This window comes from Elaeis guineensis, chromosome 4, assembly GCF_000442705.2.
Source record: "Elaeis guineensis isolate ETL-2024a chromosome 4, EG11, whole genome shotgun sequence".
NCBI classification, from domain to species: domain Eukaryota; kingdom Viridiplantae; phylum Streptophyta; class Magnoliopsida; order Arecales; family Arecaceae; genus Elaeis; species Elaeis guineensis.
In genome coordinates, this window is record NC_025996.2 from 27724193 (window position 1) to 27868371 (window position 144179).

The window sequence follows — 144179 nt, forward strand, 5'->3', positions numbered from 1 at the left end:
CATTGAACTCTTGCTTCCACATCTTCTTATATTGTTTAGATCAAAATTTAAATAAGTTTGTGTAAAAAACTCTTTTCTCAAGCCAACTCTACTTATTGTCCATGCAAGATCAAATCCAAGTGCACTCTTCCAAATTGCAACTGTGTCAAATAAATATCAACTCCCACAAGCCTCTCTGTTCAAGAACTTTTGCTGCACAAGCCCCAGGCTCCTAATATCCCAATCCCCTCTTTGTGATTCTGAATCCAGTGCTTATGTTGTTTGGACCAATTATGTCATACAGTGTTTGTACCCTGTAGCACCCATTAATGGTCAACCACCAAAGGCTGTGGTGTCAGGTGGGCTAGGCTTGGTTGAATAAAAACTTTATTTCTGTATGTAAGTCTGATGTAATCCGTCAAGCTTTCAAATTTACACTTGACAACTATATGTTAAGTGCTCAGGGGAACCAGATGTATGATGCTTGTTATCATAATGCTTCAATCTAATTTGATTTGGTATTTACTCATTTTAAAAGTCTCTCAAAGACATGATTCTTAAGTAATACCTTTAGGAGTTGAACACAATGCAATCATAAAACTATTTAAAGAAAAGTGCTTGCAGAATCAAATTTCTTCTTCACTAATGAATAGAAACATGATGAATGCGACGACTGCAGCTAGCTAAAAGAAGCCCTATCATAAACTCCATTTTGAAAAAATAATAATAAAAAAAGAGAGCCTGTGTATAGGTTAACCTGCTAGTTAGGTGTGCAGTTATTCATTCCTAATGTAGCTCCCTGAGGCCGATGTAGTTTCATTGTAGAAAATTTCCAAATAATGAGTTACTATATTTTCTGATTTATTTATATGATAACACTTGCTATTCTTCATTAAAAAAAACTTCCTATGAGAGAAAGCAGTCATTCTCTATGATTATTATGCTATTAGCCAGGACAAATCCAAAATATGTTTGCATCATCTTTTAATGTAATTTGCATGTCAAATTAAAATTTTGCAATCCATCCCTTTTTCTGGCATCAAGCAATGATATAAATGAAAATTTATTCTTCAATGAAATCTGAAGTTGTAAATTTTATTTTAATGATTCTCATGCATCTATTGTTTACTACTTTGCATACCAATGTGCATATGCAGGTGCATATCTTGCTAGTGTTAGCAAACAACTAAATAAGAGCTTAAGCAGCTGCTAAATTTGCTAGGGGATTATAAACCTTATTTAAGAATGAATATATATATGACTTATATTCCCTGTGATGTATACGTTATGATTTTGAGGCTAATTGTTAGGTATCAGGTCCATCAGTTCAAGCAGCATGGCCGGCTCAACATCAGTATCCTTTGTTTCCACCCTTGCTACTCGCCCACCCTCAGTGAAAACAGTTTCTTTAGCAGAGCTTGAAAAGGCCACAGATAATTTCAGTGCCAAAAAGTTATTGGTGAAGGTGGATTTGGATGTGTTTATCATGGTATCATGGAAGATGGAAGTGAGGTTGCTATTAAGTTGCTTACAAGGGAGGACCAAAGTGGAGATCGTGAGTTCATTGCTGAAATTGAGATGCTCAGTCGGCTGCATCACCGTAATCTTGTCAAACTGATTGGCATATGCATTGAAGGGCACAAGCGGTGCCTGGTTTATGAGCTGGTTCGAAATGGAAGCGTGGAGTCTCATCTGCATGGTATGGTTCTAACTTCTAATTCTAAAGTTGCTGGTTTTGTACACAGGGTGCACAATCTTGGTATTCTCCCTGTATCCAACAACTTCTGTGGTAGTCTTTGTTTGCATAATGCAGTGCACCTTCTTGATAAAAATCATGGCTGACAATTATGCAACTGTTCTGAGCAGGGTTCGCCATATCGGGCTGAACCACCCGGTATGGGGCCGCCGATCCGGTTCGGAGGTTTTTTTGGAAAATCCCTCCAAACCGTACCAACCGCTCAGTTCGGTACGGTTCGGGTCCATACCATCCAAAACCGAATGGTATGGACCGGTACGGTCCGGTTCGGCATGAATCGAACCGTACTGACAGCCTCACATCGGAAAAGTTGTGGGGGGAGTGGGGCTTGGGCTGTCTTTTAGTGGCAGCCCAGGTGATTAGGTTCTCTAAGAAGCTCGAGAGCTCTCAGAGAACTCTCGAGGCTCTCAACGAAACCGTCGAGACGCCAAAAAAATAAGAAAAAAAGAGAAAAATTTCGTCAAATTACAGCAGTGGTTCGAAGAGACGTTGATTTTTGGTCAGAAGTAATGTAATGTGTTATTCTTTTAGTAAATATTTTATTTTTTTTTTTTTTGTTAAAAATAGGATAAGAATGAGGAAGCATGAAAGTAAGAAGAAATCACGTCAAAATTTTGTGATTTTGGTATGATTTAATTATGTGATAGATCTTTGAAAGATCTACATGATGACACTAAAATTGTTAATTTTCATTAATTATATATTTTTAAATATTTATATATATTTATTCATAAAAAAATAAATTTAAAGAAATAAAAAATCAGAATTTTAGAATCATGTTTAGAATGATTCAAGCTACTTAAATCTAACCTCAAATTTTTTTTGAAATATTTGAAATTAAAAAAATATTTTTATAATTATTTAAATAATAAAAAAATATTATAAAACAAAAATATGTAAAAATAGTATTATATTTTAGTTAATTCAAAAATATTATTTGAAGCATATAACATATTTATTTTGAATTTATAAGTTTTAAAATTATTATTGAAATTATTTTAAATTTATATATAATTTTTTTAATTATCATTAAACTATTGTGTTTTGTTATACTTGCAGATATTTATAAAAAAAATTCAGAGCATGACGTTCATTGACTTTAATTAATTATATATTTTTTAATATATATTTATTTATACAAAAATTATTTAAAAAATAAATAAAAAATAAAAAATCAAAGTTTTTTTGAAATTGAGAATAATGTTTAGAATGATTCAAGCAATTTAAATATTTAAATCTAACTTGAGATTTTTTTGAAATTTTTAGAATTAAAAATATTTTTGTAAATATTTGAATAGTAAAAAATATTATCAAATAAAAAATATATAAAATTAGTGTTATATTACAGTTAATTCAAAAATATTATTTGAAGCACAACATATTTTTTTGAATTTATGAATTTTTACTTTATATATAATATTTTTTTAATAATTATTAAACTGTCGTGTTTTGTTATACATGCAGAAATGAGTAAGAAGAAAGATTCAAAGCGTGACATTGGTTGGGATCATGGTGAGATGCTCTCGGCTCGACATCGTTGGAGATGCAATGGTGCAACACAGAGTTCAAGGGAGGAGGGGTGACTAGGTTGAAGCAGCATCTGGCTGGTGGTTATCCTGATATGTCAATGTGTCGGAAATATCCGCAAGAGGTCCGATAATTGATGAAAAAATATTTTGCTGATTCGAAAGCAGCGAAGAAAGGGATAAAGCAGAAAAGGGTCGATGTAGACCGTTGAGTTGCAGAGCCACTTCTTATCACTCTAGAGAGTCAGAAAGAGGTTTCCGCTCCAGATGATAAGGAGGCATAGATTGAGGCTGCCATTCAGACGAGCTTGGCTGATCAGTACCGACAGGAGGAGATGGTCCGGTATAAGAGCGATTTGGACCATCATGCTACGAATCGGGGTCTGGATCAGCGATTGGTGGGAGAGAATTCGAGTTCAGGAGGACTACCTCAGTCAGAGAGCCCGGTGGTAGAGGAAGTAGACACAGCATGTCTTCTTTGTTGGGAGCTTTTGGCAGTAGGAGGAAGTTTTTCAGAGATATTCCAATAGGAGCCAGCATCCATGATTTGGATCCACATGCTTAACCCAGCAAGGATTCAAAGCAGCAAAGGATTGACATTATGGTGAAAAAAGATAAGAAGAAGGATATGTGATGGGCTATTAGATCATGGTTTCATTTCAATCATATTCCAGCAAATACAGCAGCCAATTCTTACTATCGATCTGCTATTTCAACTATAGAGACTGCCGGCTAGGGTGTAGATCCGTCAGGACCTAGGGACATCTATGGTTAACTTCTTGACAGCAACAAGAAGGATCTGCAGAGATGGATTACTTCTTACAAAAATAAATGGCCTACATACGGACTGATAGTGATGTGTGATGGTTGGATCGGTCTTACTAGACGGAGCATCGTTAATTTTTTGACATATTGTCATGAAATTTTTTTTTTCATAAATCAATTGATATTTTAGATAAGATGCACGATGCCACATATATCTTTGGTCTGATGGAGGAGGTGATTCAGTGGGTGAGCAGCATGTCGTGCAGATCATCACAGATAATGGATCACAATATAAGGTTGCCGGAGAGTTGCTGATGGAGCAGCGATCGCAGATATACTGGACCCCATGTGCTGCACATTGCATTGATCTTATATTGATGGATATTGGAAAGATTCGTAGGGTGCAGCAGGTAGTGAAAATTGTCCAGACTATTATTAGATTCATCTACAACCACACATGGGTTCTTTCATTGACGCGGACGTATATTGGGAGGGAGATCTTAAGATCGGATATCACACGATTTGCTACCAACTACATAGCACTTGATAGTCTTCTTCAGAAGAAAGCAGCCTTACGTCAGATGTTTGTTAGTGCCGAGTGACAGGAGAGTAGATATGTAAGGGCTGGCACTGATGGAAGTCATGCAGAGAACATGATGACGAGTCAGTCATTCTGACAGCGGACTGAGAAGGTAGTGAAGGCTATTAAACCATTATATGGAGTGCTTCGCGCTGTGGACAGTGAAAGATACCCCCAGATGGGTTTCTTATATTATATGATAGAGAGGGTAAAGAAACAGATCAGTAAGAATGATCCGAAGCATGCTCAAGAATTTATTAACATCATTGAGCGCCGTTGGGACATCAGATGGGTAGAGATTTGCATCTAGCCAGTAAGCACGGATTCAAAAATATTTTAAAATATTTTTTTTATGCTGTAAAAGTATACTTAATCAGCCATAAAATTTTTTTGCAACTTATTATTTGAATCCGAGATTTCAGTATACTATTTCTGGAATAGATATGGACAACGAGCTTTTTGCTGCTCTTCGTAATGTGATATATAAGATGGTGTCCGATCCAGAAATCGCGTCGTTGTGTCTGCAAGAGGTATGCTAGTTTAAAACAGATATGATTATTCAACTGAATTCGATCTGTATTCAACGATATATTTATAAATTTAATAAATATTTTTTTTTACAGACGAAATAGTTTAGAGAGGGATCAGACAGCTTTGGAGTCTCATCAGCTGTCGTAAGCAAAAAGCAGATGAATCCAGATAAATTACATATCAATAATGAGCAGCATAGATTGATATGTAATTTTACTTAATAATATCATAAAATTTGATATGTAATTTTGCTTTTGCAGCTGAATGGTGGATTTATTTTGGAACGTCCGCAAAACATTTGAGAGGTGTGGCTGTCCGTATTCTTTCTTAAACGGTCTCTGCTAGTGGCTGTGAGCGCAATTGATCGACTTTCGTCTTTATCCACAGCAAACAGAGCAACCGTCTGACACAAAAATGTCTCAACGATCTTGTATATGTTTATTACAATCTGAGGTTGAGGCTAAAATACATTCAGAAGGAAGTACTGCTGAAGTACACTGATCCGACGCTAGATGATTATGCTGACGAGGAGACGATTCGATCATCGAATGACTTGCAGGTCAGCAGCAGGAGCCAGAATTTGATGAGCCGGGGTCCCCTCCACGACCAGCCAGTGTGGTAGCTAAGGAGATCAGGGTGGATACAAGGCAATGGACAGAAAAAAATATTTCACATAAGGTTCCAACTGATCAGCCACAGTCTGAGGGGACACAGGGAACTCATTCATCACATGACTCGATGTTCGATACATCTTTGTAGAGGTTCGAGCGACAGATGTATAGACGAGGTCGGCAGTCAGCAAGAAAACATCCATCCTCCCAATCATCGGAAACTCAGTCACAGAGGGGCACAAGGGAGGCAAGAAAAGATAGTTGCATGTGCACCACTTTCGAGAGTATAGGAGCTATCTGGCTCAGATTCAGTCATCAGAGAGAGTGATGATGATATTGGTAGTAGTAGTCATGGATCTGATGATCAGAGAGAAATTAGAGGACAGGAGATCACTGTTTATGAGATACAGTCACAGGGTGATATTCGATTCACCGGTGAGTCTCAGTTTACACATGCCACATAAGATAGGGATCATGGTGGACGAGTCGGTAGAGATTGTGGGGAGTCGATTTCATATAGACGACGGACGCTTAGAGGTCATCCAGTACACGATGCAGCTGCAGACGATCTAGCACATGGAGTAGGATCCATGGATGTATCTGGATCATCGTTGCATTATGGATCCTATTATCCGCAGCCACCTTATGATCCATATGGATATGGTGCGTCCGAAGCATCGTCTTCTAGTGGTTACTATCTTATGCAGTCTGGAGCATCTTACGGATCAGATTTTGCTACCGACATATTCGGATGGGCTCCTCCACAGCCATACCATCATTCCGAGGATACTTCTCAGAGTTTGAGTGAGAGATCTGAGATGTCTTACAATTCAGAGAGGATGTCTTATGAGATAAATATTCAAGAGTACGGTGCATCTTGGTTAGAGGGTTGGACTGATATTCCTCCAGATTATATTAATCATCCAGATATCTACGAGCGTTGCAGACACTTGACAAGAAATTAAATACAGAGTAGATCTTGAGGTTAGCATATCAGTTGTTGTGCTTTGTATTTTAAACGTTTAGATACATTTTAATGCATATTTTATATATATATATTTTAATTTTAGGATGATAAGTTGTAATATAATGTAAATAAATATATATTTAAAATTTTGGATCAAAAGTCTTTGTACCGCTATCTAACTTAAAAATTGAACCCAAATATATCAATAATATGTAATATAATGTAATTTTGGGGTTGTATTTATGAATTAATAACTTAAACACCCACAAAAAAAACGAAACAAAAAAAAAGTACTGTTACCGAACCGATACGCCGAAGTGTACCGTGTGTCGGTACGGTATCAGTACCATATCGTACCGATCCACCATCGGTACGGTGTCCGATACGGTACAGCGGTCCTTGGTTCTGAGGATTTACTATTCTCTTTTATGGCTTCATTCAGTTGTTAATGACCTAATGTTTTAATGTTTCAGGTGCTGATAAAATGAAGGGACCTCTTGACTGGGATACTCGGATGAAAATTGCCCTTGGTGCAGCAAGAGGACTGGCGTACCTACATGAAGACTCTAACCCTTGTGTCATACACCGTGATTTTAAAGCCAGCAATATTCTATTAGAAGGTGATTTCACCCCCAAGGTTTCGGATTTTGGTCTGGCAAGGGTAGCATCAGAAGGAATCCATCATATTTCTACTCAGGTCATGGGAACATTCGGGTAATACTATTATTCCTCTTCTATTACCAGAATTTGCTTTATCAACATAATTGTCTGTGAGATGCTCTGATCTGCGGGCATTTGCTATCATGGCTGCACTCCTGCCTATGCAATGATGAATCCTGAAGCATGCATTTAACTTGGTTTTGCATCTTATTGCTTACCTTGTTGCTAGCTGCACCAGTTGCTAGGCCCCTTCTGCATTGAGAAAACTAAATGAAATGCCGAGTGTAGTATCTATCAGTATCATGTAGGTATAGAGGCTGGTATATGACGGTGTCCATTTTCTCATTTTTCTTCTCATGGTTTTAAATTCAATAAAATTCTGAACTGAGAATTTTACGTTTACTGATTAAGTAGGCTTTTTTTGCCTAATCGGGATTAAATTATTAAAAGAACATAATATTTTCGATCAAGAACTTAATGCCACCTGCTTTCTGTTGTCAACATTATACAATGCTTGCTAGAAACATTTTCCTCAAAAAAGCCTTGGGTCTATGTCACACTTACAGGCAGGATACCTGGTTGGCTTATACGATCTTAATTTCTGAACTTGCATTTTTGTCTTATTTCACCCCATGCCTGTTTAATCTATTTCTGCTTTTCTGTTTATAGGTAAGAGTGACTTTTACTTTGATTCTTTGAGCATCTTCAAAATTTTTACATCTTCCTGCCTCCACGCATCCATGATATCATTGGGCATTGGATTACTAGTGATTCCTCCATAACCATCTTCCACATCTGTTCTAGTTTTTGCTGATTCTAATTATCTGAATATATTTTCTTCCTCATAACCTGAAACTGCGTGACTTTCATTTTCAGAAACTATGAACCTTATTCATCTGTCACTCTGTCAGACTCCACTCTTTAGGTCCTGCTTCACCATGATTCCAATAATTTTATCTTAATCCTTCTTCTTCTTCTTCTTCTTCTTTTCATTTGCTATGCTTTTGTTCTTATATCTTCCTTTGACGGTAAAGGGGGCCTGTTGAATGGCAGGCAAGCTAAGGGTAGAATTTGTTGGCGCATCCCATCCTGTTATAAAAGTCCACTGATAGAGAGATTAGTCATTTAGTCCGAGAACTATCCATCATCTCTACATACACTCATAATCATTTTGAAAAGTAGATATGCAGCATCTTTTATCCTTTCGTAGGTTACATGATATCGAACTGCACCTCATTCTTTATCTCCTCTTCTTAGATAAACAGCCTTGGTCAATTACTTAACAGTTAAAATGAAATGGTGTCGTTGCATGCTTTCCTTGTATGTCATGATAAAATGGGAGCTTTCTTTCTATCTTTGTTTTTTTTGGAATGTTCGTGAGATATATAATTGGTGATTTTCAGGTATGTGGCTCCAGAATATGCGATGACGGGGCATCTACTTGTCAAGAGCGATGTGTACAGCTATGGGGTTGTGTTGCTTGAGCTCTTATCAGGTAGGAAGCCTGTCTACATGTCTGAACCTCAGGGGCCAGAGAATCTTGTAAATTGGGCACGCCCTCTGCTTACCAGCAAAGAAGGGCTAGAGCAATTGATCGATCCATCCTTGAATGGAAAATATGACTTTGACAATATTGCAAAAGTAGCAGCGATAGCCTCTATGTGCGTTCACACAGAGGCATCGCAAAGGCCATTCATGGGAGAAGTTGTACAGGCACTGAAGCTAATATACAATGACCTGGATGAAACTTGTGATGATTCTTTCAGCCAGAGAGAGGATTCATTGGGTACCGACTGTGACTTTGGCCATGACATCAGTTGGTGGAATGGGGCGACACCACCACGCTTAACTTATGGGTGTGCCTCATCGTTTATAACAATGGAGTATGGTTCGGATCTGATGGAAGAAATGCAGAGACCACATTCGACATCTACTTTGGTTGGCAAGTTGGAATCCTTAGTTGGGCACAATAGATCAGGCCCCTTGAGAACCAAGAGGCAGAGGCAAGCTTTTTACAGATTGAGAGGGAGCATGAGTGAGCACGGAAACTTTATGAGACACTATGGCATGGATGACTATTTTATTTGAATTTGTAAAAGGAAGTGCTCTTTCCTTTGCCTCTTTCTTAGTCTTCTCTCTTTTGGGGATTCTTCAAAAAAAAATGTACAGTTCATAGAGGCAGTTCAGCATAGCTGCAAGGAACTGTGGGCTATGACTTGTAATTTTAAATATATTGATTCATTTTTCATGAGTTGAAGATGTAATTCGTGCTTTGCACCATCAGACGAGCCTGGGTTTTGTGTTGTAATTTAATGCTAAAATGGTTATTACTTGACCGTTTTAGTTGATTCTATTTGAATAATTTGTTTGCTTAGTCCTCGTGAATCTGACAGCACATTCACATTACAATTCTTAACAATTATGTTGCAATATCTCATTTGAATTACCTCTTGTTAGCCTGTATAGCTTCCTGTTTGACCTGTTCTGTGTACGGTAAAACACGTTCGGTCAATTTCTATCCCATTTCTCGAGTTCCATGTGGATAGCATATGATCATATCTCAGATGACCCAAGATAAGACCTCCATGAGGATGCCAAACTATGTCCCGACTAACATCTGCCATTCAGTAAAATCTGTATCCGGTAACAGATATTTTGTGAGTGTGTTTTGTTTGCAATTGGAATCAAAATCAGAATGAATAAAAATGAGGATCAAAATATTCATATTAATGCTTTTGGTTCGTGGTGACTACGATTGAAATTAGATTTATATATATTAGAAAAGAATAGAAATTGAATTTTAGAGAATTAAAATATTCTCATTCTATTTAGAATTGAAATAAGAATAAAATTTTTCCAATCAAATAACTTAAATGTGAATCATTCATTCTCATTTATTTTCATTTTCATTCCAGCATCTAACTCTCTCCAATGAAAATACCTTTTACGTTAATGCAATCGAGGAAGATTAGGTTTGCACCTCTTTAGGAGAGGAAAAGCTCCATTTTAGGCTTGAAAAAGTTCTCTGGCCTAAACATAGGCTCCATCAGACACTAATTTCTTACAAGCCACACTGTCCAAGCTGTGCGAGCTATTAGCGCACCGGACAGTTTTTCCTGGAAACCTTATGCCAGATTGCACATTGAAAGGGTTGTTGCAAAGTCTGAAAATCCAATAATTCCAACCTCCATATTTGGATGACGGTCTCCTGTATCTTCTTCGTATATTTAAATACCATGATCATCGTCGAGATGAAACCTTGAGCAAGTGCTAGATATCTGACTCCATCATTACTTGACAGTCACAAGATGCAGCACACTCTGTCCCTCCGCATATGAAACACTATAATCATTACACAACTTCTATAGCCAGTTAGCCACATCTGGGGTAGGTATCAGAGAAAAAATGATAGTGGATATTATGACAGATTATTTAGCTCAATGACCATCTTTTTGTTTACTTCAATTTTTTAATATTTGGCCATGTGGTAAATGATGGTGGAGTGTAGTAATTAAATAGAATTGGATGAGTTTAGGCCAACATAAATTTGCTCCATCATGTCTCTAATTGTTCTATTTCATAACCTATGGGTGCTGGACATGATGATCAAAGCAATTCCAACAGTAAACACATACGTCAAGAAGCAGTGTCAAGAACCGGCCTCAAGCACGTGATTGTCAAAGTATCTAACTACAATTTAAAATTGAACATGAATAATATTATTGTTTTTGGATGATTACCTTGTGGTTAGTAAATAGAAAAGAATGTAGCCCCACCGATGTTACCGGCATCTCAACACAACCACCTCTTATTTGCATTGAGTTTTGTTAAGAAAACCATCCATGAACTTTTTGTATAGCATGGTGTAATGTTCTTTTTTTTTTTTTCATGAATCATTTTTTTTTCTTTTACTTATGAGTTATTAATTTTTTTTTTGCTTTAGTATTTGATGCCATTTTTATCTTATTAGAAGTTGTGAAAGTTCTCTTCCTGACACATGATCGGATCATCTCTTAATCAATCGGATGATCAATTAAAGCTTAGTTTCTCGCAATCAGTGTCACAATAAAGATAACATTTTTATTTGCTTCTATACTGTTTTTTAAATAAGTAATATTTTTATCAGCCTTATTTATTATCCATTGAAAATTTTTTATTAATCTTTATTTTAACGTGTCGTAATAATAATTTTAATAATAATTTTTTAATATTAAAATTTGAAATAACATATTATATCTGCATGATGATTTTTACGGTCACTGACGATTTGAGTTGGATCTGTTAGAATATAAGGACGCTTAGACTGCAGCCGTCGGTAATTATAACCGTTGCTTTCGGAGGTCAAGCAAGAAGACGCTGCGAGTGCCCGCTCTTGGAATGGTAGGGCCCACTCCTCTTTTTTTTTCCTCCTTCCAGAGTAATCTCCGCGCATCCTCTTCCGTGCCCGTTTCAAAATCCCCCTCCTTATCTTCTTGTTCTTCTGCTTCCCTCGCTATCATCAAGAAGGAGAAAAAGAACAGTCTAAAAAAGAATGATGGTCTCCGCGCTTCAATAGAAGTCCCTCGCTAATGGCTACTCCGAAGGGCTCCTACATTCTTCCTCTCCGCCCCTTTCCCTACCATCCCTTCTACTCGCCTACTTCTTCGAGGCCCTCCTTTCGTCTCAAGAAACCCGTCTCTACGTGGGATGCGAGGGCTTTCTCCTTGGATATACCCAAGAAAGTCAGGGCTTTGAGGTCCCGCGGAAGAGCAAGCGTTGGCGGGGGCGGCCCAGCGGTCCTTCGTTCCGGCTCCGAGGAGGAGCAGCGGCCTCCTTTTGATATCAATCTCGCTGTCGTGCTCGCTGGGTTCGCCTTCGAGGCCTATACCAGCCCTCCCGTAATCCTCCAAAGCTCTCTCCTTTTTGGCCTTCTTTTTCCGGATTTCTTTCTTTCTTTTTCCCTCTGGAAAATCATTTGATGTTTTGTTTTTTTTTTTCTTGATAGAAAGATGTTGGGTGGCGAGAAATTGATGCCGCTGATTGTCAGACTGTGTTTTTGTCCAAGTAGGTTGATTGTTCGTCACTTTTTTGTTGTGTGGATTGATATATTTGTGGCGTTGCTCTTTTCTTGCAAATCGAATTTTTTTAGATCACTAAGTAGGCTTCATATTTCATTCCTTCTCTCTGAGTAGCTTTTACAGGTTCTTGATATTTGTCTGCATTGCTGCTGGGGTTTCGTCTAGCATGACATTGTTAGTGGATTAACAAAAGGGCTGCTTTGTTCTTGTACATGTTACATGATCTTGTTGGTTCAGCGAAACTGTAGTCTAATTTGCTTGTTGTCCTGCAAAGATTGAAAGAGAGATATTCTTTGTCTTTTTCTCCCCTTAAAATCTACTGAGCTTTTAAATTACAATCACTACATCTCATATTTTAAGAGATATTTCTTATTGGGACACCCCAAAATCATATATATGATTTAGCTAAAATGGATATTCAGATCTTAACTTATGACCTTGAGATTCTTTGATACCAAAAGAGTGGGAAGATTGAATCTGCACCTTCGTATGATGTGAAATTCATATAAGATCTGAATTTTTTCTGGAATCTGTAAACGTATCAAAGATTTAAGTTCAGAGTACGTTAACTTTGAAAACTGAGCTGCAAACTGTTTTCACAGGATGCATACTGCAACCTGTTTTCTTGAGTCCTAAGGTGTCTCTTTAAATGTCTGGTTGAGAGACAGACAAGAGGGAGAAAAGCCAAGGGAGAAGTAGGGGGTTACAGACTACAGATGTCCAAGAGAGGGGTGAAAGGCCACTTGCTACTTCCTCTCTCTTCCCCCCTCCTCCCTTGCTTCCTTGCTTCTGCCATCCCTCTTTTCTCTTGTGTGGTTTCTCAGGCCCCCATAAACTTAAGCTGGATGATGTGGTATATATCTTAAATTACACCATGTCACCATCTAATGTAAGCCCTCTGTTAGCTTACAAGGTTATTTTATCTCAACTACAAGTCAAAAACTCTCTCTAAAACATAAAAATAAAATCGAAATCAACTAAATGAATATGATATCTGACATTGTTGATGAAGTGGATGATCAAAATCCGTAGGATGTGCCCAACATTGATCCCAATGCTCAAGAGCTCTCGTATGCACTTTTATGGTGCCCACACATTATATAAATTTAGGGCATCATTGAGTAGGTGAGAACAGACAACTTGCCCAAGTTAAAGGGATGCTCTTTCAAATACCAGACACATCTCATGGGCCTATCATTGAGTTTACAACACTTGTATTATACCAGCTCAACACTAACTAAAATTATGTCTTTCCACTTGTCTTCTTTGGTCTAGTTGGTGACTTCAAGGCGCTCTTGTTTCAGTTTTATTTTTAGTGTTTTCCTATTTCCTTTTTGTACATTGAAGTGGATTGGCAAGTTCTCTCTTTTTTAAAGGATATGATACCTCATTTTGAACTTTAGTTGTTATTGCCCAGAATTAGAGTGTAGAAGCTAGATCATATGCTGAATTAGAATAATGGGATCCCCCACATACTATTTGAGTGGCTTTGAACCGATAACCTTTTGAAGATGCACTTGCTATAAGCAATCTACTTTTTTAATTATATATTATCCACCTGATGAAGCAAGGTTTGTTGTATTGGTTTGTGCTCGTGCATATCGATCGTATTGTACTGAGCCGGTATGCAATATGGAGGGCGTATCGACACTCGATATGCTGAATTGGTCCCTGTACCGTGCATACCGACAATATAATGGAATGGTACGTGTATGGGGTTCGGTACCAAGATGGTGAATAGATGAAGTCAAGAGCCATCCTGCATTAACAATCTCCAAAGGGACTAAAAGAATGGTGGTTGGTTGTCTATTTGTTCATGAGAAGTTTGTTGTTACAAACTCTCGCTTCTTATGTTGAGGCCAAAAGTCTTAACTCTTAAGTCAGTTTAATACTTTCATCTATTAATGCCTTGGGTGGATATCTTTTGAAATGTCATTTTTCAAGCTCAGAATTGTTAGTTTGTGTACTTCCATTTGAGATTTTGGGTTGAGGGTGGTGCATCTTTTTCACATTACGGACTCTCAGCCGTGTTACTGGAATCGTACTTTTTACAAGAAAGAAGCATATTAAGGGGAAATTCTATATTTTTTCTTTAATGTAAAATATGGGCACTTCTGTATCACTTATGGATTTGATTTTGTTGGAAAAGAAACCACATAGACTAGTTAGAGTAACTATACTACCATTTGCAGTTTCTGCCTTGCCTTATTTTTAGTCTCAGCACAGTTTATTGTTCCAACTGAACTCTTGTTCATATTAAGTTAAATGATCGCACTTGCACACATCTATATTTTTTAAGATTCATTTATTGTATGAAAATATTCTTTATCATTTGCTTTACACATGGTGACCATTAAAAACAATTTCCTTTACTTCCTTATTAATGACATTAAAAACCAAATAAATCCACTTGGTTAATGTAACAGTAGGCTTTGGAATATTATTTCCAGGCACTAGAATGAGACCCATTTTTACCACAGGATTTTAGTAATGCAGCCGTGATCTATCATTACATGTGACTATATGCCTATAAAGAGCAGGAATTTACATTTTTAATTTAACTTTTGCAGGCAGTTCCTTCGCGAAGTATATGATGGCCAGCTTTATATAAAGTTGAAGAAAGGTGAAGACTTTCCTGCAATGGATCCGTGGGTATGATTCTCTTTTGATTCACATCCTAACAAAGAGACCTTTTAATTGTTTAGTCTATTTCACTACATATATGGAGTATGTTTTCCAGTCCCTGCATTAGATATTTTTATATTTTAAGGTGAGTGAACACTTCAGGAAAAATGGGTGCCTTTGGCATGAAAGATGATGAATACTGAAATGAAATATTATGAGACAGTTAAGAGAAGATAAAATGATTGATTGATGGCTAAACTTGTTTTGCTAATATATGATTAACTGTTTCACAGTCTTGTTTATACATCAAGTGTTGCATACAGACGTCAATAGTGGACATATATTGTACCTTACATACTGCGCTGTTGAGAACTTGCCTTACATAGGGAGTCTGCATCATGTGCCATTCACTTCTCTCAGCCTATTCTTAGCTTTGTAACTTGAAGCAGATTAATGATTCTAAGGTGCTCGTCCTGAAACTTGAATGAAGATTTCACATTAATGTGCATTATGTGAAATATAGGAGAGTTGAAGAGTGTTGAAATCCAGCTTTACATATATTATAATTTAGGCCAGTTAATGAGAGAACGAGGTGATAGAAGAAGAACAAGAACTGGGAAGAAGCATGAAATACATTGATTTATTGATGAAAATAATAGCCTGATTTATGTAAATCCAAAAGAACAAGAGGCCAAGCCACCATAGAGTTAAGTTTACGCACTGCAAGAAAACAAAATCATAATGTTTAATGTGATCAACAAAGTACAATGTCTAGATAAGTGAACACAGTGTGGGACCAAGATTACACCATGGTGAGATAATATATGTTTTTTCAGTGAAGTGACAGTGAATTCATCTATGCTTGTCACTATTAAAGAAGACTGTTTGTAATAGTAGGACAGCTGCCAATTGCTAGAGTACTGGTTGATACAGTATTAGGACTGCCATGTTTTTTGAGAAGACAATGAAGCCTAACTTCCTTTAGAAGTCAATCATGACATGTTCCTCCACTTAAATAGTTATGATTGAGAAGATATTTTACTTCTTAGTCATAAATGGGGCAAAATAAAATGTTTAAGAAAGACAAAACAAATGATGAAAAGATGACCAGTCACATCACGAAATTGACTGATGTTAAAATTGACTTTGATAATGTCAGCTTCAGATGTGTTATTATAGGCCCAACTCTTGATAGTTGAAAATACCAAGTGGAAGGCAGGTGATGTCAATCAAGTAAATTGCTTAAAAAGGCAAATACCCTTGCTGGCGATAGGCAACCAAAGTAGGGCCCGAGTTCCTTCAAATTGTACTTCAAGTGCTCCATGTTTATTTGGTATGGCAAGAATGACCAGATATTAATAGACAGTTCAACCCCAGATAGATGCATTGATGAACATTTAATGTTCTACATAAAATTAGCTGAGAAAAAGGTCACCTAATTAAAATTCTCATGTTAGGATTGAGATGCCTTTTGAAGATCTTATATTGCTCTGCAAAACTGTTAGATGTGTTGAGAAGGGCAAGATGGCTAAAAGAAGGCTGCATATGAACCTGCCTATGAAGATCAACATTGAATATGTGTTTTTCTCTTCTAGTGCACAAAGTGGTTATTGATTAACAAGGACAACAGTAGTCAACCACATGTTTGTCGATACCTGAACATGCAAATTATTTTTATCATCTTGCTCTATGCATATATGATGCATGATTGGAGATAGATGAAACAACATGAATATAGTGACATATTTATGATATGTTTGTTATTGGTGTGGATTTGTAAATTATACAAATTCCTGCCTGTCTTGAAGGTTCATTTAATTTTCTCTACCAGTAAAACGGTTTTCTTTCCTCCATTGCTCTTATGTCTAATTGCAGTAGGAGCAGAAGTGTAAAAAAGAGTCTTTTTGTATTATCTCGGGGAGTGGAGGGAGGGGGAAGAGGAGATAAGGAAGGATTTGCAAAAACACTTGGCATGTGTCAGAATGTACAGAAGCAGTGGGTGCGGCATGGAGAGGCTATGCTGCATCTGCGTCCGCTTAGGTTATATCTTATGGGTGGTCCAAGAGAGGCTGCCAGTTAAGTGGGTGGATAATGTGGGCATTTGATATGATATTTGGACTGCAACTCGGTCCTGGTAACTGGTTTTGAACATGCCTTTTTTTTTTTTTTGATGCTAAGATAAGCCAGTCAAGAGGCACTTTGGAGTTATGGGGCATATTGTGTCGTTTTGGTACAATATGAGGGGGCCTGGAACTTCTTTGTACCAACACATGGTATGGATGCTGTTGACTCCAGCAGTGCATCTTTTGTTGCTGCTGGGGCGTGTCTTTCTGTGTTGGTAAGGTTTTGGTACTGGACCTGATTCCTGATACTTAGACCCTTGACTTGCACAATTGCCTTACCAAGTTGAAGGAGGTTTCGTGCAACAAAGATGACATTTTACATGTGGCAATTTACTTCATAGCTTTCCTCTTTCATGATTAGGATTCAGATTATCTCAAGGTGATGAAAACCATGTCAAACAATCTTTAATATCAAAGTGGTTTAAATGAAGTTCCATGTATGATTTTGCATGATGCAGTTTACTTTGTTTCCTGGTAGGATCACATGGTTAGAACTCAGCTTAAATCAAGCTGATGAATGCCATGTCCATATAACCTTTTACATTAAAGAGACAATATGCCTGCATTGTACATAGAGTTTGCTCTTTTTCAACATTTAATTACCAAGGGGATCATAATAATCTGTATCCATGTTCAGGGAACAAGTGATCCATATGTAATCTTGCAGATAGATGGTCAGGTCACAAAAAGCAAGGTCAAATGGGGGTAAGCGACTTTTTTGCTTTCTTCATAAAGATCTTAAATTGCAATTTTGTGAGAAGGGGTCTGAAGCTATTCTACTACTCTGATGAAGTGTTGCTGATGTTGTCATAGTTTTTTTTCTCCTGAATTGTTCATTTGTTGCCTTGATCTGTATATTCAGAAGCTACCTTGAGACCTTGCATTTGTTATTGTTGCAATGTGGTATTTTGGTGGATGGCAGTTCATTTTTTTCTAGAATATTTTAAATAATTTTTCTTATGGAGCAAATTTTTTAGTATCGGCAGTGGTTTGCATGCACTCTGACCTATTTAAGAAAGTTAGCTCATTAGTGTGACTTTGTAGTATTCAGTAAAATCTAGGGCATAAGTGGGTCTCTAACTCTCTTACAGAATTATATGCAAAGAGCACGTGTAAGAAATTTGGGTCCATTGAATGCTATCCAGTTGAAGTAGGAAAATCCAAATTGGAGGTGTGTGCATGTGTCCAAGGAGGGCTATGTTATGATCATGTCCTTTTTTTTTTTTTGGCATTCTGCAAATGTGGAATGGAGGATTAGGTTTAGGGTGGGAAACTTCTATGCTCCTTTGCCGATTCAAACATCTTCAAAATCCTTCCATCTGTAAGTCCATGCAGCATATTCACTTTCTCAATTTGCTTTTGCTTTATTTTTGTGTCTCACATTTGGTAATTACGACATTCAGCTTTCATTCTCATTGATGGTCATCGTTGAACTGGAGGAACCCGGGGCGATTCTTAGTGGGTTTTTGAACTGATGAAGTAATATATTGATAGATTGATCCTGCTTGATGCTGGTAGATTGATAATCCATGAAGATGTCGATAAAAAGAACACCAAATTGAGACAATTGAAAGTGTGTTTGATTATTGACTGACATAGGCATGTTACTCAATCCTTATAGACAGCTACATATATTAAGAACCTTACATACATTTACAGATGAATAATAATTCATAGAATAATTCTTTATTTCTTTGCAGTGGCTGAAACATGAGATCATCATGACTAAAGTTTCAAGTGGTATGGGATAGGTTATCTTGTTGAAAGAGTATCTAATTATTTTTCTTTAGTGACATGTTAGAAGTAATTTGGAAAAGCACTTGGAACATTTCTGAAAGGCAGTTTATGCTTGTTACAATTCTTCACTACAACTGATGTGAATTACTGATCATAGGACAAAGGAGCCAATATGGAATGAGGATTTCACTTTGAATATCCGGACAACTCCAACAAAAACTCTACAGGTATAAAGTTAAGGGCATAATCTTTTCAATATTCATCTATTATAGAAATTATTTTGATCAGAAGTGTAGATCACATCTATATTTTCGCTTCATGATCCTAAATTGTGGTAACTTCGAAATCTTTACTGTTGAAAATAGAACATTCATGTAGTGGACCTACTAGTTAATGTCTAATCTGTTTATTGTTGTGGGACAATACGTTAGGAGGGTTAATATGTTTTTTTTCATGTGAGTGCATATTGACATTAGCATGATACTATATGGTGCACAAAGTGTGCGTGTGTTTTGTAGGAGCACAATATGTGTAAGTTTGTCCCTTGTACCTTGCCTGCTTGTTTTCAGGATAGTTTCTGTTACTACACCTAGCCACTATTTTCTGACAATTTTAATGACCTGTTTAGACCAACAGCGTCCTTATCAGACCAAACTTTAACAGACCATTTCCAATGCCATTCACCATTATTACATTCTTGACTTCTTCATAGGTCCCATAGTACTGGGCTTGTCTTCCTGGCATACTCATTGAGGCATTGTGAATGTTTGAGGGGAAGTTAAATGTGTATAAAAAATAAATGACTGTGCTTTGTCTATGCTGTGCGCGCTATTGTGATGTAGCATGCGAACTGCTATTGTAACCACATTACTACTATCCAAATTTTGTACATATATTGCATCCTCCCAACGAGCTATTTTGTTAACCTCAGGTTGCGGCTTGGGATGCAAACCTTGTCACTCCACACAAACGCATGGGAAATGCAGCGGTTAACCTGGAATCACTATGTGATGGTGAGTGTTTTAAAGTAGCAATACTTCATGATGACAAGTGCCCATCTCAAATTTTATGTCTTTGTACTTCTTGTGGTTCAAAGAATGACAAATAATTGTAGTCTTTTGGGTAACCTTGTCCTGTTATGGACATGTTAACATATTGTTCACTTCACTGAATCTGTATAACTATTTTCTTTAATTCTGTTTATTACTATAAAAAGAATAAAAAACTCATGAAGTTCTCGAGCAGCTTCTCCATATATCAGTTGGAAGGTTGTAGAAACCTTTATTAACAAGCTTCATCCCATCTTTATCAGTTGGAAAGATTTGCCATTACCCTTTTGTGTGTGGAAGTGATCCATTTTTGTGATGACATGTAATAACTTGTAAAAGATCTTAATATATAAATATAGGAAACACTTGCTCTTGAATCAATGAAATGATGAGATTTGTTCTTCTAGGAAACTCGCATGAGATGGTGGTCGAATTGGGCGGGATTGGAGGTGGTGGAAAGATATACTTAGAGGTAATTTGTTTTAATCCTGTTTTCCAGAATTAGAAAGAAAAAAACACCTTCTATGATTTTTTTTGGCTGCATTATTGGCATCTAAGCCACTATCAACAGAAGAAAACTGGAGTAATATTTTATTATGCCTACCAGATTTATGCAATGAATGGGTTTTTATTATCTGCCCATTTGACCAACTATTCCATTTGATTTCTCATAGAAAGTCCTAAGAAATTTATCACCCAGAGAACTAGCACTCTGTATTTTTTTTTCAAGTCTACTTTCTGTCTGCTCTTCATTTATTGTAAACTCAAGTATTTTGTAACCTAGATATCTGATTTGATTCATCAGATTAAATATAGGAGCTATGATGAAATTGAAGAAGACAAACAACGGTGGAGAGTACCTTTTATCTCGGATTTTCTTACGAAAAACAATTTAGAGTCTGCTATAAAAATGGTCTTTGGATCTGAGAGTGTAAATGTTAGTCAATTTGTACAATTGGCATTCGGACAGCTAAAACCATTCAATTATGCTTATCTTCAGAAACCTTCAACTTCTGATAGTGATAGTGATGGATCTAAATTTGCTGAAAGATCTTTAGATGCAGTTGCTGATTCAAAGCAAGTTGTATTGCAGTCAAGCAGTTCGGAAAGCTCAGGACATAACATGAGTCCTGAGAGAGAGAATAATTTACCTGTTTCTCATAATGATGCTAATTTGAGTAGTTCTCATAATGATGATTCCAAGCAAGTTGTATTGCAGTCAAGCAGTTCAGAAAGATCAGGACATAACACGAGTCCTGAGGAAGAGAATAATTTACCTGTTTCTCATAATGATGCTAATTGGAGTAGTTCTTCATTGGAAAGAAAAGCTGATGAATCAGCAGCACCAGCTGAGTATTTCTGGAAGGCTTTTGCTGACGTCATCAACCAAACTGTTCTGCAGAAGCTTGGTTTTTCCATTCCAGAGATCAGAATGTGGGATGGATTTGACTTGTTACATATGGTAAGCTTACAATTGCGCAAAACTGCAGAGGAAGAATATGTTGAATCTGGACTTGCAAGTCCTGAAGCAAAGGATGAAAATGACAGAAAGAGTGATCCCCTATCTACTACAAATGGAACTCCACTTTTGGACATTAAGAAAGTATCCTGGGATGTTCTAAGTCAAACAGAGGCAATATTCAGGGCAATGATGGTTCTTACTGCAACCCTTCCACAGCAGAAAAGGAATTCACCTTCAGGGGTTGAAGAAGAGGATAGGAAAGCTGCTTCTACGATGGTACCAGACATTAAAGAATATTCCATGAATAAAGTAGGAGATATTGCCGAAGATGGATTGCCAGTGGATACACAGAAAGCAGAGGAAATGAGGGAACTGTTTTCCAGTGCAGAAAGTGCTATGGAGGCTTGGGCTATGCTTGCTACTTCATTTGGCCGTACAAGCTTTATCAAATCTGACTTTGAAAAGATATGTTTTCTGGATAACATTTCTACAGATACACAGGCAAGTTGATATTTATGATTGGATCATTTCTTTTCCATCTCATAACCATGAGTCTAGATAAAAAAAAAACATTATTCTTTCAAATGGAAAGATATATTAAATTGTGACATAAGAAGAGCTTCAGGTAGCCATTTGGCGTGACTCCTTGCGAAGAAGATTAGTTATTGCCTTCAGAGGTACTGAACAAGTAAGCATGCTGTTTACTCTAATGTCCATGGAATATTTTCAATTTTTTTTTTCTTAGAATGTTTTTTGTATTTACCAATATACAGCTGAATTGTAGATGTGCTGGTTTTCTATTGATTCCTTGATCAGGCAAAGTGGAAGGACTTGCGGACTGATTTAATGCTTGTTCCTGCTGGGTAACAATTCTCATGCTCATAGAAATAAATTGCCAAGTGGCAGCTCCTCTTTTTTTGTTTCTCCATTATGGAAATCCATTTTCACTAGAGGAATTCAAGCTTGAGAATTCGTATATCAGTGTTACTTGTGGATCTACATTCAAATACAAATTGGATTAATGTCTTGCGAGTAGAAAACTATGAGTTGTGCTCAAGGATTTCATCTTGGCAGAGATAACGATTTGTCTCTGTATTGGCCACTTGCTGATGTGTGTTCAATATCCTGGCCTTTATTATCTAGGCCAATGTAAACCTGTATATTCCAATGTATCAGCCAACCATATAAAATATTGGCTGATATCAAAAAATTGGCTGAAAGTTCCTAATCAGTGCTTTTACGTATAAAAATAATTCTTAAGGACTAAATATTTAAATTAATGTCTAGGATTCTAGTTAGCCTTGGATTTACAATATTTATTGAGATGTCAATATCTTGGATCCTAAAATCTGGGCTGAGATCCCAGTATATCTTGGTGCATTTCGTCTTTCCATAGGTTTCCATCTCAGGTAAGATTAAAGGAGGCCTTATTCCATCTTGGTATCAGCCACCATCGAGATGGCCGAGATTTGCAGGACCTTTAGCATGTATAAAATCAATGGTTATGGCTACATCATGTCATTTGCCATGTAGGGGTAAAGAACATGGTTTTAAATATGGGCTATAACCCTTGCAAATCCATGCAAATGTAATTGACATAATACCATTCGTCAAACTTATGAGGGATCATTCACTGAGAATGATAAGAACAAGAGTTTTATGCAAGGAGACTTAGAAAAATATGTTAGCATGTCAATAGACTGCTTGCCTGAGACTGTATTTCCTTGTTCAAAGATTTTGAATATTTCACAAAGACCTGATCTGTCTACGTTTAAGAGTTCAGGAATTTTCCACATGCCATGCTTCAAAAAGTTCTATTGTTGAAACTATCAATCATCAATTACCGCCACGCAAAGAATGAAGACAACTAAACTTCTAGAAAATGCTAAAAGTTAATTAATGAAATGTTTAACTTTAAGAAGGAACCATGATTTCTTTTCTCAAGCTTCCAATTCTGATATATCCTTTTGCTATATATGCCTTTTTAACCTTTTCTTTTGAAATTACATTTTTGGAGTCATCCGCAAGAAAAAAGTACCAGCAGTGCCCTTTTAGAGAGTTGACAAATGCAAGATTTAGTTGATCTAAACATGCTCGTGAACCACGAAAGGACACATGATCCAGATAGCTATTTGATTGTTCAATTAGGAGTGAGATGGACTATGATAACAAATGCTGACTTCAAATACTTCGGTGTAGGAGCAAATCTTTTTTTAGGTCTGACTTTAGCTTTTTTCTCTATTGACCTAAGTTGTATCTGAACTACTATAATAATTAGAATTTGTCTGGAAAAATTCTAAAGAACAGACATGGACTGGAATAGAAACTAAGGTTGAAGGCCTTGATTTGGGGAATTTACTGTTGCATAATCTCACTTGAGCTATAACTGTCAAACTACATGCCCAAATTAAGGTCACTAACCATCTTTGGAGAAGCTCAATGAGACAAGTCCATAATGTTGTTAGTCTAATTATGTAGGCAGCCCTTCTTCTGGCAGCATTGTTTTCTATATTTCATCGCTCTGAAAAGATTGCAAATCAAGATTTACCAATAGAGAAGGCATGGGAGGAGAAGGTACAGAGATACTCAAAGACAGAGTAAAGAAACACTGGTAGCAATAGGTGGATAAAAGGATGCCGCACATACTTTATTCTGGCTTTGCATGATCTTATTATCCATAATATGTGCTGACCACCTGAGTGAAATGAATTGTATACTTGTAATTAGCATTCAGCCTCAATTATGATAGTCATACTCATGCTACCACCGGGCCTCAGCTCTTTAGCCTATTTATGATAGATATGCCTAATCATGGTTACAGCTCAGCCACTTCAATTGTGGTTACAGAATGCGAAAATTGGGTGACCTATAAATGATGCACCAATAGAGGCTATCTTGCAAATTGGTAACATCAGAACATCAAATGATAAACATATGACTCATATATATAGTATGAGACTTTAACCATGCAAAGTCTGTTCACTAACATGTGAGGAATAACACTACATGGATGATGTTGGCTTCTGAAACCACTTCAGATTGGTCATTGCACTTGGTTTGATCTAACAATCTCTTTCACTGATCCATCATGTATTTAAGAGATGTCACATATTATTTAGCCCTCTGTCCTGTGCATATTATATGAGAAGGCCATGTTTATTGGAATTATATACTTCTTCCTTTGGTGTTGAATTATCGTACAATTGCAATCTTTCAGACATTTATCCCAAGCAATCTTAAACTCAAACAATGCTTTTTATAGCTGTCCAATAATATGATGCGAATTATTTAGTTAAGATTTCAGACTTTGCATATGCATCTGACCAGAACTTTCTTTGAGACAATTAGACTATGTGAGGTCAGGTTGCTTCTTATCTTTTTTGTGATTCTCTAGATTCATGTTCTCTTCATATTCGGTAGAAATAATCAAAACATTTTTAGACTTGAAATTTGTTGCCTGAATTTCCATATCCAATCCAATTTTGTGTAGGCTAAACCCAGAGAGACTAGGGGGCGACTTTAACCAAGAAGTTCAGGTAAGTCATATGCTTTCGTCCCTACATCTTGATTTCCATAACTCTTACTGAGCAGTCCATAATGGTTTTTTAATTTTTTGGAATTAATGTTCATCGTGCTGAAATTTTCAGGTTCATAGTGGATTCCTAAATGCATATGACTCTGTGAGGAACAGAATCATCACGCTTATTAAAGATTTAATAGGTTCCTCGTAAGTCATGCATCACAAAGCTCAGTTAGTTTGCATAGAGCAAGATGAACATGGCATTAGCACTAAACTAAATGATGTATAAGTAAAATGATCCAACATTTTATTTTATTGACAAATTTTGTCACAAGATGCTTTTTGCTACCATATTTAATTATACTCTCACCTACTATACTTAAAATTCACCAATTTAATTTGTATTAACAGAAATAATTTGCTTCTAATTGGAAAAAGTTTTTGGAACATTGATACCTGGACAATAATTTATCATATAACCAGATGTTGGTTTTTCTTTTCCTTCTTCTTCTTCTTCTTCTTCTTTTTTTTTTTTTTTTTTTTGAGCCTGAGGAATAGCTGTCTTACTAATTTAAAGCAAAGAGGAGAAGATAATCCTCCCTGTGAAAGTAAAGGTAATTTTGAAAAAGACTTCGTAGCTTCCTCCGTCTCTCTCCACATCCTCCATGCCCTTTTTTTATTATAGGAATGAGACCATGCCTCCTTAATTTTCTTTTTCAATATATTCTTTATTTTTATACCTGCTTCACCTTCTTTATGCATGTGTCTCCCCAGCAACTCTGTCTCTTTTTAGAAAAGATGACAGAAAGAATTCTCCGAAAGTTCCTTTTCTCTCTATCATCTCCATCTTTCCTTTCTGAACACCCTTCGGTTCTCTCTCTGTAAAAAATACAAAAACAGTTTTTTTTTTCCTTCATCTAATTCTGCTCTGGTCCATTTCTGGTACACCCTTAGAGACTTCATTGTTTTAAATCGAAAGCATCCAAGGTTGAAAAAATACTTATTTTATCAGTTTTAGTGTGCCAATTAGTTAAATAGGAACCTTTTATCTCGTGTTCATGCCTGAAAATTAACTTGGGCAGCTAAATCTGGCACCTTTACAAATATAACTTGTAATACTGTAAAATCTGAAAAGAATGAAGATTTTGGCATAACAAGGACAAACAAAAATGCAACCCATAAATTACGTAACATGAAAATATAGGGTTTATGCAATGTGAAAAAGTGCAACGATGGGAGGTTTTCCAGCATTAGCATTGTGTTTTCCTTGTATATATGTATTTTATGTCATTGCCACTTACTGCCATCGTAGTTATTTAGATAAATAATGAAATGCTTTTCCATGACAGCGAAAGCATGCCTAAGTGGCATGTGTATGTTACAGGACACAGTTTAGGTGGTGCACTGGCTACCCTGCTTGCTCTTGAACTTTCATCCAGTCAAATGGCCAAGTGAGTTAAAATCTGCTTCCCCATACGTTAAGTGCACTCTAATTCTTTCTTATGAAATTGGAAGTAAAGTGTATGTGTCCATGATCAATATAGATTCTAATTAATTATTGTTTAGGTATTATTGCATTGCTGGAAACTTTATATTGTTGGGAGCTTTTTTCTGAATAAGTATATGTGCATAAAATAGGGATATTAAATAAACTGGTCAGGTACCATCAATTTGAGATTCTCTATTTAAGATTCTACTTCAATGTTGGTTCCATTCCAAGGCCAAATCCTCCAAAATAGTTACTAAGTTGTAACATATCTATTATACAGTTTGTCATGTATCTAATTATCATTTTAAAAGGGAAAAAGGGAAAAAATACTAAACTCGGTTTTCAATCTAATTGTCAATAGATTGAAGGTCATCTAGTTAAAGGATCAACTGAGATGTACACCCATAAAAGCATAGAACTCTTCACATTTGATTTGAAAGAGTTCTCTTATACCACAATATCTATATTAGGGTTGTGAAAAGGATTTGGAAGGAAATAAGTTTTTGGAACCGAGAATACTAATCAAGTTGATTCACGCTGACAAATAATAGCCCAAAATTACCATAAAATCACCAGATTGAACTCCAAGATGGTCAAGAAAGAAAAAATGGTACCAAAGTAGAGTGTCAAATAAGATGTAAGATCAAATTAAGGTGGTGGGTGGATAATTAAACAAACTGATAAATGTTTTTATGTTTGATGAGCATAACATCCATTTTACTCAAACAGGGATGCTGGAATTTCAGCAATGTTCTAAAAGATGACTTTCTTGGCATCCTAGGCAGTTCACCTTAGGTCCTTAATATCTTGAATCGTGCTTATGTATACAGGATGATATTAAATTATGATAAGCATTAAATGTTGCCAAGTTGGCACTTTCCATCAAAGTTTGCAGTCTTGGTACCAAACAACATGGTAATACCCAACTGATAGAACCTATACCTAGTCTCGATTTATTACATACCTCAAATACCAAGACTCAGCACATGCATGCTCCAAGTCTTACCATAATGGTACAGTATGGTATGCCCCATCCTAGGCAGCATGATCAGGTATAGTGAGCCTTGCCTTCCATGCACTTCATCTTATTGATATGTCATGTTTCTTTTTTTTAATTATAACTCTCTATCCAGATTTTTCTTCATATTTTAATTTTTAATTATTCTTTTTGATTTGCTTTGAGATTTAGCCATGATGACTCACTCGTGCTTCCTTGGTGCCATTTATCAATTAATCATTGGATTGTGGTGCATTATGAAACAGTCTATATTTTATTTTATTTTATGTTTCTGAGAGAAAGTGGGGAAGGCTCACCTGCATTGTAATTACCCAGGCCCAAAATAGATGCACCCGGACTTGAACCAAAAACCTCTAGTTTCTAAGCAAAGGGGTGTGACCATTGAGGCGAGCCCAAATTCACTGCTCCATATCAAAATCAGTCCAAAGGTGGTTCATTTTATAGGTCAACATGAACTTCCTTTTCCATGCAATATTCATTGGCCCAAACAAAGTTTATTGTACCATTCCATGCATTTGAAAGGGTAATATGATTCAAATGGTCAAATTTGACATCTGGAAAGTGAGATAAATGATCTTAGTTCTGGATTGAAGCACCATTGTTGTGCACCAGCCCATACTGTTGGTGCCATTTCATATTCTTTTGGTCAGTAGCATGCCCCTTGGTAACCGTACCATACAGACACATGGTACAACATCTCAGTTCTATTGTGTCAGCACCATCAGGCATGGTATGATACCGTACCATACTGGTCTATGTGGTACTTGGTACTTTTAGCTACCAGTAATTTAACTTTGGTTGTTAGCATTATCCCTTAGGTGATTAATAAGTGGTTTTAACGAACATTGAACTTATTTTTGTTATACCACTCATGGCCAAAATTTTTACTGATTGGGGTCCCTATATGATACATATTCTGACGTATCAAATAGTTTTATGCAGCATCGGACTGAATCAAGGAGTATTTACAGTTCAAGTAGCATAATAAGTTAGTGGTTCTTGAATGTTGGTTTGGACCATGAGATTGGTATGCTGCATAACAAGTATTATATAGTCTCGTCTCTATTAGGAGTAGTGAACAAAGACCGGGAGCACTTGCTTGTGGCAGGTGACAGCCATGCATCCAATTAAAATAGGCTATCATCTCGTATATAGTTTTTTCATGCAATATGATTGTGTTGTGTTCACATCTACTCCACTTATTGCAGCATGATTTAACTATACTATATTTTTCTCCAGCAAAAGCCATGACTCCAGCATTGCACTGAGTGTTACATGTCAAAACTTTTTCTAATCATATCTCTTAAGAAGCCATGAACTAGAGAGAGTTCTTATACACTACTGGAATATTCCCCAGATTGGAACTCTTTAATATATTTTAATTTAATTGATGTGTAGGCGTGGTGTGATTTCTGTTACGATGTATAACTTTGGTTCTCCTAGGGTCGGGAATAGAAGATTCGCTGAACTCTATAATGAGGTAATATTAAATCTTTTTGCACTTTTGAGTATATATAATTTGCAGTTTTCTTCCTTTTGGTTCTGGTGGCTTCCATTGTCAGAATAACAAACATTGATTGTTGTGCACATAAGTTAGAATCCAGTAGCTCTGATTTAATTATATGTCTTATTTTGAACACCCTGTTACATTTTCTGTTCTGTTATTTTAAGCCACCAAAACCAGAAATATAAAATACAAGGGTTCCATATCTTTTCTTTAATTTCTTCACGCTAGTTGGGCTCATGTCCCTGTAGTAATTGCAATTTTGAGGTCATGGATTTTATTACAGCTTATCTTAAAAACAAAAGTTGTGTTGGTTGAATATAAAATAGTTAGTACAAGTTTTTTGAGTACTGAATTATGCTTAGAGGTCATGAATAATAGTGAGGAAAAAAATCAGCCAACATAGTTTTTCTACTCCTTACTTTTACTAATCAACCGGGTCGAATTGTAACTGTATTAGATTTCTTAAAACAGAACATGAAAATGATGATATTAATGCTCTGACAAAAATTATTGTACATCTAGTGCATGACTTGTCATGCAAAACTCCTCCCTAATTAGTTTCAGTAGAGCAGCTTCACATGTAATTCTAAATCTAAATGGTCTATGCGATTTCAAGGCCTAAAATTTCCTTCCTTGAAGTCAGAATTTATTCATTATTTAATAGATTATTTAGGAACAATCTATTTAAACAGTTCATTATGTTAATATCATGCACATGGTCATGTGAATTGGTTTATTGTCATTCTCTACAAACCTTTTCTCCGCCACTGATTTGCTTGTATTCTTGTTTGTCCTTTTATGAGAATTTAGCACTAAAGCAAAATTTTACTCAAATATGCAGAAAGTCAAAGATAGCTGGAGAGTTGTAAATCACAGAGATATTATTCCGACCGTCCCTCGTCTGATGGGGTACTGCCATGTTGCTCAACCTGTTTATCTTGCAGCTGGAGACTTAGAAGAGACTCTGGTGAGTGCTATATTTTGGACTTCATGTTATTGCTAATTCTCATTCTAGTGTCCGGAAGTCTAATTGTTGATTTTACCCTTCCTTTGAAGGGAATTAAGTTCATTTCTTATGGTTAAAAGTTCTATAGGTTGTCTAAAGTCTGGAAACAGAAAGCGTTGCTCTGTTAATAGATCCTTCAATGGCTTTTATAGGTTTATCTTACAATATTTGCTAACATTATATGAGCATTATACTTTGTGTTTACTAGGTAAAGATTAAAATTACACTTGCAAGCCCTGCATCATGAGCATATCTTATTCATTCTATTCATGTTAGATTTGAGAATGTCCTGCAATTCATACATTGCACATGACAATGATGACATGATGATTGTTTGAACCAAGGGTCACTGTATTAGTAAGTACCGCCCTGTACTGGGCATACCATATTATACTGGTATAGAACAGAGACGCAGTACGGGGGGCATACCATATGCCAAACTGACCCCCATATTGGGTGCACCTATTGTATCAACACAAAGCGGCAAGGGGTTCGGTACCAAGGTTGTGAGCCTTGGTTTTAACTATCGAAGAATAGATGATCTCTGCCAAGGTTGGCACTAATATATTGTTTTTTTATAAAATAATATATGTCTATTCTTTCGAGTTCAATCATGGTTGCTCTACACTAATCTTTGTTACAAAAAGCCCTTTTGCACTCTTTTTGTTGCAGGCATACTCACTATCTTCAATGCTTCCATTAATTCACACTACCATTTAGCAATCATAAAACTCCTCAAAAATATGGATTCATTTGCTCTATTCCAATTCTGAACTATCTTATCTAAAGCTAATGTTGGTATAGATATAAAACAAAATTATGTTATCAGATTGGGTATTACATTTCTTCAAATTTAGCAACAAATTTGACTTTATTTTATGTATATTTTCCTTGTAAGGCATGCATAGTATATAGCAAGGTTTCAAAAACTGTTGGAATGGGATGATGCAATTGGTACCATATTGTTTTGGTAGGATGACAACACTAGGATGCCTCATGGATCCAGTTGGTAAACATCGGTACACCTTGGTTTGGACCATATATTGCATATGTCGAGCATCTTGGTCGAAATGGATTGGTAGTGGTACCAATCAGTGTCGACCCTGGTATGGGAAGTTAGAAGGCATCTTGATTGCAATCAATTTTTTAAAATTTTTTAGGTGGTGGGATGATAGGGGTTTAGCTGATGATTTTTGTTGCCTTTAGGCATCTCATGAGAACCTGGTATGCTCCTTCTGACCATTTGGTTAGAAAGAGAGGAAGAGAGAAGGAGAGAGAAGAGAAAGAGGGGAACAAGGGGAGAAGAGTCAAGGTTCTTGGTGGGGAGGCAAAGCAATGAATCACCATGAGAGGGCACACCATCAGGTGAGTCTCTTATTTTTAGTCTAAAAGTTGGCAAAAATAGAGAAAAATAGGGGAATCCATGTTGAATTTTATTAACTTGAAATAATTGGACATGTTGTGGGTGGTCAACACCTAAGAACATTGTTTGCTGAACTGTGCTGTTCTGGCTGGTTCGTGCCTTATCAAATCCATTGTTTCACCCCTCTCACTCCTCTTCCTCTTTCTCATTGTCTGCCTCCCCCTCTCTCACTGACCCCCCTTCACCTCCATGAGCGATGGTGCTATGGTCGTTCCATGTCCGCCCTCTCTCCCTCCCTCCTCCCTCCTCCCCTCCTTTCTTCCTCTCTCTCCTTTCCCTCTCCCTCTCCCTTTCACTGTATCGGCAATCGATCAATATAGGTCATAGTACCAGTTCAGCGAACCTTGCCCTATAACTTTGGTGAATTTTGTTTTCTGACCATTATCTTTATAATATTTCTAGATTAATAATAAAAGAAAATAAAATTTAAGTCTAAAAGTTATTCTGTGCTTACATTTGTAGTGTGCACATGCTACAATTTTTATAGCAAGAATCAATGTTCACCATCTGATAATGGACCCCATACAGGTACCATCTTATTACATGTCGGTATGTGGTTCGGTACAGTATGGCTCGGCATATCGAGTGTCGGTATGGTACCGACCGATATGGCAAAACTTGGCCATTTTATATTTATTAAAATACTTATAATCATTTAACTAATGCTTAAAATACCAAAGTTCCTTAAAAAACTAAAAGTCTAAAACTATCAATAGATGCCCTAAAGTAAAAATGTAATTTATAAAATTAATTCTTATGTGTTTTAGTAATTGAAGAATTCTTTGTGTTTTTATAATATTTTTAAGGGAAAATATTTACGTTTTAAAAAAAATAGTAAATGTAATGTGACATGCATTGTGATTAACAACATGAGTTTTGAAATAGTTATCTTTATATTGTTGATTAACATTTTTTTTTTGATTTTCAACCTATTTTCTAAGAAAAATTACTTAAAATAATAAAGAATATGATTAATTGCTGAAAACATAGAACATGCATTAAAAACTAATAAGACCAATTCTAAATTACATATTATGCATCCTGTTCATCAACAAAAATAATATTATTTTTAAGTCACTTTTAAATGATACAAATCATAAATAATATGATAAAATTCTAAGAGCGTGGAAAAATGTAACAAAGATTAGTTTTATGAATCTTGATTGGATATTATCAAATATAAAGGGAGCATAATTTTTTAGGTTGGTAGATGTCTTCCAGTAAGAAGGTTAAGGAAAAGCCACATCTTGGATGGTACCATGGAAAGATGGACTCAGAGAAATATCATTGGATATGCAATTGCTGTGGCATGGCTAACAAAGGAGGTGGTGTTACCCTATTGAAGCAAGATTCTTGGGTAGGTCAAATGGGCAATGAGACCAGTTGCAGAGCTTGTAAGAAGTAAGCAGGTCATTAGAAATGAGTAGGCCTGGAATGATTGCAAGGCAGCCAAGGCCAATATTCAGCCTTGAGGGATGATGGTTATGACATGTATGAGTAGTCTGATCCAGTGATATGGAGGTTGCCAAGATGCACGAGGCCATCTGGCACTCTAAGTAGGTATAGTGGGAGTTTGAGGAGGCTATGAGGCAACGTTGGTAGTATGAACCTTCACAATAAGAGAGGGGTACTGGGTCCAGGGCTTTTTGGGGAGGGCACATAGACAAGGACACCCTTGAGCTACATAGAAATCAGTCAATTAGACCTAGTATTGGAGGCATCAAATCCCTATTCAATTCAGTTCATAAAGATATGGGAAAGAATTCCAGGTCAAGTTCCACCATTCATGACATGGATCCATGTGCTTTCCCAGACCCAACAATTGGGCGGTATTGGATGGATGACTATATCAAGAAGTGCAAGAAGCATGGCAATAGGGGCTGCCATCATCAAGTGGTTCCACTATTGCCAAATTCTGGTAGGTTGTGGTGAATAGTTTCTCCTGAAACGTGATCACTGAATTGCAGAAGCAGGGTCCTGGCATTGAGTCTTCCACTCTTTATGAGAAACACCGGCCATATTTGAATGTAGAGGCTGAGGGTCTAAAGAGGTGGATCGATGGATATAAGCCTCGGTACATGACACTGATGTTTGTTGGCTGGTCTGGGCCGATTAGGAGCCTCATCAACTTCTTAATGTATTCTGATATACTAGCTTTCTTTCAGATGTAGATTGATGCATCTAATCAGATCCACAGTTCTGACAACATCCTTGGTCTATTGAAGAAGGTGATTGGGGAGGTCGAGCAGCAGTACATCATCCAGGTGCTGGCAAAAAATGGTCTTATTTCAAGTGAGCAGGCAAGAATTTGAAAGAGTGCCATGTACATATTGGACATAATGTGCAGTCCATTATATTGGTTTGATGATGAAAGACATTAGGGATTTCCCATGGGTGAAATTTGTTGTTGAGCAGGGGGTAGACTATCTTGAAATATATACTATCATAAATGGATGCTTCCACTGATGAGGCAGCACCTAGGTCGGGAGCTACTGAGACTAGGTGTGACATGATTTGCCATGAACTACATAGTCCTGAAGAACCTCCTTAACAGTAAATTGGGTCTTAGAACTATGTATACATGCATTGAATAGATGAAAAGCAAGTACAGCAAGTCAACTGAGGGCCAAAAATCGAGGGGATTAATTTAAACTATGCCTTCTCAAATAAATGTGCAGGTTTGACAAATGTGTTAGAGCCGTTATATGCAATGCTGTGAATGGTTGACCATGAGAAGTTTCCACAGATGTTCTTTCTTTACCCAGCAAAAGCTAAGTAGCAGAATATTAATGCAGTGGGTGAGAGAAATACAGCCCCATACCTCTGGATCTAGGTGAGACCTACAGATGGGCAGGGGGGTTGCACATGGCGGGTAGAATAGCATGATCTCTTATGTTTACTTGATTGATATTTTTTACATCTTGATGTTGTGCTAAGCTATAATGCAGCCTACTACTTGAACATGGAGTGCCAGAGTGATGAGAACATAATTCTTAATGAGAGGCTGCTATGGGCAATCAGGATCGTGGTGCATGAATGTTTCCTGATCAGGGCTTAGCTGCAAAAGGGCTTAGCTGCAGAAGCAATCAGTGAGGTAATAAATGAGTGTATTATATTTCACATGTAAATGACGTTACCACCAAGTCCTATGTATCTAAACAGGGAAAACATATTCTGCAAGAGATGCGAAAGTTTCAGGAAATGGGAGCTTGGTAATAAATATCTAGGATGTCTCCAAGTACCTTTAGGAAATTATTCTAGTAACGTTTTGCTTTCCCTGAATGCTATGTCACTGTGAAATATTTGGCTGCAAGGGAGTAGTGAGTCCAGTAGGACACTAATACACCCACCCAGAGGAAGGTTGCCATCTAAGTCCTTTTGCAGGCTGTTTCATCCAATGGGTGCAAACAGAACTGGTCTACAGTTTCCTTGATCCACAACAAGGTTCAAAACTAGCTGACTAGCAGGTAGCTGTACAATTTGGCATCCGAGAAACACTACCATATGTGGTTGAGACAGAAGTTTCTAAATCAGGGCAAGGAGAAGGGACAAGATGACCTGTTGATCGATGACTTTGTTCGTGATGATGATGATTGTATGCTTGGATGGTTGGTGGATTAGCAGTTGAGACATGCAGGTGCTAGATGAGCCGGGGATCCTCCACAACTGATACGCTCTTGTTGCTAGAGTGATAAAAGATAAAAATTAACTCCGATTCAACTATGGGATAGAATAGTTTGAGTCGGATGTCGAATTCATAGGGATTGAAGGCTAAGTTGCGTTCAACACAAAACAAAGTTTAAGAATAAAGTGTCTAGGATTTGTTTTTGATAAGAATGATTTAAGGAAAGTTCTTATGAGATAATTATGGAAGTAATTAACTAGGAAATAATATTAAGGAAAGTTGTATGAGAATAAAGGTTCAGGATTTTGATTCCATCTTTAACTATAATCTTGGTATTTTCTTTTGAAGCAATCGCAATAATTAATTAAGATGTTTTATGATTAGATTCGAGCATAACTTATCTTACTTGAGTACGAATCGTATCTTCCGATCACGATCTGTCCCCTAAAGTATAAGTTATTTAAACTTGAATCATAAAAGATTTTAAAAAGAAGATAAAGAAATCTATGAGTAAATCCTTAAGATAGTTTATTTCGCTTGAACACGGACTGTATCTCCTGATCATGATCCATCCCTACGAATGCATAAGCTATTCAGAGATTAACTACATAAGCGTGAAGCATAATAATTGGAAAGCAACTCATGAATAGAATCAAAACTTCATTGCAAAAGAGTGTCTTACAAGATTTAATTGCATCAAAATAAATACATAAGAATATTCAAAATAAACTACAAGATTGAAAAATTAAAGACTTTATCTACTCCCCCGAAGACGATGCCTTTAGCCATGCATGATGTCGATTCCACTCACTTTCGCTCCCTTCATCCTTCTCCTTGCTGAAACGTTAGAGATTGGATGCTTGGATTTTTTGGATGAATGGATGGATTCTTGGTTGAAGTGTTGGGACTTATTTATAGGTGTAGGCAGCATGAGGATTTATTTGATTAGGCAATATGGGATTAATGGACTAGAGATGGGTGGCTAGGGTTTCTTTTAAGTGGTTTTGTGAGGCACCTAAATAATGGAGGGTGGAGATTTATTGTGGAGATCAAGGGGCATTAGAATTGGGCGTTGGATAGAAGAGGCGCATTGAATTTTGTTACGTGAAAGAAATAAGGTGTTAGTTGGCATTGGATTTGTGCGGAAGAAAGAGAGGAGGCATAAGAGTTTTGGCGTGAATGAGTTGGCATGCTAAAAAGGAGTTTGGGCGTGCAAGAAATAAGTTGGCGTCAACTAGGAAGTTAGTTGGGCTTTTAGCGTGAAAAAGTTGGGTGTGAGTGGGAAAGATGGGAGAAGTTTGTTAGGTTTTTAACGTGAAGAAGGAGGGAGCGCAAGTTGGGGTGCGTATGGACTAAAGTGAGGCGTGAGGAGTTCGGAGCATGAAGAAAATTGTGGGGCGTTAAAAATGAGAGAGGGCGGCGTTGGAATTTATTTGTTGGTGTGAATGAAAGATGGGATGGAGTGGCGCGTTAGCTTATTTAGGTGTGGGGGAAAAAGAGGGGAGAGAGCTAAATGAGTTGGCACCTCCTAAAAATAAGGAGGGAGTTAGGGCTTCTTAAGTATCAATCTTTTGGTGTCCTTTGGATCAAGAGGAGCTTGCTTCCTATCCCTTGGATCTTGGTATCTCTAGGGTTTTCATGAGGTGTCATCATAAATCTTGACCGTTGAGTGGAGTGTTGCTTCTCAGCCATTGGATTATTGTCTTATTTGATTAGCCTCTTTAATTGATTGCTCTTGACACCTTGGTTATTTAATTTTGCTTTGGATTTGATTCAATTTGGGTCTTGGTTAGCTCAATCTCTCAATTTCCTGCAAAAGAAGACAAGAAGTATCAAATTTTACATAATATGGATCAACTAATAAAAGGTTTAATGCTTCTATGTCCTAATTAGTGTACTTATCAACAACCAAATAGAATTATCATGAAGGAGTTGAGGGTGCGTGTTGTAGATGAACAGGTAAAGAAGTATATATCACCCAACATGAGTGAGATATGATAAGAGACTTAGGACAGTAAGCAGGGCAAGTTTAAAGAGAACGCACCAATCATAGATCCGGTTGAGGTAGCCAAAAAACATACTTGTTGGGGAAGATAATAGTGAGACTGGAGAGCTATCAGATTCTGGCTTGCTCAGATCATATCACAATAACAATGATGATGATAATGATAGTTTGACTGATGGGTTTAGAGGCTAGGGTGGACAAGGTGGCTAGTTTGGAGATGGTGGTGGTTATTCTCAAGGGCTTAGTCCATTAACTAGTGAGGCAGATTTCAATATGCCATGCAATGTGGGGATTCCAAGTCTGAGATGAAATTCAGATTTTATTAGGGAGACACTATCCTACAGGAGGAGAGGATCTTGAGGTAATGCAGCTAGGGGCACATAGGATTGGATCGGGGTTGTATCTTTCGTGACAAAGGGATTCACCTTCCTTCACATGAAGCCACCATTGGATCACACACCGAATATATCTCAAAGTGCTCTAATTTTAGATTTATCTACCTGCATAGATCTCAAAGTGACCCATGGATGATCCAATGGTGGATTCGCATGAAGGTGAAATCCTTTCGTGTGAAAGATACACCCTTGTCTCCATAGGATCAGGGTTACGGAATAGGCATGCAAAGTGGTTGAGGTTCAAGGGTAGCAGGATTATATGTGCACCTGGTACATTAAAAGATGAGCTGACGGAAAAAAAATAGATGAGAGACAAAAGGAGATGAGGAGTGGTACCAGGAGAAGCGGGAGTTGTTATGTAGAAAAGAGGTTAGTGAAACATCGGCTAGTGAATTAGATAGCTATATTGGACAAAAGATCTCGTCATATGCCGGAGGTGGGTCTCCTAGTGCATCAGACAGTTAGAGTGGACATTATGCTCCATCTATGTATGATGCATATGGTTTCTTCCACTCATCATATCCTGCAGGATCCAATTTTGTATACTATTCTCCTGTGGATACATCTATAGCTAGGGATTGAAGTATGACGTTGCTTACTGTTACCCAAGTAGGGATGTTGGGCTCCAACGAGTACTAGATATGCACATATTTTTGTAGCGTCATGGGCTACAGCCGGGTCATTATTCAACATATTATGACCTACAAGTATGGTGACAAAATCCAAGCTGGATCAATATCCAATTTCCAAACGATTAGCAAGACCTGGATGTGTATGAGGGTCTTCAACTCCCAACATGAGACTAAAGTTATAAAGTGAGTTCATGCATTTTTTTTTTACAGCGCAATACTATATCTGTCATTCTACACTTATATAAATGTAGTCAGTTCCTAGTACCAGTACTTCGAAATCTTGGTATATAGGCTTTCTTAACCATTAAGCACTTTTCCTCCTAGGTTTCCTCCTTATCAGGTTTTTTCACTTAGTTGGGCTAGACCTGGTTGAGGTGCTCAAGCTTAAGGAGGAGTAAGACAACCAACACCTAGCCAGCCCAAAAATGGGACAAGTATATCAACATCAAGCTCCACCAGAGTTTGGGTGGGCTAGGCTAGTATTGGTGTGGAGCCTAATTAGATTTCTCAAATCCTATTTGTGAACCCCACTCAACATCAACTTGGGCTTGGGCCAAGCTGGCTTAGCTTATATCTTGAGAGCCTTGAGATCTTTATTTTTTCGGGAGGGGGAAGGTCTTTAGGCCAAATGGGCCTATTTTGATAGCCCTCCACAGAACCAATCCAACTTTGTCTATCACCTCACCTCAACAATCATATTACATCTTAAGGTAGCACACAAGATGTGGTGTATTTACAAATATTACAGATCAGTTCATGTATGGATTTTAGGAGGATAGAAACCTAAATTTGGTCCTTAGTGAAAAGTGGAAAAGTAGTGCTGCTAGAATTTGATCCTATGATTTGAGTTCTCATTTGCTTTTGCTCCTGTACTTGTGTTTACTGTTGTCAAAATATTTGTATATTTAGTTTTATATCATTCATTGATTTGCTTTGTTGGTTGTGTATTAGATCTGATCCATGTGGTTAGTTGTAAATGGTTGCTATATGAGCTCGTACTCTTGGCCCATGTATAAACTGGACTAGCAATTGGAAGAGGGGAGGAGGTGGTGTTAACCAGCCTAAGTGATTCCTCTGCTCAAAATGAGGTGGAAAGTAATGCACAAAGCCACAAACAGAGACAATTTCATGCGTCTAGTGTACCTGTTCCTCTTTTTCCCTGTGATAGTTTGTTAGCTCTTCATTGCATCGATCCATTGAATGGGTTACCATCTGCTGCGTGTAATTAGTAAACCAGTTCTTTTTTTTTTTTTTTTTTTTTGTGATTTTTTGTAAAACCTCCTATAGATATGGAAGTTCTTTCTTTGAGGCACTCCAAAATCAACATTACCAACTGTGATCAGATGCACCAAAATACATGTCAAGTTTTGATTGCATGGTCAGAACCTATCAAAGCATTTGAGCACTTCATCAAATTTGCTCTTTCTTTACGTCTGCCAGCATGTATAGGGCTAATATGTGGTCCTCAACAGATTAGAAGACGAAGATATCTCTCTGGTTCCGGGACTGCATTGTGTCAGCAATTGGTCATGACCATAACATAGCCAGAACATTTCTTAAAATTATAAATTTTAATTGATTTCATGCCATATCGTGATGGATGGTTTTATGCTCTGTAGCAGTATTCAATGATCAGCCTGTTGCATTTTTTGTTAATGTCGGAAGACAAAGCTTTATTTTATTCAAAGGTTGTAACTTCAATTATCAACCATGAAAGCTTGTTATGCATGCTGCTCTAACAAATATTTTGCTACAGATAAATAAAATAGATGGGTACCAAGGCGATGTCATTGGAGAATCCACACCTGATATTCTTGTCAGTGAGTTTGTAAGCTTCGCCACCTGCTTAACACCCATGCTTATCCATCGCATGCATGTTCAGATTCAAATTCTTAATTCTGTTGCTGTGGATTGGCACTTGACGAATTTGGTTTTGTTTAGAAAAAGTTCCTAATTTCATGTATGTGGTTGCTGTGCATCTGATGCATCTTTGTGACTGCAATTAATGCTACTTAATGAATCACGTGATCTAGGCTTCCTGACTGTGTAAATATGAGCAAGATATAATTTGCATTATATACATAATTTTAAGACCAAAGAGGGATGTTATATGCTATCCCAAGAGCTCATAAAGAAATATCATACTAGGCTCATGCACTTATCTGAAGTTCATTCATAAACTTGTCAATAGATATGTATAACAACAAAATTAGGTTGACCAACTTGCATATAAATGTCAAACCATGTTATTCAGATCATTAGCTTTATGTGATGATGTAGATGGAAAGACATACTTAAGAGTGATGAAAAGATAGAGGATAGGAGCTGTTAGCCTTGAAGATGATGAATCAAGAAGGGGTGTTTTGGTACGCTGCTTTAAATTCTTGCATAAACAACCATTAGAAACCAGCCAGTATGAAACACACTTCATCTAGATTTCCTGATGTATTTGGTAGATCTTCTTGGGTTTATGTTTTTTTTTTTCCTTTATTTATCCTTTTTTAGTTTTAAGATCTCAGAAGAAAATAACACAATCAGAAAAACATCTCAGCATGAAATCACATGTTTTTGTCTTTTGTTTCACTTCAAAAAATGCTTACAGATTATGTCAACCACTACTTTATAGTTAAAGTCCACAATGGTCAAGACTTGGATGTTCGATCATTATGATAATCCTCTGAACCAGAGGTCTGCTATAGAACAATTTCCTTGGTGATAAATTTTCTCCTTCCAGATGGTTGAATTTTTGGAAATGATTAAGAACAATACCTTTTAGAAGCTAGAAGGTCACAACCTCTGTACATATATAAAGTTCACGGAAGCAACCTACGTGCATTAATTTTTTATAGGAAAACAAGATAAAAGAAGTGCTTATTCTTCAAAAAGATCTAGAACCTAATTTTCTGGCCAAAATTGTAATGAAACCAAGGAATGACTGCAAGGCCCATTTTAGCCTACTGACCGTTCACACGTCTGTTTACATGTAATAAATCAAGGCTGCCTCTTTTGATAATAAATAAATCTTTCAATCAGATTTTTGTTTCCGTTTAGCAAGGCATTTAATCTGTATCTCATTGGAGTCTTCCTGCTCCACTTAATTGAAAATCATTACATGGTCCATGTCATAATCTAAACCAGTGGTCCCTGCTTGGGCTGAGAAAAGCTGTCCTCTTTTCTGCAAAAATCGACCACACATCCAGTGAGATAGCATATTCTAATGCTTGCGTAAATTATGGGGAAAAAAATTACTGACATGATATACAGGACTTTTTGGATTGAAACTTAACAATGTGTGCATGAAAACATTTATGCAGATGAAAGGGGAGAAGCAGCTTGTGGAAAAAATTCTGCAAACTGAGATAAATCTACTGAGTACAATTAGAGATGGAACTGCCCTCATGCAGCATATGGAAGACTTCTATTATATCACACTCTTAGAGGTTTTCCTTGAATTCCTCAGAACGTTACCTTTTGTATCATTTTATTTACAGTTCCTTTTGATCAACAACTATATTTTTGATACATGAATGTTTACTAATTGAGAATTATGTTCAGTAATTTGCAAGTAACTTTCAAGAACTGCCACTGTAAATCTACAGTATATTTGGTTTATCTATTAAAATTGCCATTATTTTTTTTTGTTATAGTGGTGGGTGCGGGTGAGTAATAGTTGTGAGCTGTTTCACAAAATCATTTTGTTAGCACTTAGCAGTGGTATAAACAGATTATCATGGGGAAGGAATTAAGAATCAAAAGAAAAAAAGGGACCATGGAAACTCTAATCTAACGCAGGAGTAATAGTATATTTGTAAGAGACTTGAATGAGATATTAGAAAAGAATAATATCGAATAGAAAGGAGCACATGAATGGCTTGATTTGGAACAAAAAATAAAAATGGAGTGGGAGATCAGACACAACAATTTGTGGCAGCAAGTAACTTAGTAATGTTTTGTTTTAAAGAAAATATGAGAAAGAAAACTACTACTCAAAAATATGAGTATAAGGAAATGATTAAAGATCTGATATTCATCCTTATTTAGGTAAAAGACTCCATATAGAGAGGGATGGTGTTATTAAAAAAAAATGACAGAGAATCCTAGTGAACTCCAGTATTTCAGTAATGCCATGCTCCCAACAAAAAAAAAACCATCTTGGAACACTAGTGTCTGGCATTACCAATTATGCCATTTGCATTCTCAGAAAAACTTTGCACTTTCTTTTAGATAATTAGCCCTCACAACTCAACATGTCATCATGTTAAGCATCACTTTAAGGATTACAAATTAATAACCAAGACATAACATGTGTGGTAGATGGCATGAGATTGTTAGCAAGGATGGACATGTGGTGCCAGATTTTTTGAATGTAGTTCTCATCATCCCATAATATTGCTCAAATTATCCTTGATAAGAACTTTTCCAAGATGGAAGAACATACAAAGCTTAAAACTTTTGAGGGATAAATGAGTTTCTAAGCTGCTTTGAGCCTCTTTGATCTTTGTGACGTGAACAATAAGGAACAAACACCTTGTATACTTTTTAGTTTCTTAGTTTGCATGCGTGCATATGTCATATTGTCTCAAGCTCTTATATTCTAATGTCCATTTGCTTTACCTTAAAATATGAAATTCAAGTATATCTTAAACACAAACCCCCTTTGCCATATCATGTCAATGTCATTATTACTTCTGCTTCACGATGTCAATAGTTATGCAAACCTTTAGCAAACTATTGGCCATTTCCATCCTTGATACTAAATTTTGAACTTCTGTATTAGAGCTCCAAAATTTACAAGCAGTCTTACATCTAAGTCCACAATGTCTTGTTTTGGATCTTATTTACATTATTTTTATCACAACTCTTTGACTTACTGTGCATCATATGTTATATTTTGGCGAGTTCTTTTCTTAGTTTTATTACTTCCCTCAAGTTATGACTTCTTTACTAGAACTTATGCCTTTGGCTCTTACAATCTCTCTACTAGAACTTATATCATTGGTCATATCTTGCTTCCACGTTTCGTTATGTCTTCCCCTTGTTTTCCTACTTCCTTCAAAAAATATTGTAGAAGCCCTCCATATTGGTCCTCTACAGTGCTTTTCTTTATATGCCTATGCTATCTTAATTGATTCTCTATCACTTTGTCCTTAAGTTGTACAACTCCTACAACTCCTCTAGTACGCTTGATTGTATACTTTGTACGTTAGCCATTCACATTTTTGTTGAATCCTGTTTGTTTTTTAGACCACCTTTGTGGCAAACACTTTGAGACATACAACATTGGAGGCCTCATTGTCATTCTATTATATTTTCTCCGGGCCATCAAGGTGCATCAAGCACATGATTCCCCAAAAGCACTCATCCATTTCATCCAACCAACTGGAATTCTATTACATATTTTATCTATCTCTTTGTTATTTTGTCCGGTAGATCTCAAATAATGAAATAATTTACTTTTTGTATATCATGTTCACTGATTTTGATTGGGCCTCATCTTCTTTGCCTTTTTTTTTAAAGCTAAAATTGCATTCAAGATAATCTATTCTTGTTCCATTGACTTTGATGCCTCTATCCTTTAAACATGTCTTTCATAAATATGACTTAGCATTTAGTCCTAACTCCTAATATTTTGTTATCAATTAACACTTCATCATCGGCAAATAACCTACATCTTCTAGTAGTAAATCCATTCATAATTAGCATAAAAAAGATGGAGTTAGTGTGAATCCTTGGTGCAAGCTGGTTGGGATTGGAAATGTTTTTATTTTGCCACAACAATTCTTAATGCTTTTCACTGCTCTCACATAGACTTGGGCACCAGTCATCTAAGCGAAGTTTAAGCCAAAGCCTGGGATCGCCCATTGTAGCCTAAATGCAAGTTTAAGTTTTGGAGCCTATGCCCAGTTCAAGATAAAAAGTTTAGTGATAAAATGTAGACTAGAATATATAATTGTCTGTGGATAATTTCATGTATGCATGTGTTTAACAGTCTTTTGGACTCCAAATTCTAGTTACTCTGACTCAAAAATAATTGTCATTGTGCAGAGTGTAAGATCAAATTACCGGAGGACTGACAGTTCAAGTGAGGAAGGTTGCCCATCCACTGTGTGAGCTAACCTATCATTGCTGCAAACATCAAAATCCCTGCATGCGCATGTTGCTGTTCGAATGACTGTTAAAGAGCAACACCTGCTTACAGCTTTAGCATAATAGAATGTAAGTATATTCTCTTCAGAGATTCATTTATGATGTTCTCTTCATTTTAATTTTACCTGCTATGAAAGTATAGAATCCTGATGGCATCTATACATGCAGACTAAACAGCTAGCATGTAGCCATATACTGATTTTCATAATCTGATATAAAGTCATGGACCTTAGCATCTTTAAATCAAGATGGTCATATTGAGGGGGGAAATGAATAGAAGATTCATACGAAATATACCCATTACAGATGCTATTTTCATTATACTGCCAAAGGCCTGTATGAATGTGGAACTGTCACTAGGTTTTAATGTCTTCTTCAATTTTTATATTGTACAAACATGCAGTATCTTTATGGATCATATTTGCTTAATGTATCTGATATCATATTTCTAGAGGATGATCTTTGCATTATGGTCCCCTGAAAACAAGAGGTCCATTGCCTGTTGCTTTAACATTGGTAAGCTGCAGCCTTGAATCTGTGAAGTGGATGAGCTTCAGTTACTACCAACAGCTAGGTCTACTATTTATCAGCTAAATGGTACCTGATGTAGTCAGAAGTGGTCCAGAAGCATAATTAGAATGCCACAGATTTAATTGGTTATTGTCTCAAAGCATCATTTTGCAGTTGTCCTGTCATAGGGTCCTAACATTCTTCTGCAGCATACCTGCATCAGGCACAAGCACAGAATGATATTTCATCCTGGTAATATCTAGCTATCACATTTGGAGTTTTGCTCTTGTGATCATAAACAACCAGCCAATATGGTTGCTGGTTATATATCTACCAATATGATCTGGTTTAACCAATCAAACCTGCCATTGCAGACTGCAGAAAATAATTCTTAGGTGGGTAAGTGGAGCTGAAGAACAAACAGAGTAGGAGACTAAGAACTGTAATAATGATTATTAACATTAGCAACTCTGATGAACAAATGCTTCACAATCTTTCATTCTTTTTTATTTTATTTTTCTTCTTTTGTACTTCATCACTTGAGGAGCATTTTTTGTTATCATTGATTGGATTGTGGAAGAGGTACATTCATTTACAGAATCATTCAGAATGAATGGCTCTTCAGGTGAAAGTTGTTGAACCATTCCATGGTGCTATAGAGGCTATCGAGGTGTGCATGCCTGCTTGCCAACTGGTTAGCATCTTGTCACTATGGAAGGAGCGCAAGAAGGTAATGGAACAAGGGAGGCACTAGAGAGCAGGTCGGTTTAGAAGACTAACTCTAGTCTAAACTTGACCAGGACTAAAGGGCTAATCTGACTTGTTTTTGACTATAGTCAGAGGAGTAACTCTAGCTAGAACTTGTCCAGGGCCAATGGACTAACCTTGACTAGGGTTAGAGGACTAGGCAAAATAACCATGATTAGGGGACTAAGCTCGACTTGAATTTGATAAGGGTTAGAAGAGTAATTCCAGCATGAGCTTAACAAGGGTCATAAGCTCTCCTTGAATTGAATTTTGCTAACGTTAGAGAACTAACCCCAGTATAAGCTTGATGAGGATCAGAACACCAATGCTCACTGGAATTTGATTAGGATTAGAGGACTCATCCTGGCATAAGCTTGACTAGAATCAAAGGACTAATCTTAGCTTCAATTTGACCAAGATCAAAAGACTAACTTTAGCTTGGATTTGATCAGATTCAGATGAGTAACTTTAGCCTGAAGGTAGATTTAGAGGACCAACTCTAATTAAGACAACTAAGGTTAGAGAACAATCTCTAGCATGAGCTTTACCGGGTCAGGGGCTAATCCCAGCCTGGATTTAATTAGGGTCAGAGATCCAACCCTTGCTTGGGTTTAACGAGAATTGGACGGCTAACTCAGGCCACATGTGAAAAAGGGCCACAAACTAGGGCTCGAGGGGTTGACCTAGCAACTATGCAAGATATGTTGGATTCAAAGGAATAGATTCTGTTGTGGTAGAATTTCGTCTTGAGATCGGATTGACTGAAGTTACATGGCAGTGGCAGGTCGATGATGGCGATCAGAGGTGGCTCCGGTGAGGATCTTCCGACGTTCAAATCAGAATTCTGGACAACAGAGGAAAGAGGTGAGCATATTGGAAGGGAGGAGTTTTCATATCTTGGGGTCTCCTATGGGCCTTTATTTGTAGGTAGAATCTGAAGAGCCTTGAGGAGGAAGGAGAATCAGACGGTTAGTCTTGACTTATCGAATGAGATTTGATCGTTATCCTTTTTTTATTTGGAGAGATTTATTTGTTATTCCTTCTTTATCTGCTCTGCGGTCAGTTGTCATGTTATGGTCATTTGAATTTTGAAAGAGACATTGGATTTTTAGATAGATTGGGTCCGACAAAGGAGACCAAGGATCGGGTTCCCCAAGCAAGGATCGGAGTTACTGAGGTAAGCAAATCAGGAGGAGTTGATTAAGTCTAGGATACTCATATGCCTCACATCTTCGGCAAGTACAAAATCACCTCCAATGTAAGCCCCCTACTCTCGAGTCCAAGTCAGAATTGGGTCAGATAAAGGGAGTACTTCAGCTTTGCGGAAGATATATCATATCTGTAGCTCTTGATGAGACGAAGGATCATATCATCCTGATGTTTGCAACTTCTTAATGGTTGAGGTCTTCATCGATTTTGCTCGTTGAAGAGCGAGGGACCTTCGAGAGTCATATAGATTATCCCTCATTTATTACCGAAGTCGGTGAGTTAAGGGTCCTTATAGGTTAGCCCTCCGGAGATTCTTATAGGTTAGCTTTCGCTTCTAGTATGATTAAGATCTTTATGGGTGTTGGTTCACTGAAAAGCGAGCACGGCCTTGGGAGATCCTTATATGTTAGCCTATGCTGTTTAGTTATCGAGGTCTTCTATCCATATCGCTTGCTATCAAAATTAATGGGCTAAGGGTCTTTATAGGTTAGCCCTTCGAAGGTTCTTATAGGTCAGTTTTTGCTTCTCTGTGATTAAGGTTTTCATGGGTGTTGGTTAGCCGAAGATGTGGGGCATATGAGTATCTCAGGCTCGGTCAGTCCCTCTTGATTTGCTTACTTTGGTAATTTTGACTCTTATTTGGCTACGGATCCGATCCTTGGTCTCCTTTGCCGGACCCAACTTGATCTAAAAATCCAGTATCTTTTTCAAAATTCAAATGATCATAACATAACAGCTAACCGCAAAATAGATAAGAAAAAAATAATAAACAAATATCTCTACATAAGGGAAGGATAACGGTCAAATCTCGTCTAAGTGAAGGCTGACCGCTTGATTCTCCTTTCTCTTCAAAGCTTTTCAACTTCTGCTTGTAAATAAAGGCTCACAAAGAACCCTCAGGGTATGAAAACTCCTCTCTTTCAACATGCTCGCTCATTTTCTCTGTTATCCAAAATTCTGACTTAAATGTTAGAGGATCTTCGTCGGAGCCACTTTCAGTCGGAGATTTTTCTTATAAGTCTTGCCGCCGCCGCCGTCCAACTCCAGTCAATCTAATCTCCAGATGAAATTCTATCATCCAAATTTGGTTTTGAAGTAATAGAAGACATACCTAAATTTGATTTAGTTAGAGTTTGAGAACTCACTCTAGTATAGCTTAATTAGGGTCATCCAATTTTGAACATGATCGATAATGGCTAGAGAACCAATTCTAGTTTCGGTTCACATCTAGTTAGAGTCAAAGAACTACCTCTAGTCACATCAAGGAGAGGGCCACTAGGACCAAGGGGTTGAGTTGGTTACCATGTACATCTTGGTTTCACGGTCTAGATTGGTATAAAGTATGATTCTATGATTTGATACTTCAAGCGTCCAAATTGAGTATGGATCATTGAGACAGCTTGACTTAATTTGATTGATCAAGTTTCATTTTATATCTCGACCCCCAATTGAATTTGGCAGCCATGAGTTTTCGTGCTCAATTAATTCGTCGTAGTCTTGGATTTTGATTCCCTTCACATATGTTAATTCCGATTTGAACCTCTTTCTTGAACTTGTAACCATTTTCATGGACATAGGTTTAGACGCTCAGGTCTATTTGAAACTTATTTGATTTCTTCTCTCTCTTTTAGTATCTATGTGGATTTAATCTTCTGTGGCTTAGCTCTAATGTCTTTAGGTTTGAGTTGAGTCCGTGCCCTTCCTGATGGACCTAACCCGTTATTAACTAACCATCAAGCTTACCCAAGTTTGTTGCCATTTCCTTGAAACCAACTCATATGTCCAGCCTCTCGGTTACATTTAACCATTTTGATTTGATTCGGATCCTTTAATGGAATAGTCTCTTCTTATGGTTTATTTAGATACAATCTTGGCTGGTATAGATACATCCATATCTTGATTCTCATTTTACAGATAGTGTACTTAATTAAAAGGATCTACGCTACCTGAATTCGGAAACAACCTTGTTTCAGGGGGAAAAAAAAAATTTGTAGTCGTATTTCTTTTTGGAGTCTCCCTTGAACCGCAAGTACCAGATTTTTTATAAATATCGAATGATCCCACATTCTGGTCCCTCGAACATGCGCATCCTTTACAAAATGGGTCAAATTCTTGGCTATTCACAGAAGAGCTAAATGTCAGACTAACATATCAAAAGTGTTTCTGGTTCAAGTGATTTGGTCCAACGTTTCCATATTAAATTGGTCAGTCCCACACTTAACCTGTTAAGCCGATGGGTCAAGAGCGAAGATTTGGTAGGCGAGCTCATAGCAACACTTATTTTCTATTTAAGCGACGACGCTCACTGGATGACCGGCTATGTTGGTGGCAGCAGCGGCAGCGAGGACAAGGCCACGCTCCCACTCCGGCTCGTCCGCCTTCCTCCGAGAGCGCAGCGATTGACTGCACGGGATTGCTCGACTCGCCGGTGGAGAGGGACCGGACCCGTTACAGGCTCGGCTGGTTTCCGATGTTGTCGCGGCGGCAGAGGCTTTCGCCGGGGTGAGTGAGGAAGAATGGATCGGCATTTCGGCGGGCGGAGATATGCCGGGATCTGCGAGGCGATGCGGCAGACGGTGATGGTGGCGGACTGCCGTCGATCCCTCTGGAGCCAGGGGCTCTACGTGCTCGAGGACCGTTCGTTCGGGAGACCGGACAGCTAGGGTTCCCTTAGCTCGGTTGAGGGAGCGGAGCGCTCGCTTCCTCCCCTTTTCTCTGACACGCCACATCACTCCTTGTATTTCACTAATTCCCGATTGCATATGCTCCGAGATTTGCCCTGGTCTACTTGGTCCATGCGATTCTCTTCGGCATTAAGGCGCGACGTGCTCTCCCCACTCTCTCTCTCTCTCTCCGTGCTTCTTTCTCCGCGAGAGGGGAGGCGAGCAATGTTTCTTCTTGAAACAAAAATCATATGGGGCGGGCACTATAAAATATCATGTGGAGGCGGACTTCATAGTTTGCCACGTTTCTTCTTCTTCTTCTTCTTCTCCTTCGGCTTCTTCCCCTCCTCCTCTATCGATAAGGCGAGGCAGCTTTGGAAGGTCTGTTGTTCCGTAGACAACCGGCATGCAGCCATCGTTAGATGGAAAGGAGAAGAGACATGCGGGGAGGGATCTTTTCCCCAGGTTGGCTTCTAAATTTCTTTCTCAAGATTGGCTGGATTCTCTTTCTTGTTCTTCTTCTTATCCTTGGTGTTGCGGTCAATCCCCTCGTCGTCGTCGGGGAACGAGCGTCTGCAAAAGAAAATTACTGACCGAAGGTCGCTCCGCGGGACCTCTGACGGTCAATCAGAGAGGAGATTAGGCAACAGTGAAAAGAAAATAAGGAGTTCAACGAAAGAGGGAGAGAGGAGAGGTTCAGTGGTTTCGAATCGATCTCTAGCACTGTTGCTTTCCCGATATATAAGTGGAGCATGGTATGGCGCCGTCATATGCACGGAAATTGAAGAATTGTCAACTCATGAGGATGTCAGAATCGCCGTGAGTCATCGTGAGGGTGTCAAATCGTAGGTTGACCCATGCCTTAGGTGGGATAATGCCCCTAGGCGACAGTGCCGCATGCTGTTGTCGGGCTGACAGTTTCTGACAGCCGTACGCATCTGAGGGAGCCGATCGATCATAGGTCGGCGGCTAGTTGAGAGGGTCGGGTGATAACTCGGGGCCCCTCCGACAGTCAGTCGGGTGCGTCGCAAGAGTCGGACAGCGGATTTCATAGTGCGGCCGATCGGGAGAGAGGAAAGGGTCTGTTTGACCGACGTATCTTCGGTCGGTCGGTAACGGCAGCTGTCGGTCGGTCGTCAGAGTCGGGCGCTGGTCATGTGGACCGACAATGAGTCGGCGTGAGTGAGGTCGGTCGGTATTCCCCAACACTTGGTCTTCCAGGTGGGTAATGGAGGTGATGTTGTACTTCCTGCGATCTTTTATATATCTTCTTTGTTGCTTCTTGCTCGTCTTCTTTGTATCGCTTCTGGGTTCTAAATGACGAGGCTGTGATGATTCCTGGACGGGGATTTCGCTATATTGTTGAGCGGAAAATGATTACTTTTCTTAATGGCAAGGCAATCTTGGATGGTCTGCTTCTCTTCTTCTGCAGGCAACCGTTTGCAGCCGTTTTGATTTTTTAGTTGCAGGGAGAATGGTGAATCTGAGCCTTTTTTTCCCGTTGCCCTTCTCTGTTTTTCTAATTTTTGGGTTTTCTTTTCAAGATCTTGTATTTTTAAGGTTTCTTTAATTACTTTGCTATGATCGGTGGTTGTGCTGTTGAAAAATTCGTGGCAAACTAAGGTTTCAAATTTGCTATTTTGACTGTTGAATGCTAGGAATTCATATGCTCGCATCAGGGTTTTTATAACGTTCAGGGGAACTACTTCACTTACTTTATCCACCGATAACTGGGGTTCTGCTCTTCTTCTCTGCATCCCTCTCTCCTTAGTCATTCTTTATTTTCTTTCCTTTTAACTTTCGACAAATTGGGACTTGGAAACTCTCTAATGCTATCTTCTAGACCTTGAAGGAAAATTCTTTGAATCATCTGACTTTTTTTTTTTCTTTTTTTCTTTTTTAATTCTCAAGCTCTCATTCAAAAAAGTGAACTTTTGCATGCTAAGTTGAGGAAATTTTATCCTTAAACATCTTAATATTTTATTTTTTGATTTGTTTTCTATGTAAAACATGCCCTATTATTCTTTTTAAAGACTGTGTTTGGTGCTGAATATAATAGTCTTGCTATCTTTTGCAATGAAAAATGACTATGGAGGTGACTTCCGTCCTAATTTCTTTCTTGTATTTACCATTGTTCTCTGTGCTCTTCTGCGTCTTCTTTCTGCATTTTATTACTTTTTAACATATATGGGCTTTCACACAATACTGAAGCATGATAAAATAATAACTTACATTAAGATCTTTCCTCAAGTTACTATGTTTGGTTCCTACTCTCATTACTGAAAGCCCATGGGATCTTGTCCTGCTATAATTGGATTGATATAATGTAGTAAACAACATATACATGCATATGCATGTGTATTCATGCATATCTTCTTTGTGTTTGATTATGTATGAACTTAAATTGCTTGTGACTGATTAACCATGAAAAGAAAAGGTTTGTGATCACTGATCAGAATTAATTGTAAAGATACAATGACAAGAAATGTTCTTCTTGATAAAACAAAATGCCACATGATTGTAATGAAGCCTGGTCCAGGTTAAAGCATGTTGGTATGGCTAAATTCGATGATATAATCCATGATTACTTTAGATGTATGTGTTGCTGCATGGGTAAACTATTTTGTACTATGTAAGTTGACATGATATTGTTGCTAATTACTACATAAGAAGAAAGACTTTGTGCTATTTATTGCAAATTTGAAGGCACTGGCTCCTTTCATTTTACGTGTGCAAGAAAAAGGACCATTCTGTCTAACGTGTTTCCTTGTCATTTTTTTGAGTGCTATAAATAAGAATGTACACATTATTACACACGTATTTGTTCTTTTCCTTGTGATGTTCATTTGGTTGTGTCTTATGGGGTTACTTTAGAGAGGATCAACATGGGAAAAGAATTGTGGTTGAAGGAGATCGTAAAGATGGTATTGAACTATTGATAATAAGTATAACCCACTAACACAAGTGGTATAAGTTGCTGATGAAGGATTGTGAAGCTGGCCTCAAGTATTTGAGTATAAGGCTTTTTGGTTATGATTATGGTGGTCTAAGAGAATCTAAAATAGGTTTTCTTGTGTATGGGCACCATGTGGGTATAAACTGTACTGTACTACACCTTTTAACCTAGTAAGTTTTAGGATGATTACTATTCAAGAGAAAAGGATTGTGCTCTTGTACCTGAACAGAAGATACTTATTTTTTCGTGTTCTTTGAATGCTGCTCAAGGATTAGGAATTTCCTCTACTATTCTATGTTTTTATTGTGCAAACAGATGATATGAGTGGTCTGCTGTTCTTGGAGTTCTCAGGTAATGGATTTTCCCAATCTTTTTACCCTAAATTTGGAATGTGGCATTGCTTTTAGGTCCACATGAAGAGGCTGTGATGATTCCTGGAATAAAGTTTTGCTACCTTGTTATATGGAAAATAGTTACTTCCAATGGCAAGGCAATCTTGGATGGGCTCCTGCTTTTTGACAGGCAACTGATTTGCAGTCGTTTTGATTTAGTTGCAGAAATTTTCAAACTAAGGAATGCTGGATGAAGTGGTGAGTCTGAGCCTTCTCTTCCTCCACTTCTTTGATTTTCTAATTTCCGGCTTTTTGAAGATTTGTTTTTGAAGGGTTTTTTTAAAAAATTTCTTAACTTATAATTAAGTTTCTTCCAATGGTTTCTGAAAAATTCATAGGGTATTAGGATTTGGAGGCTAATGAAAGATTGGGGTTAGGGATTATATTGCTGGCAACCAGATTTTGATTCTGAGAACACAGATTCTCAACTTTTCTATTTGCGTTATCAAAGATCGGGGATTGATTGCTTGATGTTAAGGTCTATAACATTTTTAGAGGTTTTGAACAAGGATTGTTATGTTATACCGGGCTCCATACCAGTTGCCTGGTAGCACAATTCATTATGCTTTCATGCCATGCTCGGTTGGGCCCGTACCAACACGGGTAGAGTGTAGACGGAGAAAGGGGGGGGTGTTGGACCGCTAGTGGAGGGTTGAGCGGAAGGGTGTGGAGGTGGCTCCACTCTCCAATTCTCCGTTTCATTTGAAACAAGGCTCTCGGACGGGGGCTCTTTTTCTATTTCGAAGAATTTCAATGAAGTCGGCAATCCTTTTGCCGACTTCAGTCAATTTTTTCAAAATTAAAAGAATCCATTCGTGCCCGTCACAGGTCTTCCACAGCCCTCCGCAGGCTGCCCACCACCCTCCCTTTATCTTCCTCCCTCTCCCTCCCATCCCCTCTCTCTTTCCTCTCTTCCTTTTCCCTCAACCCCTCTTCACTGGTTTCTTCATTTGAAGGCCAGAATCATCCCTGTCCCTAGTCATTTGACATGGTATGCCTCGAACTAGGCAGTTCGGATGATTCTGCCGATGCTGGTTTTGAATCTGGTCCCCTTCCAACCACATGTTCTCAGTTTTCCTGACTCTATGTTTTTTACTTATCTTTTTCCTAGGTAACGGGGGTTTTGGTCGTGCATGAGTTCCTTTTTCCCTTCATTATTCTCTAGTCTTTTCCTTCTTGATTTCAGCAATAGTATGACAAAAGACAACTTCGCTTGCTTAGGGGCTGACTAGGGTTGGTGACAACTTCAATTTCCTAAAAACTAGGGTTTTGGTCTTGCAAGTTCATTTCCTCCAGAAACTTTCATTAGCATATCTTCTGTGATGGTCATGACTCATGATGTTAATCATGTGGAAGTCTGCCCCCTCTCCCAAACTATGATTTGCTTATATTAACATATGACTTTTTTTGTCAGTGGAGGCAGAAGTTGGGATATATATATATATATATATATATATATATCATTCCGTCCTTCAGTTTTCTGAGGTCATAATGAGATTTTTGTGAGGGCCCATAGATGCACTGTTTTCATGTAGCGCTAAAACCAAAACTTTAGCCATAACATTCAGTTTGCTGTTTCTCTAAAGATGCTTTAAATTTCAGGATTTTCAATCTGAAAATCTTTAATTTAACATGTGCTCATATATACCGTAGACATACGTGAACAAACAATGAATCTACTTGCATGCATACATATGTAAATAAATGTATACATTACTAGTGCTGGAGTTGAATGATTCATGTGGTTTTCTTAAGAAGGAACATTTGATGTATTATGGTGTAATCCCATCAATTACAATTGTTTGGCATAAATTTTGTATATGTACTTTTGTTTCAATTCACATACTTTTGTTTCTTTCTCTTTCTTAATCATTTGTTATAGAGTTGATCATGGAGGGGTTTGTTTGGTAGAAGAAGAAGAATGTAATTGAAATAGGAAAGTGAGATGCACGGTTTTGTACAAATTCTAGCCACCTTGGGTGATCATATATATATATAAGAGATCCCCTAAAATGTATATGCAGTTTTCTTTAATACATATCCAACGTAAAAGCATACAATTAGACACATGTGCCAAGTTGTTTATACTTTTTTTTTGAAAATTCAAAATCACATTACGGATGAATCATCTTCATTCAAATTGTTGATGTTCTCATTTTTTACGATCTTATTTATTTTTCCAGTTTATTCTATAATTTCATTTATATATAAATCTAATTTGCAAATGATTATCTATGCTGTCTGGATCTGCCGAGTTGCTTGCTGTCATTTTTTTTTTTTTTTAATTGTGGTTCAAAATAGTGAGACAAAGCGCGGAAAGTCTGCTGTTCTGTGGTCGAGCGCTTCTGCCATTTGTTCAGTTATGCTGCATAGAAAGATTTCCTCTTTCTTATAACAAAGAATCCGAAAGCGTAACGCTAGAAGCCAAACTGAAGCTATAACATTCAGCATGTTGTTTCTCTGAATTGCTATAAATATTGAGTTTTCATTCTGAAAATTAACATGTGTTCATGTGTACTATAGACATGCATGAGGAAACATTGGCTATGCATGCTAGCATGCATGGGGACATAAATATGTGCAAACATGCACCATTGCTGGGCTGCATGATTTGTATGGTTTATTCAAGAAGGGACTTTGATGTATTGCTGTAGTCCCATCAATTGCAATCGCTTGGCGCAAATTTTTGATATGTTCTTTCTGTCCTAGTTCATGTACTTTTGTTTCTGCTTTCTTTCCAAGTCATTTATATAGGAGTGACTAAGGACGTGTATGTTGACCGGAGTTCTTTATCAAAATAATTTTTTTTAAAAAATTATTTATAAAAATAATATAAATTTTAACTTATTTATTAAATTAATATAAATTTTATAAAATATTATTTAAAATAATATTTTATAGTTTTCACGTTATCACCATTTTTTCATTTTTTTTTCACGATGAAAAAAAAAAAACTCATCATTTCAAATGATTAATTTAATTATTTATTTTTTAAAAAATAAAAAAATAAAATTATAAATTAAAATTTTTTAAAATATAAAAATTTTAATTTTGATTCAAATAAAAATTATTATTTTAAATTAGTATCTCTATTTCAAATTATTTTTTTAAAAAATATTTAAAAACAATTAATATAAAAAAATAAAAAATATCATAAAAAATTGAAAAAAAATAATTATAATTTTAAATTTTTAAAAATAAAAATTTTAATTTTAATTCAAATAAAAATATCATTTCAAATTACAATTTCTTTTAAAATTAATTTTTTTAAAAAAATATCTCAAAAAAATATCTTAAAAATAAAAAATATAAAAATCATAAAAAAATAGAAATAAATAAAAAAATTATAATTTTGAATTTAAAAAATAAAAATTTTAATTTTAATTCAAATAAAAATATCATTTTAAATTATTTTTTTCATTTAAAATTATTTTTTTTAAAAAAATATCTTAAAAAATTAAAAAATTAAAATTATTATAAAAAATAAAAAAAATAAAAATTATAATTTTGAATTAAAAAAATAAAATTAAATTTTAATTCAAATAAAAAACATCATTTCAAATTATTTTTTTAAAAATATTTCAAAAAAATATCTTAAAAAATTAAAAATAAAAAATATCAAAAAAGAGAAAAAATGAGAAAAAAATAAAATTATAATTTTAAATTTAAAAAAAAAAAATTTTTATTGTAATTCAAATAAAAAACATCATTTCAAATTACTTTTTTCATTTCAAATTAATTTTTTTAAAAAAATATCTCAAAAAAATATCTTAAAAATTTTAAAAAATAAAAAATATCATAAAAAAATAAAAAAATAAAAATTATAATTTTAAATTTAAAAAAATAAAAATTTTAATCGTAATTCAAATAAAAAATATCATTTCAAATTATTTTTTCATTTTAAATTAATTTTTTAAAAAATATTTCAAACAAAAAATATCTAAAAAATCCATAAAATAGAAAAAAAGGATAAAATGAAAAAAGTAATTTTTATGATTTTTTATTTTTTATTTTTTATTTTTTAAGATATTTTTTTTTTTAAAAAATTAATTTGAAATAGAGAAATAATTTGAAATGATGTTTTTTATTTGAATTAAAATAAAATTTTTATTTTTTTAATTCAAATTATAATTTTTTATCATTTTTTAATTTTTTAATTTTTTAAGGTATTAATTTTTGTGATATTTTTTTTAAAAATAATTTTAAAAGGAGATTTAATTTGAAGTGACGATTTTTATTTAAATTAAAATTAATTTTTATTTTTTTAAAATTTAAAATTATAATTTTTTTTTTTCAATTCTTTTTTTTTCTTTTTTTATGGTGTTTTTTATTTGTTTTACACTAATTTTTTTCAGATATTTTTTTAAAAAAAATAATTTGAAATGAGAATATAATTTGAAATGGTGATTTTTATTTGAATCAAAATCAAAATTTTTATTTTTTAAAAAATTTTAAATTATAATTATTTTTTTTATTTTTTTAAAAAAAATAAATTAAATTAAATTTTGTCATTTGAAATGGCGAGTTTATTTTTTTCATCTTCCATGTGAAAAAGAGGTGGTGATGTGGACACTATAAAAGTCATTTCAAATAATATTTTATCGTATTTGAATTAGTTTGATAAATAAATTAAAATTTATATTATTTTTATAAATAATTTTTTTTTAATTATTTCGGTAAAGGACTCATGTTTATCGGAAGAAGAGTATAATTAACATGGGAATTGAGCTGTACAGTCTTGTTCAAGTTACACATAAATGCATGCAAGAAGATGTGCATACCAAGTTGTTTATACTGATTTTAAAGAAAAAAATTAAAACAAATTACGTTTGAGGCCGGGTTGGCTGCTGCTACTTAAGAAAGTTCAGAATTTGCAAGTTGCTCGACCACGTTTCAAATATTAGACCAAGTCAACTACTCAAGTCCATGGTACGTTCGAACCTCCGAACCAAACTGAGACCATTCACTTTGAATCACTAAAGAGTGATTACAATGGGGTACCACTTGACGTTTCTTTTCTAAGAGGACTTCTCTGATGCTACTTCAGAATTAGATAGTACGCAAATTTTATGACTTTATATGGGTATTATATTCTCAAATAAGAGGACCTACTGTACTTGAATTTGGAAACAACCTTGTTTCAGAAAAAAAAAAAAATTTGTGGTCATATTTCTTTGTGGAGTCTCGCTGGAACCATAACTACCGATTTTTTATAAATATCGAATAGTCCACATTCTGGTGCCTGGAACATGATTATCCTTAACAAAATGGGTTAAATTCCTGGCTATTCACAAAAGAGCTAAACGTCAGAATAAAATATTAGAGTTTTTGGTTCAAGTGATTTGGTCCAATGTTTCCGTATTAAATTGGTTAGTCCCATGCTTGACCTGTTAAGTCGGTGGGTTAAGAGTAACGATTTGGTTGGGAGAGAATAATAGGAGAGAAGAAAAAAAAAAAAAAAAAAGGAGAGAGAGTTAATATTTTTTTTGGATGAAAATTTTTTTATAAAAAAAAGAAGAAAAAATATAATTTTTATAAATTTATATTTTTTTTTTCGAATGGAGCACAAAAATTCGAAATGTGACCGTGATAAGAGAGCTCATGGCAACTCTTCTTTTCTATTTAAGCGACAACGCTCGCTGGATGACCGGCTACGCTGGTAGTGGCAGCGGCAGCGAGGACGAGGCCAGCCGGCCCCACTCCGGCCTCGTCCACGCTTTCCTCCTCGAGAACGCTGCGGGCTCCGGACTGCCGACTCGCCGGTGGAGAGGGATCGGACCCGTTGCGGGCTCGGCTGGTTTCCGATGTTGTCGCGGCGGGGAGGCTTTCGCCGGGGTGAGGAAGAACGGATCGGCATTTCGGTGGGCGCAGATATGCCGGGATCTGCGAGGCGAGGTGGACTCCGTGGAGTGGTACATGACATGGAGTGTGCAGAGAAGCTCGTGGTGGCGCGGACGGAGGCGATGCGGCAGGCTTTGCTGGTGGTGGCGGACGTGGCCCATCGATCCCTCTGGAACCATGGGCCCTACGTGCTCGAGGACCGTTCGCTCGGTAGAAGGGCAGCTAGGGTTCCGTTCTCTCGGTTGAGGGAGCGGAGCGCTCGCTTCCGCCCTCTTTCCCTAACCATTACTTGCACCAGGTCCGATGGACCGCGCCAAATCCCACGGTGGATAACACGCCACATTACCCCTTGTATTTCACCAATTCCCGATTGCGCCTGGTCCACCGTGCATATGCTCCGAGAGTTGCCGAGAGTTGCCCTGGTTCACTTGGACCTGGTATCACCGTTGCAACGAATATTTTCTCCTGGTACATGCAATAATTTCTCCTCACCAACGTGCTCTGCTCTCTCCGTGTTTCTTTTCTCTTCGAGAGAGGAGGCGAGCAATGTTTCTTCTTCTTCTCCTTGGCTCCTCCTCCTCTCCTTGAGGCGATGATGATGAGTCGCAAAAAGGGTTGTTCTTCTCCTCCTCTTCTTTATATTCCTCTTCCTTCTCTATCGATAAGGCGAGGCAGCTTTGGAAGGTCTGTTGTTCCGCAGATAACCGGCATGCAGCCATCGTTAGATGGAAAGGAGAAGAAGACAATGGGGGAGGGATCTTTTCCCCAGGTTGGCTTCTAAACTTTTTGGTCAAGATTGGCTGGTGTTGGGGTAGATCCTCGTCGCTTAGCCGACCATCGACTATCTCGCCGGAGATTGGCTGCAGCAGTTGGGTTTCTCTCTCTTGTTCTTCTTCTTGTCCTTGGTCTTCCAGGTGGTTAATGGAGGTGATGTTGTGCTTCCTGTGATCTTTTATATATCTTTTTTATTGCTTCTTGTTCGTCTTCTTTGTATTGCTTCTGGGTTCTAAATGAGGAGGCTGTGATGATTCCTGGATGAGGATTTCGCTACATTGTTGAGCAGAAAATGGTTGCTTTTCTTAACGGCAAGGCGATCTTGGATGGTCTGCTGCTCTTCTTCTGCAGGCAACCGTTTGCAGCCGTTCTGATTAAATAGTTGCAGGGAGAATGGTGAATCTGAGCCTTCTTTTCCCCTTCTCTGTTTTTTTAATTGCTGGGTTTTCTTTTCAAGATCTTGTATTTTAAGGTTTCTTTAATTTCTTTGCTATGATCGGTAGTGTTGCAGTTGAAAAATTCATGGCAAACTAAGGTTTCAAGTTTGCTATTTTGACTGTTGAATATTAGGGAATCATATGCTTGTATTAGGGTTTTTATAACGTTCAGGGGAACTACTTCACTTACTTTATTCACCAGTAACAGGGGTGCTGGTCTTCTTCTCTGCTTCCCTCTCTCCTTCATCATTCTTTATTTTCTTTCCTTTTAACTTTTGACAAATTGGGACTTGGAAACTCTCTAATGCCATCTTCTAGACCTTGAAGGAAAATTCTTTGTTGCCATACCAAGCTGCTTTACCAACTGGAATTTCTCTAGTGCTGGTAAGTTCACCTGTTTCCCTTGAATCATCAGACGTTTTTGCATTTTTTTTTTTTTGGTTTTCTTATTCTGAAATTCTCATTCAAACAAGTGAACTTTTGCATGCTAAGTTGAGGAACTTTTATCCTTAATACATCTTAATATTTTATTTAAAGATTTTTTTCATGTAAAACATGCCCTATTATTCTTTTCAAAGACTGTGTTTGCTGCTGAATATAATAGTTTTGCAATCTTTTGCAATGAAAAATGACCATGGAGGTGAATTCCTTCCTAATTTCTTTCTTCTATTTACCATTGTTCTTTATGCTCTTCTTTGTCTTCTTTCTGCATTTTATTACTTTTTAACATATATGGGATTCACACAATACTGAAGTATGATAAAATAATAACTTACATTTAGATCTTTCCTCAATTACCATGTTTGGTTCCTACTCTTGTTACTGAAAGCCCATGGGATCTTGTCCTGCTATAATTGGATTGATATAATGTAGTAAACAACATATACATGCATATCTTCTTTGTGTTTGAATATGTATGAACTTAAATTGCTTGTGACTGATTAACCATGAAAAGAAAAGGTTTGTGATAAGAATTAATCGTAAAGATACAATGATAAAGATACAATGATGACAAGAAATGTTCTCCTTGATAAAACAAAATGCCAAATGATTTTAATGATGCATGGTGCAGGTTAAAGCGTGTTGGCTATGGCTAAATTAGATGATATAATCCACGATTAGTTTAGATGTATGTATTGCTGCACGGGTAAACTACATTGTACTATGTTAAATTGACATGATATTGTTGCTGATTACTACATAAGAAGAAAGACTTTGTGCTATTTATTGCAAATTTGAAGGTACTGGCTCCTTTCCTTCTGTGTGTGCAAGAAAAAGGACCATTCTGTCTAACATGTTTCCTTGTCATTTTTTTTAGTGCTATAAATAAGAATGTACATATTATTACACACGTATTTATTCTTTTCCTTGTGATGTTCATTTGGTTGTGTCTTATGAGGTTACTTTAGAGAGGATCAACATGGGAAAAGAATTGTGGTTGAAGGAGATCATAAAGATGGTATGATGATAAGTGTAACCCACTAACCCATAAGTGGTATAAGTTGCTGATGAAGGATTGTGAAGCTGGCCTCAATTATTTTAGTATAAGGCTTTTTGGTTATGATTATGGTGGTCTAAGAGAATCTAAAATAGGTTTTCTTGTGTGTGGGCATCATGTGGGTATAAACTGTACTGTACTACACCTTTTAACCTAGTAAAGTTTTAGGATGATTACTATTCAAGAGAAAATGATTGTGCTCTCTGAACCTGAACAGAAGATTCTCATTTTTTCGTGTTCTTTGAATGCTGCCCAAGGATTAGGATATTTCCTCTGACTATTCTACGTTTTTGTCGTGCAAACAGATGATATGAGTGGAGTGCTGTTCTTAGAGTTCTCAGATAATGGGATTTTCCCAATCTTTTTTTCCACAAATTGGGAATGTGGCATTGCTCTTAGGTCCACATGAAGAGGCTGTGATGATTCCTGGAATAAAGTTGTGCTACCTTGTTATATGGAAAATAGTTACTTCCAACGGCAAGGCAATGTTGCATGGTCTCCTGCTTTTTGACAGGCAACTGATTTGCAGTCGTTTTGATTTAGTTGCAGAAATTTTCAAACTAAGGAATGCTGGATGAAGTGGTGAGTCTGAGCCTTCTCTTTTGCCACTTCTTTGATTTTCTAATTTCCAGCTTTTGAAGATTTGTTTTTTAAGGGTTTTTTATTTTTAAATCTCTTAACTTATAATTAAGTTGCTTCTGACCGTTTCTTTTTGTGGTTTCTGAAGAATTCATAGGGTATTAGGATTTGGAGGCTAATGAAAGACTGGGGTTAGGGATTATATTGCTAGCAACTAGACTTTGATTTTGAGAACACAGATTCTTAACTTTTCTATTTGCGTTATCAAAGATTGGGGATTGATTGCTTGATGCTAGGATCTATAACATTTTTAGAGGTTTTGAACAAGGGTTATTATGTTGGTATCGGGCTCCATACCGGTTGCCTGGTAGCACATTTCATTATGCTTTCGTGCCGTTCCAGGTTGGACCCATACCGTCGCGGATTGAGGGTAGATGGAGAGGTTGGGGGGGAGGGGGGTGGGGGTATGTGGGGGAGGAAGGGAGGGAAAGAGAGGGTTGGGGGGAAGGGCACGGAGGTGGCTCCACCCTCCAATTCCCCGTTTCATTCGAAACAAGGCTCTTCTTTTTTATTTCAAAGAATTTAAATGAAGTCGGCGGCCCCCATGCCGACTTCAATCAGCCCTTCTCAAGCCTTCCGCAGCCCTCCGTCGGCTGCCCACCACCCTCCCTTTATCTTCATCCCTCTCCCACCCATTCCCTCTCTCTCCTCTCTTCCATCTCCCTCAACCCCTCTTTCATTGGTTTCTTGATTTGAAAGTCAGAATCATCCCTGTCTACTACTCATTTGACATGGTATGCCTTGAACTAAGCAGTTCAGGATGATTCTGCCGATGCTGGTTTTGAATCTGATTCCCTTCCAACCACATGTTCTCAGTTTTTCTGACTCATGTTTTTCACTTCACTTTTCTTTTTCCTAGGTAACGAGGTTTTGGTCTTGCATGAGTTCCTTTTTTCCTTCATTATTCTCTAGTCTTTTCCTTGTTGATTTCAGCATGGTATGACAGAAGACAACTTGGCTTGCTTGGGGGCTGACTAGGATTGGTGACAACTTCAATTTCCGAAGGGCCAACTAGGGTTTTGGTCTTGCAGGGCCATTCCTCCAGAAACTTTCATTAGCATATCTTCTGTGATGGTCATGACTCATGATGTTTGTCATGTGGAAGTCTGCCCCCTCTCCAAACTATGATTTGTTTATATTAACGTATGATTTCTTTTTGAATCAGATTTTGACTGAGTCAATCGAGTCAAGACTAATCCAAAATCTGAGTTTTATATAAGTTGAGACTTATAAAATTGCTGAGTCAAGTTGGTTTTGCCAAGTGTTGAATCAACTCAAATTTTTAAGTTATGTTTTCTACACAAAATAAAGCTACGGTTGCATGCACATGGTCATGTTTTCCTGTATCTATGCGCCAGGCAAATAACGGATGTTTTGCAAATACACTTGCGGACTCTAGATAGCAAAGACGGGATTATAAAATGTTTAATTGCATGTTTGCAGTTGTAATCATTGCAGTGAGAAAGATAGAGCAAGAGTTCATGAATATTACATATCCAACACTCTAAAATTCTGGAAAAATGGGTCTATAATAAAATATGCACCAAAGTAATTCGTTGGAAACCAAGAACACCAAACTAACAGTATCTACAATGCTTATTTTGTGGATGGACTGAAGCATGGAGCGCTGGATGTTGTCAAGCTGTTTTAAAGCAGGTAGTATTGAAATGCTAAGAAGAGAAATTTTTTGTGCACCATGGGTAGTGTAAAAAATTTGATGTGGAGTGTATTGTTTTATCTAATTGGTTCATATAGTCATTATTTGGCAAAGCGCATTTAATATCTGCAGTTTTATTTTTTTATTTAAAATTTTAAATGATAAAATATTTTTTTTTTGAAAAAAAAAAGATATCTTATATCATATCATGATATTTTGCAGGTAGAAAGTATAATTTAACGTAGGATGTCATAATATATCATAAAATTATAATTTTTTTTAAAGAGCAGAGATATTTTGATCATTTAATTTTTTTTAAAAAAAATTGGCAAGCATTAAATATGCGTTGAAAATAGTTGGACAAAAATATTCTTTATATTATGATATGTTGGGTCATATTATGATATCCTATCCTATGTGCAGGAAGTCATTAGGATTTATAATTTTTTTCAAAATAAAAAATATTTTATCATTCAAAATTTTAAAAGAAAAAATAAAATTATAAATATTAAATACACGAAAGTAGTTAGATAAAAATGCTTCTCGCTGTTATGATATATTGGGATCAATGTATGATTTTTGTACGCAGAAAGTCATACGTTTACCATGGGATATTATAGAATGTTATAATTTTTTCTAAAGATGAGGTTATTTTTGAAAAAAATTCAAATGAAAAAAAAATTGCAAGCATTAAATGCACGTTGAAAATGGTGGCTATATGGACCAATCGAGTAAGGGTATATTTTATATCGAATTATCTATATCGCTCGTGGTGTATAAATAATTTTTCTATTAAGAAAATGAGAGGAAAATGAGCATGGGTGATCAATCCATATTTACAAAATGCCTCCAAATTTTGAATTTCTCTTAGGCTCCATGTTCAAACAAAGACTACCTCAAACAACTGTTCAGGGTCAACATCGATAGCAGTAGGGGATGTTAATGCCGTTCTTCTCTCTCTTTTTGTTATATTTTTTTGGGGTAAAACCTATCATTTTTCGTGAGCCTCATCTTATCTCTTCTTTTGTCAAAACGTTAAACTTAAGCCATCAAATTTCACTTATTTCTATCATTTGACTTTCAAAAGAAAAAAAAAAAAAAAAAAGAAAAGAAAAATCCAATCTCAAATATACAATGAGGTTCTTTGCTTTTGCCCAACATAGTTTCGCGATTCTAGACTAGTATGATGTAAAGGGAGGGCATTATTAGTTTCATGTTGATTGTAAATCAAGGAAGGTTCTGATTTTTGTAGAGAGAGATCATCTTTTTTATGTAAGTATCTTTTGAAGAATAAAATCATGTGGTCCATGGTCAAAGTGAACAATACTTTATATGGATAAGCCGTTGACTGTAACAGTGATGCATTAGATAGGGGACCATCCCTACAATCATAAGGCCTTCGTGAAATAATGAAAATAAGAAAGATATCTTCCATTCGTAATAGACTCCTTTGCAAGGGACTATAGTAAAAATAAAGAGGGCACATTTGTCCGTATATAAATTCTTCTTTGATTGAAAGATTATATTGTGGTGTAAAAGGAGGACATCATTAGTTTATATTGATTTTGAATCAAGGAGATTGATTTATATAGAAGAAATTATCCTTTTCATATGAGTTAATTTTTGAAGTGCAAAACCATGAGGCTATTGATTGGAGTGGACAATACTTCATATATCAAGCCATGAGTCTTTGATCGTAACAGAACAATTGAGATTTTTTTTTTTTTGGTTCTCCGTCAGGCTAACCTCCACCTTCAATTCATTGTTTTAGTTTGGACTCTTCAGTTCTAGTTAAGTGGCCTTAGTGAAGGTTAGGACTCCTTGTCTATGCCTAAGCTCATTGGCATCATCGAACAATAAAGATGGGAGTCTGTCTATAAGGCTCAAGTGACACCTTATATTACTCATCAAATATAATCCACAAGTTGCAGTAGATAACAGAAACAGAGAATAATTAAAAATAGATTTCTGTTTTTCCCTGTAAGTCAAAAGATAGGTCTTATTTCTTTTTTCAAAAACAACAACAAATTCCAGCAAATAAGACCTGGCATCAGTCGAGTAAAAGAAAGATACTTTTCTATTTGTTTGAGCAAGTAAATATTTTTGAAAATGCAACGGATCAAAATTTCTCCAACGGTTATGCTGGTTTTTGATCTGGCTGGAGAGTATGCTCTCATCTGAATTTAATTTAGCAGCATGAAAACAAGCTTAGATCTTATTTAAGGCGGGCTTAGCTTTAACACCTTGGGCTTGTAAAACTAAAGAGGTTTGGTTGGAGGAGTAGGGGTCTGGAATCGGAATGGATGACTCTCCTTTCAACCGTTTAGTTGATAGGAGTCTCATTTCGATTTCGATTTCAGGATGGAATGGGAATGGATCAATTTATATAGAACTAATCTCTACTCTCTTCTATAGATTAATTTTTTATTTCAATTTCGATTTCAATTTCGATCACGAATCAAATGCTTCAGAGATCTGATCATTTTGATTTTGATTTTCAGCCATTTCGATTTCTATTTTCATTTTGATCAAACGCCCCCCAAGTGGAAGCTTTATGGTTCGACTCTATGCTCTTTGAGGCGCATTGCATTAGCAAATGAATCAGCTTAAACATTCCTAGTTAGGAAAAGCTCAAGGCCACTGGACTGACTTGATGCTGACTTGGCAATTTAGTATTCGATCATCCCGACTTTGTCAATAATTCATGCATGTTATGCCATGTGGCACGGAGAACTTTCTCGTGAACAAGAAACAGGCTCCCCGGTCCCCATGGTATGACACTATTTCTCATGTAGGTAAGAGGAAAAAAGATGAGGATCGATTTGCAACTAAACAGATCTGATCTTGACCCAACTCATCCAAAATCTACTCATATGGGCCGGCTCGGCTCAACCCAGCCTCTAGCAATATCTATCTATTTATTTTATTTATTTTATTTTTTTCTGTCACTAAAAAACTTCAAGATTTTATCTTGTTTCGTAAATTTCTTATATTAATATAAGAGACATGTTAGAATGGATGTTGGATTTATATTTAAATTTAATTAAATTAAAATTTTATAATAAAAATTTTATTTCAATGATTTAAAATTATTGAATTTATCTATATCTTAAAATTATTTATTATAAAATTTATATAATTAAAATTTTTAATTTATATATCAAATAAAATTAATATATAATAAAATTAAATAAATATATTTTTAATTATTTAATATATAAATTAAAAAATTTAAATTATATAATTTTAATATATAATTAATTTTAAAATAATAGATCACATATCTATTATCTAATTTTGTTGCAGTCGGATCTGAATCAAACCTGATGGATGTTATCCAAGCCTGTCCGTTATTATAATGCACCTGAGCGCTCCCAGGCCGGCAAAGTAGCCCGGCGCCACCATCAAACACAGTTTCTCTTGCAGACCTCCAACTTTGGATGATCCCTGCTGCCATTAAACTATCGATCAATAAAAATGTCTCCTTGTGCCATTCCATTTCCATCCCCTTCTAACCACTCTTCTCTCTCCATCTCTCCCACTCCCAGCCGTTCCAAAGCCCTCCTCCCTCTCAACCTCAGCCCAATAAGAAGCTCCAATACTCACTCCACGGGCGACGGCAATCACGAGAGGCGAAGGAAAGCGACGCCCATCGATCCCCTCGTCCCCCCCCTCCCACCCCTTTGATGCCTCCCGCGCGCAGCTCCATACCGGAGCCACCAAGTCCAGCCTCGCCGGAGAGGCCGGTGTCTCTTTTCGCCGCCAAGAGTGTGGCGGCGCCGCCTCTTTGCATCCACCGCTCTCCAGTTCGACGGAATGCCGCACCGAAAGGCCCCGCTCTACGCATCGATGATTGCCTCCCATGGCCGGTCGCGGAGGTGGGAAGACGTGCTTTTTGTGTTCGTTCAAATGCTAAGGGATGGCGCCATGCCTGATAAGTTCCTCCTCCCGAAGATCCTCAAGGCCTGTTCTGAGCTCAGGAACCTAAGGATGGGCGCCGCGGTTCATGGGTACATGGTGAGAACTCGTCTGGAGCTCGACGTTTTCATAGGCAATTCGTTCATTGATATGTATGCAAAAAGCGGCGATCTTGCCTCATCGCGAGCCGTCTTTGATCGGATGCCTGAGAAGGATGTCGTCTCGTGGACTGCCCTCGTGAATGCCTATGCTGATGCTGGGCTTCTGGATGAGGCGTCCCAGGTGTTCGAATCGATGCGGGCGAATGGGATTGCCCCGGATTTGATCTCGTGGAATGCTTTGATTTCTGGGTTTGCTCGGAATGGGGAGATTGATGTGGCCCTCCATCTTTTTGAGGAGATGACAGCAAATGGACCCAAGCCTGGTGCCAATTCTTGGAACGGAGTGATCTCAGGAAGTGTTCAAAACGGGAGACTTGAGGATGCTTTGGAGGTTTTCCGTGGAATGTGCTTACATGAGAATCCCAATGCTGTAACTGTAGCAAGTATTCTCCCTGCCTGCTCTGGTTTGGAGGCCTAAATCTTGGAAGGAGCTGCATTCATATGTCATCAAGAAGGGGATTCAAATAAATGTTTTTGTGGGAGGTTCGCTGATTGATATGTATCGGAAGTGTGGAAAATTTGAGTACGCAGAGAGGTTATTTTTGGTGCTGGAGAACAAGAATGCGACAGTGTGGAACGAAATGATTGCAGCATATGCCAACGAGGACAGAATGAGTGAGGCACTTGAGCTTTTTCGGTCGATGCAGGAAGACGGACTGAAGCCTGATGTAATCACCTACAACACTCTTCTTGCTGCTTATGCAAGAAAGGGGCAAAAGGATGAGATCTTTAGGATGCTTTCCGAGATGAGTGACATGGGTCTGAAGCCTAATGTCATCTCGATGAACGCACTTGTATCCGGCTTCCATCATTCTGGGCTTACTGCGAGGCTCTGGAACTTTTTCGAGCTATGCAGTTGCCAGCAATGCCCAACCTGAAAAATTATGAGCATCCTATTAATATGCTGCGGTTATCAATTCAACCAAATTCTGTCACCATAACTTCTGTCCTCTCGGTTTGCGCTGGCCTCGAACTACATAATTTAGGAAAGGAAATCCATGGCTATGTACTGAGAAATTGTTTTGAATCTAACATTTTTGTTTCAAGTGCATTGGTTGACATGTATGCTAAGTGTGAGGATATGACTTCTGCAACCAAAGTATTTCATGAAATCAGAGATAAAAATACGGTGTCTTGGAACATTCTGATGGCAGGTCATAACCACAGTGGTGAGCCAGAAGCTGCTCTGAAACTATTTCCAGAAATGCTTGAGCAAAACTTTCTTCCTAGTTCAATTACTCTCATGATCCTTCTGCTGGCTTGCAGCAACCAGCAGCTCTAAGGTTGGGGAGAGAATTACATGGCTACATTGAGAAAAACAGACCTGATGGGTACCCAGTTATTCTTGCCAGTGCATTGATAGATATGTATGCAAAATGTGGTAGTATTGCAGATGCCAGATTAATATTTGATTGTATAAGTCAAAAGGATTTAGCAGTATGGAATACGATGATGGCTGGTTATTGCTTCACAGGATGGCCAGAGATACTGTTGCCTTGTTTAACGAGATGGAACAATCTGGTATCAAGCCAGACCATGTTACCTTCACTGCAGTTCTTTCAGCCTGCAATCAAGAAGGTTTTCAGGATGAAGGTTGGAAATATTTCAGAATAATGGAGGATGTCCATGGTGTTGCTCCTACCTTGGAGCATTTCACTGTATGGTTGATATTATGGGCACCGCCGGTTTACTAGAAAAGTCAGTGAACCTTATTACAAGAATGCCCTTTGAACCTGATGCTTGTGTGTGGTCCACCCTTCTCAAAGCCTGTAGGCTGCATTCAAATTATGAGATAGGACAGAGAGCTGCAAGTGCTCTATTTGAGTTAGAGCCAACCAATGCTTCAAACTACATTGTACTTTCCAATATCTTTGCCATGGCTGGCATGTGGGATTCTGCTATGTATATAAGGAATTCTATGAGGGATCGTGGTCTAAGGATGGTTAATGCATGCAGCTGGATACATATAGGTAGGAGAGTTCACTCATTTAAAGCAGGAGATCGTTCACATCCGGAAATCGATAAGATTTTGGATGTATGGAACAAGTTTGCTGGTAAAATGAGACAAGCTGGTTATGTTCCTCAGGATGTCATGTTCTGTGATGATGGCAAAATTGATCCTTTTGCTTGTTACCATACTGAAAAGCTTGCAGTTTGTTTGGGAATCATCTCTTTGCATACTCGCTGTCAAATACGTGTCTTGAAAAATGTCCGGATGTGCGTGGACTGTCATGCATCAATAAAGTTCATTTCTGAAATTGATGGGCGAGATATTCTTGTGAAAGATGGACGCTTGTACCATCATTTCAAGGATGGCATGTGCAGCTGTAGGGAAAAGTGGTGAATTAGCAACTACTAGAAGCTGATCTGGACCATCGACCTTGTGAGTCATAAGAGATCATTATATGAATGTGCTATTTTCAAGGGCTAATATGGGTAATGTTTCTTGTCCAGAGCTTTTAATACATCTTTTTTGGTTGGTGATCAACATCCTGGTCCATGAAACCAAGATTGGAAAGCAGAATGTCTATGTTACAATTTTGTTGCAAATTTTGTACCATTGGAAGACATGTAAGTCTTGCTCATCTTGACTTTTGGAGCGACGGCATAGAATATAATCTAAGACATCCAGGAGCAAGACCTAGAGAATATTTGATTTAAGAGGATGCAGGTGGTGAATATTATCATGAATTTGTTGCGCACACCAATGTTTATGCTGTTTCAGTGAGGATGATAGGGGGTCAGTAAAAATACTTTGGAAGAGTGAAAACAAGTATGCAATAGATGATTCAAGAGGAGACTATGCATTTCTAGTTATTAGATAATCAAGCTTAGAGACAGACATATCATATCTCCTAGATTCTCTTGATCTGACAACTTTCAGCTGACTTTGTGTTGTACATTTTTGCTCCTTTTTTTATCTGCCTGTTATTTCCATGACATGTTTTAAAAATGATTTGCATTAAGTGATGTAAATCTAGGATTTTGATTCGGCTACAAGCAAGTATTTTATTGTCATAGTATTATTTAGGATGATTATTTTTGTGTGCCATTCCCTGTCACTAGCTTTTTTCCGTAAAAACTTTTAGATTTTATATTTATCTGATTTGCTTTTCTGTAAATTACCAGAGCATTGCACCCTTGGTGTATCATGTTGACTCTGAGAGCTTGTCTGATGCATCTAGCCACAGATCAACAACAAGAGGTTTGGTGTGTAAGTAAATCTGGTGCATGCTTGTCAACCCGATATAGTTTGCCTGGTTGATATAGTCTGCTCTCTATGGTTCGTACTTTGGTAAGTAAAACAAGTGAATTTATTGTGTGTTTTGGTCTGAATCCACACCATTTTGACTTGCATATGCATCGACTCAGAACCGACAATGTTTCTATGTCACTAAAGAAATGATACAGCAAGATATTTTATGTGAATTATATTTTAGACTATTTTTCTTCCTCTGTTTCTTTTTAGACTTTGTGCAAGTTGAAATTTGGAAGAATGCTTGGAGAAACTTGGTTTAAAACTATTTAAAATTTTGAGTTCTCCTTCTCCTCCTGTTCTTCAAGGCAATCTCTGTTCAAGTAGAAAGTTCGACCAAATAAAAAAGAAGCATCTCCATCCATTTCAATTATTTTATGTAAGCATCCAAATACTTTGATAAACTACTTTTACTATGAAAATCCAAATGTTTAAAGATGCAAGACTACAAAAGATTTTGGCATCAATCTATTAATATGTTATTTATGTGTCACTATGCATAATTCATATGCACATGCAGCATTTTTATGGAAAGTGGCCTGTTGTCATCTAGCTTTTGAGTCATAAAGATGCTTCATATTTTAGAATTTGTAACTTAGCCCTTGTAGACTTGTAGTGTTATGTAATGTTGGTTTTGAATCATAATATGGTGTATGACATTTCTTAGATAAAAGAAAAGGTGAGAAAGGCATTTACAAACTGGTGAAAATCTGTGAAATGGAAACTAGGGATAGCTATATTAAAAGAGTTTGATATGGTTTTGATTGAAGGTGGTGATAAATTAATTGATTACGGAATTGGTATTTGCCAGAGCTTTTGAACTTGATCAGTAGGCCAGAACTTTTAAATATGCATTTTTGGGTCAATTTGGCCTTTGAGTATGTCTCACTCAAAATTAAAAAATCGACTTTGATATTCACTTGCTTTGGATGTGATAGCTGATCTTGTGGTTTGGCATTATAATGAATAGATCAGGTCAACTGTGTTTTTATCTCTGCATGCACAGTTCTTTACTCTTTTATTATGTTTTCTGTTCTGAGCATATGCACCTGAACTTGTTCTTTTACAGGTATACAATTGTTATAATCTATATATGAATTTTCCTTGTGTTTTGGCAGATCTGGATCTGGCATAAGCTTCCAGATATCTTATTGGGCCAATGGATTGGCCGTGAACTCTGTGACCTGGAACCCAGCAAAGTGTTGCATGATGGCATCAGCAAGTTCTGACCACATGGTTCTGAAATGGTGGCTAGCAGAAATTGCATTCACCTTGATTTTAGTTGCACTACCTGAATTCTTTTACTTGGAACAGTATACAGTGCGAAGTATAGATTGCTCATCACTTACTGACATTCGTTTCTGCACTTAGTCATATAATATAAATGTTTGCTCACCAGAAACCTATGTTTGTATTGGGCCTAGTCATGCTATTGAACATTGTTAATCCACCTCTATGTTGCGTCACCTGAATTCTTTTCCTGTGAAAAATGTGCAGGTTACAAATGTGCAATGTTGTATATCTTGAGCATCTCTCTGACACACTCAAATGATATCAAGTCTGAATTGAACATACTTGATGTTTTATACATGGCCTGATCATTTTTATTCACACGATACTCATTTTGACTGGTTGATTTTGGAACTCATTATCTTTAAAAGATTGCATGGTTATGATATGAACAAGTTGTTTTGTTATGAGAAATTGTTAAATGACTATTCAGTGGTAAAATGATATGAACAATTTGCAATAGATTTTCAAGGCATGGTTCTTTTATTTTGATTAAATTGTTGTGCGCAAGAAATTATCATCCCAAATTGGTATTCAATTTGGATCAAGTGGCTTGCAAATAGGTATAAATTGCTACAGTGTCACTCAATTTAGGTGGGTGCTTTCATCCCCCTCTCATTTAAAAAAAAAAGAAAGAAAGAAAAAAGAAATCATAGCTTCTAGTAAGACGAGGGGGTTGGGGGAAGGAATTAAGCAAAGTATCTTTGATAACGGATGACTGAAGCTTGTTCGATTAGAAATGAATCAAAATTGAACATCTGCATCTAAGCTTAGCTCGAATTAGAAATCCCTTTCATTTAAGAAGCATCACAATACTGCAAATCTGTCACATGTATAATATTTTCTTTATATAAATGGACATATAGAAATACTACAGTTCTGAGAAGTCTAATAACCTGAAAACATTAGTCTGTATCTGCTGCAAACCTGTCACTGTCTTGTTTACACCAGCACGCATGGCAAGTGGCCAGAATCAAAAGCTGGAGTTGGTGGAAAGGGACACGGAGAATCTGGGTAATGCGAGAAGGACCGCCACGTAATTTGACAACCAGGGACCATGTCGCATGGAATCCTTGGTTCTTTGGCTTACAACCGTCACACTTAATACGGCGTGCGCGAACAAAAAAATAAGATCTGTGTGCTCCCCAACCTTCTCCTGGTGCGTGTCAATTTCCTACTGAAAGCATCCATCCAATGCAAGATCCGCTAACTTAAACGGACGGCTCGGATTTACCCAGTATCTAATCATTTGCTGTACGAGATCAAACAGCCAACGCCGACCCTTTTGCAGCTGTTATCATCCCTATCCAGTATCCATTTGCATTCTTTCAATCCCTAAAAATTTTTCCTGGTCATTCGCCATTTTGGTTTGAGTCCTCTTCGCTTCTTTCGACTTCTCTCTGGTTTTGATCGTCTCTGTCCTCCCTCTTGCTCTGATCCATCGAGAAACCTTAAAAGGTGGCGCCTTTTTAGGTTTTTTCCGATACCAAACCTCCCAAGTCTTCGCCTTTTTTTTCTCCCCACTGAGCTCCCTTCTATCTTCTTCTTCTTTACCCCCAATCCACTTTTTTTTTTTTTTTGATTGTTTGAAGTTTCCTTTGGTTTTGATCCTGTCCCTATCCTCCTCCTTTCTCTGATTTATCGAGAAACCTCTCAAGGTGACACCTTTTAGGGTTTTCCGATCTTCAAACCTCCCAAAGCTGGCGAATTCCCAGAGGAAATGGAAGGTGATGAGAATTCAAGTCCCCGATCCCCGCTGGAAGGAGAATCGAGCCCTCGGCATCCCAATTCACTTAATCCAGTCCCTCCAGTGCTCGGCCGGGAGGGCCTTATCGACCGGACTCAGTTCATAAGGATCATTATTCAAGCCCTCTACTCCCTCGACTACCGGAAGGCTGCTGCGTTGCTGGAATTGGAGTCCGGAGTTCATCTCGACTCACCAGAGTACACCTCCCTGTTGTTTGATACTATGGCAGGCCGGTGGGACGAATGTGTCGCGATTATTAATTCCATTGATGAATTGGAGGCGGAAGTGCGAGCCACGGCCTGCTTTCTTGTCCGGAAGGAGCAATTCTTGGAACTTTTGGGGTCCGGTGACGGGTTGTTGCCGGCGAAGGATGTGCTCTGGAAAAGGATTGCTTCATTGGATATGGATCGGCGGAAGGTGCACAAACTTGCCCGGTCGCTTATTTCATCTGAGGGCATCCTCACAGAGGAGAACATGGTGAGCAGGAGGATTAAATTGTTGTTGGATTTGGTAGAGTTGCTTCCACCATGGGTACGGGTGCCGAGCGGAAGGTTGGAGCATCTTGTGGAGACTGCAGTTCTTAAACAGACATCATCTTGTTTTTACCATAACTCGCCTGATGCTGTTACTCTGTATGTGGATCATGAGTGCAGCCAAGAGCAAATTCCTTCAAAGTGCATCCAGGTTAGTTTTGCTCCCCTCAAGCTGCTATCTGGTTAGTTGATTATACTTGTCCTTTTGCTGAATGACAACATAAACGCATGGGTAGATTCTAGTGCGAGTTGTTAGCACTCGAATTATTTAAATCTTAAGGATTTCATTCTGGGTAAATCATGCTGAGCCCAGTTAGCAAATTTTCAATTTTCCTAAAAATAAATGAAAAGGTTGTTTGTTGTCCCAAATTAGCAAATTTGATGAATTACCACCAGATATTTTGGGGATGTTAAGTGACTGGCTATCCATCCCCATATTATAGTGTGACATTCTGTGTAGTGTGTATAGTTGGTTTTGTAATGTTACGAGGAAGAATCTTGTTCAAATGTCAAATTACATTCTCTTTTGCAATGGTGAACTCAACCACATTCATTCTGCATTGCCTATGGGGAAACTTCTGATGCCTTCTCTTCAGCCAAACACACCCCCTGCCTATTTCTGAGGAGTTCCATCAGAAAAACAGATAAGTATACAGTGTACTAGCAGAGACCAGCTATAATCATTGCAAAACTTAACAAATTCATTCTAAAGAACCATGAAAAAATTGGTCTCTTCATTTTCATTTATGTCAATTTGTCCACATTCTTTTGGGGATTGCCCATCATTATGAGTGATAGTCTCGAGTGGGACAAGTCAAGCCCCACCATGATATGTATTGATCTAAGTTTTTGAAACCTTCTTCTAGATGTCATCCCTAATGAGGTCAGAGGGCACGTTGGATCCATCATCGTGTTAGGCAATGAGCAGTTTTGTTCTGTAAGACAAGCAGAATTCATTTGCTTTATCTATACATCTCCTCTCATATCGCCATTATGGATGGCTGGAAAATAAACTGAGTTGATTATCCAGCCTTGTCTTATCTATGCAATTCAACTTTATAGGTCATTGTATGAAATTGTGTCAAATAAGTTTTGAAAGCTTTTTGTAACTTCCTTCATATGACATTTTCTGCAAGTCAATGTTTATAATTTGACATTGTTATCCAAGAAGTTTACTTTGATAAATTTTTGAAGTTTTGATACCTTTGGACACTTGGATGTGACACTTCTGGACAACTCTAGTAACACTTCAGTAATGAAGTATCCTTGGACCCTAGGATTTTAAGTACAATATCTTACTGTCTGTTCTGGCCATACTTATTGTATCAATGATGAACCAGTACTAGCAGCAACCCTCGATACTGTATCTTATGAGACATGTTAGCTGGTGTTACCTTTGCTGTGCTTAGCATTACCATCCCATGTGTCAGTGTCATATGATATATGCTGGTATGATATTGTATTGGTACCCCACCGGTACATGCAGCATGCAAAGACTTCAAACCTTGCTTGCATCTAAAAAGTGTTGGCATCTGACGCAAGTTTCAAACTGCCCAAGTAAAAGACAGTTCAGGGCAGCAATCATTTTTAGCATCAAATCTTAATCTGCAATATAGAGCACTTCTAATGAACTGTTGAAATAATTTTTTTTTGTTAAAAGCTTAATGTTGATTGTACATTATTTAATAAAATATGCTGTTAACTAGTAAACATTCATGTCTTATACAGTAGTCCGTATGTCATGGTTTTGGTGGTTTGAGCTGTCAGTACTTTTGGATACTTGAACATTTCACACCTCTGCTTAATGTCTAGGGTGGTGTTGGTGCTTAATTTTCTTAAGATAACTATAGGCAAGAAGAGGGGTTTGATGTAGGACTTTCAAGACTAGTCAGGTGAGAAGACATAGTGAGATGGAAATCAGCCCCCTACTTAAAACTATTGGGTGCTTCATGTACATTTACATTTTTGTGACCAAGGTGCAAACTCTCGAAGATACCTTAGACTGGCAAATAGAGAAGAAGGGTTGATATTGAATAATGCATCGTTTTTTGAGGCCCAAGATAAGCCAAAGAGACAAATTGAAACAAAAAAAAAAAAAAACACACAGTCGCAGACTCATGATCTTAGTGGAGAGAGGATTTCTTTCTCCAATTCATTGAACTCTTATATCCAGCAATCCATCAGAACAGAACAAGAGAATTTTCTGAGAAAAAAAATTAAAGCAGGGATATCTTCATCTTACTTTGTAGAAGCTTTAAAGAAGGATTAAATAAGTCATATTTTTCTCTATCAATTTTAACCCCTACCAAGTAGACCTCTATTTAGAAGTTAAAGAAATTGGATTTACTATATATCAAGTTTTAGAAGCCAATGCTATGTCATCGCAACTATGCCATGTTGTGTGGAGAGAGACAAATTGAAACAAAATACCATGGGAGCACACTCGTGATCTTAGTGATGGGGGGATTTCTTTCTCCAATTCACTGTATTCTTGTATGCAGCAATCAATCAGAAAGACAGAATAAGAGAATTTTCTGAGGAAAAACATTGAAAGCATGGATAATCCTCATCTTACTTTCGCAGAAGCTTTAAAAAGGATTACGGAAGTCAACTTATTTTTCTAGTAGGTAAAACTTCACTTAGAAGTCCAAGAAATTAGATTTGCTATGTATAAAGGTTTAAAAGCTGGTGCCTATGTCATCCCTACCATGTCATGTTGTGTGGCATCTGTGCCAAGGCAAAATAAAAAAAAATACTCGAAAAACCTTTTTCAATAAAAAAGGTTTAAAAATATATTTAATAGGTGCCACGCTGAACCATGCTAGTTCCTAGTATTGGCCCAGCACCACACATGCAACCAGCAAGGACTTAACCCCAAACCTTGCTATATATTAAAAGATACTATTCGAAACAGAATTGGACTTTTGGCCTAATAACATCTATATCAACTTTGCCCTTTAGAGCATTCTTACACTCCTTACAAATAAAGGTATGAATAGGTCAAATTTTACATGTTATAGTAATTCTAGCTTTATTGGCTGTTTAGGGCAACGACGTTCACATTTTGAACACCTAGAGTGTAACAATCCAGAACCTCTCCTAAAAAGGCTAGTCAAAATGTTATTAATTGGGTCCTTGGCCTTGCTTAAATGCTTAAGGCCTCCTTAATGCACAACCTATGTAGGACTAAACTCATGCCTGCATGGGTCATTACACACTCCCTCTGTTTAAACCCTAGCATTCTTGCTAGGGAAGGGTCCAATCCGAAATCCAATCAAAAACATCAGCTTGTAATCAACCCAAAAGGGCCCATGCTATAATGTCCCTTAGTTTATATAACCTGTGGTCTAGTTGGCTCTGATACCATTTGTAATGATCCAAGATTTCACTTGAAAAGGGTAGCTAATAGGTTATTGATTGGGGTCCATCCCTGCTAAGATGCTTAAGACCTTCCTAATGTACAAATGCTATGGGACTACACTCGTGCTTGTACATCCTTACATAAAATGCCCGAAATTATGATACACAATCAGACCTTATGTCATAGCTTGCACCCAAACCCAATCTGGAGCCATATCGGAAGTGATCCAAATCAACCACACTGATCTAGGTGATCCTTTTGAATTAACTCACCACTCTCAAACTACCATTCCTCAACCTTATAATGTACAATACTTTGTATCTACCATTTACCATTTTTCTCATTCCTTAAGCAACATCATGAATTTGTGCATTTCCTCCATCCTGCTGAACCAGAATTTTATTAATTTGTTATAATCAATTTCAAGTTTGTAAGTTTGGAGCCGCTTAAATTTGTCTACTCATGTTTGCTAAAATTCTTGATTTATTGTAGTCTCATGTTTCATTATCTTTTACCTTCTTTGGTACCAGCCTGCCTATATATTTGACACTTTGAAGATTCTGTTCAATCAATTTATGCCAGTTATCCCAAATAGATGGATTTGGGTTTTTGGCCTTGTTAACTAAAATTACCATAACCAAGGTTGTTGAAATAAAGGCATCATGAAACCTTGTTATAATAGAGACAAAGCACTGATGCACAAGTATACATACATATGAATGCATATATGCATGCATCTATGCTTCCATGTTTTCTGCATGAGTCTAGTCAGTTTAGTTTCATCATATATTTGCTTGGGAAGCGTACCTTATAAATCTATTATGACCTTGGAATTCTAAGAAGGCTTTTAGACTTATTTCTTGAATATTTGTCCTCAAGCGTGGTGCTTCAGAATAAGATAATATAGGTCAAATGAAGCAGGGTTTGTGAAGCAATCAATCTATCGGAGTATCCTGGGTGCTAATTAAGGAGGTTTTATTGCCTTTTTCCTGGTTCACCAGTCTTTGGGTGGCCAAAACTGAAAGGAGACAGCATATGCTTGCAATGCTGTACCTGATTTTCATTGCTAAGTCTAATTCTACATTAAACATCAGGCCATTCTGTGCATTATAGCTGTAAAACATTATCTAGTGATGCATCTTAATTAAAAAATGTCTAAACATTGCCACCTTTTACCATGTGCTTTTCATTAAAGGGACATATAACATTGTTGATATATTATGCGATTGCTTGAGGAGGAAAGGTTTTCATATTCTTTAATTGTTATATACCTTTATCAACTGAAAAGCAGAAGGATGTATTTAAGCCTTTGTATTGCTGTGTAGAACTAGTATTTGTAAAATAGATGCAGGGAAGTACTGACATGCACTGTTTCATGGCGCTGTAAAAATGTTATTTTAATCTTTACATTACAAAATTGAGATGATTCTTCTTTTATTAAGTAATGATGAGAAAGAATTTGCATTAGTTGTTTTTGATATTTGTAATATAATCATAATATAGATGCAACAGATGTGTGATATATCTTTTACCTCTGTGCAGACCTTATATGACCATAACAATGAAGTGTGGTTTGTACAGTTCTCGAACAACGGAGAGTATCTGGCAACATCTTCTAGGGATTGCACAGCGATTATATGGATGGTATGATAATTTACATCACTATTACAAAGATGTACTGTTTTTCATATAAACTGATGGTACTTGAAAAGAATGCAACAAGAATATAGATTGACAAAATTTTGAAGGATTAGACAAACTATTTAAGGTTAAAATCTAGATAAATTGAAAAAGCTAAATTCTTATCAGAGTTCTAGGTAGTTGACTTGATGATCATCCAATGGAAGGAACCCTGTTTCTCTGTGGTATAACGGTGTATGCTTGGTGACTAGTTCCTAACTAGGTTGCATCTAATAGAATACATATATGATGCTGAAAAATGTTATGGAGGCATATTACTATGCCAAATGATGCTGAAGGATGTTTACTAGTACAATGGTGCATATTATTTATGAAAGCCTTCACGGTGACTGGTTTCCTTCATTCAAGTTTACTTAAAGAAGACGAGAATTAACTTCTAGATGAATCTACCAACAGAGCTAGTTTTTCAACTTATGACTAATTGTCTTTCTTTAAGCACATGAATGACGTGATAGAACTACCGAATAAGTTGCAACTGTGCGCAATCTGATAATAAGTTTGAGCACCGACAAATTTTGCAGTCCAAATATATCTGGACTGATTTCCACAGACCATGCATATGGAGATCAAGTTTTCTGGGTTTTATGGTTTCAGAGAATTCCAGTAATTGATTTTCTTTTTCTTTTTCTTTTTTTTAAATAAAGCCCCCTTTTTCCTGTAAGTGATTTTCCAGCTTGGAATGCTCTTTTGAGTACCATTAGTTTCTCTGAGTTGTTTTTTCATAAAACAGGATGTGATATGGCAACCTTTCCCCTTACTCGCTTCTGAGAGTGATCCAATGAGTTTATTTTGCCAAGGATTCTGAGAGGCTCTACTCAATGTAAGCAAAAGGAGCACCTGTATCAAATGTCCACCAGCAAGATTAACTTCTTATTTTATATGGTTGAATCTTCTAATCTAGTATTTCACTAAATCTTCAATCCAAATCTTGCATTCCTATCACAAATGCAAATACAATACTTTCCAGTTTGCGCATGCGGGGTTGGGGGGGATGGAGAATGGGATCCTAACATTACCATTTTGTGTTAAACCATGTATGTCATAAAATAAGCTAGGTAATAATGATTTTTCAGGAACAATTGTCTCTTGTTAAACAATAGGTGATAGTTAGGAGTCTTTTTTTTTTTCTGCAGGAAAAAAAAAACACAATGCAGTTTGTTTTGCTCTGTGATTTCTTTTGGGGGCCCTTTCTGATTTTGTGACTGAACCTATCTCTATTGTATGCTTATGTTTACTGATTGCATTCATTTTCTTTTTCTAAGTAAAAGAAAGGTTTCATGGTTGGTGTGCTATTTAAATTTCTTGCATTTACTGATATAAAATTAAAAGCAAAAAATCTAGACCTTACATTATGAAATTTGCATGAAGTGTTTATTTCATAAAGTATGACTATTAGTTTGTATTTTAATTTATCCCATGGCTTGGTGATTTGCCAAACAATTATACAGATGTTTTTGCTTCTCTATTAGTTGCTTTGCTCGATATTCGACAAAGCAAATCGTTTGATCTTCAATTTTAATATTCTAATTAATTGGCAGATGGCCAATCACTTTTTGGTTCAGCCAGCAATAATTATTGGAGTGAAAGTACTCAATATCTCAAACCTTGATTAATCATAATTTGATCCACATACCCAGCCCATACAGATTATACATGGCTCATAGGTTAAGTTAGGAGAATAGCGATTTAACAATTATGCATATCTTGATGACTTGAAACGAGGTCAAATCTTCAATAAATTGGGTACTGATATCAGCTATCTGTGAAGTAAAAACTATGCCATTGTTTTACCAATAGATATTAATTTACTATAAATTTGGGAACATCTATCTCAGTCTACTGAATCTTATCATTATAGAATACACTTTTTGTCTAACAAGCAATGCATTGGTTTCTTAATGACTGTGTTGCATGTTGGCTTTGAAAATCCATTCCTGTTATCATTTTTCAAATAATAATTTCAGGTAAAAGATGATGACACTGTCTTGCTGAAGCACATTCTAGAGGGCCACATGAAACCTATCTCCTTCGTAGCATGGAGCCCTGATGACACGATGCTGCTCACATGCGGCAATGAAGAAGCCCTTAAATTATGGGATGTCGAAACTGGCATGTGCAAACTTACATTTACCAGTCTGGTGAATCGAACCATCAGCTCATGTGCATGGTTCCCAAACTCTGATAAAATAGTGTGCGGCAGCTCGGAGCCTTATAACTGCATCTTCACATGTGATCTAGAAGGCAAGGAACTGGAAGTTTGGCAGGGAGAGAGGATGCCAAAGGTCTCTGATCTTGCTGTGACACCGGATGGGTGCTGCTTGATCAGTATATGTTCCAGTAGAGAAATATGGATACGTGACTTCCCCAGGGGAAAAGAACGGTTCATACGTGAGGATCATTCAATTGCATCACTCTCTCTTTCAAGGGATGGACAGTCCTTGATCGTCAACCTGAACAGTGAGGAGATTCATTTGTGGAAAGTCAATGCAACATCCGATGTGCCAGATAAATTTAGAGGTCACAAGCAGGGGAAGTATGTAATCCGATCTTGCTTTGGTGGATCAAATTGCCTGTTTATTGCCAGTGGCAGTGAGGATTCACAGGTATCATTTCCTTTGATGACAATGATTTTCTGAATGCCTTCCATGCATGAATTACTTGCCCGACACACATGGTACCATATCTTCAAATGCACACAAATATGCATGTGATTTAGTTTTCTGGGGGTGAAGGTGATGTGGTTCTAGATTTCCATGTATGCGAAGTTTCTTTCCCCTAAATTTACTTGCTTTACAGTATCTGACCCATCATAAACGTGGTGTACAATGTGATTTTAAATACATTCACTAGCACTGTAAATTAGAAGCGCATGGGATGCAACTGGAGCTTATGCCTTGAACTCCCTTATGTTTGGCAGATCTACATTTGGCAGCGACATCATGAAACGCCAATCAAAGTCTTGTCTGGTCATTCAAAGACTGTCAACTGTGTCAGCTGGAACCCGACGAAGCCTCATATGTTGGCATCAGCGAGTGATGATGACACGGTCCGGATATGGGTAGCCAATAGAAATCCTACAAAGATCTTTACATGAGACGCATCGACATCTTTCCTCTTTCTTTCTTGTAAATATGTGTAAATCATGAGTAATTCAGATATCGTAATTCTACATCATTTGTTTGTGCGCTCTGTCGAATAATTCGAGTTTTTTGTCAGCAAATCCAGTGTAAAAGAGGCCGATATCATCTGTCAGATTTTCAAATAAGATATGTTTTTTAAAAAATATATATGTATCTGGGCTTTAGACGTGGTGAATCATGAACATTCTCATTCTTAGCTTTCTATTATTGAAAGTGATGGTGCATACGAGTGTTTTTGTGTTGCATGCCATGTGAGGTTCTTTGCTTAAGAGTTCCTGGTATGCCGGCTCCTCAAAATGGTATTAGATCAAGTTCAGGTGCTATGCATGGACTAATTAACAATATTAATCCCATTCCATGCTGTCTATGAACTCGATGCTCGGCAAATAAGAATTGGCAGGTTTTATTCTCTCCGAATTGGTTCCACTACTTTTCAAATTTTCCTTTCTCAAAAAAGACATCTTTTTAAAATACTTGAAAAGAATTATATATACTTTGTGAGACTTGGGAAAGTAACCCCTGGAAGTCCCTCAGATCTTCCATGAAATGTTGGGCAGGTTTTTGCATAAACGCAGAATGTTGTTCGTGTCATACATTGGAAGAAAGAGCAGACGTTACTCATCTGTGTCAGTGCTTTCCTAGCCTGTGGATGTTAGCCATGTAGGCCAAGGTTCACATCTAACATTTATTATTTGTTTATTTGAATAAGTTTTGTTGCGGCCAATCGCCTCATCGTTCGATCGCCGGGGAGCATGCACCTGCAAAAATGAGAAGTCCGCACTGACCGGAGTCGGCTCCGGCGGGGACCCTCCGACGGTCAAGTCAGAGAGGTGACTGGGCAACAGTGAAATGAAGACAGAGAGCTCGATCGAGGGAGAGAGAGGGAGAGAGAAGCGAGCCTGTGTTTTTGGAGTCGAGATGTGAGGGAGCGGATCTCTTGCACTGTTGCCTTCCCCGGTTTATATAGTGGAGCACGGTATGGCGCCGTCATTAATGGCGCAGACAAGTGAGGAACTGTCAACTCACTGTAGACTGTCAGAGTCGTCGTGAAAGTGTCATGTCGTCGTGTGGCCGTCAAATCACCAGGGTTGACAATGCCCCCGGCGGGACAATGCCCCTGGATAGTCGTGCCGCATGTTGCTGTCAGAACTGACAAGGTCTGGCGGCTGTACGGCGATTGGAGGAGTCGACCGACCCTAAGTCGGTGGCCAGCCGAGTGGCGTCGGGCTCCTCCGCCGGTCGGCGAGTTTTACGTGAGTCGGCCATCAGACCTCTGGATTCAGTCGGTTGGGAAAGGTGCGCCCGACATATCCTCAGTCGGTCGTGGGCCGATAACTAGCCGGTGATGGCGTCCATCAGTCGGTCGCCCCGACCGTCAGTCGGTCGGTCCGACCGTCAGTCGGTCAGCCCGGCCGTCAGTCGGTCGGTCCGCTCGACCGTTGGTCGGTCGGTCGGTCCTTCCGGTAGTCGGTCGGTCGGTCCCTTCGACCGTAAGTCGGTCGGTCGGTTCCTTCGACCGTAAGTCGGTCGGTCGGTTCCTTCGGTCATCGGTCAGTCGGTCGGGGGGTATTCCCCAACAGTTGCCCCCCTCCACTCCTGAGTCGGACGGTGAGCTGACGACTAGGAGTGGATTCGTCGTATGCAAAGATCCGACCGCACCGCCGGTTGATACGGTGTCAGGCGTCTCATAAATGCCGAGCGATTTGCTGGCGTCCGACGTCTAGTCGGTGTCAGACGTCTCGTCCCATCGGCGTCAGGTGTCATGTCGGCGTCGGACGCCCTGCCGTGTCGTATGTCCCGCTGGTGTCAGCGATAAAACCGGCGCCAGGTGTCCCGTCCCATCGGGAAGGGGAACCGTCATTCCCGCCGTCCCTTCGGGGACACCAAACGTCGCGTCCCTCGCGCCACGTGGCGTGCGGCCATTGGTTCATGTTCGGTGGAGCGGATGGAGGTGACGTGGCGCAATCTGAAGGAGGGTGCGTCGAACCGTCGGACGGCCCTGATGACGCCACGCGGCAAAATCTGGGGAGCCTTCGTTGGCCGCGCCTTCATCTCGACCGTTGGGGGGCACTATATATACAAAGTTACCCCCACGTGGTTTTTACCCTCCTCATTTTTACAGTCGAGACTCTGCCCGCGTGAGTTTTCCTTCCAAGTACTCTCTCGCCCCGCTCCCTATTTGCAGCTCCTTTTCCTTCCAAGGGCTGCCATTGTCTTCCCCACCTTCTTCTTCTTCCTCCTGGCCATTTGTTCTGAATCCATGGCCAGGACGTCCCCACGAGGTAGTCGGTCGGGAGAGCCGACCGAAGACACTCGATCGTCCCCGGAGGTGGAGGTTTCTTCACTTTCGGGGCCGAACGTCGATCGGCTCCGGGAGCAGTACCGTGTCCCGGAGCAGTTTCGGCTGTTCGCCCCTGGCGCCGATGGTCGGGTCAATAGCCCGCCCGAGGGTCAGGTGGCCTTCTATCTGGAGGATCTCCGGGCCGGCCTTCGATTCCCGGTTCCGGAGTTCGTCCGGAACATTTTTGACTATTACGGGCTATGCCCGGCACAACTTGCGCCGAACTCGGTTCGGCTGATAGTCAGTTTTGCTCTTTTGTGTCGGCTTTTGCCGACCGAACCTCGGATCTCTCTTTTTCGAGTTTTCTTCGTCCTCCGACCCCACCCTAAAGCCCGAGGGTGGTGGTACTTCGTCCCTCGGAAAGGGCTCTCTTTCATTACTGGTCTTCCAACGTCCATTCACGGATGGAAGAATCAGTTCTTCTTCGCATCGTCTTCTGCTTCCTGGGGGTTTCCCGTCCGTTGGGGGAATCCCCGAACCGAGCCAAATGAGAACAGTCGGGTGGAGGCCGATGATCGGGAGGACTTCCATCGGTTAAAGGACATCTCGGTGCCGAAGCAGAGCGAGCTCGTCACCGAGCAGGCCTTGTACGACGCCGGCCTTAGTCCGGTCCCCCGTTTAGGTCGGTTTTTTATTTTTCCGACCGCTCTTTTTCTCTTTTTTCTCTTCCTCTTCGGCATTGACCATTTATTGTCTTTTTCAGATATGCCACCGAGGACACGACTGACGGCGGCCGACATACGCCAGCACGCCATGAGGAAGAGGCCGACGCAAGGCGTCGGGCCGTCGCAGCCTCCCAAGAGGCCCCGTGCGCCTTCGCCGAGCGAACCGGCCGGGTCGGAGGCAGAACCGGTGATCGCACTGTCTGCGCCGACAGTGCTCGTCGATGTCCCGTCCGAGGGACCGTCGGCTGAGGGCGCGGCCTCACCAGGCAGACGGGTTGCCCAGTCTGCAGATGGCGCGCCGACCGCGCAGCAGGCTTCGGAGGTTCGGGAGGAGGTCCGCGAACCCGAACGACCGACGCACGCTGCCGCCGCACCGTCGGTCGAGACCCGATCGGGGTCGAGCTTGCCGTCGATTTTCGACGCCAGGGCCTGGGCAACTAGCCGAGGCAAGGCCCCCATGGCGTCGGGCGACGAAGGTCGGTCGGCTGGCGGAGGGTCGGCCGACTTTCCTCTTCCCGAAGGTGCATCGGGTCTGGCCAACCACGACTTGGCCAGGAAGTTGTGCCAGGCGCTCCTCCTTCCCGCCGACATCAATGCGATGAAGAATCAGCATGTGTCCGACATGCTATCTTCATTCTATCCGATGATGATCCGGGTAAGTTCCTCTTCCCTCCGACTTTAAATATAGTTTCTCATAAATTTGCTTTCTCATCGGTCGGCTTCATCTTGTGCAGCTGGTCTTCAATATCTCGGAGCTGGAGGCCGGATATCGGAAGTTCGACGAGATGCGTGCGGCATGGAGGGACAAAGTCGGAGCCCTCGAAGCCGACAAAGCCATCCTCGTCGATCAGCTGCAGCAGTCGGTGGACCGGGAGAACCGACTTGAGGGGGAGGTCTCCCGACTTTCCGAGGAGAACTCCCGACTCAAGGGGGCTTTGGCGTCGTCGGAGTCGGAGCTCCAGTCGGCTAAGGACGATGCAAGGAAGAAGTCCCGGACCATCCGTCGGCTCCAACACGAGCGAGACGACATCGCCAAAGAGCTAGAGGCGGACCGCGAGCAACTCCGAGCGAGTCTCGGGAATCTCGCCAAGGCCGAAGAAGGCCTGTCCGTTGCTCAGGCCGATGCGGACATCGCGAGGGGCGAGGCCGAGTTGGCGAAGGAGGCTCTGAGTCGGGCCATTGAAGTCTTCCAGGACTCGGAGGAGTACCGAGAAGAACTTCTAGAGAGCGGCTACCTCTCGTACCAAGTCGGGTACGAGGATGCTCGGGAAGCCGTTCGAGGCTTGTACCCGAAACTAGATCTCAGCGGCGTAGTTCTGCCAGAGTCGGAGGCCCCAGCTGCGGAGGAGACGGCCGGACCAGCGTCGGAAGGTCTCTCCACCAGGGCGGAAGCCGAAGATGTCGCAGAGCCGGTTGCCGAAAATCAGTCGGCCCCGACTGCAGAAGTCAGAGCTGATCCGCCGACCAACTCCCATCGTCGTCCAGTGGAGGACGTTGATTCCGACGATTAGTCGGTTTTGTTTTGTTTTTTGTTTTTGCTTTGACTTGTAATCAGGCTCCGGCCTTCCTTTGTAAACCTTATTTTGATTCTTCAATGAAATGAAAGCTTTTGGACTTAGCTTTTTCTCCATTTATTTCTCTTCGTTTGTTGTAGAATATCTTCGTAAGTCATTAACACGCATAGGTTGGTGAGGACGTTCGGCAACTCGTGCCGTCACGGACGTAGAGTACGTCCCGACTTCGGATCGGCTTCCGATAGTCAAAGTCGTCAGTCGGGTGCGTCCGTTGAGTCGGGATCCGACCGAACTTGGCAAAGGTTCGACAGTCGGGTCTCCACCGATGCATTCAGTCGAATGTCGTTCGGCGCATCCAGTCGGGGAAGCGACGATAAGTCGGATCCCAATGCCCTTATGTCGGGTGCTCGTGCTGTGCCTTTCGATATACGGTGGTAAACCGAATATCATCCCGCCGGCCGTAGCTCGGTCGGTAAGTAGTAGATGCGACTAAAGTCGCACCGTGCGATAGACGGTGGTAAGCCGAATATCCTTCGACTGGCCGTGGCCTGGTCGGGATTCGCGACGTTGGTCGCGTAGGTATTTCACCTTTCTTTGGTCGGGGCTCGGTCGGCTTGTTAGCCGATGGTCTGGCCCGAAAGTTCAACCGTAGAAGGAGTGTCAACTCCCGTCACAACAGGTGCATCGGCCCGTGTAAGGGCGGATGTGTTGTCGAAGGTCGAAGGAGTGCAACTCCTGTTAATATGGATACATCGGTCCTGGTAAGGGTCCGATTTATCATTGATCGTCGAAGGAGTGTCAACTCCCGTTCGTGTAGATGCGTCGGTTTTCGCAAGAGTCCGGTGGGTCACCGACGATAAGGTCGTCGGCTCCGGGCGGATACCGAGTCCAAGTCGGTACGTCGGGGCTTGGCCTTGGTGAGCGCCGATCATTAGTCGAAGAGTAAAAACTCCGAGATTCCAACTTGAATTTGTATTCCGGCTAGTGAATTACAAAGTTCATGGATAGTACAACTTCAAGTTGTCAGCGTTCCAAGTTCGGGGAATGGATTTTCCCTCAAGGGTCTCCAGTCGGTAGGCTCTCGGTCCGTAGGTGTCTGCTACCTTGTAGGGTCCTTCCCAATTGGGAGCCAGCTTCCCTTGGTCCAAGGGCTTCGACACTTCTGCCTTTCTCAAGACTAAGTCGCCGGGCCTGAAAAGTTTCGGTCTGACCTTGGCGTTGTAGTACCGGGCGATCCTTTGTCGGTACGAAGCCATGCGAATTTGGGCCTCGTCCCGCAGTTCGGGGAGGAGGTCTAGGTCGGCCCTCCGACTCTCGGAGTTGTCCGGCTCTCGATACCGCTCGACCCTTGAAGATGTCAGGCCAATCTCGAGCGGGATCATGGCTTCCGTCCCATAAGCCAAACTGAAAGGCGACTCTCCGGTCGGAACGCGGGGGGTCGTTCGGTAAGCCCACAGAACGGAGCCCAGCTCGTCGACCTAGAGACCTTTGGCTTCGTTTAGTCGGGTCTTGAGTCCGTGGAGCAAGGTTCGATTGGTCACCTCGACCTCGCCGTTGGACTGAGGGTGCCCGACTGAAGTCAGCCGGTGCCTGATGTGGAACCTGATGCAGAAGTCTCTGAAGTCCTGATTGTCGAATTGCCGTCCGTTGTCGGTGATGATCGTATGCGGCAACCCGAACCTGAAGATGATGGATTTTTGGATGAAGTCCTCCATCTTCCGCTCAGTGATCTGCGCCAGGGGCTCAGCCTCCACCCATTTGGTGAAGTAGTCGATGGCGACAACGATGAACTTCCTCTGGCTCGACGCTGGTGGGAAAGGACCGAGAATGTCGACCCCCCATTGGGCGAAGGGCCACGGAGCGACAATAGGGGCAATTTGGCTGGCCGGTAGGTGTTGGATGTTTGCATACTTTTGACATGGCTCGCACCTCCGGACCAACTCGGCCGCATCCTTCTTCATGGTAGGCCAGTAGTAGCCCTGTCGCAAGACCTTGTAGGCCAGGGACTTGCCCCCCAAGTGGTTCCCGCAAATTCCTTCGTGAACCTCTCGGAGAGCGTAGTCGGCGTCGGTCGGTCCCAAACACCTAAGCAGGGGAAGGGAGAACGACCTCTTGTAGAGTCGGCCGTCCATGATGACATATTGTGAGACCGACCATCGGAGTCGCTTGGCCTCCGCGGGATCTTCGGGATTGATCCCATCGGTCAGGTACCGGACGATCGGGTCCATCCAACTTGGTTCGGACGTTAGCTGCTGTACTTCATCGATCCGATCGATGCTCGGGTGCTCGAGGTTCTCCACGAACGTCCGACCCAAGGAGTCGAAGGCCGAAGTCGCCAGTCTGGAGAGTGCATCGGCACGGACGTTCTCCGACCTAGGGATGTGGAAAATTTTGAAATACTCGAGGCGCGCCACGAGGTCCTTCACTTTCTGAAGGTACTTGACCATGGTCGGATCTCGCACCTCGAATTCGCCCTTGACCTGCCCCACGATCAGCTGAGAGTCAGAGAATGCTCGGAGGCTGTCGACGCCCAGCTCCCTTGCCATCCTCAAGCCGGCGAGGAGTGCCTCGTATTCAGCTTGATTGTTGGAGGCCTTGAAGTCGAATCGGAGGGCGTACTCGGTGACCACCCCATCCGAATTCGTGAGCAGGAGCCCGGCCCCGCTTCCCTGAGCGTTTGAGGCTCCGTCGATGTGGAGTACCCAGGTGGAGATCGGGTCTGGCTCAGAGACCGTATCTCGTCCTGGGTCTTCGGCTTCCGACCCTTGGTCGGTTGTCGGGCATTCGGCGATGAAGTCGGCCAAGACCTGAGCTTTCAGGGCAGGCCTTGGTCGGTACTGAATGTCGAACTCGCTCAGCTTCATCGCCCACTTCGCGAGTCGTCCAGATGTGTCGGGTCGGCGCAATATCGCCCTCAGGGGCTGGTTGGTGAGCACCACTATGGCGTGGGCCTGGAAGTATGGGCGGAGCCGTTGCGCGGAGACGGTCAGGGCGAAAATCATCTTTTCTGTCTCCGAGTATCTGGCCTCAGCACCGTGGAGCACCTTGCTGGTGTAGTAGATAGGCTGATGGGTTCGGCACTCATTTTCTCGGACGAGCACCGAACTGATCGCCTCAGAAGATGTGGCCAAATAGAGATACAGGGTTTCCCCGACCTGCGGCTTTACAAGCAGCGGTGGGGAAGCCAAGTACCTCTTCAGGTCTTCGAAGGCCTGCTGGCACTCATCCGACCAAGAAAATCTATTTGCGTGACGCAAAGTTTTGAAAAATGGGAGGCACCTTTCAGCTGATCGAGAAATGAATCGGCTAAGAGCGACAATTTTTCCGTTCAGCTGTTGGACCTCTTTCTTGGTGTTCGGATGACGCATGTCGAGGATTGCCTTATCCTCTCAGGGTTGGCCTCGATCCCTCTCTGAGAAACGAGAAATCCGAGGAACTTCCCTGAGGTCACCCCAAAAGCACACTTGGTCGGGTTGAGCTTCATTCGGTGTCGTCGAAGGGTGCGGAAGGTCTCCTCGAGATCCTGAACATGGTCCGGGATCTGCGCGCTCTTCACCAGCATGTCGTCCACGTACACCTCCATGTTACGCCCGATCTGGTCTTTAAAGACCTTATTGACGAGTCGCTGGTAAGTGGCGCCGGCGTTCTTCAGTCCGAAGGGCATCACCCGATAACAGTAGAGGCCCTTGGGAGTCACGAACGCGGTGTGCTCCTCGTCTTCAGGCACCATCCGGATCTGGTTGTATCCGGCGAAGGCGTCCATGAAGCTGAGCAGTCGAAATCCGGACGTCGCATCCACCAGCTGGTCGATCTTGGGAAGCGGGAAGCTATCTTTTGGGCAGGCTCAGTTGAGGTCGGTGTAGTCGATGCAGATCCTCCACTTTCCGTTGGCTTTTTTGACCATGACAACATTGACGAGCCAATCGGGATACGTGGATTCTCGGATGAAGCCTGCTTCGAGTAGCTTGTCCACTTCTTCGTCGATGGCCCTCTGCCTTTCTGGAGTGAAGGACCTTTTCTTCTGCCTCACCGGTCTCATCGTTGGGTCGATGTTGAGTCGGTGGGTTATTGTTTCTGGGGGGATGCCCGACATATCTGCTGCCGACCAAGCAAATATGTCGGCATTGGCCGTTAGCAGCTCCGTCAGTCGGCGTCGTTCGGTGTCGGGCAATTGAGACCCGACCCAAACTTTTCTGTCAGGATTTTCTCCTATCGGGATCGCCTCGAGCTGCTCGGCCGGCGAACCTCGTTCTTCCTCCTCCCGTTGGTCCAGCTTGTCGATTGTCAGAGAACCCCTCGACTCGTCGCTTTGAGCGGAGATTTGGAAGCATCGTCGGGCGAGCTGTTGATCTCCGCGCATCTCCTCGATTCTATTTTTGGTCGGGAACCGAACGAGGAGATGATACGTCGAGACGATCGCTCTGAGGGCGTTCAGTCCGGGTCGTCCGAGTATGGCGTTGTAGGCCGAAGGAACTTGGACGACCGCGAAAGTTAAGTGGACCGTGCTTTGCCGTGGTTCGGTGCCGACCGTCACGGGCAGGGTGATTTCTCCCTCTGTCGTGACGGCGTCTCTGGCAAAGCCGATCAAGGGCATGGAGACCCTCTTAAGTCGGTCAGTTGACAGTTGCATTCGGGAGAAGGTCGAGTAAAACAAAACATTTGTCGAACTTCCATTATCAACAAAAATTCGTTTTACATCATAATTGGCTATTGTTGCCGACACAACAACAGCGTCGTCGTGGGGAGTTTGGATTCCCCGAACGTCGTCCTCTGTGAAGGTGATTACGTCGTTCCGGCGCGGCTTTTTCGTCGGCTCCCCTCCCGCAGATACCCCCGGGCCCAGCCGCTTGGAGATCATGTTGATGACTCCGACCGTCGGCTGATTGTTCGCCGCTTCTTCAGTCGGCTGGGGTCGTCGATCGGCAACTGGTTGGGTCGGCGGACCCTTTCGAAATTTGCCGAGATACCCCCGACGGATGAGAGCTTCGATCTCATCCTTCAGCTGGATGCACTGCTCGGTGTCGTGGCCGTGGCTTCGGTGAAAACGGCAGTACTTTCGACGGTCGAGGCCTTTTGCCTTCAGAGGCGGAGGCCGTCGCAGGTATTCCTCCCCCTCGATCTCCATTAGGATCTGCACACGAGGAGCGGAGAGAGGAGTGTAGGAGTCATACCTAGGGCGTGCCGGCCTCGAAGTCTGTTGCCGGGGTGACTTTTGGATTCGTCGGGGTGGCGAGACCCGACTATCGGTCGGGGGCCTGCTTGGTTCGATGGGCTCCCGACCTTTTCTCCGCTTCTCTTTCGGGCCTCTGGGCTCGGCCAAGCGTCGGTCGGACGCCCCTTCGTCCGCGCGCATATACTTGTATGCGCGCTCCAGGAGCTCGGCATATGTCCGGGGGAGGGTCTTGTCCAGAGAGTAGGTGAATCGGGATGCCCTCAGGCCCCGCTTCATGGCTGAGACAGCCATGTCTTCGTTGAGGTCCCGGACCTCAAGCGTGGCCGCGTTGAACCGCGCCACGAAGTGTCGGAGCGTCTCATTTTCCCCCTGCTTGAGGGAGAAAAGGCTGTCCGACGTTCGCGGCGGCTTTCGGCTGGTGCTGAAGTGGGCCACGAACGAGTGCTCGAGCTGCCCGAAGGAGTGGATACTTCCCGATCGAAGACCGAAGTACCAGGCCCTGGCAGCCTTGCGGAGTGTGGCGGGGAAGCCGATGCAAAAAAGAGCGTCGGTTGCCCCTTGAATCGTCATGAGAGCTTTGTAGCCCTCGAGGTGGTCGACTAGGTCGGTGGAGCCGTCGTATGGCTCCACGTGCGGCATTTTGAACCGACTGGGAATCGGCTCATCGAGGACCAGTCGGGAGAGAGGTTGGGCGGTCTGGAAGTCGACGTCGTTCGAAGACTTCTGGCCGTCCATCTGCAACTGGGCGAGTCGGCGGTCGATCTCCTCGAACCGGCGCTCGTAGTCTTCCGCTCGTCGATGCTGGGAGACCCCGGGAGTGGAGTCTCCGGAAGATTCTGAGAGGGAGGCCGACGGCGTGCGCGGCCGTTTCTCCTTCCTTGCCCGTTCCAACGGGGAAGGAGAGGGCCGCTGGGACCGTCGGTCGTCGCGCCATAGTCGTCCCTCCTCTTCTCCGTGGGAGCGCTGTTGAGGGCGCTCGCACGGAGGCGACGGGGATCGGCGCGGTCGGCGGCGGCTGCTCCTGGAGGGCATCGGTCGGGCCGCCGGTTGCTGCTGGAGGCTTTTGACTGCGTCCGTCAGTACGGTCATCTGCCGTACGATGGCCGCAATCTGCTCCTCCGTGGTCACTGCAGGGTGCGGAGAGCTGGGCTCCGCCGCTGGTGGTGGCGGGGAGGCCTCTTCCCGACGGGAAGAGCGCCTCGCCGATCCAGTGATTCTCGATCGTTGAGCTCTTGTCTTTGTCATACTGTCCCCTACCTGGCGCGCCAATCTGTTGCGGCCAATCGCCTCGTCGTCCGATCGCCGGGGAGCGTGCACCTGTAAAAACGAGAAGTCCGCACTGACCGGAGTCGGCTCCGGCGGGGACCCTCCGACGGTCAAGTCAGAGAGGTGACTGGGCAATAGTGAAATGAAGACAGAGAGCTCGATCGAGGGAGAGAGAGGGAGAGAGAAGCGAGCCTGTGTTTTTGGAGTCGAGATGTGAGGGAGCGGATCCCTTGCACTGTTGCCTTCCCCGGTTTATATAGTGGAGCACGATATGGCGCCGTCATTAATGGCGCAGACAAGTGAGGAACTGTCAACTCACTGTAGACTGTCAGAGTCGCCGTGAAAGTGTCATGTCGCCGTGTGGCCGTCAAATCACCAGGGTTGACAATGCCCCCGGCGGGACAATGCCCCTAGATAGTCGTGCCGCATGTTGCTGTCAGAACTGACAAGGTCTGGCGGCTGTACGGCGATTGGAGGAGTCGACCGACCCTAAGTCGGTGGCCAGCCGAGTGGCGTCGGGCTCCTCCGCCGGTCGGCGAGTTTTACGTGAGTCGGCCATCAGACCTCTGGATTCAGTCGGTTGGGAAAGGTGCGCCCGACATATCCTCAGTCGGTCGTGGGCCGATAACTAGCCGGTGATGGCGTCCGTCAGTCGGTCGCCCCGGCCGTCAGTCGGTCGGTCCGACCGTCAGTCGGTCGGCCCGGCCGTCAGTCGGTCGGTCCGCTCGACCGTTGTTCGGTCGGTCGGTCCTTCCGGTAGTCGGTCGGTCGGTCCCTTCGACCGTAAGTCGGTCGGTCGGTTCTTTCGATCGTAAGTCGGTCGGTCGATTCCTCCGGCCATCAGTCAGTCAGTCGGGGGTATTCCCCAACAAGTTTTATTTTTTAAGAAAAATAATGTGATGTGTATTGCATATGCTGTACTCCATTGCATGTGTCTTGCTTGGCCGCTTACCTGCCCCGCCTCCTCTTTTTTTTTTTTTTAAATAATGGGCCAACAAGACTGAGACTGGAGTAATTTCTTAAAGATCCTGGCAAATTTAAGGCAACCTTTATAGACAGAATCCTTCCTCCCATTCATCCTCTAGTATATCCCTATGGCCCTTAAAGGCCGCTTGCATGCCTATCCATCAGCAACTAAAGTTTATTATTTACTTTTATTCCATAATCTTTTCTTTTAATACATATATTGCTCGGGGAGATGCCATAGCAATTAGTTCCACTAATCTTGGCCATCCGCCCTTGTTCCTTTTACCAAAAAATAAAAACTTTTCCTTCATGGATCCATCTGTGCTGAACTACAAACATTAACCACAATCTACAATGTCAGAACAGAGCCTACGGTTTTGTAAATGCCCTTATGAACACCTTTTCTTTCATCCATTTATATGGTTGTTTCTTGGTTTCAAGCCAACCATTATTGTAGCACCAAAAAAATTGCTTCTCTTTGCAATTCCTATATATTCATGCTCTTCTACTTATCATTGTCATCAGCCAGATTTTCAAACTAACTACATCTTAAAATTTGTAGAGGATTCATTTATATGAGCCGGGCGAAGCTTGCAATGATCTAGGAGAGAGCACTCGACCAAATGCGAAACAAAATTATTTGATAATTCAATCAAATAAAGACCAGCTGTACAATGTTTTGATGTTGGCTTGTGTTAAGAAGAAGCCAAAAAGAATAGATTTTGCTTTCTTTGTTTTTAAAGATCATGATTCCTAAGGCCCATCATTAATTATTCACTAGAATAACTGAGTAATTCATCCTTCCTACATGATGGCTCTCTCTTTTGTTAGAGGAAATGGGACTTGAATATGGTTTCACACATCAACCTGGCTATAATTTGTTCTTGCAAGTACAGATATCCAATAATGACGGCTACAATCTTCTTTTCTGCAAAAAGAAAGAACAAAGTAGATCTTAAAAGAAGCAAATTAAAAGACAAATTGATTAGTAAACTTTGCCGTCTCATAATGCAGTTGCTTTATTACATCTCGCAAAATAATCTCCCAAATGAGAGAGACGAAAACAATGGAATGCAACATAACAAACACTCACTACCAAGCACGCTCTCCAATCCCCTTGGACAAAGACCCACCTACAAATGGATATAATAAAGAAAAAACCAGCAGTAGAGAGAGGGGACCGTTTATCAGGTCACAGTCGCTTCTAGTTGCTCTACACTCTAAATCCTAAAAACAAAGAGGAAGGAGCAAAGAGAGGGGCTTGAACGCTTCCATTGCTTCCTTCCTTCAACACTTCTTGTTGGAGTCTCCCATGCCGAGGGTGTTCTTCACCGTGTTCATTGCATTATGCGCCATGTTCATCACCTGCTCCCCAGTCTGTAAACAAAACAAGACCACCAAAATTGTATATATCATAATGGAAATATAAATTGAATTATTTATTTACTGCTAATTTACAATATCCTTTTTGTTTTGTTTTGGAGCAAAGTCATGATAGTTACAACTCACAATTAATTACCACAGCATATTAAAATGTGATAATTTGAAAAAAAAAAAAAAAAAAAAGCAGCAGCATCACAGACACTTGCTTAATCTCCAAAATCATGTTTGGACCAGGAAAATCCATGCTCGGAGTAATATATTTCATAGAGTATATCAGCTTTTGTCGGTAAATATGAATCAAATGATTCAAGTGGAGTTTTTTTTTTTTTTTTGGTAACGTATCAATAAGATAGATCTATGCTGCATTTTGATCCATGCAAAAATGCACTACTCAAAAAAAAAAAAAAAAAAATGTTGGAGTGGAAGCAATTTGTTTAGCTTTAACATGCGGATGACAACAACATTAATATAAACAAACAAACAAATCGAACGAACAAAATATTGGAGGTATGCATGGAAATGACCTGTTGGACCATTCCTCCGGCATGTTCCTTGGTTTGCTGGGCGGATTGCGCAGCTTGTGATGCCTTGGCCCCGGCGGCATCCGCAGCGCTGCGTGCCGAATCCATCATCTGATCGGCCTTGGCCTGCACGAAAAAAAACAAGCCACACCAACGGTCAGATCTCACCGGACGACAGGTCCGTTCATGCAATTAAGCTGCCCGGCGGCACACGGCACGCACCTGGCCCTCACCGCGGGCTTGCCCGGACTTGAACATCTGTTGGGAAGCCATCTTCTACTTCTTCTTTTCAACAGGAAGATCGCCGACCGAAATAAGACCGTTAGTTTCCTTAATTTGCTTTCTCTTGCACACGAAACGAACTAATTACTTGTCTTTCTTGTTAGAATTGGATCGTTAATTAATGGCTTATATAGAAGTCCGAGTGCCACCTTTAGAGTAACACTTGGCATTGGTTTTGTTTGGACGTGACATGTGTCGCATTTAGGGGGAGAGGAGCGAGTCATTAGGCTTTAGACCAGGTGATGCTGTTGGAACTCAGGATGCTAATTAATTAAGATTTCTATTTACCTACTCGGCATCAGATATCTATATGCCCAGTGAACATATAATGCTTAACGTTGATTGATGATAACAAGGAAGGTTTTAGGTTATAATTCTGGTAACATCTCTTGGTAGTTGTATTATAAGCCTGAATTGAAATCCAAAGGGTGGAAATGCTATTTTCAAATTCAGCAATTGCTTGATTTTTCTAGTTTTTACTCCGCATTGTGCTGCCATTAAGAGTTTCATGAACCCGCTTGCATGAACGTCCACCGATTTCGACGAAAGAGTTTCAATGCAATTTGTTGGCAAGCATTTGGAATGTGATAGATGGTGCAACACTGAATAACCAACAAAGGAAAAATCACAATTTGAATCTGGGAACTGTCCATCAGGGCCGGCCCCAGGACAGGTCAAACAGGACGATCGCCCTAGGCCCAGGTCCGGTATTGATGTTCCAATGGGATGCAATGATGGCTTCTATAATATTATAACAAGATAAATAATTAAATAGGTTAATGGTGGATTTTACACGCTGCTTAATGAATATATCTATAGAAAATTATTGCATGTAGATTAATTTTTTAATGATAATTAATATTTAAAGTATATTAATTTTTAATAGAGAATGTCTCATTTTTTTATTTGATCTCAAGTCTTAAAAATGTCAGGACCGGACCGGCTGTCTATCATAGAATCCGAAAGCGAAAAATGGCATATTGATTTCTTGGTGGAACCCATGAGAAACCAATCTCTATATACATTAATGCAATACCATGCTGTGGCCTTGCTGATTTAAAAGGCCACAACATGGGGTATCGTATTGCATGAATACAGAAAAATAAAACAAGAGAATAAAGAAAATAAAGCTTTTGATAATTACAGTAATCATAGTATTACGATCACATCGGCATTGCATGCTCAAACTACCACTAACACTAACAAACACCACTGCTTCTCAAGGCCACATAAAATAAAATCGCTATATAAAGCAAGATAACAGTATCGATCATGTCACCATAAATGTCAACTTCAGGCCAAGAATTTGGAAGATAAGCAAATAAAGAATCCAACAGATATACAAAAACGTTTATGATAGAAACAATCTATCGAACCGAACACAGCAGATAGAAACCATGCTTCATTATCCAGCGAATTCATAGCATTTCATGACTCGCTTGAGTTTTTAGTCTCTCATGCAGCAAGGGCTGTTCTCTGCTGGAAATGTATATATCTTCCCAACCCTTCTTCGCTCTACATCTTCCCTCCTCTTCACCTTCAATTATGCCATCTTATGATGCAATTCTGATGCTATTTTCTTTATAAACACTAGGTAGCAGGCAATCGACATACCAAAGAATTTGTGCTGACAAAATAGCGAAGGCAGGATGTGCCTATGCAACTGTAACACAAATTGGTTAATATAAAGAACTCAATAATGCAGAATATTAAGTTACTTGGCATGCTTTGGAATCTTTAGTCCAAACTTGCATAGATGCATGATATATAATTTGTTCCACTGTCATGCCGCTGCAGTCTCGCACTGGCTTAGGTGGCATGAACTGCAATTTTTGTCCCAACTAACATTTTAAATTTAATGGCTTGTATTTCAAATTCATATAAGCAAACCCGGCCATATTAATCAAGTTCAATGGCTTTAATAATCAGAAGCATCAAATATTTTGCAAAGAAAGTTTCAGTTTCCATTACGAGATTATCTCTTAAAACAAAATTAAAAAAGAAAAGGCTGCGTGGCTGCTTAAATATTGCAATATCTGTTAGAAATAGTAGAAACACTAAATCACTCACTGTTTTGATGTCTGGGTGCTTATATATTTTAATACTGCAAAGTGATTTAAACCTCTGAAGCACTTATGCATCTATTTTGAGTTGTTGACACCCTGGATCCTAGTTGGTAAGAAAATGGAAAAATCTGTACACAAGCTATATTAATTAATTCCACCTTCTTTATGGCCGTATGGAAAACTCCGTTCACAATCTATATCTCTAATATTAGTAAGAATCACATATTTCGTACATGCAAAAAAGATTCTAGATGTTCATATGGGAAGAAAATTGTAGATATAGGGATAATATACTTTAAAAATAATTTTAAACACAAAATTGATATAATTGGAGAAAAGTGAGAAATAACATGCCATCATGCTATGGCAGATATGTAGACGCTAGCAACACAAGTGTAAGGTAAGCACCAAAGTTCAAGTTATAAAGCATATAATGCCATTTGTACAAGTGAAATTTTTTTGTACACTACCCACGGTATAGAAAATTCAATATGGAGTGCATCGTCTTGTTTGATTGGATCACGTAGCGACTGCTTTCCAATGCACATTTAATATCCATGGTTCTGCTTTTTTGTTTGAAATTTTGAATAACAAAAATATTTCTTCCCTTATGAAAAAATGATGACATTTTATATTGAAATTATGACTTTCTGTACGGAATGTCATAATTTTTTTATAAAAAATCATAAAAAAAAAAGATATTTTTATCATTGAAAAATTTTATAAAATTTTTAAATGATAAAAATACTCCTATCAAAATTATGCATCTTATGAAAAAATTATGCCATCTTAATCAAAAAGTCATAATTTTAACGTAGCATATCATAATATCGACACAGGACGTCATAATTTTTTCATAAAAAAAAACAGTATTTTCATCATTTTAAAATTTCAAACAAAAAAAAAAAACTGTAGACATTAAATGCACATTAGAAAGTAATCACTATATGACCCAATGGCACGAGACGGTGCACTTCACATCGAATTTTCTACACCATAAGTGGCGCATGAAGAATTTCTCTTTGTACAACTACCAAGATTTTTTACTTTGGTACGAAATCAAAGTTTAAATCATTTTCTTTAGAATTTACCTTGTATCAAAAAAATAATTCATCTTTTTTATCATGGTACGTACCATTAGATTATACAATAGTCTCTATGAGACATGTGCAGGTAGATAAGATAGGGATCGGAGTGATTTGAGATTTGTGCGAAGTATGAATCCATGGTTTATGCCGGAAAAAAAAAAAAAAAATCAATCATGCTTTAGTGCAAAACATACAACCCGAACCCGTCCTCCAAACCTAGGTTGCGGTTTGAACGTTTGCAGATGAGATTTCATGTTGTCTCCTTGATTTGATTTTATCTGATATTTATAATTATATCTATAAAAGGGCCAGTTAATGGTTTTTTTTTTTTGGTTAAAACTTAAAAAGAAAAAGGGTCCTCTAAGCCTAGGTTACAACTCCACCTTGCCAGCCGGTTTCCATCGTTCCAGTCCAAAGATTCGCCCGGTTCCACCACCGTCAGTTGTCATAAAAAAAACAAAGCGCGCCCCACCATGATCGGCAGCGTCGCAGTCCACCGCGGCAGCCTCGGTTTCCCGGCGATGGGAGGGGAAGAGGAAAGGAGGAGGCGAGGCGGAGACGACGGCGACGAGGAAGAGGAGGAGGAGGAGGAGGAGAATGGTGGCCAGGGGATGGAGGCGTGGGAGCGGGCCTACGCCGACGAGCGCTCGTGGGAGGCACTCCAGGAAGACGAGTCCGGCCTCCTCCGCCCCATCGACACCAAGACCCTCGTCCACGCCCAGTACCGCCGCCGCCTTCTCCTCCGATCCGCCGCCGCCTCCTCTGCCGCCCCCCGGATCCAGAAGGGCCTCATCCGGTACCTTTACGTCGTCATCGACCTCTCCCGGGTATGATTTCCCTTCTTCTTTCCATCTGATTTCGTTCCATGGCGTTCATATTGTGTAAATTTGTGTTTTTTTCGGATTGGATCGATGGAGAAGATGAAAAGATTTGATTTTTATGAATTATTTCTTGACCGTTTATCGAGGAAAATTTTTGTAGGTTGTTAATACCCGGATGAGGAGAATATTTCAGCTGTGATCAGAGCCATGTAGGATCAATTTGGTTTCAATAAGTTACTTTCTTTTTTTTTTTTTTTCCCGGTTCTTTCTAAGTTTGCAGCTGGGTGTTGCTGAGGTGCTGAGGCTTTGGGTGTACTTGTTTGCGAACCTATCGTTGTATTATTGGTTTGTGAAAATTGATGGTTTGGGCTAGGTCGGGGGAAGGAATGATCAGAGGTGGAGTGAGGTGATAAGTAAATGGAGAAGGCCTGGCAATTATTCTGAGACACTTGAACTCAAGTTGGTGATTTAGATGTTGCGGTTAAAGAAGGTCTGTGAAAGTACCGTTTAGATTTAGTTGTCAAAAAACAAAAAGCATGTCAGGCCTGATACTTGAAAAGAATGTGGTACTCATCCATTTCACTGAATGATGTTCTTCGTTTAGCACAGATGATGAGATAGCTGGTTTGTGAATATATTAATAGGACATTGCGGGCTTAGAGCGAAAAAGGCAAGGTTTTTTAAGGTTGCCAGATCTTGATAGTAAGTTGATCCTGTTGAAGGGGCTAGATCTAATGAGAAAGGCTTCTGCAATACAAAATCTCGCATAAAAGAAAAGTAATACAGCTGATGTATAGCTTTCTTTTTTGCTCCTCTCATTGGCATTTACGGTTAACATGGTACAACTATTAGGTATAACAACAAATGGAATTCTTGCACCTCAGCTTGTAACTTTTTACATGTGAGACTCTTGTGTTACACTAGCCCTACTTAAATCTAATGGGTGCCTCGACCTTGTAAGTTGGATATGATCAAGGGTTAGATGTTTATGCTCCCTGTTCTTAAACAATTCTTTGACAAGTCTGGGATAAGCGGGTCATGGACCCTCTCTGACATGGAAGGACATAATTTTGCAATCAGTGATATTTGTGTATATAGTAAGGTTGATTGGTGAGTTTAAACAATAGATGTTATTGGCAGTCCAGTTGTAATGCTGATCTCTAAAAGATTTTGCCATCTTTTAGGTGTCACTAGTGAAACCTCTTAATACTTGGATCAGCCAAAGTTGCTCCGCTTATGGATTTTGATCTATGAAAGTTTAACAGGTCTAGATGTTCATCACGCTTTTCTTAACAGGAAGGTAGATTCAAACCCATATGTTCATTACCAGATACTTTGCCATTTTTGACCTTGGAAACTTTACATAAAATTATTGTCGAAAAATCTATGGGTCCTCAAGATGAAAACTGCCACATAGTGTGATGCAATAATGTTTCCCAGACATATAGCCTGGGTGATAGTGTAATAGCATGCCACCATCTCTCCATCTACAGGAGAAGCAGCGACTATCTTTTACTTTATGTTCCAACAAAAAGTTGTACGGCCAACATGTAATAAGGTATAACCCAAACTTTCATGATATCTGGTGATCATACAATATATAAGTCTTTGTCTATAATATCCAGATTGTTTTAATCAAAGAGTCCATAATCAATACTTAATCATGTATCCTGTGATGCCTTAAAGCTATAATGGACCAAATCCTTTTCCGTGGCTTTCTAGTGATCTAACCATTGCTATAATTAAGTCATCTTTAGAAATCCAACTGTATTTACAATATCTTATGTGGACATAGGCAGATATTAAACTACATTAAACTCCTATCTTGTAGTGCATAAGGAAACACTTGATGTGCTGCTTGAGATCAATTCTTTATTTGCTTAACTTTAGTCTTTGTTGTAAGAATAGTTGATTAACAATTTTTTGTACTATATTGTCCAACACCTTGATTATGTAATTTTGCAACAGTCAAAGTGTCCTTTAGTATATCTCTTTGCGAATATTTATGTTGATGGCATAAAAAAAAAAACTTTAGACATGTCACTTATCTCAAAGTTATCAGGGAGAAATTGTTTTGTTTCAGATAGCTCCAACTCAGAAATACCAAGTACAATATTATCCATATAAACCACTAGGAAAATTAAATTGCACCCTCTCACTCTAGGTAATATGCAATGGATAGGGTTGTTCTCCACTGGCCTTTCACTTTAGTCTCATAAGTCTAAACTAGGTGTTTTCTTTGCTTGAAGCAAAACCTTATAATTGTGCTAAATGTGACTAGCCAATATATCCATGATTGCTCTTGCAGAGTTCTTATTGGAACTGGAGAGAATGTCTCATGGTGATATAGGCCTTCTTTTGGAATGAACCCTCAAGCAAAAAGTTTGGCCTTATGTCACTCTATGTCATACTAGGAGTCTCTTTTGGTAACAACTTTTAGTATGCCAGGTAGTTAACTGATTTCAAAGCACTTTTTTGGCCATTAGAAGCAACTGTTCTACATGATGTTATACCATATTAAGAAGTTAACACTGCCAGGATTTGTGGTAATTACTAGATGATAGCTATACCTTATGTCAAAATTACATTCCCATAAGTATTTGATGAAATTAATGGAATTGCAAATCTCCAAGTCCATGACATTAATGTTGTTCCTTGATCTTCCTTTGGCAGTTGTGGAGCAATGGAATTTGATGACCGCTAGCTTACTGTTAGGTGGAGAACTTTATATTTGGTTGTTGTTTGAAGCTTTAATACTTATTATAAAATCTCTTTGGATAATCAAGCAGAGTTCTAAAGTTCTTCCAATTAAAGTGTCAAGGTGCCACTCTTAGAGTTTGCCATTTTTGGCATGATGAATTTCTCATTGGTTTTATGGTTTATGACAATAGTTACTTTGTTATGAAATGATAAAGAAATCTTGGTCGAGTTTCAAGACCAAGAGCTTCATCAAAATGATCTGGATATATTGGGGTCTGCATACACTAACACTCTTGATGAAGTAGACTGTTCATGCATTGTCTTATAAAGCTTCAAGCTCCCTAATTTGAGTTAAATTGAGGCATGATCATTATTTTAAATTGGGGCATGTCAATATGTGTTTGCGCGCATGCACATGCATGTGTGTATGTAACCTCCATCTCTTGGAGGGGACTTAGCTTACTCAAGGTAGGGTTTGGAGGGCAAGAGATAACGAAGGAAAAGGTGTGGCGGGTAGGAAGCTGGTTGGTAATGGTATAGGTTAGTAAGAAGAGAGAGGTAGAGGAGAAAGAAGGGGAAAACAGTACCAGTGTATTTGAAGCTGGCTTGTATTAAGTTTTAAGTTGTGACAAAAGGGAGACAGGAGGTGGGAGAAAATAAACCCATGAGTCATAATGAGCTAGTCTACAGGAGAAGAAAATATGTGGGATTTCATAATAAACATTAAATATGAGGGGTTTGAAGGTCTCCCTCTTGAATATTTTTTGATGGTCAGGAAGGATGGTATTCTTGTAACTCGTGAGAGTGTCTTATTGTGTATGAGGTTTAGAGGGAAAGAGGCTTTCTTTTGTTTTGCACTATTTTATCTTTCTTTTCTTGGGTTTCCACATTTCCTTGTTCTCTTGATGTGGTGGTAAATTTGATATACTGTTTTACCTTGACTTTTCATGAATTTGTTGCTGTTTCTTTGCAGTTTTTAAATACATCATGGCATGTTTTTTGATATTAAAAGTCCTCTCTAACAAACAATGTGGAATGTGACTTTCTTATGACATCACATTCATAAGATGATGTCCCATATAATTAAATTGAGCATTCGGAGAATTTTGATGGACCAGAATGGTCACAGTTTGATAATGATACATACTGATTTTAAAAAAAGCTAGAACATCCATTCTGTTTGATATCATTATGTATTGTTTTATCTTAATATTTAATGAATACTTACTCTCTTTTTTTTTTCCAAAAACAAAGGGTATATCATAGTATGCCTTTTCAAAAGAAAGAAAAAAGGAAAAAGGAAAACAAACCTTCTAGCTCTAGTAACATTATAAGGTGACTTTCTTATATCATCACATTCAGACAGCAATGTCCCCATGGAATTAACTCAAGTTTTCGGAGGAATTTGATGGCCCAAAATGTTCGTTCATATTGATATCCACTAACTTCAAACAATTGAAGAGCACTCATTCTGTTTGATATTGGCATATTACTAATTTCAAGTAATGCAGGCAGCTTCAGAGACAGATTTTCGCCCTAGTCGAATGGTTGTGGCTTCAAAGTGTGTTGAGGCATTCATTAGGGAGTTCTTTGATCAGAATCCATTGAGTCATATTGGTATGGTCGCCATAAAGGATGGTGTTGCTCAGCGCCTAACTGAATTAGGTGGCAGCCCAGAGTCGCAGATTAAATCTTTACTTGGCAAGCTCGAATGTTCTGGTGATGCTTCCTTGCAGAATGCCTTAGAACTTGTCCATGGATATCTGAGCCAGATCCCATCATATGGTCACCAGGAAGTCTTAATCTTGTACTCCGCTCTCAACACCTGTGATCCAGGAGATATAATGGAGACAATCCAAAAATGCAAGAAAGCTAAAATAAGGTGCTCTGTTGTCGGCCTGTCAGCAGAAATTTACATATGTAAGCATCTTTGTGAGGAAACTGGGGGTTCATATACTGTAGCATTGGATGAGGTGAGGATAATGTCCTTGTCTTTTACCTTTTACTAGGTAATCATGTATACCAACAAAAAGTTATTGTGCTTTTTTGGCAGTCTCATTTCAAGGAATTGTTACTAGAGCATGCCCCACCACCCCCTGCAATAGCAGAATATGCAACTGCCAATTTGATCAAGATGGGTTTCCCTCAGAGAGGAGCAGAAGGTGTTATTTCTATTTGTTCTTGTCACAAAGAAGCAAAGGTTGGTGGAGGCTACACCTGTCCTAGATGCAAGGCACGTGTGTGTGAGCTACCAATTGAATGTCGGATTTGTGGATTGACACTTGTTTCTTCTCCTCATCTAGCAAGGTCTTATCATCATCTATTCCCAGTGACCCCATTCAATGAGGTGTCTTCCGTGATTCCAACTAAATGGAGGCAGAAGTTACCACAAACTTGTTATGGTTGCCAGCAGAGCCTTGCGAGCCATGGTAAGCAAATACTTCCAATTTCTTGTCTTAAACCTTACAGTCATGTATTAAAAGATTGTCAAACTCTGAATAGGTGAAGATGTATTATGTAATGTTGGGACAGATAAAATTTACAATTGCCAAATTTATAACGAGAATTCAAATCATAGAAGGGATTGTGAATATTTTTAATATTATTTTTATATTTTATAATATGGGTAATATTTTGCATATCTGACTGACCTTTATCAACTATGTCTCTTGGTCTAAGTCAAATAAAAAAAAATTGGTGTTTGATCCATTTAGCATCAAGTTTGGAAATATAATTACTTACATAGTGTAGTATTAGATGATACTATACTGCTGATTAGCTGTTATGTGAGCTTATCAGCATTGTTTCTGTGGCAAAATTACTTGAAATATGAAATAATATTAACCATGTGATCTCTAACAAATATCATGTTACTAAGGATATCGGATCAAAATCATACCCATCTCAATGTTGTAAAAGGCTGCATGCATAGCCTTAATAGCTTCTGCTTCTGCATCTCATTTTATTATATGTTTTAAAACCGACAGGACTCGAATGATATGGATCTGATTTTGGATAGTTTGAAGTAAAAAGATAGAAAATTGTTAAATTGAGTGAATCTATGGTTGAACAAGTGCATCCTGGAACCTGAGAACATAGAAACAACGCATTGAAACTGGAAAAAACGGAAATATGATCCTTATTACATTATTTTCAGTTGAAACTAGTCGCAGCAAAAGAGGCTGTATGTGAAGCCCTATGACCGGCCAAATAGATCAAAAAGCTCCCTTTTGAGACAGGTTTAATTCCATGAGCTATTGTAGATTAGCTCCAATTACATTCAATGGAATAGGTGTTCAGGCCTGGTGCTTATAAAAAGAAGGAAAAATATACATATGTATGTCCATGTTCTTCTTTTGAATGCTAAAGAAGAACAAATAATTGAAAATCACTTAACTGAGGTCTACTGATGTTTGAATCAATTAATTTATTTAATATCTGAAATCCTATCGTCTTTGCACTTGATAACCCTAACTTTATGTATATTGCTATTTTTCCTTTTCCTCAATTTAACCTTCTCATGTTTTCTTGACCTTCATATATGATATAGATCATCATCGGCTGCATGCATAGACTTAATAGGTTCTTGGTCTCATCTTTTAAATGTCTTAAAACTGGTGGGACTCAGTTATTATAATTTATTTTAAATGATACGGATCTGAAGATAAAAGATGGAGAGGGGTAAATTTATTTGAATCTATAGTTGAATAAATGAATCCTCAAGCCTGAGAACATAGAAACAAGGCATCGGGACCGGAAAAGAATAAAGAAATGTGATTCTTATTACGTTGTTTTCAGTTGAAACTAGTCACAGTAAAAGAGGCCATATTTAAAGCCCTATGACCAGCCAAGTATTTCAAAAGTCTCATAGGTCTAATTCTATGAGCTTTTGTAGATTAATACCAAATACATGCAATGGAATGGGTGTTCAGGCCCACCACTTATAAGAAGAAAAAAATGTATACTTCTCCGAATGCTTAAGAAGAACAAATGTTTGGAAATCACCTGACAGATGGCCTACCAATATTTGAATTAATTGAGCCTTCTAATCCAAGAATGATCAAGACACTAGAAGCGCATAGACGAGATAAAGGGATGCTACCCCCATTTTTTTCTTGTCAGTCACCAAGTTAAAATAACTGCTATCAGGCCTATGGTTAAAGACATAGTTAGCTAACAATTTTTCATAGCCAGCTTTTGTGCTTTCCACCATTTTTTTTTGTTTATATTCTCATGTGAAAAAAGCATATTCGGTAATCACCATTCTTCTATTTTGTAGAAGTAAGATAACAGAAACAACATGTTTTTGTTATGAAAAAAGATTTGCTATAAATACTTGATATCCCATTCCTTATTGTGACTCTATTATGCCACAACCCCAATTATCAATTTTCTAGGTTGGTAACCCAACGGCGTTTGCATCTATCTACCAGCACAGAGTGACGCCTTAAATTGATATGCGGGTATCATTATTATGTACATATGTAAGGAGACTATTAGTTGGTCATATAATCTCTTAAATACCAATGCTGCATGTATTTTAGATTAAGAATTTTGATCCATATCCAACCTCTTATTGATGGAGAAAGCTTGGTTTTTATTATTTCATTTCCTTGGTGATTTGGTGATTGATATGGTCCACAATTTACATTTTATTCAACTCCCTTTTGAAGTACATGTTACATTTTTATGTTATTTGTCAATGCATTTCCCATTTATTTATCCATTTCTGTCTGTATGCAGTCATATTCATAGTTCAAATGTTTCTTCTTTTCTTTTTTTTTTTAAATTTCTTTTCAGTTTTTCTTTTTCTTTTTTTTTTTTTGTGTGTGTGTGTGGGTGTTTTTGTTTGAGAGGGGGGGGGTGTTGGGAGGGGGGCCTGGTTTTTATTTCCTTTTTCTCACCACTTCATGAATTGTTTCTGAAACTTTAGTAGAAATTAGTGTTCTAGAATTTCAAGTTTTGCCTTCAATTAATTATTTTTCCAAAGACTAAGCTTTTTAAAATGGTAGAAAGAACCAGGGGCATACAGTTGTTGAGGTGTTATTAAATTATAACCGACACAGGTTTCTGAGAGCTGTACCTTTGACTCACAAATGTGATATATAGACATGACATATTCTGATGTGTCATCCTTGGTGACAGCCTGCACTGTCTGTACAAAGAGAATGTCCCACATCAGATATGAGTAATACCATTTACTAATTATAAATCTGCCTGTGTTTATCATAAAGTTATTTGGAGAATAATTTCCATATGATTAATCCTGCATCTTGTTAGAACCTTAAACTGCTTAAAACTGATTTATCTTGGATCAAATTTTTGTACCGCTGCTTTGAATAATTTCATCTCAGCATTTTGTTGTAAACTTGTTTACTGCTGCATATTCTGAGTCAGAATATTATCCATTCAAAGTGGACCTTTCTAAATTTCTTCTGCTTTAAAGATATTCTAATACACATTATGCATGCTTGCATACTTTTTCACATATGTATTTATATCACTAAATGGTTTGCATTTTATTCTTCGATGTTCACTACCAAATTCTATGCAGGGAGCAAATCCGATCCCCATGTTTCCTGTCCGAAATGCAATCAACACTTCTGCCTTGACTGTGATATCTATATCCATGAGAGCTTGCACAATTGCCCTGGTTGCGAGAGTCAGCGTGGCTTGACTACATAACAGTTGCATTTTCCAGCAATATTGACAAATGTTGCCTTGGTTAATGCATGTTTTAAGAAGAGGTCGATTTCTCACAGGGCTTGAACAGTGCATTGTATCTGATCTCGCCATGTTGCTTGGTGTTAGATTCATGGAGCCGTTGGAAATGCCAATTTGCATTGACCTCCTATATATTGTTGCAGGATGGCTTCAGTTGCTTATTGATGTGCATATTTGAGGTTCTCTGAGGTACAAACAATCCAAGTGCTTATTTCCCCTTGTATTGTTTATTCCCATGAGCTAGAAGACCTTGCGGATTTTTGTTTCAGTTTATCCTCCACCTCGAAGCTCCATATGTAAAGATAATCCTGATGCCTTACATGTGCCTTGTTCACACTATAATATTATGACCAAAGAGTCTGCATCTAATTTGCTTGTTCACACTAATTTGCATCTGAAAGAGAGCATCGAGATGGGCATGTTCGTTAAGAGGTGTGGCTCATGGTCTCAGTAGTCAGTATGGTAAATAGATGGTGGCAACCTTATAGCCAATGAATTATCTCAAAAAAAAAAAAAAAAAAGAAGCATCATAGCCAATGAAAGGTTGAAGAATATGCAGATTATGTTTCTTTCTATCATATATAAATATACTTTTTTTCTTTGATCTTCAGTAGAATTATATGCTAAGCTTGGTGTACATTATTTATTTCAAGTCCTCAACTTATCATCTGAGAGTCAGCTCAGCATCAGCATCTTTAGCCGGTTCAGGGAAGATTTAGATTTATTTTGTTCTCTACTTTGAATCAGAGAATAGTCGCATTCCAAATTAAGCTCGATTTTGTGGAGTAGGTAGAAGATATATTACTGCAGCGAGGTGTTTTCCAAGTAATTGCGATCCTTCATGGAACTCTTTAAATGATTCCATATCTAGCTTCGTTGGGAGCTATGTTTTACTCTCCGAATTCCCCGAACCCCAAAAGATGAGATGTTTAAGATCCCTGAAGCTTGTTTTACAGGTCGTAGACAAAATAATCTCTGGAAATGGGATGGTTGAGATTTCTCTCCGAGGATAACAATCATCGATTTTGATACACCTTCAACGGTTAACGATGCTTGGGCCTTGGTGGCTACCACACGCGGTTTTGTGAGAATTACTCTTGATCGAAACTGCTTTTTCCCTTAAAATAACTCATGATATCCAAGAAGTGTTTTTGATCATGCTAGAAGCACGCTATATAATTTATTGAACTGTATGTATTAAATATGTTGAGCCTCTCTCCCAAGACCCAAGTATTATTAACATGACGCGACCCAAAATTTTAAACGGGTTGGTTTTTTTTTAAAAAAATAATAAAGACCGATCTTTGCCACTGTTCTGATCTGAAGTCGGTTGGATTTGGTCTGCTGGGCTATTTTTGGTACCGGGCCCATTGGGAAACCTAATGTACAATGCTCTTCTATATCTCCTTAGGAGAAATTCTTTGTGCACCGCAGGAGATGCAGCTCGGTATGCACCGTCCATGATGATTGACTCAGACACAAAATCAAAAATTTATATAGAAAAAAAAATAAAATTTTCATCCGGCTCTGAGCTTGAAGCTAATCATTACTGACAGTGCGGCCGAGCTGCACCATCCGTGGTGCACAAAGAGTTTCTCATCTTCTTAGACAAAGAGCACGCAATGTTACCTACAATGTCAAAATTTTTTGCCATGTGCATCTATTTAAAAATTATTTATTTTGTTGGATCTTTTCCTGGTATGAGAGGGACCGGAAAGGATGCATCTCTGGTGTACCAGTTATCATCTATATTTGTAGGCATATTATCTTTATCATGTTTATGAGGTATATGGAGCATGGTAACCTTTGGTGAGGTTTAGCTTCTTCTCATGGTACAAAATTCTTGCTACTCATTTAACAAGGTGGATGTGAAAGGAAGTTATTTTTCTTTTGCATTTCATAAATATCACATTCTGCTTTGCTGTGCCGTTATCCTATGATAGATTTTGTTGTTAACAAGCATCTGAATCTTCTTACCCAAAAATGTAGTAAGAAAATTGTCTGAATTTCTTTAAATATGTCTTCCACTTTTTCATTATCACATGCCATCTTGTAATGAAAGTTATCTTTTAAATTTTTTCAATATAAACTTTAAAGAGAATTTACACTATAAAATTCTTCAATTATATGCCTGAGAACCTTCTTCTTCATCACATAGAATCTCCATATAAATTTTAAAGAAAATTTGCACATATTTAAGAGATGGCAAAAGGTACGAGGAGGTTCACATTGGCTTCGAGTCTATGCTCTAGAAAGGTATTGCACGTTGGTATCTTTAGAATGCTAATCTTCAAGATAATCTTTACACAATTGGCTTTTTTTTTTTTTAAAGTGATTTTAAAATAACAATGCATATATATTTGGCATTGGTTAGACTACTGCCTTTAAACCTTCATAAGATTCATATATTTGGGCATCTTAAGTGAGGAAGGGTGTAATTGTGCATATCTTGATTCATATATTTGTGCACATTAGTTTCTATGAATGCCCATCAAATGGAGATCGGTCTTCATTATGACCGGTGCATTAGGATGCATGCAAGTGAATTTCGGGAATCTCGATGAATCATACCACATCCATTGATGTGTTCGATAATGATTCACACCACATGGTTTGGCAACACCACCTCATATAATTGCAATAGAAGTGCAGATATAGATATCATTTATATGCTAAGATGGAAGCATCAAATGTATTCATGCAAACACCATGTTAGTTATGTAAAGGTGCCATTAATGTCTATATCCTTGCATTACATAAACCCAGTAGGCTAGCCCTATCAAGCTCAAGCCATCCCCCTTCCATGCGACTCTTAAATGATTATTCGATTCATTCCCAGTCCAACTCATGCATGGTAGAGGTAGATCATCTTTGGTTTCTTTGAACTAATTTTTATTTACTTATAACAGCAATGCAAAGAAGGATAAACGAACCTTGGTGAATCAAAAAAATCTTACACAAAATGTTGGACAGCTTATCTGTTAATATTCCTGTTGCGGATAAGGACTTGACCCATCACGTGAGATATTATCATCCATGGACCTCAAAGTTTTACTCTTTAAAAGGCGTCTCTCACAACTGATGTGGGACTATTGGTGTCCTCCACATTATTTGTTGGGTGGATGTTTGGCCAGGATACCATCTCCCAAGATCTTTTTGGTACCACATGATGCAGCAGAAAGAAAGAAAAAATAAACAGAAAACAATCAAAATACGTAGATTAGCCACAAAATGACTCATCTCTATGAGGCATGCAAACTTCACTATGAAAAAAAAATTTTACAAGAGAAAATCTCATCCTCAACCCTCGTACATCCAATTTCTCTTTCACAGAAAGTTTCCTTTACAAAAGCTCTCTCTCTTGGAAGACCCTCATGAATTCCTGAAGCGATCGGTATCCGCTGTCCAGAAGCCTTCCTGAAGCTTCTTCTTCTCTCAGTCACACGGCTCTCTCTCTTCTTCTCGGGTTCCTAGTCTTCGTGTGAAGCCCGTCCGCCGCGTCTCGTGTCTCCTCTCCCGTGAGAAGACAAAACCTCCTCTTTTGTGAGAAAACAAAAACAGAACCACCCCTGGACATGTTCACGGGTACTCTCTGCGGCAAAAACCAGACCACACAAGCCAATCCTATTCCCAGGCCTTTTAAAGGCTAAAACATTAGATTAGATTAGGATTAGAACTCCTAAACCATCCCAAATCAAGCCTCCGACCGTGGGATCTTGACCAAAACCTTTTTGGGCCGTCGGATCGCGCATAATGCTCCCTGAACCATGCGTGGACCGCGACTTCGGTCCATGCGGCTCCAGTGGACCGCCAGTGCCCCGCGGTCCATGGTGGACCGCACGAGCGTTGGGCTGGGTGCCCGCACATGGGTCGGGCCGCGCCCGCACCCCGCATACCCGCACCTAGGCCGCGTGCCCCACATCGGGCCGTGCCTTGCGTGCCTGGCCCGGGCACTGGCATGCACGGCCGCGCCGCCTCCGCTCTGTCGGCCTGCCGCCAGCCGCCGGCGGTCCTCCATCATCTCGAGTTCCGTACTGACTTCAAAAGCAAGTATCTCGGCCATCTAGACTCCGTTTGAGGTGACCTTAGTCTTGTTGGACTCCACTTTTCGTCGTGAACCTCACTGTGGGCTCAATATGGATCGAATCTCGAGGCATCAAATCTTAACAATCTCCATCTCGACTCGATATTCGACCTCCTCCTAACTTTGAGAGCTTCTGGATCTCCTCGCCCCCATGCTCTGGGGCAATCGTCTGCTGATCATGGATGGGCAAACATGAAAGTCGAGCCAGGTCGCTCGATCCCATCTCCGTCGTATGCTGTGCTCTCCCTGACTTGAAACCTATTCAGGACATCATCCTGCGGCAATAGGAATCTCACCTTGCAACATCGCCTCTCGTCCTCTCGAGTCTCCTGTCTCGTACCCGATCCACCTCCACCTGGAGCTCCACCTCGCTCTGGGCTCCACCTGTCTCCGAAGCTCTACCTCACACTAGACTCCCTGTCAGGTAATAATATCCTCTGCTCCCCTTCTCCCCTCCAGCACAATCCTATCGCTGCATAGTACCCTCAGGATTTCTCCACCAGCTACCGTCCTGTAACCTTTCGAATCCAGTCTACTTAGTGAGATAAGATTTCGCTTGAAATTGGATATGTATCGGATCTCCTCCAATTTTCTCACTGCACTATCATGTGTCCTCCAGCTGACCGTCCCAATACCTCTGATCGCACAGCTCGATCCATCCAGTAGATATACGTGCCCTCACTGTTCTTCAGAGAGTCAAACTGCTCCTTTCTGCAACATGATGAGTGTATGTAGAATCTAATATTCACTGTTGGAAAGAAGTAGATATCTCGTCAGATATCTTCAGGACATCTCCCTCTGAATCACTGCTGGCCGTCACCACAGCAGCTATCGTCCGATTTTTGAGTTCAAAGCAATCTCTGGCTAGATGCCCCAACTCCTTGCACCAGTAACACCTGATTTTGCTCAAGTCCCTCCTGAACTTGGACCGCCCTCATCGCGATCTTCTGTCGTTCCGTCTACCGCCTCCTACCCCTCCAAAAGCCACCAAAGCTGAGCTACCGCCACCTGAGCTCGGATTCTCCCTCCTGAGAACCTCGTTCTAGAGTATTACCGTGGTGACCTCGTACATCTTGATGGTGCTCTTCTCTACTATAAGAGTAGTCACCAAGGACTCGTACGAAGGTGAAAGCGATGCTAGCAAAACCAGCACTCTGGTCTTCTCCTCAACATTCTCGCCAACGCTGAGGAGGTCGGTGAGGATCTTCTGAAAGTGACTTAGATGCTCCTGCACGCTCTGTCCCTCAGCCATCCGTAGTTGGTAGAACTGCCTTCAGAGAAAAAGAGTGTTGATGAAAGATTTCGCCATGTACAACACCTCGAGCTTTAACCATAATACTATCGGAGAAATCTCGCTAAGGACATGGATCACCACCTCATTCGTAAGGTACATGCGGATGGTACTCATGTCTGCATCTATAGCCATCTCCAATCCTACACCTCTATGGTGGTTGGCTTCCCATCGCACAAGAGAGCATCGATCAATCTTTGCTGGATAAGTATGTCCTTCATCCTTGTCTGCCACAAGGAGAAATTGCTCTTTCTATCAAACTTGTTGATCTTCATCTTGATTGTTCCTGTCTTCTCCATCTTTAGTCTTGCTCACCACCGTTGCAATCTGCGTCCTTATACAGCTTCGCTCTGATACCACTTGTTGGGTGGATGTTTGGTCAGGACACCACCTCCCAAGACCTTTTCGGTATAACACGATGCAGTAGAAAGAAAGAAAAAATAAATAGAAAACAATCAAAATATGTGGATCAGCCGCAAAAGGGCTCGCCTCCACGGGGCATGCAATCTTCACTATGAAAAAAAAAATTACAAGAAGAGATCTCACCCAACCCTCGTACACCCAATTTTTCTCTCGTAGAAAGTTCCCCTCACAAAAGCTCTCTCTCTCTTAGAAGACCCCCTTGAACCCCTGAAGCGATCAGTGTCCGTTGTTTAGAAACCTCCATGAAGCTCCTTCTTCTCTTGATCACACAACTCTCTCTCTCTTCTTCTCAGGTTCCTCGTCTTCGTGTGAAGCCCGTCCACCGTGTCCTGTGTCTCCTCTCCTGTGAGAAGACAAAACCTCCTCTTTCGTGAGAAAACAAAAACAGAACCACCCCAGGACCTGTTCACGAGTACTCTTTACTGCAAAAACCAAACCACACAAGCCAATCTTGTTCCCAGGCCTTTTAAAGGCTAAAACATCAGATTAGATTAAGATTAGAACTCCTAAACCATCCCAAATCAAGTCTCAGACCGTTGGATCTTGACTAGAACCTTTTTGGGCCATCGGATCGCCCATAAAGCTCCCTGAACTACGCATGGACCGCGACTTCGGTCCACGCGGCTCCTGTAGACCGCCAGCGCCCCGCAGTCCACGATGGACCATCTGAGCGCTGGGCTGGGCACCCACGCGTGGGTCGGGCCACGCCACACGCCTGGGCCCGGGTCGTGCGCCCCACACGCCCGCACCTAGGCCGGGCCGCGTGCCCGTGCCTTGGCTGCATGCCCCATGCCTGGTTGCGCCCTGCACACCTAGCCCACGCCCCACCATGCGCGGCCGCACCGCCTTCGCTCTGCCAGCCGGCCGCCGGCGGTCCTCTGTCACCTCGGGTTCCATGCTGACTTCAAAAAACGTATCTCGGCCATCCGGACTTCGTTTGAGGTGATTTTGATCTTGTTGGACTCTGTTTTTCGCCATGAATCTCGCTGTGGACTCAATGTGGACCGAATCTCGATATGCCAAATCCTAACATTATTAAAATCACAACAGAGCCCTCCAGTCAAGGAGGATTCTGATGTGTACAGTCTAAGGAGCCCCACTGTCAGTCGAGGTGGATCTCGACCTCTTTCTGACATATTATTGTTGCGGACAAGGGTTCAGCCTGTCATATGAGGTATTGTCCGTTTTGGTCTATGGGCCTCACAGTTTTGTCCTTTAAAAGATGTCTCATGTAGAAAGAATATTTTTCTCCTTATAAGTGTGAGTTTTTTTTGACTCACAAATCGATGTGGAACTATTGATGCCCTTCATATTATTAGAATCATAATAATTCTTAATTTCACTCTTTTTTCATGGTAAAATGCGTTTGATACCACATGGGGAGCCCAAAGCTTGAGTAACAACAATATTCCCAAATAATGCATTAAGAAACTATCTTTGATGCAATAATGGATGGTAGCACACTAACCCAAGAGAGAGGGATGTAATAATGGATGGTAGCACACTAACCCAAGAGAGAGGGAGGTAGCAACCGTTACTCAAGTCAACTATTTTATGTAGCTCAAAATATTATTCCAAAGGAAACAACTAAGCAAGCAAAATATATATAGAGCATTACTTGGCATTATTTAAAAGCAAGTATTAAATAGCTCGAATATTATTTTCAATTATAATATATTGAATTTTCAAAATAATATTATTTTAGTATGATGAACGATGGAAGATTACAAAACTACTTTTATCCTTGTCATGCATGAACATTTTAACAAAATAATGGGCAAATAACTACCCCATTTTTAAACGGAATATTTGTATATGTAACACAGGTCGCCTAAGCGAGGTGATGGTAATTATAGCTTTATCTTGACCGTTACTTTTTGTTGTTAGTTTTTTAAAAAAGTATTCGCCGTGCTTTGTAACATTATTCCAACCATTATTTTAGTTTTTGTTGCTTTGAAGCTTAGAGGCAACACGTGACATAACCTAGAAAAATATGCAGGAAAGTAGAACCACTCTAATTTGTCATGTAAAATCCTTAATAAAGAAATCATAAGACAAAAGCCTCCACCCTTTTCATCTACACGTGTTTCAAACTCAAAATTTAGAATCTAATAAGAGAAACTTTTTGTCCACAGCTCCTACTAGAAATAAAGCACACTGCTTCATCTGATTGAGTCACGTACCACAATTAGTAACTTAATTTTTTTTTCTTAAATTTTTTTGAGTAAAATATCTTTTTTTTTTTATTCTTTTTACTCATATTTGATTAGGATATCATTAAATAATGATAAAACATGATAACAATTAACAGGATGTCGTAGAAAATAACATGACATCATTGTAATGGTATAATATCTTATAAATAATTATCAAAAAATAATATTATTGACATAGGATATTATATCAAGCACAAAATATCCTAAACATTATTTAGGATATCATAGAATTTATAAAAAATCATAAGACATCATAATATAATAATAATTTTTTTATTTTATGATATTTTAAATAATATATATAATTTATTATGTCTTTATTATGACTTCCTATATTTTGAAGAGAAAAGATATTTTTATTAAAAAATTAAAAAAAATTTAAGCTATTAAATATTTATTTTATTATTAACTATATCACGTGGTTCAATTCGATGAAGCAGTATATATTTTTTTTTTCGTCCGAAGACGGTGGACAAAGAATTTCTCATCCAATAAACTAAAACCAAGAGACGCTTACATGGTGTTGCACAAGGTGGAGGGAAGATGGCTCGGAATTTCAGGCTTTGCCCACCAACCTCTCTGGCAAAGTCAAAATAAGGAAACCCTCTTACCAATGCAACTACGAGGGGAATAGAAGGAAGATTTCCAAGTGAAGCTATAAAACTAATTTATCATGACAATTTCCTGCACTAAAGCCAATTCCAACCAACCTAGCTATCTCCTCTGTGAGGACAAGCAGCCATGACATGGAAACTATCAAACGTCTCACCAACCAACCCGGCCGCATTCCATTAGGTATTTTTGGATGTCCACAGGACTCCACCAAATAAGAATACAACAATTGCGTCCCATGGATCATGGAATGGTCGACCTAATGCACGTGAAAAACCCATTCCACCAAAAAGCCGCATGGCCAAAGATGGTGTTTTTATGTATTTTGATAAGAAGAAAAATTCAAAGTTTGGAAAGAATTTTATAATATATTAAGAGGTTTTGAGCAAAGAAAGGCTGTGAAAAATAATCGGTCAACATATGGAGTTAGCTGGTGCACAATAATAATAGTGGGTGTATCAAAATCGGAACATTTTGCCACCAACTTTTATAAAAATACTATTCGGGGCAGCTGCTCTTGTGGATTGAATGGAGTAAAGCTAAGGCCTTCCATGAGATGGAAGAGCATTGCATCTAATGGAAGGGGAAGTTAATTATACCTTCGATTATGTAATTTGAGGTATGTAGCTAATTAAGAAGTAGATGTAGAATAAACAAAAAACCTGGTTACATCGATCATTTGCGCCAACCAGCCTTATCTCAACTAGTTAAGGACACTTTTACTTGGTTCGAACCTTGGTGATGATGTCCTTTTCATTTCTCAAAAGAAGCATTCATCAATTGAATTTAGAAACAAGAAATGATCTTTGGCCCAAGTTTATGAAGACAATAAAATTTATATCCTTTCGAAAGAACGAGAAGGACAACAAGAAGAAAATCAATTGGAATTTAGTTTCGTTGGTTTCGCAGAAATGTCATGTCAAATGCATGAATTATCAATGGAGGAGGATGCTGCATTTGAATGTTATGGATTCAAAACTATGACTTTATTTATAAATTTATATCTTTGAATTTTGATTGTTGAAATGCTTATGAGTCGTTTGATTTCAAAACAGAGGTGCAAAAATTAGAAAGTTCTGTTCAAAATCCAATCATAGATTCAAGGTTTTATAAAATTCACCAACAAGTACCCAGTATTATGTAAAAATTATGATTCTACCTTAGGAATTTCAGTACATGAACAACAAATTTCGTAATGGCTAGCACTCCAGATTAGTTTCCTTTGATAAAATGAAAGATCTGTTCCACTAAAGAGGAGGAAAAAATCCCAAACAGTGATCTGGTTGGTGCCAAGTCAATGATTGAACTTTACTAACAAAGTTGCCCACTTTGAAATACAGACGATCATAATTAGGAAACAATTAGTGCTTTTAGGAGCATAAAGTCCTCTCCATGCACATGAAAGCACCTACATTGAGGCATCCACCCAAGACCACCCATACGCTTTCAGAAAATTTAAAAGGGAAAAAGTAGTGCTCTTTTCACTCCCTTCGTTGGAATTGCTGGATATTCTCTCTCTCTCTCTCTCATACACACACACACACACACATCTTACCAACCAAGCTACTTGGGCTTATCCAAGCTCAACTTCAAGATGCATTCTATCCGGACTACTGAGTGGAGCTTCCTGTACGCACTCAAAATAAGCTAGGCTCCATCAAGACCTCCTTTTAAAAGGGAAAGGCCATGTCTTTTTGGTGGAAAAAGTTATTCTTTTCTCCACAAGGGAACATGGGTAAGGAACCAAGGACAATGTACCCCTTTGAGAGCACAAATGCTTGAAAACTTGCCTGCCATTGTGGTGAGGGAAGGGAGTGAGCTCATATGACTTTGGGTAGAGAACCATTTTGTGTTTTTGGTGATCCTTTTTTTTTTTTTTTCTTTTCTCCCTCTTTTTTGGTTGAAAGCAGAGAGCCATTTGTTAAAAGTCAAGAAACCCTCTTAGATGTGGGGTCCAACCTCCTTTTAATTTCTTGGCCTTGGGAGCCTGCCAGGCTTTACGGGGCAAGTCAACATATAAGTTACAGCACAGGCTTTGCAAAGGGAGCTCTACAAAGGAGTCCTCTCCTTCATGTATCACAATGATACGGATGGGGTCTAGGGCCATGGCTAATGGAGCTGATGATTGTATAGTGCTGAGCTTTTCTATCATCCCTCCATCTTTTCACTCCCCTCTTTATGGTCATGATTAAGCTGCGGCATCATGGAACCAAAATCAAATGCCATGGAGCCAAGGACCCTAAGTTTCATGCCATGATCTTGGGTAAATTAATATAGCCTTTCGAGGACAGACTAAATTATGGCATGGAAGAATAGGATAGTTGTGGTGCAAGATGTGGTTCCAGTCTCCATTTACAATTGCCGATATTTAATCACATAAGATTCTTATATGATATGTGAGAATCTCTCAAATGCATGATCAAATGGACTAGCCTTTTAAGGCGTAATGGAGTATCTTATTAAAGTTGGATTTGTTCTGCCTTTCGAACTAAGCAAAGGAACTGATGTCCACCAACTTCATGGTCTCGAATCTTATACCTTTCTATAAGGATGTGGCGTAAAGTATTCAATTAGCCATACCTTCTAGAAAGCAGGCATTCAAACGAGACTCCAATATTTTATATTGCAAGTCCCTTAATCCATTGTTGTCCAACCAGCTCATCGAGAGAGCGATAATAATAAGTGGTCTCATGAGCTGCCTCCTCGCTGATGTTCCCACATGCACCGATCATCGACAAGTCAAACATCTTGTTGGGCATGCGCATGACTTCATCGATGAGTTATTTAGAAATTCCACGAGCTCATACTAATCTAGACATCTCACCATCCAATGGTTAAGGAAGTGAAAGTCCAATGACAGCGCCGACCACCGACACGAGCTATGTTTGATAATGATCAGTTGACTAAAAGTAGGCAAATTATCAGACGTTAGGTAGATGACAATATAGACATCCAAGTCGTCTACAAATTTCTTGATTCGGACATCTTTGTAAGAAGCCAATCACTTGATTTTTCTTCATATGTTGAACATATGTTTTGAGTGAAGAACAGTGAGTCAACCGGACCTCCTTCAGTGGTTAATTGATCATGTACGTACGTTGGCACAGGAGAAGACAGTACCATGGCAACCATGAGTGGAAGATATTTCTGAAGGATTTTTTTCATGGGGAACATGCATGGGACGAATTTTCTACTTGGAAGATTACTAGGATTTTGCTTTCTTGAGATCTAAATCTTGAGGGGAATCTGGAACCATTAATTGGGGCCTATTTCTCTACTCTAAGGATGGTGATGGTCAGAGGCTTAAGCCCCACTATCTCATGGTGTGGTGCATGGTGGCAATATGGTCCCCATGGGAATGGGGTTGGAAAATAGGAGGTACGTACACAAAGCATGGTTGCAGAGAATTAGATACCCACTCAAGTTATTCGATTTGTTTTCAAGACATGCTTTGGGAAAATTGATTCATTCAAAGAAGAAATGGAAGCATATTGGCTTTGTTGGCCAGTGAGAACGCATCATCCGATTCGTCGCAAGTTGATGCTTATCTGAACGTAATAATAATTTTCACTGACCAGCAGAGTAATCTCATGTTCATAAAATATATGTACCATAGAAGTGTCATTAGAAACTTAAGGTTAACTAGTGGGGAACTTGATAGCAGCCTTATAAAGCCTGTGGAAAGCCAATAGTACTTTCTATGCTTTCTCATGTATTTCCTGCCATTTAATTATGTTTAACCAGAACTTCTTATCGTTCCTCCTTATTGGCACTGCATGACATCCTTCTTCTATTTCGGCAGTGATGGTCTGAAAGTTAATTGGGTCGGTAATGTTGCAAAGTGGAAAACCACACCAACATGCACTACAAGTGCAATGGCGTTCAAGTTGGGGTTGGAATTGGGGTTCACAAAGGTCAAGGTTTGAAAGGACATTGTGAGAACTATGTTGGTGATCAATAATAATATTTTATGGTTTGGTGGTCAATGTTAAATTTTATCATTCGCTGGAGAGGAATGGCCATAAAGATTTCTCTATTTCTGAAATTTAATTCAACAAGAGTTTTCAGTTTTCACCAAGGAAACTGTTAAGGGCTCTCATTTAGTCGCTTCTCGTTGTCTAGCATCCAACTTTCACAAAGGTTTCCTCGAGAGCGACCCTCCTAAGACTGCCTTCAAAAAGTCTCTATCAAACTGTGACAATATTTACTCTTTGCTGCAGTTAAAACCGCAGATCCTTGCGTTTGAACACATCAAAGTTTTCTCAGTCACAAGCAACGTGGGAGTTAGAGATTGATGATTAATTTTGGACTAACACTAATTCATAACTAGTCTTGATTTTGTTGCATCTGACACTTCTCATGAAAATTCATAATATTCTCCTACATTTGCCTTGTATCATTATTTATATAATCTATTATTATTTATCATTTATATAGCAGATTAGAGATTAAGGGCGCGTTTGAGTACTCACAATTGGAATTGAAATCAAAATGGTGGAAATTAGAATAGTCAAATCTTTTGATACGTTTGATTCCTACTAGAATTAGAATAGGATTGAAATACTAGAAAAGAATAGAGATTAAATTTTGAAAAATTGAGACATTTCAATTCTCTTCTGAATCAAAATGAGAATAAGATTCCTCTCAATTTCAAATGGATGAAATAGGAGTAACTCATTCTCATTTCCATTTCAGAGTCTAACTTTTCTTAACCAAACATACCCTAAATTCTTGAGAGGGTGTGAGAATAAATATGGTTGATTTGCTAAGGTCAATTAATATAATAACAGAGACTAGCGGATGTTTTGCATGGAATCAGGAGGTGCACGCCACCACCACAATAGGTGATGGTTCGAATACATGCAAAGAAGATTCCACTTTATATCACGTAAAGAGCTTTGTTCCATGATACCCTTTAAGAAGGTGGTGCTGCAAGAGAAGGGATCGCAATTAAGGAGGGAGATAGAGAGGAAGAGGGTATCTCTAGCTCTCACATGGGTCGTAAAATCTTTTGACTTGCTAATTGCTATGGATTCTTGGTGCTTAAAACTCTTCTCATGTGCTTCTTGATTTATCTGGTGGGTAAGCTATGTAGGATTTTAAAGGCTGCTTAAAAGATGTGAAAGATTTCTAGTTAATGCTTGTAATCACATTGTTCTTATCTTTTGTAATTTGCTTTATTTTGCCAAGCCTAGGCTGTGATAATGTCCTTTTTGGAGCATGTAACAATTCTGTCTTAGAAAACTCCCACTCTTCTTACATGGGTAAAGTCGGCAAATTGAAACATTGAAATAATTTTGGTTTAGAAGGGAAAGACACCATAACAAGTAATTTTTTTTTAAACAAAAAAGAAGCAATAAGTTGAAATAGACATGTAGCCATGAATTCGCCATGCCATGGTAAAATTTTATTCTGATCAAAAATTTAATTTGACCATCTTACTTGTAGAAAGATCGGATGTGCTTGATTTTAATCAATAGAGCATGAATTCTCGCAAAAGCAAGGGATGATGTTGATGATTCATCCAATCAAATTTTTATCGGCTTAAAACTTAGGATACTTCAAGCCATATGATAACTTAGACTTGCTTGATTAAAAAAAAAAAAACTCTGTTGAGCTCGTGAGATTGATTTGAGATGGCCTGCTCAAAAATCTTATATACTATTAACTTATTGTTGGCTACAAAAACTACGGTCATTATATGCGACAAGATAACCTGAGAAATAACTGACTGCAATAAACTCAACCTATCTGCTTTCATATTTTTTCACTATACCAAGAAAATTCAACCCATCACATGGTTAAAATAATTAATTCTCGACTCCATTAAGAAATAGTTACAAACATAGACCCCTACATTCACTAATAATAGCAAAAATGCTTTCGAAGATGTTGGATCTGGTGCCTTATGATCCATACCCTACCTGAAACTAATCAGTTTCTAATCTAATATATGTTAAGTTCAAGCCCTAAAAAGGAACTTCTAAAAATTGTTTATGGTACAAAATAATTACACATGATATATTGGACAAACTATTAAGTCCAGATTCAGATCATATCAAGCTCATAAAAAATTATTTACATGTTACCAAGTTGAGTGAAGTACAATTTTCTAGACCCATTGCAGGACTTGAAAAGTTCTATGCATCCATACCTGGACCCACACATAAGACACGACCATACCATGCATCCAGACCGATCCGAGTGTATCTATGCTGCCAACCTTGATGTCAATGCTACTATAATCTTGTAAATCCCTCCCCCAAAACACACACAAACACTCCCTATCTATCTTTCTAGAGAGAGAGAAAGAGAGAGAGAGAGGGCACCATATTCTAGTTCTCGTTGAATTTAGTTTAGGTACTTCAGCTGCATACAATTTTAAGAATCGCACTGGAAAGCCTATCAATTGGTTTAAGTGAAGGTGGTTGCAACTTTGGTATATCATATAACGCCACCTTATATAACTTTACCTTATTAGTCTTAGAATCCAATCCAATTTAATGACCTAGACCTACCATGCCTTAACTTCTGCTCTCAAGTTAGGTCCAACCTAACAAAATTTAGTTCCATATTTTTAGTACTGCGGTTGTGGCTACAATGGCCACGGCCTGAAACTGTTATCATTCCTTATGATGTTTATACTGGACCTAACCAATATAAAATCCTAGATTTATGAATGTGTTTTAACGGACATCATTTGCTCTAATATTGGGACATCACAGATAATAATGCTGAAATAACAAAGTTATTATTAATACCATCTATTTCAAAGCATATTTAAATTCTAAAACAATATTCTAATGGATATATTCATAGACTTTAGTATAAAGATAACATTGTATCCGGGTGAGCAATGTTACCAGCCTCTCATGATACGTTGAGAAGCACCAATGCGATTCGCTTTGGTGTGACATGGCAGGGCCCCAAGATTGCCGAGTCCACCAACGGACCAGTCCAACCATAGAACGTTGCTGTATTGCGTGATAATTATTGGTTAGAATTATTTTACTATCTGAACTTTGAATGATCCAATAATAAATCATCGTGCCATCTAGCAAAAGTTTATTATTTTATTTTTTTTTATTTCATTAAAAATTTTCAATCAGATAACGGTGAAGCTTTTTCACATTCAAATCCTTATAATAGTTTTTGGAAGAATATTTTTTTATTAAAATAAATGATGTGATAATTTTTTATTGAATAGTCCAAAGTTGGAATCGCAGAACAATGCTAACAATAAGCGGATGCTTCCCTTCTTTTCTTTTTATTTGTGGATGTTCTTGTCATTTCATGGTGGGACTGGTTCACCGCTGAGCTGATGAATCTGATCCGACAATAATTAGACCAGCTTAAGGGTGCCGTGCACGTGAGGCGGGTTTGAGCTCTCCACTCTTCAAGCCCGCATCATGATGGGGGGGTCCTACACCCACAAAACGAAAGTCAGAAGCCTACTCATGGTTCCGTGAAAGAGACCATGATGCAATCCACCACTCAAAGATGACATGCAAAAGAGATGGCTTCCTTTGAATCATGATACACCTAATGATCGAATACTGTGGGCCAATGGAACATGGTCTTCCCCATGTTTTCTAGAAAAAAGATAATGATGCAAGGACGTTGGTTGAAAGAAGATATTACCATGGAGAATTAAAAAGATTATATATATACAGAGAGCATATCAAATGAAAGGAATGATTTAATATAAGAGGTAAGAGGATATAATAATAATTTTTAGATATATATCAAAAATTTAGATGAGCATCGTGCGTTAAAAAAATTAAAAAAAGAAAGAATAGATAAATCCTAAAGATATGTAGACAGTTTGGACAATCTTATTCTCATCTGAACTATTGATGTAGATCCAAAAATTATTATTATGTCCCCTCACCTCTCATATTAAACCACTCCATTCACTTGATATGTTTTCTATATATATATATATATATATATATATATATATATATATATTTTTTTTTTATATATTTTATATATATATATTTTTCTACTAATATTATTGTGGAGTTTTTTTGGTATCTATATATATAAATATATATATATATATATATATATATATATCCTTTCTACTAATATTATTGTGGAGTTTTTTTGGTATCTTTGACTTAATTATATATTAATCATAGCCTAGTTATATATAGAATAGATGGGCCCAAGAATTTTTTCTTGTTTACAGGGACGGAGTAGGCCAATATTTGGAAACTTTTTTTTACCATGAATTTATCTCCCAACGTGAAAAACTAAATTATGAATTTGTTGAGTGTCAAATTTGGTTTGTAGAATCAAATAATAAATATTTTTTCTTTTTTCAATACCTCTTTTGGTTGCAAAATGGAGATTGAAATTAGTTTGAAATCATCAACAAAAAACATTGATAAAAATCTGCAGTATTCTAGTCCATTTTGTTGTTATATTATTCTTATCAAATATCACATGAAATGGTGATATTTTGTCAAAGATCAAAGATAATGTCACTCATTCTAGATAACAGAGATGGATAAGGCTTTAGACAACGACATGGTCCTAATATTAAGTCTCAAAAGAATGATCAATATTATTAACCATTCAAGGGTATCAGCAATCCCAAGCTTGACTTTTCAAATGCTGATTCTGTGGGCTGCTTTCATCACCGCATGATGATGATACTATTAATGATAGGATCCCTCTAATAAACTTTTAATTTATTACTTTTTGGAAAATAAATAACAAATCATAACGATATTTGACTAAATTGCTGTTCATTGGGATATTGTTTTCTAAATTGATAAGATATATTGAAAAAATTTCAGGAAACATTTAGTTTATACATAGTCAAAAAAATCAAAACCCATATAACACTATTATTTAGTATTTTATTTTATTCTATTGCTGCAACTGTCTATTATCCATGTGTACCTACAACATTATAGCCGTTATTTTAGACCATTGTTAATGCTTGTAATTATCTATATATATTCAAATATATTTTCTTGCCAAAATCAACTGGCAATATAATTTTATATATACAGAATGGTCATATGTGCCATAAAGTCTAAGGACAAGGGCATCAATGTCCGTAAAATTAAAACGTTGATAGAAGTTATGAGCTGCCATCAGCTGTCCTTAGCGGTCATAGCCTAGGGTTATTAAAGCAGCGCCTTTCGACAGCTAATCTTCCTCTTAAATGCTGCTTTGGATTTTCTCTCTCCACTTCTTTTTCCGGCTTGTAGTTGGACGAGCACACCGAGTCCCACCTGTATGCAGCCCTTTTTCTATGCCCATAATGACAAAAATGCCCCTATACGTAAGTGGAAACGTCACGGGAAACGGATGAGAACCCGACCATATACTACACATTCACATTTTCTCGTCTAAAATAGTGTATTCTTTATGAAAAGTTAATTACTGGTTCCTCTAAATTGATCAAGTTGCGCAATCCCACAATTTAGGAGGAGCATATGTAGCCACTGCTTTAGCTTCCCCTTCCAACTATAGCTAATAATAGCAGTCAAATATGCATCATTTTGAGTGTATGACTTTTTATTTCTAATTACAAGGGTCACAATTGATCATACATAATTATAATTTTTTTGAATAAGTACATATAAAATAATGTTGATATTAAAAAATCTAAAATTAAACAATATCTAGTATTGCTAATTTAGTTTTGAACTAGATTTATTTCGTAATGGACTTATTATTATAACTCATTATGATGGTTGTCACTGGTCATCTGAAAAATATTGAGCAATCATAGAAATTCAATAATTATTTTTTATTGAAGTCATTTTTATGAATTTTTAGGTAGCATTTAAAAAGAAAAATAAAAAATTATATTTATTAAATAGTAAAATATTAAATAATAATGGGCTACTTTTAGTATATAACAAGAATGGTAGGATCATAACTATCTAATTAAGTATCATTATTTGAAATTTATGCTCACAGATGTATAATTATTGATTGGTATCTTTTATATAATTAATACTAATAAAAATCAAATGATTGGGAGGGCTAAAGAAAAATAATATATTTTTATTTTTTGGGTCCTCTTTAAATTATTATTGACCATTTTAATGGCTATATTGACATTATTCATTCACTTATGCTTGGATTTGAACCTTTAAAACTAAAATTTTAACTACCATAAAAATCCTTACTGTTTTATCAAAATAAACAACATTATAGCTAAATAATAATCATTGTTTGTATCATTATCATTAAAATTCACATCATGAACATCAATAAGGTAACAAATCCTTCGTGCTTATCATAATAGCTATTGTTATTATATTAAAAAAAAAAAATTTTTCAAATGAAGTTTAAGAATACTAGTAATCGAGTTATTCAAAATTTAGTTGTGTTAATTTGCTCATAAAGAGAAAAAATCGAGCAAAATCAGAAGAATGAATAAATGAAACCCAATGCTATTTGCTCAAGGCTGCCATTTGACCACACAATCTAACCAAAAAAACTAATTGTCGATCTAAATTCTATCATGGAGAAAAAATTTAAAAAAAAAATCTTTAATGTCAAGTTGCATCTATATGAGGTTTGATAGTAGCAGTCTTCTCTCATCTATTCTCATCAGACCAAGTAAAAAGCAAACTATAAGAGATAAATGTGGGGAGCCCAGCTATACAAACCCCCAACAATCAAAATGGTGTAGGCCTTGGGGTTTTAAGCTGATGCTTGAGAGATCTGGACACAGGAGCCCGTTTGATCGAAAGACTATTCATGGTATAAGCACTGTAAGAAATCATCTTCATCGATTTTTTCTTTCGTTCAATTGCATCGAAAATCTAAAATTTATCTTATAAATTGAGAAAAAAAGAAAACAAAATTAAAAGAAAAAAAAGAGATTAAAGAAGTATATGATGAGAGGAGCAAGGTAGTGGAGGCAGTGGTTGTTGAAAGCAAGCCAATAGCTAGAATAAGTATTTTTTCAGGAGATGAGATTATAGTTTAGGAATCGGAAAGGAGTAGAGAGGCTTGGTTGAGGTCCATGATAAAGAAAATAAAATATCAATAATCTTTCTATAAAAAAGATTCTTTCACGAAGAGGAGGAGATCCTCCTTCTCATCACGTGACAGTGTCAGTCATGGACAAACGATGTTGAGCTTTGTTTATCTATTTTTTTTAATTTTATTCGATATTTTTATTTTATTAACTAAATTGATATGATTGAAATTTGGATAATCCAATTACTTATATTTTAAATTTTATTATACAAAAATATATATTTTTAAATTATATTATAATTATTACTCTGAGAAAGTGGCTTTGGTTTTGACTTTTGACATCGGCGGCCTAATAGAGTCCCGCTCCATGATCCTTGTCAATCATCCCTCCACCCCTAAAAATTTTTCTTTTAATAACAGGAAACGCGTTTTTGCTAAGGGGCATTTTAGGAAGTCAAAGAAACATAAATTCTCCGCAATATATATCATCCCACCGAAGCCCCCCAGTCCTTCCCTCTCAACAAAAGCTGCTTCCAAAGGTCAAAACCCGACCCCCTCACCTTCTCTCTCTTTAATGGCGGCTAGGCTTGCTAAAGAAGAGGATTTCTAGTTCTCTTTGGCCACCAAGTCCTTCTGACCCGGCCTCTCTCCTCTGCCCCCCTCTTTCCCCTTTCTACCCTCCTTCCGACCCTATAGCCTCCCATTCCCACAAAAAACCGCATAAAAATCCAATTTTGGCACCCCTTCCTCCGAGATCCGTTCCCTTGTTACAAGGACATTCGTCCAGATTTGAGCTCGTTTGATCCGAGGTTTCCGAGCAAACATACCGTAGTTTCTGGAGAAGAAGGGTTTGTTGGTGTGGGAGTGAGGAATGGGGACCGCGTGGAGGCGGGCAAAGAGAGCGCTGGCGGCGAGTCTTTGCGTCTATATTCCGAGCAATCTGGACGATGACGGTGGCTCGCCGACCGGCGTTCACGCCGCCGAAAGGTCGTCGAATGCTGCGGCGGCGTCTTCTCCGACGTCGTCTGGCGGAGCGTCGGATTACCGAGCACTGATGCCGACCACGCCCACTCCGACCTCCTCCGGCCTCCGGCTTCCTAGATCCGGCAGCAGATCGTCAAAGGTTCGTCTTTCATGCTGTTTGTTTGCAAATCTCTTGCAATTAAGACGCTTGTTTCTTTGTTGATCTGAAGGATGAAAACCTGTTTTTTCTTCCTAGAAAAATTAGACCTTTTTGGATTTTGATATAGAAACGTGCTTAAATGTGGGGTTTTTCATCTTTTCACCGAACTCCGCGTTGGTTTCTCTTCTTTTCCATATCTTTTGCGGTTGTTCTTTCAAACCATGGACTTGGACGGTGGTGATTTTGTTATCTTTTTCCTTTTGTTTTCTTTTCTATGATTTTATCCCTGTACTTTTGTGGAGGATAACATGCAGCAGTTCCTTTGAGGACCAGAGCCATTCTTGTTCATTTAGAAAAGGGGAAAAACTCAGGCACTCTTTCTTATTTTAACCCCCCCACCCCCTTGAAAGGGAAAGCCGCTTCCTTGGTCAGCAACGCTACTCTTGCTTGCGAAGCTTTTGTTGCTTTCTTTTTCTTTTTTAACCGTGAGCCTGTTGACCATTCTTGGCAAACATTCCACAAGGGTAAATTTGGACGAAACTTATTGGCTAATGATGATTTCGCCATCATTTTGGTGGGTGGATTGGTCAAACATTTCCCGCATTAGCTCATGATCCTGTAACACTTACCCAATTTGTGTCTTGGGAATTGGGAAGTGGGTGCAGAAAATGTGATGCCTATTTGGTATTTTTATTGAAGCTTTGAAAAATTAAAAGTTTTATTTACCAAGAAGAAGAAGAAGAAATAACATCCTTCCCAGACTTTCCTTTTCTAATGAACAACTTGAACCTGGATGCCGTTTTAATTGGTTAATGGATCACCTTGTCAATGGTTGGTTAGGCCATCTACAATAGGGAAGTGGAGAGTTTCATAAGTCTGATGGCTATCCTTCACATGTTGTACTTTGGGGCTGTGATCTGTCCATGAGTTGATAAGTTGACTGGTAATGACTAGGTTAAATGCACTGAAAGCACCCATTCATGCTTGTCAAAAAAAGAACCCGTTTATGTAAACATAATAGTATGGTTGAGGGTTGTGTCCCCGTGTGTTTTTATTTTCCCTGCATTCAATTACCAAAATTTGAATACACTATCGTTGTCTATTTGTGGTTGCTAGCATGGTATCTTCATCTGTTTATATTATTAACTTTTGTTAATGATTCTACAGTGGTTAGTCTGGGAGCTTTTCTTCATTATGTTTAAACTCTAAACTGTTGGTGGATTACGCTGCCTGAGTTTGCTACCAGTTCAGTTAGTTCATTCATGTAAAATGGACTCAGTTAGACTTTACACTATTCCATCAGCAGAAATTGATTTAAAACCGATGTATTATGTACTGTGGAAGCTAATTTACCTAGGAAGTGAAATTGCTGTTTTAGGATCATATTTAAAAAAGGGGCTGACTTTAGGTGGTAAAAATGGTTCATTATCATGTTGTATGTGATTTTTACATTGCTGCTTTTAGGTCAAGCATGATTTAATAACATTAGCATTTTTTTGTCGAGCCCCTTTGCAAATGATTGTGTTCTAGCATTAAAAAGAAAGTGCACAAACTATGCAGTTTTGTCTCCAGTTTATTTTTTTCTCCTTTATCTTTCCCTACTTTAGTTCAGAGACAGTCTTTTGTAAATCAGCTGCACTGACTAGGTCTAGATTGTTGCCATTTGCATGATGTAATCTGCTAGTATATGTGCCTTGGAAATATCCTGACTTTGCTCTTTGTAATTTTTCACTTTCAGAGAACATGTTCTATATGTCTTGGCACCATGAAAGCGGGCCATGGCCATGCCCTCTTCACCGCAGAGTGCTCTCATACATTTCACTTTCATTGCATAGCCTCAAATGTGAAGCATGGCAACCGTGTGTGCCCAGTATGCAGAGCCAAGTGGAAGGAGATACCCTTCCAGGGCCCCCCATCCTCTGAGCATCCTCATGGAAGAGCCCGAGTAAACCCAGTCAACTGGCCCCAAGAAGAAGGCTACATGACTGTTGTGCGTCGGCTTTCTCGTGCAGATTCTGCAAACCGACAGCACCACCTCACTCCTCTCTTCCATACGTCAGAGCCAATCTATTTCAACGATGACGATCCTCTTGACTTGCAGCCTGATATGCCGAAAGATTCTCAACATGGTTGTAGTAAAACAGTAGAGTTCAAGATGTACCCAGAATTCTCAGCCATTCCTCGGTCAGCCTCCCAAGAGAACTTCACTGTCCTGATCCACCTGAAGGCCCCTCATGCTAGCACAAACCAGCTTTCTGGCCAAAACATCAATACAAGCTCAACAACTTCACAAACTTCTCGTGCTCCTGTGGACCTTGTCACGGTGCTTGATGTCAGCGGCAGCATGGCTGGCACGAAGCTAGCACTTCTTAAGCGTGCCATGGGGTTTGTTATCCAAAATCTTGGACCCTCTGATAGGCTTTCTGTCATCGCCTTCTCTTCGACCGCACGCCGACTCTTCCACCTCCGTCGGATGTCCGACTCTGGTAGGCAGCAGGCCCTGCAAGCTGTCAATTCTCTGTTGGCTGGTGGTGGCACCAACATTGCTGAGGGCCTCAGGAAGGGGGCCAAGGTGATCGAGGAGCGCAGAGAGAAGAACCCAGTCTGCAGCATCATTCTTCTCTCTGATGGGCAGGACACATATACTGTAGCCTCTAGTGCTGGTGGAACTCAGCGTACACAATCAGTCTACGAGTCACTAGTTCCGTCCTCTATTCGTGGTGCAACCAGCCATCAAACACCTGTTCATGCCTTTGGTTTTGGGCAGATCATGATTCTGCTTCCATGCATTCAATCTCAGAAACCTCTGGTGGGACTTTTTCTTTTATCGAGGCTGAGGGTGTGATTCAAGATGCATTTGCTCAGTGCATTGGTGGCCTCCTGAGTGTAGTTGTTCAAGAGATGTGGGTGGGTGTGGAGTGCATGCACCCAGGCGTACGGCTTGCTCCGATAAAGTCGGGCAGCTATACAAGTAATGTGGCAGCGGATGGACGGAGTGGATCAATCGATGTGGGTGACCTGTATGCTGATGAAGAAAGAGATTTCCTTGTATCTGTAAACATTCCGCCAGCCTATGATGAGTTTGTGCTGCTGAGGGTGGGTTGTTCCTATAGAGACCCGGTACTGAATGAGACTATCAACTTGGATGGTAACGAGCTGAGGATTCAGAGGCCAGCAGTCGTTGAGGGCCAGATGATGTCAATTGAGGTTGATCGTGAGAGGAATCGTGTTCAGGCTGCAGAAGCCATGGCGGCAGCAAGGGCGGCAGCTGAGAGGGGTGCACTATCTGATGCAGTGTCCATACTTGAGGAGCGTAGGAGGATATTGTCTGAATCCCTGGAGGAAGATCTAGTGACCAGTTGTGCTTGGCGTTGGATGCAGAGCTGAAGGAGATGCAGGACAGGATGGCTAGCCGACAGAGGTATGAGGCTTCTGGGCGGGCGTACGTGCTATCGGGGCTCAGCTCACATTCATGGCAAAGGGCAACAGTCCGTGGAGACTCAACGGACAGTACCAGCCTCATTCATGCCTATCAGACACCATCGATGGTAGACATGCTTGAGCGATCACAGACATTGAGTCTATCTCCACGACTTCTCAACCCACCACTCCGTCAGGTGAGGTCCTTCTCGGCGCAACTGCACCCGAGGTAGTTGAGTTCCCCATTTCTTAGAAGGAGAACAAGATTAAGCATTGCATTAATGTTTTTGTCTAGTATCTTTTTCCCTCTTATTCTGAGGTGGGGGTTGGAGCAGTAGTGGGGCCGTACAGGAGAAGGTCAGGGTAAATGGGCTTGGGGGCATACAAGATGGGGATATTGCTCCTAGGTTGTAAATGAATAAAATCTGGAAAGGTGGGATAGAAGGGAGGATTGAGGTGAAAGGAGGTATAATGTTTTCAAGGGGAAAAAGGGTGTAGGTATATTAGCTAGGCTTTTCTTTTCAGAAATTTTTTAATTTTCTTTTTTATCTTTGGTGTTGTATATAAGAGAAGGCTTTCCCTGAAAAAGGGTGGTATAAGCTTTTGTAATCTTTGGGAATATATGGGGGTGCATTCTTCTCTTGGATTTATACTTCTGTAGTATCTGGCCAATTCATTCATTTCAAGTCCTTTGTCTCTTTCCAATGGTTGTTTACCAGTTTAAACCTTTCTTGGTTTGAATGTCTCTACTTGATGCTGTGGACGGCAAGGCGGTTTGGTTGTCTTAGAAGTTCTAGGTTTGCTTCTTAGCCGGATAGATTAATGTGGAGCGCCCATTGATTACGAGAGTAGTTGCAGGTGACTTTTCCTTTGGAGAAATCATTAGTTAAAACTATTTTACCACATGTATCTTAGCTCATCTAATGAAAAGTTGCCACATCATCAAAAAAAAAAAAGGTGAACTTCTTTTCATTCAAATCAGCAAAAGTTGTTAGCTGTGGTTAAGGTAAATCCTTTTCCATTCACAATTTTAAATCAAGTTTGGATAAGAATGAATCTTTTTCCAATAATAAACGATGTGACAACCTTTTATTGGATGCTCCAAGGTGCATGTGGCAGAATGGTTCTAATCAATAAGTTATCTTGCCTTTGGTGGTTTATAAAAGCCCATGAGTTGCTGCCATTTTTGGGAGGTTCTTTGCGGACTTGGAGTTGATTGGATCAACTAAGTTGGGAGCTCTGGATTAACAACGTTCTATTTGGATACATTCTTGTTGGCAGAGCTTGTGGAGTAGGAGTTGCTTAGGTCCTGGATGCTCAGATCAATATGCTGTTACACGACTAAATTTGTCGGCGAAAGAATAGAAATAGAGATATTTTTCATATAAATTTGCTCAACTAAGGAGGTTTTTCTTGTTCCTTAAGTTGGCAGCATATATTTTCTGGTAACCAGTGCAATCAACCAGCAGCAAAACATCGTCCATTATGGATATAATCGACCAAAGATTTTTCGGATATGTGAGGCGCAACCCAGAAACTCCATTCCTGACTCCATGGGAAAACGTAAGCTCTTGAATTACCTTCTGAAATTGCAAAAAAACGGAGGCCAATCTGTAACGTTACAGCTAGAAGTAAGCTGAATTGTGTCCTATATTTGCCAGTGTCTATACTTTCAGGCAGTTGCCATGTAGAAGCCAACTGGTGAGCTGGAAAAGTCAGTATAATACTAAGATGTGCAGGAGAGATTTTTTTTTTTCCCCTTCTTTTTTTGGTAGTAACAGCACCCGGTTTAAGGATACCCAAGTTGTATGCAAGACAAACTCAGTCATTGGGGTTTGATTTGTGTTGAACTTACTATTGCTGCTTTCTATGGATGGATGATTTTTCTGTGAATTGCAAGGTCGGATCGCTACCAATTCCATGGGTTGTTACTTGCCTATCTGCTAAAACTAGTGACCTGGCTCAGCAAGTAATAGCAATGCAAAAAGAAGAAGAAGGAAGAAAAAGAAAAAGGGAAAAGAAAAGGAGGCTAAATGATCTATATGTATGCCCTTGTTAAATTCAAGTGGCATTTACTGGAATAGGAATTAGTAAAATGGTGTTAAAATTCTCCATTGCAATGGACCAAGAATGTGGCCACATGTCAATCACTATCATTTTGACTTCCATTTTGATAAATTAATTACGGGTACATTTGGTTCGTATCCAGAATAAAAATGGATTGGAATGAGATTTGAAATTTTTATATTTCTGACATGTTTGATTCCGATTGAAATCGAAATTGAAATTTAAATAAAATTTGAATACACATGAGAATTTAGATTAGAGTATAGAAGATCGAGACATTCCTATTCGATTGAAAAGTCAGAATTGAAATGAAAATGAAACTATCTTTGAATGTTAAGGTGAAATAGCAGTCGCTCATTTCTATTTCTACTGTAGAATCGAATTTTTTCTAACTAAATAAATTTTAAATAGAAGTAAAAATATTTTAAAGACTATTGACGAAACCTCCAAATGATTATACTAATCGATATGTTTGTGAAAATCCAGAGGAGTTTAAGAATCGCCCCTTGGTTACCAAAAAAAAAAAAAAAAATTCTGCATCCTTTGCGCCTAGCTTATTACTATAACGGCAATCCCCTTTTAACACAGAAAAAAACTCTTTATCAATTTAACATAAATAAATAACTGTATTTAATTTTTTTAGATTTTAAATATGAAAGCATGAGCAATCGGGTTAGGTTGCATCTTTCGCGCGAAAGAGTGATTCACCTTCTTTCGGGAGGTCAACCGTTGGATCGCGCAACAGATGCTTTGCGATCTATCCAACGGTTGACGTCGCGAGAGAACATTAATCATTCTTTCACACGATACAACTCGAACCCCAACAAATACGCCCTCCCCCGTGCCCGCCTCACGAGTCACGGGCCTCAGCATTTCCGCGGATAAAATAAAGGGTCCAGTTTGGAGCCGGCCCTCCCTCCAGTTCAATATAAATACATGCTTCCTCGTCTCTTCCGCTCCACCCGCTCACCCTCTGCTTCTCTACTCCCTTCGTTCTTGGCCGAATCCATAGCCGTATTTTTCCGATGTAAGGATCAATTATTTCCTTCACTGAATCTTTCTTCCACTCGATTCTCCTTCTGACGTTATTCTGGGCTTCTTCTTGTTCTACTTGAAGGGAGAATACTTTGAAGCCAATGGACGCGGAGCAGCTGAGGGAGTACGGCCATAAGATGGTTGATTTCATCGCCGATTACTACAAAAGCATCGAGTCCTTTCCGGTTCTCAGCCAAGTCAAGGTATTCAACATTTCTTTCCTTTTTTTTTATTAAAGCATTGCTACGTTCTTGATTTTGTTCGGTGAAGGGTTTCGCCAATTCTTGATGTGCACGGCTAGTTGTTAAATCTTTAGTTTGTAATCCTCAAAAGGCTGTCAGGATTGTATTTTTTTAGCAACCATTCTTGTTTTTCATATCGGACCTTGATATTCAAGAAACGTATGCTTGTGGTGAATTTTCGTTTCTTTTCTGTCCTATGTGAATTTGCACTCTGCCTTTGCCGATGAAATAGAATTCTTGATGTTTCGGAAAAATGAGAGTAAGTGGAAAGAGTTATGCGTTTTTATTGTTTTTTAACTTTTTCTTTTTTTTTTTTTAAAGCATTTCTACGTTTTTGATTTTGTTCGGTGAAGGTTTTTGCTAATTCTTGATGTGCACGGCTATTTGTTAAATCTTTTGGTTTATAAACCTCAAAAGACTGTCAAGATTGTATCTGTTTAGCAAATATTCTTGTTTTTCATGTCGGACCTTGATATTCAAGACATGTATACTTGGTGGTGAATTTTCGTTTCTCTTATTTGTTGTGTGAATTTGCACTCTGCAATTGTTGATGAAATAGAATTCTTGATGGTTCAGAAAACTGAGTGTAAGGGGAAAGAATTATGGTATTTTTTATTTTTTTAGTCCCTTTTTCTTTAATTTTTCTGTGAAATGGATTTGAGGTTATTTCTTTATTTTCTTAGCTGATAATGGTCTGCCTAGTTTGAAACAGATCTTGATTTCTGCAATGCATTTTGCTCATTTTATCTGGAATTCTGTGACTTACTGAAATGTAGTTAGATTCATTTTAAGAATTTACAACATGAAGGAAAGAATGATCTATGAAGATGCATTAACTATGAGAAGGATCACGTTGATGAAACCACTTGGAATAAAACTGATCACTGAGTGAAATCTTCAATCTGATAAAAATGTAAATGCTGATTCAATAATGTAAAAGTACTACAAAACCTGAAACCTCCAATGCTCCTCGTGTAACCTTTACATGTTTATTTGAGGAAAATCCTTTGTTATCATTTGCTAACTTACTGTTTTGATATGCATAGTTTATCAAGCAACTTTGAAATGGAATTTAGTCAACATATAACTATATGGTTCAAAAGCTAGAGCCATTGTTGACGTGCATAATGAGCCATGATTTGTTTTATTGACTAGGGAGAGCATGTTTTTAATGAATTCTGGACTCTTTTGGGGTCTAACTTTAGTTAGGATTCAAGTAGAGGCAGAAGAGGTTTCAAACAATGAATGTTGCATTTGCCTTGTTCCATTGATCCTGCATGTAGGCATGATCTTTGCATATTTTCATCTTCTCCCTCTTCTTGGACCTCCTCATTCTTCACATGATATTTCCTCTTGTAGGACCAGTGTCTAATGATCAGTAAAATGAAGTAACTAACAAATAATTAGTCAAACTAAAACAAACATATGGAATGCAGCTTTAGTTAGAAGAGCTGAGGCTTCAAACTAAATTAACTGCAAAAGTCTGCCCAAACATTATTTTAAATCATGATTTGTTAACTTTAACAACCTCTTAGTTTGGGACTTGCTTAACTTTTTTTTTTTTTTTAAATTATTGTTTATCCATAAGTCATTATATGCGGCATGGTATCTGATTCTGATCTTTTCTGCAGCCTGGGTATCTCAAGGAGCTTCTGCCAGATTCAGCTCCTAATCATCCTGAAAGTTTGCAAGATGTCTTTGACGGTGAAAATTCTTATCTGGACTTTTGTTGCTTCATTTTGGTTCTATTGAGAAATCTAAACCCTTACTAGGAACTGTTTTTATGATATAATGCTTTTCTTTACTGTGCTGTTGCAAGTTGTTGATCCAAGTCCTTCAGCACCATTATGCAAATAAATTTATGTGCAGATATCCGTCAGAAATAATACCAGGCATAACCCATTGGCAGAGCCCCGATTATTTTGCCTACTATCCCTCTAATAGCAGCACCGCAGGATTCTTAGGAGAGATGCTCAGTGCTGGTTTTAATATTGTGGGTTTCAGTTGGGTAACTTCTCCAGCTGCAACAGAACTTGAAGTGATTGTTTTAGATTGGCTCGCTAAAATGCTGAAGCTACCCAACCAGTTCCTTTCAGCAGGTAAGAGTTGAGATAACTGTAGATTAATCAGTTGGAAAATTTTCAAGCATATGTCATGTCAATGCCAATATATTTGAGTGCAGTTATATTTTTATTGGTATGCCCTGACATTTATCCACCTTCTGTTTTGGTAAGTTATGCATATGACTTTGCATCACCTGAATGGTTTCCACATGTGCTCTCTGGTTAAAGGTAGAAAACATTCTTGAAGGAATTAGTTGGAGTTTATTGAAATCAGTGTCATTTAATGGCACTCTTATTCTAGAATAAAGTGAAGTTGAGCTTACTCTTTAATCATAAATAAATTTTAGATACAATCATATGGACCTTGTTTATTGAGCTAACACATGCAAGAGTAGTGATTCATTATTAGCATTTATTGACTTGTTTTCATTTTCTTTCTTTCTTTTTTTCTTTTTTTTTTTTTGATCGAACCTTGCATGGAAATCCCTGGAAACAAGGGCGCAAAAGTGCGGGGTGATGCCTGGGATTGGACCCTCCCACCTAAGGGGGGGAAGGTGGCACCTTTTTCATCTTGATATGTTGCATGGACAATTTCTTGTTTTAGATTTATGTACCTAAATACACAAACAGAGATGATTTTCAAAATTTCGCTGAAGACAGTGGAATCACAGCGATGAGCCATACAAGTGAGATATGGAAAAGATCAAAAGATGATGGAACACAGATAAGGAAAGGGCAAATGATTTTCAAGACCTTTACTTTAGGAAGGTTAATATTGGATGACATGGATGTTGCTTTGTTAGTTTGCTTATAAAATTACTAAAAAAGTATATAGATGATAAAAAAACCTGCTTATGAGCTTTGTGGGATTGGAGAAAGCATACAATAAAGTTAACAGATGCTTTTTTATTATGTTAAAGTTAACAAATCATGATTAAAAGTAATGTTTGGGCAGACTTTTGCAGTAAATTTAGTTTCTGGTACATTCATAAATCATTATATGTGCCTAAACTTTAAGATAACTTTCTGGAATTGGAGAAAGCATATAGTTTTTTTTATTAAGTTTCAGCATTGGTTCTGGATAAACAAATTGATATCCAGTCACTGTGGACCCATATCAAGGATCACCATTAAGCTCCTATCTCTTTCTACCAGTCGCAATGCCATTAATGTTGATCTTATTGCGATGTATGCTTCATAGATGATGAGTGTTTGTTGATGAGATGAGGACTAGAAGAACTCTATATGATGAAATGGATAAGTTTGCAAAGTAGATGATGATAGTCTGTTAATGTGAAGCTTTGTATGTCTATTGAAATTCTTGGGAACATGGGTGAAATAAATTTTAAAATTCTGGTGCATATGCCTGATTCTATGTTATGATATTATGATACCTCAATTAGATTTTGGAAACTTCTATTGTACCCATTTGCCATATTAACAACATTGCAATGAAATCAATATTTTCTTAGCAAAAGTAACTGTATGATGTAGTGTAATTAAAATTTAGGATGAGAAAATGAAAAACTATGTGTTTTGACTAATTTTCAGCTGTACTGAATTCTCTGTGAGTTAGATGTTCTGGGTCAAGTAAAATCAAGTGATGGGAGTATGGGAATATTCAGTTTTTTAATTTTCTTTTGTCATTGCTAGTATTTGTTAGTATAGCTATTTTTAACTGACCTTTAGCATATATGTGGGTGGCTACAATGCACTCTTCTTTGCTCCATAGGCTGCCTTGGTTATACTGCATGTGAAAGAGCCTTGCTTTTGCCCCTTATCTCTCCACCATGCTCCTAGCATCCTATTTCTAGCTTTAGATGGTTATGTCTCCTGCTTGTTGTCCCACTTCTAGGTTTTAGTATTTATCTTCCTTATGCTGTCAAAAATACAAGTATTTTTACCACATGGGCTGTTGAATGGGAAAATGAATCCTGGATTAGTCAATCTTCTCAACTGGATCTGTTGGACAGTGAAGACACTTCTAATTACAACAAGAAATCAAATTGATTTGTCTGGTGGACAAAAATCAGGAGTTGTATATAATGTATTACATGGACTATCCAAGAAACTGACACTGATGAGTGATGAGGATCTGTAAAATCCAAACCCGAATGTGGTAAGTGTGCTTCATTTTGTCCTCTCTTCTGTGCTCGCATGTGTGTGTATGCTGGCATGCTTGAAGCTTGAAATATCACATTTGACCAGATTACTTACAAACAAGCTTTCTCTGAAGTGTTTATTCTCTTTCCTTTGGGGTCTATCTAAGGGCTTAGTTATTTCTCTATTAAAACTGTCAGCTAGCTCACGTCCACTGATGTGGAGGTTGAAGAAGATTAAGCTCTTCCAAACATATGAGAATCGAGTGTGAGACTCCGTGTTTGATAACAGGATTTATAAAAGCAAAAATTATTCCTTCTCCATGACCTTGCTGCATTTTTTCCCTCACCATCTATATCTGGTCTCTATTCTGAGAATATACTTTATGTTATAAATCCAAATGGATGAGGAGAAATGTGATGTTGTCGGTGTGGAAGAATTTGTGTAAGGAACATGCGGAAGTAGTCATGGATTTATCTAGACACCTCCCATCCAAAGTTAGGGATCATAAATGGTTTGAGTTATAAGCTGAAGTTTTATAAGTGATTCCAACTGCCTTAACCCTAGGACTACCCAATTAGAAGGATACTTCATCTTGAGTTGGCTTAACTTGTTTGTATTTCTATGCTTGATCGCACTGTTTTACATCTATGAGAGAATGCCTTCAGAGGGGGAAATCTCTATGCAAAGTATCAAGGGGTTACAAGTCTCAGAGAATCAAACTCTGAGTGCTTAATGTGAGCAACTGCAAAAATATGTTTGTTCTAAAAACTGATGTACATTATAAATAGTTAATGTAGTTCAACTCTTGATAACATAATCATGAAAGAACACATAATGTCTAGTATTGACCAAATAGTCGAAGTGTTCATACACTTGGTCGGTGATCAAATAGAAACATGTATAAACACTTTTCATAGTAATAACAATATTTCCCGTTTATTGTATGAATAGGGTAACAGCCATGACCATAATCTTGTAAATAGAACACCTTATTCTGAAAATCTTTATTGGCTTTTTCATCATCCCAACCAGGCCACATCTCATATCAATGAAAAGGAGGATATTAATCATTGAATTATTTTATGATGGCTCAGAGTTCCAACAGCACATGTTTTAAATTTTTAGAGCAATATTACAGGACATGGTATCATTGCATGTGATTAAGGTGGGCTATTGTTGTTGTCCATTTAGCTTTGTCGGGTGCAATATCATCAGCATCCAGTATAGAGTTGAGAATTGCATCCTCAGGGACATGAGAATCCCGGCGTATTGAGCTCCTTCAAGGCTATAAAACTATGTTTAAGAATTTAGACATCCTATACAGAGTTAGCTTTTATAGCAAGATTATTCTCACCACAAATGACTATTTTATTCACATAGGGCATAATGATTGCATGCTGATTATGTTTACCTGATTATGTCTTTAGTTAAATATCTTCTGATCATTTTCAATAATCTGTGGCATGTGGCATTGATCCATGAGGAGCATTTCGCAGGGCAGGGTGGGGGAGTCATACAAGGCACAGCTAGTGAAGCAGTTCTTGTTGTCTTGTTGGCTGCCCGCGATAAAACTTTGAGGAAGGTTGGGAAAAAGTCTCTCGAAAAATTGGTAGTTTATGCTTCTGATCAAACACACTCTGCTTTGCAAAAGGCATGCCAGGTATGTAAATATGATGCGACGGTATATCTTGGAAGTATACCATAAATGTTCTGGTAACAAAAATTAAACTAAACCTTTTCCTTTTCTCACAAAATGAATTCAAAGCACACAGGAACCTTAAGATTATTTTTGACAAATTAATTGCCCTATATTTCTCTGTGAAGATGCACGTGTCTAAATTGTTATGTGTTGTCTATTCTTATATCAGTCATAAGTTCATAAAAAATTGTTTAGTTTCTCTTTCATTTCCTGTTGCCAAAACACACCTAATGATGTTTTTTTGTTGATGCTTCATTTGCTTCACAATGTTGTTGAAGTTGTGTCTAAGGCATGCCTGAGGCACAAAGTGCAACCTCAATGCCTTGCCTACCTCAAGGCGAGGCGACCTTATGAAGAAGCTCAAGAGGTGCACCTTATGCATGCCTCACTAAGGTTTTAAGGTGTGAAAAATGGGTGCTCTTGTGAGCATGCATGTTGTGTGTGTATTTAGGTCACTGCAATAACCCACCTTATGCATAGATATATACGTAGATATGTATGTGTGCAAAATTTGAAAAATAATTGGTTTATTGAAATACCAAGTATTGTTTCTATCATTTTCAGTGGCTTGCCTTGCTGACTAATGTATAATACTTCTTTTGCTGGTTAACAACATTTGAATGTAATATAATCTATAATATCTTAGGATCTGAGAAATACCTCAGCATTAAAGGTAAAATTTTGATTTGATGCCAAAAACTTGGAATTTGCTTTAGAGCTAATAAATAACTTCATTCTTGAGGAGTACTTTCATCAATTCTTGAGGAGTTTGAATTTTTAATTAATTTTATCCAACTCAAATATGGGGTTGTTTCTTATTTGTATCTATGAAATGAAAATAGAAATGAAAATAAGAAGAAAAGGAGGACATGTACTTATTAGATGTGCACAAGGTTTTAGGTCTAACAGCGCTATTATGGTATGACAAAGCCCAGGTTTTAAGTAATGCTGAAACAGGATGGTACAATCAGTGCCCTACCATTCTGGTAGGATTTTGGCACCAGGATGCCTCTCAATCACCAAAATCCCAAAAACGAGGCTTCCTAGCTGGGTCAGGCCTGTACCAAGCGGGTACAAGGCTCAGTATGGCTAGTAAAATGGATTATGTATCTTGGTCGAAATAGATCAGGATTGGTTGATATTGAGACTGGTTCAAAGAGCATCCTGATGGGGCTCAATTTAAAAAAAAAATTCATGAGAGGAGGAGGGATCAGGGAGATGTTCTCCATGGAGGGGGTAGTTGTGATGATGTCAGGATGCTGGCAGAGGGCATCGACTCATCAGATTGGGATGGTGGAGTGAAGCAGATGGGAGGATGGTAGGGGAGCAGACTGGAGGAGGGGAGTAGTAAAGGGTTTAGTGCATGAATACACATATATTACAGAATGGGACTCTATGCTCATGGCTGGAGGTTTTTGTTTTCTATGGAAACACATGGGTTTGAATCTAAATAACAACAATTTTGATTGATTTTATGTTCCCACATGGAAAAATTTTATTTTTGCCAATAGCTTTACGTGTGCCATCATTAAATTATAATAAACATTTTTCACTATTTTGATGAATTATACTGTTTGGAATTTTGGATGACCCATTAAAATTATTTTTGCTGGGATGCATTTAAAGTTTTTGCATGTTTTCAAATTTGTTTGCCATCTGGAAAAATATTTCTTCTAAGAGCTTCTGTGGCTTATCATTAAAGTTATG

General features: G+C 38.9%; 7 protein-coding genes, 1 long non-coding RNA gene and 1 pseudogene across 24 annotated transcripts in view; 8 read left to right on the forward strand and 1 right to left on the reverse strand.

Moving 5' to 3' along the window:
• Positions 1 to 9749, forward strand: part of LOC105043203 (receptor-like serine/threonine-protein kinase ALE2) — a 15711-nt gene extending 5962 nt beyond the window's left edge. The window contains 4 exon segments of the mRNA XM_010920660.4: positions 1290 to 1421; positions 1424 to 1678; positions 7189 to 7429; positions 8779 to 9749. Coding sequence (XP_010918962.2) covers positions 1290 to 1421; positions 1424 to 1678; positions 7189 to 7429; positions 8779 to 9463 — 1313 coding nt within the window. The 3' untranslated portion in view covers positions 9464 to 9749.
• Positions 9750 to 11802: 2053 nt separating this feature from the next.
• LOC105043202 (uncharacterized) lies at positions 11803 to 58412 on the forward strand. Of its 16 annotated transcripts, none has more exons than XM_073255963.1 (21): positions 11806 to 12252; positions 12360 to 12418; positions 15003 to 15084; positions 17818 to 17885; positions 19075 to 19144; positions 19849 to 19930; positions 20374 to 20438; positions 20772 to 21933; positions 22058 to 22116; positions 22245 to 22291; positions 24919 to 24964; positions 25076 to 25155; positions 26298 to 26399; positions 28854 to 28935; positions 29804 to 29929; positions 39805 to 39876; positions 41363 to 41488; positions 44094 to 44264; positions 52596 to 52631; positions 52754 to 52870; positions 58300 to 58412. In XM_073255963.1, the coding sequence occupies exons 1-18, from the start codon at positions 11944 to 11946 to the stop codon at positions 44157 to 44159; spliced, it is 2703 nt and encodes a 900-aa protein (XP_073112064.1). In that variant the 5' UTR covers positions 11806 to 11943; the 3' UTR covers positions 44160 to 44264; positions 52596 to 52631; positions 52754 to 52870; positions 58300 to 58412. The 16 variants fall into 16 exon arrangements, with proteins under 16 accessions (XP_073112073.1, XP_073112070.1, XP_073112071.1 ...); XM_073255965.1 differs by having other exon boundaries at positions 52832 to 52870; XM_073255969.1 differs by lacking the exon at positions 58300 to 58412 and having other exon boundaries at positions 11804 to 12252; positions 39805 to 39868; positions 52754 to 54541.
• Positions 58413 to 58595: 183 nt separating this feature from the next.
• Positions 58596 to 63147, forward strand: LOC140857224 (uncharacterized). Its single transcript, XR_012140836.1, has 2 exons — positions 58596 to 61804; positions 62808 to 63147. It is a non-coding gene; the product is annotated as an uncharacterized lncRNA (long non-coding RNA).
• A 3660-nt stretch (positions 63148 to 66807) lies between these two features.
• LOC105043200 (pentatricopeptide repeat-containing protein At3g26782, mitochondrial-like) lies at positions 66808 to 72654 on the forward strand (annotated as a pseudogene).
• Positions 72655 to 73477: 823 nt separating this feature from the next.
• LOC105043199 (WD repeat-containing protein WDS homolog) lies at positions 73478 to 82774 on the forward strand. 2 transcript variants are annotated; one of them, XM_073255973.1, is made up of 4 exons: positions 73478 to 74574; positions 79366 to 79428; positions 81450 to 82088; positions 82403 to 82774. In XM_073255973.1, the coding sequence occupies exons 1-4, from the start codon at positions 73864 to 73866 to the stop codon at positions 82577 to 82579; spliced, it is 1590 nt and encodes a 529-aa protein (XP_073112074.1). In that variant the 5' UTR covers positions 73478 to 73863; the 3' UTR covers positions 82580 to 82774. The 2 variants fall into 2 exon arrangements, with proteins under 2 accessions (XP_073112074.1, XP_010918959.1); XM_010920657.4 differs by having other exon boundaries at positions 73481 to 74574; positions 79327 to 79428.
• Positions 82775 to 95551: 12777 nt separating this feature from the next.
• On the reverse strand, positions 95552 to 96828 carry LOC105043198 (uncharacterized). The gene is made up of 3 exons (XM_010920656.3): positions 96677 to 96828; positions 96458 to 96580; positions 95552 to 95927 (listed from the first exon to the last, which is right to left on the reverse strand). Exons 1-3 carry the CDS (start codon positions 96725 to 96727, stop codon positions 95838 to 95840), a joined length of 264 nt encoding a protein of 87 aa, XP_010918958.1. The 5' UTR covers positions 96728 to 96828; the 3' UTR covers positions 95552 to 95837.
• Positions 96829 to 100275: 3447 nt separating this feature from the next.
• LOC105043197 (general transcription factor IIH subunit 2) lies at positions 100276 to 109522 on the forward strand. The gene is made up of 4 exons (XM_010920654.4): positions 100276 to 100717; positions 104923 to 105384; positions 105465 to 105840; positions 108966 to 109522. The coding sequence occupies exons 1-4, from the start codon at positions 100364 to 100366 to the stop codon at positions 109094 to 109096; spliced, it is 1323 nt and encodes a 440-aa protein (XP_010918956.1). The 5' UTR covers positions 100276 to 100363; the 3' UTR covers positions 109097 to 109522.
• A 19829-nt stretch (positions 109523 to 129351) lies between these two features.
• On the forward strand, positions 129352 to 133753 carry LOC105043196 (E3 ubiquitin-protein ligase WAV3). Its single transcript, XM_010920653.4, is given in 4 exon segments — positions 129352 to 129843; positions 131582 to 132605; positions 132608 to 133180; positions 133183 to 133753. Coding segments are annotated over 4 exon segments (2163 nt in total). The 5' UTR covers positions 129352 to 129591; the 3' UTR covers positions 133497 to 133753.
• Positions 133754 to 136199: 2446 nt separating this feature from the next.
• The window catches only part of LOC105043195 (tyrosine decarboxylase 2), a 42627-nt gene continuing 34647 nt past the window's right edge, over positions 136200 to 144179 (forward strand). Inside the window, 6 exon segments of the mRNA XM_073255974.1 lie at positions 136200 to 136357; positions 136448 to 136568; positions 138239 to 138311; positions 138477 to 138488; positions 138491 to 138706; positions 142270 to 142433. Of these exon segments, the coding sequence (XP_073112075.1) occupies positions 136356 to 136357; positions 136448 to 136568; positions 138239 to 138311; positions 138477 to 138488; positions 138491 to 138706; positions 142270 to 142433 (588 nt within the window). The 5' untranslated portion in view covers positions 136200 to 136355.

What these genes read in the sequence shown, in the direction of transcription:
- LOC105043199 (XM_010920657.4), top strand. Translation starts at nt 73,864, where the DNA reads ATGGAAGGTGATGAGAATTCAAGTCCCCGATCCCCGCTGGAAGGAGAA. An exon ending in TTCCTTCAAAGTGCATCCAG is followed by an intron (nt 74,575 to 79,326) that starts GTTAGTTTTGCT and finishes ACCTCTGTGCAG; the next exon opens with ACCTTATATGACCATAACAA. An exon ending in GTGGCAGTGAGGATTCACAG is followed by an intron (nt 82,089 to 82,402) that starts GTATCATTTCCT and finishes TATGTTTGGCAG; the next exon opens with ATCTACATTTGGCAGCGACA.
- LOC105043202 (XM_073255958.1), top strand. Translation starts at nt 11,944, where the DNA reads ATGGCTACTCCGAAGGGCTCCTACATTCTTCCTCTCCGCCCCTTTCCC. An exon ending in CCTTCAGAGGTACTGAACAA is followed by an intron (nt 22,117 to 22,244) that starts GTAAGCATGCTG and finishes TTCCTTGATCAG; the next exon opens with GCAAAGTGGAAGGACTTGCG. An exon ending in ATATTCTTGTCAGTGAGTTT is followed by an intron (nt 39,877 to 41,362) that starts GTAAGCTTCGCC and finishes ACATTTATGCAG; the next exon opens with ATGAAAGGGGAGAAGCAGCT.
- LOC105043198 (XM_010920656.3), bottom strand. Translation starts at nt 96,727, where the DNA reads ATGGCTTCCCAACAGATGTTCAAGTCCGGGCAAGCCCGCGGTGAGGGC. An exon ending in AAGCCCGCGGTGAGGGCCAG is followed by an intron (nt 96,581 to 96,676) that starts GTGCGTGCCGTG and finishes TTTTTCGTGCAG; the next exon opens with GCCAAGGCCGATCAGATGAT. An exon ending in CCGGAGGAATGGTCCAACAG is followed by an intron (nt 95,928 to 96,457) that starts GTCATTTCCATG and finishes TTTTGTTTACAG; the next exon opens with ACTGGGGAGCAGGTGATGAA.
- LOC105043197 (XM_010920654.4), top strand. Translation starts at nt 100,364, where the DNA reads ATGATCGGCAGCGTCGCAGTCCACCGCGGCAGCCTCGGTTTCCCGGCG. An exon ending in TCGTCATCGACCTCTCCCGG is followed by an intron (nt 100,718 to 104,922) that starts GTATGATTTCCC and finishes CAAGTAATGCAG; the next exon opens with GCAGCTTCAGAGACAGATTT. An exon ending in ATACTGTAGCATTGGATGAG is followed by an intron (nt 105,385 to 105,464) that starts GTGAGGATAATG and finishes CTTTTTTGGCAG; the next exon opens with TCTCATTTCAAGGAATTGTT.